Below are 144,179 nucleotides of genomic sequence, written 5' to 3'. Positions count from 1 at the left end.
GCCAAAATAATAATATTGTATTAATGTTTGTGACAAATTGATTAACAATTTCTGGCTACATTTCATTTGTATGCAGTATGTTTAAAACCACATTATTTTATTGTTCACATAGTGACAATACTCGAAATGTTAACTAAGTCATTATAAACCTCTATTACTTTCAAATCGTGTTGACGCAAATAATAATGAATCCTGAATTCCATGCACAGTTTCATTTTGAAGCTTTAAATTATGTTGCAGCATTTTGTTGGTGGTAGTGGCTCAACAGAGAGCCATCCGGGTAATTCCTCATAATAAATTTGATTAACTTCTATTCGTATCAATAATTTTCGTAAAAGAGAAACTTGGTTGAGAAATTTTGTACTTTATTACAGCCAGGATATCTTATAAGAGGAAGGCGGATAGGAATCTAGGGTTTCCACACACCCTGAAAATTCATGTTACTACATTAAGATGAATATTGAACTTTAACAGTTTTTACTTTTGAGAACACAAGTGAGGTACAGCATGGTTAACATACATGTAGAATTCTGCTAATCTGCTCAACTTATTAGACATAAATGAAATATCTGCCAGAATTCTTTAAACATGTGCGTCTTTACTTTTTTACGCAATGAATTCGCAGAAATTGCATCAAGTTATCATCAGTTTATCTTGAACCTGTGCATAGTACAAGTGTGTTTCTTTAAATTGGGAAAATAAATATAACTCTGGAATTTTCATAACATTCCTTAGCTAGTGTCACATTTCTTCTTGCTGAATATGGACATTTTCTTTACAATGCCGCTTTCACCATTGTCACAAACGATCGCATCTGGTGTGGCACCGATAAAAGAAAATTGTTTTGTTTACCACAGTTTCAGCCGGGTGGACAGATACAGTATACTCAATGTTTCATATATCGGTGTATACCGTCTATCGATGTAATCCGAAACATGCCGAATATCGATCACGTGAACGGGTACCTGCACTTCGTATTGTTTATATTCATTCGAGAGAACTGTCAGCTACAAACATTTAAAGATCATGTCGTTTCTACGCGTAAGTATTCCCCCAAAATCAAAAAAATATACGTAATTACATTTTTTCTATATTCTAATTCAACTTTCTAAATGTAAGCCATTGCTATTGCTAGAATCTCGCAAAACCCAGATCGGATTTTCCCGATTTCATCTATTTATATATGCTGATGACGTCACTGACAGGTGCTTCTTAACAATGTGCATATTCGCGGTCACGTTACCTCCATGTTTGGTATTGTTATCTACTGAAAATGTCATATACACCGGTTTATTGTACAAACGTCACAAAACAAAATGGCCGACCCCTATGTCAACAAATAGGTCAGAAATTGTTATAGAAATATGCCACATCTTTGTACAAAAACTGACACAGGTGTCTTCTTTAGGCATTTTTTTTAATATTTAAACTTTTCAAGTAATTTTCGTCTTTTGTATAGGTACCACTTGATATTTTTGGTCGACAGTAGAGAACGCCCAGCTAAAACAAATGGGGGCAACTAAGGGTGAACAGCTGACACACCTAAGTATAAATGTTTTATCTAAAGACGTTGAAGAAAGCAGATAAAGTCACATTCATGTAGAAAGCAAGCTTTTAAAGAAAACTTTGTTATGAATAAGGATATCACAGTAAAAACTTGTTAAAATATCACACTGGGAAAACATACCCTCCTCAACTTCCTAGTTTCTCCAAATTATAAGAGCCTTATGAAGTAGAAACTTGAAATCATTGAAACCGGAGAATGGCCTTTTTCTAACTATTTGTCAACTAAGGCATGAATTTTGAATTATTGAATGTCAGTAAGATTTTGATAAGGCCTACAGTCAACAGATGTTGTTTTTACATATGGATTGATATTATGTACATTCAATTGTTCAAACTTAAATTCCTTAAATAGAGACAATATTATAAAAGACATGCCATCAAAGTATAAAAACTAATTCCTCACATCATTGATAATTATTGAATGGACAGAAGTAAAAACCCAAGGTCCATGTGATCTAAATGTGGTTCAATGTTTGTTTCAAAAATTTTCACAGGTTCAATTTTATATAAAGCGTTAACAATCTGTTGTGTTTTTTACAAAATTCATGGTTGGGTTAAACATGGACATGCTGGAATCGCTGATGAAGGATTTACTTTTGTTCGATACCATTTCTGTTCTTGGTTTAAAACTGAACACTTCACCTTTTACATTAGCTAACATTCATATGCCTGCATCATATTGAACTTTTAATATGTAAAGTTACAACATACAAGCTGTTAAGTCATTGTATAAAAACTTCTCTATTGCAAAACAATAATATAATTTGTTCCGTTTGTTGTTACCTGACACTTTTCGGGATGTTTTTGTAAAGAACAAAGTAAATACAAATAGCAAATAAAGAATAAAACAATGTTTATTCAAGTATCTAAACAATATTGGATCAATATTTCTTAAGTTAAACAATAATACACATTTCTTTAGCATACTTTTTTTTACTTTATTCATTTTAGTGAATAGCTACTTAAAGATAGCAAAATGTTCCATAATGTTCCATAATGTTCAATATGATTGAGTAATGACTTGGTATGACAATATCGATCCGATTTGAACGTCACCCAGTGGAATCGATACTGTTGGTAAGTTGTGGATGACCATCTTTCAATGGGGTGCTTTTTAGTTCTGAGACATGTCCCAATTCATCTCCAGTTTTGTTTACGTTAAAATGGTATGCAGTGTACGAGCCTTTCGATTTCAGATCTCATGATATTGACTGTGGCAATCGCCTGTGTGAAAGTATTGTTTACTCCATCGACGAAGTTTATGGTGTGACGCAATGCTATCAACTGTAAATGGTCCCTATTTTGTGTATTAAAAATTATCATCCCTAATTGAAAGCTCAGCTTAAATGATCAGCTTCAGCTTCTGACCAAAGACTTTACTCAGTCGTTTTGTCATATACCAAGCACTTTCTTTCTGTGTATAATCATCTGACATTTTCCGGTCGGCGATACGGCCAGTTCTTATGCGGCCGCTTCTTGTCTGACTTTGCTTTCTTGCGCGAGCTTCGGCTTTTTTGCACTTCTCCTCCCCACTGTCGTCGGCAATGGGAGTTGCCTCGCACTCGGAAACGTCACGCCAACCCAAGTGTAACGTGTCTGCCAAAAGCACCAGTTTTGGGGCAGTGTTTCAGCAATTCAGCACATATCACAACTGCCATAATAAAGCGCTGCATGTAAATTACTTACTATTTGGATGTGTCTATGGATTAAGATACACACTGCTTCCCATCTCATAAATTACTACGAACGTGGTCACTATAATCCGGATTATGTAAACAGACAAATTGTTATCCGCGTGAGCGGCGGTTAAATATTGTACCTGGACGTGCGACCCAGCCGTTTCAATGTTCTCTAATACCCTTGTATTAATATTGTTCTGTTCCTTGTTACTTTTCCATTTAAATTTAGGATTGTCTATTAAAGACGAGGGTTTATCACTTATCTTAGAAATCATACCGCTAATACTTTTTAGTAACTCCTGGTTGTTCAACCTCATCACTTCCATTATTCTTTGTTCAATTGTCTGTTCCATGATGTTTGACATTCCGAACGTCACAACGTTTCAAGCGAAGAACACTAGATCGATTGGATCGCTGTCGAGCGTAGAACTAATCGCCACGAGCATTATCCCGCCTAAACCTCCAACCAGAAGCCATTGGTCACCTGACATTTACACCCGAATTAACCTCGCACTTATATTTATGCACCAAACTGTTAAGACAAATGTTATGCGCTATACTATGTAACGCGCAGAACTAGTTATTATACACAGGGGTAATCACCCTTGCCTTGCCTTGTCTAGGGTGTAAAAATGACTAGTACATGCAAAAGTGATACTTATCGATATCCAGGGGCAATTGTCACTATCACCTTGCCTTTTCACGCGTTAATTATTTACTTTTAAAGGCAGAAGTTATTTTATGGTTTACCCACGAGCATACATTTTAGTTATATGAGTCAATTACAGTCGACAAATTAAGGAATATACTGCAATTACACAGTAACTTATAGCTATTATTTAACAGTTGGTATATTGTGGTGAACATTGGTAAAAATGCGAGATAAACCGATTACATTATATTTATAATTTGCTAGTTTTTCCTAATGTTTTATTTTCTTTAGGTTTAATAGCATGTTACTTATGCACATTTTTGTATTAGAAATATTATATCTGAAATTTCAGTTGTTTGTTTTTTGGCATCAGCAATACGTTTTCGCTATCATTTTCACGAAGGACTTTCGTATTCAAACATTGAAAATACCTTATTGAATCTGTAAATTTAATGGTTAATGTCTAACGGCATCTGTCTCTTTACTGATTGGTCGTAATGGTCGTGTAAGGCCAACTCAGTAAAGCGTCGGGATCGACAATAGTGTCTTTATACATATATATTCTCCAACATCCATCAGTGTATTAGGTGTCGTAAGTAAGTATTAAAGTCACAACTAGCAAAAGCAATACATCAATTTACCTCATTTTACTCTGATTGGAAGTCGGAACGAGCAAATGTAAAATCACGGTTGCGACGAAGTTAGTGTCAGAGATGGTTCCGGAATTTCGTGTAAAGTATTAGTGTATAATACAGGTATTGTGTGATTTGCTGTACTAGACGCATGTGGTCCTGTGTACAAAAACATAATAAAACCAATAAAATCATGATCCCTGCTCATTTTTCGCTCCTTTGTGTTGGGGGTGGGGGAGGGGGGTAGACAGAACAGAAGCTTAAGCAGAAGGTAGAAACAAAATGCACAGGGTTTTTTTAAGGCTCATAACTCGCATTAGAATAGTAGTCGAGTTAAAATAAGTGTCTTAAATCAGACGATCTTTTGCGTACGTTTCACAGCTCTCGTGTTCTATAGTATTTTACTGGCTGTCAAAACGGAGAAAATAAACACCATTTAGATCGTCCCAGGCGAATTCATTACACTCGTTCTTTACAGTCGATATAGGAGCATAACTCAATGAGTATTTTATCAAGCTCTTCCGGGTACGATTTATCATTGTAAATTTGCGATTTTAAACTTCCGTTTTCTCATCTCAATCGGTGTTAAATTAAGAATAGAAACTTGATATATCAAGTTTGTCATGGTATACGGCTCAGTTAAATCAGCTATTAAACTGAAGCGAATCGTAGGCTTCGAAGGCAGACAAAGGACGTTAAATATTGAACATGTTTAAGTTTGTAAATAATATCAAAATGGATTTACCGGTATCCGTCATTATTTTCGTTTTGTGCTGTGGGATGCCCATATTTGGCCAAGGTATAAAACATTTTGATGCCAATTATATAATATTTTATACTTCTAGACATTTATGTCTGAATAATATGAAATCAAAACAACATTAGAACTAGTTCTGCCTTAGTTTGTCATTAAAACAATTTTGCTACTGCAAAACGTAATACGCACTCTTACTCCCAAATGAGATGTTCCACAATTAATACAAATGTTTTATTTTACCGAAAAATAAATAATTATCCAAACACTGATAACGGAAACTGTGGTTAATTTGAAAGAAATGTACAGAAAACACGGTATTTCTACCTTATGACAAGAAAGTTTAACACTGTGAATTTTTATCTATATGTGTGCGTTTTCAGCTAGTAAATACACTGTTAAATTCCTGTAAAGTGTTATTAATATTTTCCATAAATGCATTATTAAGTAAGTAATTAAAGTTTTACCACCCAAAATTGATTATCTTATCGATAATATGTATAAACATCAAACCTGCTTTCTAACTATTGTAGGGTTTTATCAAGCAGGATGATCTCAAATCAGTACATTGTGTATTCAATGCAATATTATACCAGACGTTTAACGTTGACTATATATGCTGTAAAGAGTATAACTCGTCTAGGTTTTTGGATAGTTTTTTTTTAATAATCTTACCCTTGTTCTCTTTATTTCCTTTCTTTCAGTGAACTAGGTTGACAGTATAAATGACGTTTATCTCATGCAATAATATTGGTTCTTATTGTTAAAATATAACTGGGCAAAATTAAATAACTTTTCGTGACGTCATAAATGAAGAAATCCTTAAGACGAAGTTTTAAATTAAGCACTGTAGATCATCTTTTTTAACAAAAGAAAATATCACATTCGTGTTCATTCATTACGACTTGTTAATGAATATTCAGTGTATCTAAGTACTTGTATAACACTTTGAATAATAAAGAAAATATACTAAACTAAAGCTCTAAACTCAATTTAAACTCACAGTGGACAGAGGTTACACGTTAAGTGGGTCTGCGTTTAAGGTAATCGATTGTCAAATATGTGAATAATTGAATCCTTGTGATCTAATCTTCTTTTTTATTCATTTGTAAAGGTTTCCATGTGTAAAAATACACAAACTTTTGATTGATTAGAAAGACTGCAAGATAAGTCATCTTAAGCCCGATTTCAGCTGAAATAAAGTGAACTTATAGAAACCGTAATAACTAATATTTCCTGTAATTTCAATCAATTCATGTTAACTTATTCGTTATGAACGAGTTATACCCTTTGCAATGGTACAAGCATTGTATAGCGTCACCATGGATGATAATTTAATATTATGTTTAGTGGTAGCTTCAGATAACCATTTCATTTCTGTGTCCTATACCTTAAGTAAGTATGATTTAAAATCTAAAGCTAGTTGATGTTGGACAAACGTATGAAACAAGTTTCTGTCGGTTTTATCACCTAGGTGCTGTTTTGAATTACAGTTTAAAACGGAAAGGTTTGCCCTTGTTAATCAGAAGCGTTTATTTTTTATTTTTTATTTTATATGTTTAAACAAAATGACATTGAAGGAAAGCCTTCGATGGATGAATATTCTAGTGTTGTTAACAAATGCTGATGTCAACTACATTTAAACCAATATTTCATAAGCATTATATAATAACTTACTTCTAAATAGCATGACATTTTGAGACAATGACACTAAAACCACCCAAATCCATTCAACCACAATTGAAAAATTACTGAAGACATTTCTTGATTGTTTTATTCAGAGACTTATCGAGATCGTTTAATTATCGATACGGGTAAACATAGGAGAACCAAACAGGCTTAATATGTTATCGATGGAAATTACTGCTAAACATCCACAGAAATAAGGCATATATTTTTGCTCGCTATCTGAGGTTGCAGGCGCAAAACCTTGTTTTAAATATGCTCAGCGATTTGTTTTATTTTATGCCCATAACGTATGTTAAGTATAGCAATAATCGAAATATGTTCGTCCTTAAACTCTTTTTAGACAATAGCCTGCAGATTGATTTCCAGAGAATACTTGGGGCTGGAGGAGGTCAGACAAATAACAAATACAGGTTGACGGTTCAAGTACTGACATATTCCAGGTTATGTGTAGGGTGAACAATGTGTTTCAGTTGTTTAAAATAACTTCTTTGAAGTTACAATATAAAACAAAGTGCAAATGCCCAAAACTATACAGGCTTAGCTATACTGCAGAATATTGATAGCACCAATGCAACACATACCGCACATCTGTGTTTGCATCTGGTGTAGGTTCGAATTGGGCTCCAGGGGAAAGTTTCGATTCAACAATCAGTAATAAATACAATATTAAATACAGTGTAGCGTAAAATAATATGATATTAATTATTCGTGGTTGAAAATAGCTATTGGCGTTTAGGAGAATTTTCCACATGAAAACTAGACTCCAACCACCTGTGAACTTTGAACGCGAGTGGCTTGAACTCACGCCCATTAACTCTTTTTGACACCATTAAACCATTCTACGTGGGAAAAAAAGTCAAGATGAAGTGCTCTGCCAACATCGGCTCCTTAAACGGTACCGTCCAGATCCGCTGGTTAAAGAGCAACATTTTTGCTGGCAGTCCCCTTGCTCCATACTATAGTCCTGATACGGAACTAGGTGATCCCCAGTCCGCGGGCAGGTGTGTTTATCATCTGACAGACTCTGTGACATACCATATGACGGCCCAGGATGCTGGAAGAACGGCCAAGAACAGACTTCATTTTCAATGATACGTGTACATTTTTAGCATGAACTGGGAAACACATGTAGACCAACCTTTTTTCACAACAGATAGGCAAAACAAGCATTATAACAATTCATGGTAACAGTTTCACCCTATTGTATTCCTTCAAAAGGCTTTAAATACCATTACAGCGTATATTTCACTGAACAGCGCCACCACTACTCCACAGCGCCATCACAAGAATAACAGGGCAACCACTTTTATAAATATATGCATATTTCCTTTTTAAAAAGAGTTTGTAAGTTGTTGTTGTGAACTGGGATAAGAACAATACATAACAGTTATATTTGCTTGCGCTAGATGGTTTCTTTTACTGTGTGTCTTATAATGCACCCAAATGTAGTTGAAATGTTGGCAAATCTCAAAATATATCAAGTCAGAACCAGGAGAATAGATCCTAGCACCACAGTTCCTACAATAATGTAACAAAATCTTAGCAAAGCCGTAGCAAACGTGTTCTGTTTAAAGCTCGAAGATGTGGAGCTGGTGTTTAGTAGAGATGATATAATAACAAGGTAAACCATAGCTAGATAAAATGTGTTTATGTTTGTGCGGGTTGCAGGCCTTTGTCCATCGGAAAACTTGGCGCTGACCAAGGGTTTTAGCAAGTTAGTTACAATAATGACAATAATGAGCTTTCAGGGATATTCTTTTATCATTTCAACATTTCTTATGTATTCTTGTCTTGAGTCTGCCATTGAGTCGTACAATTGTCATAAGACTCGTTGTAGGGTTTGGGTCAGGTTTTAAAAAGGACAGGGTTCTGCAAAAAAGGAAACTAAGTTCTTTAAAGGAGAAAAAGGACATGTGGAGTCAGTATTGTACTGCAAAGATTTTGGGCATTATAATTTGACAGAATATGGTTTGAAGTGTGTTTGTTAAAAACATTATGAACATGCTCTTCTGTCTCCTGCAAATGCAAAAATAATGAAAATAGTAGTTCCTTTTCCCTTTCAATAAATCTGAAACGGCTGTGATACCAATCTGTGTCAGTGTAATTATCTAATTGTAATGAATCATGAGTGGTACATGTAATATTGCATACTGATCTCTTAATGCGATGAAAAAAAACTTAATTAAATAAGCTGCACCACTTTTAATCACACAATTCATTAGGATGCAGAATAAACAAAAAAAAACAAGTTCAGGGTTTTTTCTATAGCTCCAACGGATACGACTACTGGACCCATTTACAAAGCCAAATATGAGATAATTTTCAAATATCCTTATTGGACGAAAATCCCAGTCAGAATCACTTTAGTAAAATTGTTCTACTGGTACCGGGGACCCAAAATTGAAAAGGTTTCAAAATAAGGCATTGAAGTGTTCTTGGGTTTCTTTGTTGATTTCAAGATTTGACGATTTAAGCACAGTCAATTATTTAGGGAATCCTCCAGTTTACCAATTAAAATGTAGTTTGCCACAGCAATTGTTTTTTTATTTTTTTGTCAAAAAAATAAAAGATAATAAATATTACAATACTACGCTATACCGATAAATTACCAATCTCTTCATGAACATATCAGACATGCACTGCCTTGAATGTACTTATATTCAGTGCCAGTCTCAATTGGACAATGGTGGTTGGACAACGGTATGTGATCCTGATGGCCTCGTTTCCACAGTGTCAACAAAAGCATAATCATTTGATGACATTCAAATTTCCATACAATATGAACATATATTGGTCTCAAACATTCTTTACTTTTAATTATGTCCATAGTGAAAATCATTTTTTTATGTAATTCGAAAATAATTAAAAAGCATGGTTTTCATAACACTTAGGTACACATAGATATATAGTTTGGTCTTTTGAAAACATTTCACAAACATTTAAAGCGAGGCAATAAAATTGTGTCGGAATGGTTAATTTCATGGCCAAATTTTCCCATTTAAATGTCCAGTGTCTTTTTTCCAAAATGGAGAGAAAAAGCCTTGAATTTCATATTTTTTTAATTAATTTTTTAAACTTTTGATATGGATCTTTTTTCTCCAGATCGAGAAAACATTATACATTTTGCTCCAAGAATAGATTTGATAGTCAGACTGATGGGCCGGATCAAAATCATATTACTTATATTATATCTCATTTTACATATTACTTACCAAAGTATTTTCTTGTTTATTTCAGACGACAATGGCCTGCAGATTGAATTCCAGAGCAAAATTGGAGACGGAGAAAGTGCAAACATTAAACAAATACAGGTTGACAGTTCAAGTACAGACAGATTCCAGGTGGTATGTATGGTTAACAAAGTGAATGAATTGTTTAAAATCGGTTCATTAAGGATACAATATCAGGCGAGTGCAAATGCCCAAGACTTTACGGACCTGGCTGTATTGCAAAATGTTGATGACAAGAATGCAGACACATATCAAAAACCTGTATTAGCATCTGGTGCAGGTTCTGGCTGGATTGTAGAGGGAAGTTTCGATTCAACAAGCAGTAATGGACGGGATAGTACCTTGGGCGTGTCTCGTTTAGTTTCTTCTATTACCTGTAGTAATGCAGTGGAGTACAGATGTCATCTTGTCTACATCAAACCTGCACCCGGATTTAATTCTGGCACTGGTATAATTTCAAAAGAACTTGATGTCCAAGGTAAATTCATTCTTATTACTTTTTATGTTCCCCGAACGGAGAAGCATATTGTTGACACTGCGTCTGTCTGTCTATTCCGCGTGTCCTTCCATCCGTCACACTGGTGTACACTAAAATAACTTCAAAACTACTGATGTGACTAAAATGAACCCTGATATATAGAATAGTGCCCAAGAGCCGTAATCCTATCACGCATTTTATTGTGTTATCTCCCCTTAACCATTTTTTCATACTGGGTGTTAGTCCGGGCTTTAACTTGGATAATCTTAAAAGGATTTGAATAAGCCAGGTATATACATAGATAGCAGCTTTGTGCCCATTTAGCTAAAATTTTGCTGGGACCCGAGTATTGTTTCTGAGATTTAATATATATATATATATATATATTAGACACCTGTCATCTGCATGATCATATATATAAATATATATGAATTTCTGCTGTGTAGGTTGAAATCACACCGTTGCTCTTTTTTGCTCTTATTTATAAAGAAATATTAATATTAAAATCATTAAAAAGAGTTTTGTCAGTCAATTTGTGTATTTTTAAATAAAAATGGTACTACCTATGTTCAATTTAAAAAAAAAAAGTGATTAACCTTTAATGAAAACAACTTTTCGAAAAACACTTTTAATTGACTTTAATTCGTCTTTGTAATTCACGATCATGTAGAACACACATTGTACATAATTATCAATGTCATCATCAGATCTTAAAGACCTAGTTTAAGGAATGTTTGGCATGACACTCCTCTGCTGTGCATCTTCTGCTAATTGCACTAATGTCACATTAGGGGCCAATTTTCTGTTTTTTCTGTTTATTTATTTATTGGCTCAGGGCTATTTAGGGTTAATTTCTATAATGAAACCTTAAAAACTGCATAGCAGGTTATTCAGATCGGAGATGCTATCAGACAATTAGGCAATTAAATTAAGATCAATGCACAGACATTTTGAACAGTTTTGTGTTTATTTTTGGGGGGTGGGGGGCACTTATAGAAGGATTAAACTAGACCTTTAACCTTAACTGCTTTAGTAACATTGTGCACTTTAGTCAGATTGGATCTTCAGTATAAACAATGCTTGAAAGTCTGAAGCAATTCATTTCAGAACTTTGAATGAACCATACTCATACCTTCTTTTCAGTGCCATAACTTTCCCCATGCCATATTGTATAATCACAGCATTCTTGTCCTTTAGTTTTACCTACCACCATCACAAGGAATGTCTACAACATGAGTAGCTTGAGTAGCTCACTCCCAATAGCTCTTTCTGACTTAATTGGACCCTTCTACGTGGGTCAAACAGTCATGATCGAGTGCTCGGCCAACATCGGCTCCTACAACGGTACTGCCCAGATCCGCTGGTTGAAGAGTAACATTGTTTCTGGCCGTCCCCTCGCTCCGTACTACAGTCTTGATGCAGTCCTTGGTATTCCTCAGTCCATGGGCAACTGTGTGTATAAACAGACGGATTCTGTGACATACAATATGACGGCCCAGGATGCTACTAGAATGGCTGACAACAGACTTTATTTTCAGTGCTACGTTTACATTCCTGGCATAAGCTGGGAAACACCTGTAGACCAACGATGGAATTTCAAATTCATTGTCTGTAAGTGTAAATCACTAATTGTACTTTACCGTTTAGTATTACTGATGTTTAAGGTACATAAATGTACAATTAAAAACATATTTTCCCTATGCAGAATTTGTTTCTGTGAACGAATTTAAAATATTTTCGAAAAAATGCGTTTGCTTAATGCAAGTATGAAGACGCGAAACGCAAGGATTTTATGCTCTCACATTTAAACTTGACAGATTCTGGAGGCAAAACGTCTCATGATGACACAGATGTTGTTGATAAAGGTACAAAGTAATGACTTAGTTGTTTCCATTTCCCCATCTTTTTTGCATTTGATCTACTGGTTTGTACAATTATGCAATCATTATTAAACTTTAAGATATCTGAAAGAAAATTAAATTCCAGTTTTGTATTATGACGCCGTGAGTATCTCGTTTAGTGTCCGTATGGTATGTTCTGAGACTGAGATTGTCACTGTAGTTTCCAGTGTTATATATTAAAAGGTTTACATAACCATGACGTTTGGCGTTTATATTTTTACATATATTCTAGAATGTAGCTCAACGGGAACAGTAACCAGCGGAGTATTTGGTGGAGTTGTTGGCGGAGTTGTTGCTCTAGCTGCCATTGTTGTGGCTGTTTTAATCATTTCCAGAAGATATCAGTTTCCTTGTGTGCAAACCTCAGGTACGATAATCATTTTACGAAGGCTTAAGGCCAGGACACACATTCACTAATGGCTTGAATCTCAGAAAAGCACATTCTGAGATTTTAACAAAGAGAATATTAAGTTGATTTAAACATCTCTTTTTCAACATATTTTTTTTATACAAACAAACTACATAGGATATGCACAGACACATGTTGTCTAATTGTATTGAAATGGATTGGAACAAAAGCATAGCTTATAGAGTTCTTCTCCGTATGAATAAAATTACTCATTTACCAGAGACATGCGAATTATTGACGATTAGACGACATATATGTTTTATGCGAGAAAGTATGTTACTAATGCTAAATAACAGAACTAAGGGTTGCATGTTTAGATGTAGGTTCGATAGTTCAGACACGATATATATAATAGATACAAATTAAGCACAAGTTATTGTATAAAGGATATATAAATAGGGTGTGGAAATATATTTAGAATAAAAGTTGGGTACATGCCATTTTGGGGGAACTTTGCCAGTCAGGAAATGATCAGAAACGTTTTGAATCTTGTGTACATTAATGAGCAGTATCAACTATGTTGGAGTTGTTCTCGTTGTTTAGGGTTGGAATGCCATAGAAAATGAAACCAATGTTAATTTCTGTGACATATTACGAAATAAAGTTTGTCGAGAGTCGGTTTACAAAGGACAACGCATAAAATAATGAGTACTACTTTCAATTTCATCACACTCGCAAGGAGGAGAGTTGATAGTATTTTTGCGATAAAGGTGACATTTAAAACCACTGCAAAAAATAGTATGCAGTCGAGTGTGAAGTACTTGCAATCGGCGGTTACCGTAATAATAGTAAAGAGGACATAGTGGCAATTGACTACGAAGGGCATACTTAAAGGCTGCAATGGAACGACAATCCCGTTCATTCTGTGGAAGTTCATTCCCAGCACGTATAGTTGAAGGTAAGAAAGAGGAAAAGTAAGAATCTGTGCGTGACATAACCGCTCTTATGTTAGATGCATTCGTTAGTGGATTATTCTGTGAACTGACATTTAAAGGTGCAAGGGATGAAAGAGCTGTGGCAATGCCATTTTTCATTTTGTAAAAGAGACATAATTTGTGATTAAGGCGTCTTTATGACAGAGTAGGCCAACATAGCTCCGCATGGAGAACATTAATCGAATTTAATTAAGTAGCCCCACAGACCATTCTACCAGTTTCTTTTGGATCTTTTGAAGTTCGTTTTTCGTAGTCCGTACAGTTATCCGAGACAATATCAGCATATTAAAGAATCAGACGGATGTACGAAAAGTTAATAGCTGCTAGACATTTTCTGAACAAACGAAACTTTAGCTTTCGCATGATGCATATTCGTTTAAGGGCTTTACTTCTGATGTACTCAAAGTGTTCATGCAATGTACAGTCAATAGAAAGAACCAAGCCAAAATGTTTATGCAAATTGATTTCTGAGATTTGTTGTCCATTCACCGACAAATCTGGATAAATACGCGTTAGTCGTAGGTTTTTACTGAAATTTTGCAGGATTAAAGGTGACTAGCCATTTATCAGCCCATGTACTGATGTTTTCATTGTCACTCTGGAGTATGTCTTTTAGTGGCCCTAAAGGGCTCTTCAACGAAATTATAACGACTAGAAGCGCCTGCAAATAGCCTAGCATTACTTTCAATGTTGACAACAATGTCATTTATCAATATCAAAAATAAAAGGGGACCGTGAATAAAATCTTGGGGTACACCAGCCTCAAGAAAGACCAAACTAGACATGGAGCCGGTGAGAACTACACGTTGTCTACGACTGCTTAGATAGTCACTAAACTACAAAAGCAAGTTGCCATTGACACCAGTTTCCTTAGCTTCACAATCAAGGCACTGTGCCAAACTTTATTAAAGAATACTGCTCTAACCACAAGGCCATCATCTAATGCCTTACAAAATGTGTTGTAAAGGTATGCAAGCTGATTAACAGTAAAATCGCCAGGCCTAAAGCCTGACTGGAACGGGATAAAAAAAAAGTGTATGGGGCGGTTAAAGAAGAGTTTATATATTGCCCTTTTGAACACCTTTTCCATTGTATTAAGTAGAAACATAGGACAATAGTTAACAGGAAATATGAAATACCCCTTTTTGAAAACTGCACACACATTAGCATATTTCCACGGTTTTGAAAATCTACCGATTGAGAGAGACATATTAACAAGGGGTCACAACGGGCGAGCTAACGAGTAAGAACTTTATTTTAGGATTCGGATTGACGTATATGTAGTTATTTCTGACAAAATATGTGATGATAATGACAAAGATGTTATTCGAGCCGTATCTAACCAGAATTACCAATATTGCTATTACAATGATAAAAGAACAAACATGCAGTTTTGATTCGTGAGTTTCAAACTCACCTTACCAACGAAATAACTTTTTTATACAACTGGCTGCTGTCATCTTGAATGTTACAGTACATTATACATTAACACACCAATGGAGGTACACCTTATATAGTCCAAGGTCATATATAACGATGAAGGACAACTACCCCCCCCCCTCAACAAAACACCTCCTGCTCATTTGTGTAAGGTGGAAAACTAACAAAGTGGCAAAATACCTCTAAGGTTTTAACAAGGTGGAAAAATCTACAAATAAACACCGTTGAATAAACACCCCTTAACCAAACACATTAATTGTCATTTATAAAAGTATCCCTTACGATCATGATGTAAAATAGAGTCATTTCCTTAAAGATGTTTAAATTATACAAAAAATAAAATAATTATTAATCAAAGACTTTAAATGCAAAAATTGTAATTAGCAATAACCATTCATATTATGTTATTTATTATTGTTCACTCAAATAAACAGCTTTTTCAATTGTATTGCAGCACAGCCCATATAAAACATGTTGTTCAATAATACCCCAAAACATATTATTTCAATTAGTTGCGTTCAATTATAATGTGAACCTTCATTATTCCCAAAAATTCTTCAATTGGATGGATTTTATTGATGAACATAAATGTTTTTTAAGAAATAATAGCATTTTCAAAATAAAATTATCATTTTTGAGACAAGAAATGTGTCTCCATAGTTACCGTGGAATCAATTTCAATTACTGACTGCTTAAGTAAATCTTGAATATTTCAACATCACTGTCTGCAAGATTGAATGCTGTAGAACAAGTATTATTATATCAATTGTATTTTAAAGCCAATGAGTGATATATTAAACATTCACTCAAAACAACTCAGCAGTGAGCACTGAACTACACTTACAACATTGCAGCATATTAAGGGTTAATTTAAAATGTGTTTCGAAACATTCCTTCTTTTTTCAGACAATGCAAAAAATACCAAAATGCAGTAAGTATAATTATGCAATTCAAGCAATGTATATTAACAAAAGTTTGTGTTTAATGCTTGAACAAGAGCGTTGCTAATCTGTTATTATGCTGTTAAAATGAGGCATAACTGGACAATTATTGGAGTCAGGAATACGAACTTACTACCCATGTGGATATTGTCCCTGGTAGCTTATGTGTAATGCCAAAGTAAACGATTTGGCATTTTATTTTGACGAAAAGTGGGCATAGTTCAAGCTTAACTGGCAAGTTCAATGGTTGTAGCACTCGCTTATTACCAAGGCCGGGTTCCCGGCATAGACGTATGTGAGTTTGATTGAGTTGATTAAAATACGCATTTGAGCCTAGATCTTTGCCCTTTGTAACTTCTTACGTTCCATGAAATATTATTCATGACGTACACAACCTATCATGATTTCTTTGTTTTTCGAATAAAATATAAATGTGAACGCATAAAATTTTACAAAATCTCAGCATATCAAGAAAGGGTATTAAATGTTGTAAATCAGTAAACAAAATAATAAACAGATCAGAATATATAGTTTTATTTTGAAATATACAAAAGGTTCAAATATGCATGATAACAATAGCCTTTTTTAACAAATAGATCAGATCCAGTGGTTAAGACTCAGACAGCGTCACCTTACGAACACCTGGCTACCAGAGCGCAAACGGAATACACAGCGATAGGTGATTGTTTTACAAACAGACTTGCTTATCACAATGTCATATACCAAACAAACACAAATAAGCCTGTTTATTGGTTATTCCATAGCACTATTAACCATATAGATTAATGATTTTTTGTTTGATACAGGATACTTATAAAGATTCCCCAACACCAAAATGGTTGATAGTCGATATTTACGAATGAAAAGCAATTAATTGGTTGAAATAGGCTATGTATCTTACAACATAGTAACGATAATGTCGACAAAAATCATTGCCTTGACTTCAAGTATGCCCAATTTACCTACAACATTAAAATAAACCATTTTGTACTTCTGCTGCAATGTTGAAAAATTCACATTCATTCATTGTATTTTAACGTTATATAAACCCACTTAAACGCATACGCTGAATACGATCAGCGGTAACTGCTAGGCTTACATTCCCAAAGCAAGCTGATCCGAATCCTTTTGCTGGCGTCAAGCCATTCAGTATCGCTCTCTAAAACAAATCACCTTATATAAACATACATTGTTCTTTTCAGGCATGACTGCTGTTGGACAATCTTGGTACATAATTAATATATATCTAATTATATATTATATTTCATTTAACATTCCAAAAGAAAGATGGAGAACATCTTAGTATTATTAATTTGCTTTTGCCTTTTTTAAACACATATCTTAAAAAAGTAAGAATTTAGTTCATGTTTAATTCTATATTATGCTGATACCGATACAAATAATTTAACAAAATGAACGGCGTAAAGATGACTTTTCTTTTTCCATTAAACATTATTAGTGCTGGCAGTCCCAACAATGAAACCTCCTCTTATGAGCGTATTCACGCCAGGGAAAATGCCGCTTATACAGAGCTGGGTAAATATTCTTACGCAGCTTCACATCGACATTGACCATTAAAATTGCATGTGTAGAATCAAGTAACAGTAATTTTAATAAAAACTATCAATAGAAACACTAATAACATAAAATAAATATCAGTTTTAGCAACACGTTGACCTCGTCGTATTCTGTCCTCATTAGCATTGGTTGTCCTTGCTTTCAGGAGCTTACTCTCCAGAGAGTCAGACTCAGTGAGTATACATCGTCACAATAATTCCTGAATATACATTAAACATCTTACAAATTTCATTTTAAAAAGGTTTAACTGATCGTTCCAACACGATTACAGGTTTTATTGTCAGATTAGACTTAATTATGCACTGGTATTGAACGTTTCTGTTTCGACATGTTTAGATATCATATAAATGATTGTGTCGATATCTGATATCCTCTTAACGACATCTTATTTTCGTATGGAAGACATACCCAGTAGCTGTACAACTAGCGATGACCCTGATCCTAAACTTTTTATGAAAATCATGACCAACTGATTTCTCGGAGTTGAAAATTTGGTCAAAGTACATGGCGCCTGACAAATATATTCCTAATTTTGGGATTGGCCGTAAGTAATTCATACGGTAATTATATTTAAAGTTGTATGCCTTTTGATTTTATTTCTATTAGTTATTTCAAAGGGAAATGATCACAAACAAGATTTTCAGAAATAGTTTAGGATTTTAGAGAAAGTTATATGACGTGGAAAGTGATCTTTATGGGGGGGGGGGGTATGGTCTTTATAGGACAAAAATTACCCCAGTATTAAAAGCATTATCTTTAAAAAAAACTACCTGAGTGTGACCTTTTGTTTACATTTTTTGCCGTGCACTTTAACAATAAAAAATCACGTTGGTTCTTAACTGTGTAAATGTCATGACAACTTTTCAGGGAAGGATTCATTTGATTTATCATGAAATGTTTGTGGGGAGTTATCTGAGCCTTAATGTGCGTTTCGTATTTATTTAGAGTTGAGAGTCAACAGACAGACTCGCATACAGCAAGCAGTAATTATGAAGTTCCAGCCAACCGTAAGTTTTCTGAAATCCTTCATTTAATCGCATGCGAATTAATCTGAACTATATTAGCAAATAAAAGAAATAGCACATATCTAACAGTTCGTCTTCCATAATCTTCAGACGTTTGATGATAACATGTTTCGCCTATTTTTTAAATATTGCTATGATTGTCTGATATAGCAGGATACCTCCTCTTACTTTGAGCCATATTTTAGAAGTACATATACTCAAAAACTGCCTTTTTACTTACTTTAGAACTGGTGTATTTTGCGAACACAATTATTTTTAAGCAAAAAAGAACGATTCTCCGTTCTGTAGTACACAATGCACAAAGGCACTTCCTAGTATCCTTCGAAGAACAGTATTAGTATTGTGCGTGTGTCAGTGTTATTTATAAATTGGTACACCCCAGTTATCAATTGTCCATTAAGAACATATCTAAAAGGCTAAAAATGAATTGATATAAAAGGTTACTATGGTACCTATGCAAAAAGAATATATACGAAAATAGAACTAACCCGTTATCTTCAAAACACATGTGAAAGAAAAAATGTTGTTTTGCTGATATATCAGGTATCCTGGCAGGATACTTACAATAAAAAACGTCTACTATGACTGAAAACATGAACTACTTTGATGTTGTTTTTTTCTTTGTGTTTTGTTCTTCCCCTTCAGGTGTCATGATGTAGAACCCACAGTTGTGTGCAGAAGATGCATTCGCTTGAGACTCATAAAAGTAGAACATGCATTTGCTTGAGACTCATAGAAGAAGATACATTTTCTTTTAACTCATATAGCATACATTTACACGTGACGAATAGCAGTAGAAGATACATTTGATTGTGAAGTTAAAGTTAGTGCATCCACAACCAGTAGATTTTGAATTACACGAGCCGTTGTAGGAATGTATAACTTCAATCATCAGGGAAGTGGGTTGTATTATGTTGTCAAGGAGGTTACCCAATAGCTCGAGTGCGTAGAAGTGAAATATAATTGCAATTTATGAAATGACAGGATGATACATTTGTGCTATGTTTGTTTTTGTTTTAAACGTTTTGAGTATATTATTTAGTGTACGGATATTGCATCGGGTTTTTAAAGTCGTCTTTGAATCTTTAATTTTTCAGCATGTCCTCGTATTTCCCATTGTATTATTAAAGATGTGGATAAATGTGGATGCCCGTAGTAAGGACAGAGTCTGACTCCATTCCTGCTGTTAAATATATCTCAACCTATCCATATACAATATAATATAATTTATTATTACTGATTATGTACTAATACCAAAAAGCAAACTTCTTTGCACATAAACAGTAACAGGTATGATTTTGTTTAAAATAAAGGGGGCATTCAATATGTAATGCATCAAATGCGTTAATGTTTTGCTGTAGAAATAATATGTTTTGTACATAAAATTAAAGTATCTTAGTGATAATTTCGTTCAACAATGTTAAGGACTGAGCAAGAAATAACAAAAACATTTCATAACCCTAGGGCAAGATCGCTGAAAAACCTGTATCTCTTAATAACAAACGACTGCTTGTTTCAAATGTAAAAACAATCATCTTCCTTCACGTTTATTTGGAAAACTTTACTATTTACTTTTATAATATTAACCTGATTTGATTCGGTAAGTTGTCATTATTCGTCCAGCATTAACCATCAAACAAAATGTTAATATAAAATGTTTACATCAATAAATATTTGCTGGTAACTAGCAATCGAATAATAAAACATGTACATTTAGCTCTCACAGCGAAACACTAAACTTTGACAAACATTTAAACATTTCAAAATATGATTATATTTATTTGCAGTAAAACAAGAAGCACTAAATTAGTGCATATATTAAGTTAAGTTCTACGTTAACTTGATAATTCGTTTACAGATTTATTTTGTTTTCTTACCTCATTTTGAAAGTGGCAAAACTTATTGACTCCATTCCCCAAAATCAACCATATTAATCCTGCATGACACCTGTCACTGTATTTTCAATTGTATCATTATGGAGAGTGTATAGCTTAGGCCAAATAAAATAATTGGTTCCACAGGCATTGCTGCATTTATTTAGTTTTATTCAAGAAAACGATCTTGCATTATTTTAATATTACATTGTTTGGGAGAAATGAGTTCAAGGAAATATGTTGATATTAGAAACATAAATTCGTTTTGAAATATGCATAAGAAAATGTATGATTTTGTTTATTCACTTGTTCGGTATGATTTTACCGATCTTAAGCTTATACATTATTTGATCAAAAATATATTTTTAAATCATAAAACAAATAACGCTTCCTTCGACTTTCTTGCAAAATGTGCCTGAAAAACTAAAACATGAAAACTTGTATCAGCTACGCCAATTAACATCTTGAAAGGACTTAACGTGTTATATGTGTTAAATTCGCGAGCTAGTGATCCTTTTTCATACAATTATGAGATGCTTTTTTTCTTGACCACATCACAACATTGTCTTTTTAGGAAATGTACATTTGGAGTTTTAAAGTCGCTCATTTTACGAATCGGCCAAATAATAGCAACGGGTGTTTCTTTCACAAAACAATATCTGAAATACACGTACTGTATAACATTATCCCATTTGTTCGATATTTATGTACTTTTACAATCTTTAAGAAATTTCAATTTTAGATATTGATGTTCATATTTTTTCATATATAACACTTTAACTGCTACGTTAAGTAAGAACATATTTAGTTTCAAAACTTTTAACAGTCTGTAACGTACACCTTGCTTTTACCTTTAATTTGTTTTGTTTTTTGTACTCTTGTAAACAAAGAATTAGAATTTGTTGATCTTAAGTTAAAATGAACTTGGTTGTTGAAATATATTTTCTTTACATAAAGGTATTCTCATGAAGAATGAATGTCATGTTTAAATCAATGTTGAAAAGTATGTAAATTATGCACTTTTCAAAAATTACAAATGTGGTCAGATTTTCACTCGTACATTTGTCAAATGCACTATATAATCAGCAAAACTATTTCATGCTTAAACTGTAACTTTGTTTGATTTGCAAAAATCTTGAATTTTAATACTTTATTGGGTTGTGTATGAGATGTAATATAAATGACATGAATCTGCAACATTAACAGTCATTGCCAGTTATTACCTTTAATATGAATCATAAACGAGCTTCAGTTGTAGTATATACTGAATAAACCTTGTTATGCAGGTTGTGTCTGTGCTTAATGATATGCATGCAGAATGAGCCATGTATAATACCTTACTTATACCTGCAGTTTACTATTTATAGCCCAACATACATAGTTATGTGCCTCTCGTTTATCGTATATAAGGCCTTCACAGAACAGAACAGAAGTTGATTTCGACTTATGCATCAAAGCATCTCGTCAAACAAATATATACAAGTAAAACCAATTTTTATACATGTGATCATCGTTACAAGGTAGTCGATATCAATAACAATTCAAGTATAACTTATAACTTAAGAAATGTGGATACTGTTCATGTATATTGTGAATAATAATAGATATAACGGTTTTACATAAATAAGGGTTATACTTATAGTTGTTCGGAGGTCTTCGAATCAACTTCATCTTATGAAAATGAAATTCATTCTTAATTTCCTGTATATGGCATAATAAACATAATATGTTATATATTGACAGTATATGTTGTCTGTACCTACAAGTTTCAATAGGTTACATGTGCTGATACACGCAATTGAGTCAGGTATTTTCTGTTGTTTTTGTTATATATATCTTTTTTAGATATTCAGCCACACAAAACGTACTATGCAAATGCAAGTATATACTATTAAGTTTGCACTGTTAATAATATCAGCACGCCACTTTTGTAGAAAACTATCAATTTAACGTTGTTTAAATACTAGAGCAAACATTTTGACATAACAGTTGCCCGGATTAATCTAGACGTCTTAAATACTTTCTCCGCAAGTAAACATTTTACGTTAGATGCCCAAGCTGTGAGGCCTTCCTCGCTTGAATACACAGATTTGCGGTGTCCAAAAAAAAGAAAAATATTATTACATATAAAATTACAAAAGTCTTATAATATTTAAAAAAAAAAAATATATATATATAAAGGATAGGGCCCGTAAAAAGCCGCTGTCCATGTACTTTGCTTATCTCATAGAAGCGATTTGCAAATTTAAGGTGGATCCTTTCTATGTATTTTAATTTTGAAAACCCTGAACTCGCATAATTGATTGTTAAACCTTTCTTCAAATGAGTAAAAAACATAAAGCGCAATTTTCAGAGGTACTTCATATTTGTTGATACTTTTTGTTAATACATTCATAGTTTTTCGATCCTTACCGACTGCAAATTTATTATTTAAAACGAAAGTGCCCGTATAGTCAAATACAATGCCTATATAGTAAATGTTGACTACCTCAAGTGGTACGGTAATAATCATGTACTTGTGTTTTTTTAGCTCGTCCGTTCTTGTTTTGTTCCTCTACAAAAAAAAACATCGTAGCACTATCAGTGCTTTGGTGCCGCCGTCGTGGTTTGAAGTGTTATTGAACACTCTCTTTAAGAATGGCCACATATTGTCCAACCTAATAACATTTGAAAGAAGTTTGGCAGACATGCTGCAAGAGAAAAACACACAGGTTCATTAAGGCTAATAACTCGCGCTTGCATAGTTATTTGTATAGTTTGTGTCTAAAGTTATACGAGCTTGGGCGTTCGCTCCACAACGCTCTTGTTCTATATTAAATTAATGGCTTCTGAAACGAAGAATAATTATCACCACACAGGTCGTCCCAGGCGAATGCATTACGCTCGTTCCTTAAGTCGCCATAGGGACATAACTAAATAAATATATTATAAAGCTCTTCCGGGTACGAACTACCAGGGTAATGTTTTATCTTTCCTTTTCTTATTGTAATCTCAATCGATGTTTAATAAAAATAGAAATTCTATAAATCAAGCTAGAATTTGTTGCGGTTTGGTAAACACTTTTAAAAACACTAATTATACTGAAACGATTCGTATGCTTTGCAGGCAATCTAACAGGAAGTTAAATATTAAATATTTCCAGTTATTACTTAATTTTAAAATGGATCTTCCGGCATCTGTCATTATTTTCGTTTTGTGCTGTGGAATTCTCATAGTTGGCCAAGGTATGAAACATGTTGATGGCCTTTCTTGCCAATTTTGTACTTCTAGACATTAATGTATAAATAATATGAACTCAACACAACATTAGAACAAGTTCTGCCTGCCATTAAAGTAATGTTGTAAGTGCAACTTTACTTTATTCGATCAACTGAAAGAAAATTTGTATTAACATCAAAGTTTTTGTAGGTGTTTTTTGCAGAGAATTCAAAAAGAAGTCAAGGCGTTTTGATGGCATGCGTATATCGTTGACTTTACATTTTATAAAGAGTATAGGTAGTTTACATGTAGTTGTTTAACAATCAAACCTCTGTTGGCTAAGGTGTTTTAAATTCTGCTTTCTTTTTTGTGAATTGATATCATCAAAGACGTTTTCATCATTAAGTAATGTCATTTCATATTATTGATATATAAATAGGCAAAATTAAATAACATGGCGAAATGCCATAAATGAGGTGGGTTCAAACTGTTCTCGCATTTAAGCAAAGTTTTAAATTTAGCACTTTAAAATCAGATTGGTTTTCATTCAATACGATTTATAAAGTAAATATACAATGTATATATGTAATGGTATAATACTGTGAATCATTAAGAACGCATACTAATCCACAGTACTTATTTCAGTTTAATCTCAAAGTGTACTGGAGTAAAGTGGGTCGGCGCTTAGGGTAACCGATTCTCAAATAATTACGTGATTTGTGGTTGCCTAGCGACATTACCTTATTTTGAAATCATTCGGATATTATGTTTTCATGTGTAAAAAATACATAAAAGTTCGATTTGAAAGATCACAATAAAAGTCATTTTAAGCACGCTTTGAAATAAGTGATATTATACAAACCGTCATAACTATATGTTTCCTTAATTCAAATCAATTCATGCTGACCTATTAGTTATTAGCAAGTTATGCCCTTTGAATTGATGCAAACATTGTGTGGGTCCACCATGCACCAGCATTTAGTATTTTGTTTAGTGGTAGCATCAGATTATCATTTAATTGTGTGCCGTGTACATAACGTAAATTCGTTTTTAAATCCGAAACAAAAGATGAAAATGCAGTGTTCCGTGAATATCATCAACCAATGTGTTGTTTTGAGTTAAGGTTTACATTTAATCATTTTAATGATGGTAATCATAATCGTTTTTGTATTCATGTTTTAAAGTATTCGAATAAACTGTAAATGAAGAAAGGCCTTCGACGAATATCATGATTTGTTTATAAATTCTGATGTAAGCTTAATTGGAACTGATGTTTCCCTAGCGTTATATGGTAACTTATTTTAAAATAACTTGTATTTTTGAAAACACGATACTTAACCCATCCAAATCCTTACATTAACACATAATTGTTACAAAGGGAATCACAGAGGTATTTCCTATTGTTTCGGATACGTATCGAGTTGGTATTAATACCGAGACACAGGTCAACACAGTATAACTAAACGGTTGTAAGAAGTTATTGGTGGAAATATCCTCTAAAATCACCTATCAGGACATTCGTTAAAATACGGCAGTTTTATCGTTATGTACGCCTTACTTGGTTGCATAATTCTCTGAAACAAACACAGTCTAATTGTGTTCTTTATACACATAAACAAGTTTAGGATATGATTAATTTAAAACAAACTCATTCTTTAACATTTTAGACAATGGCCTGCAGATTGAATTCCAGAGGATACTAAGCGCTAACAGAAGTATACCAATTGAAAAAAATCAGGATGACAGTTCAAATACTGACACATTCCAGGTTACGTGTAGTGCGAACAATATGAATGATTTGTTAAAAATCAATTCATTGAGTGTATAATTTTAGGCAAATGCAAATGCCTAAGAATATACAGACCTTGCCTGATTGCAGAATATTGATGACACCGATGCAAACACATACCAGAAGTCTGTGTTAGCCTCTGTTACAGGTTCTAATTGGATAGTAGATGGAATTCTTGATTCAAACAGTAACGAAAGGGATAGTAACTTTTAGATGTGTCTCTTCCGGTTTCTTCTTTTACAGGCTGTCAAAGCAAACAAAATAAACACCACTTTGATCGTCCCAGGCGAATGGATTACGTTCGTTCTTTACAGCCGATATAGGCGCATAAATAAGTGTTTTATCAAGCTCTTCCGAGTACGCTTTACCATGATAAATTAAAACTTCCTTGTTATTTCTGTTATCTCAATCGATATTAATATATAATAGTGGTTTAATATCAAGTTTGACACGGTATATGACTCGGTATACACTTAAAAGCAGTTAATATACTGAAACGAATCGAATGCTTTGCAGGCATCCAAAGGAAGTTAAATATTGAATATTTTTGTACTTAATATCAAAATGGACTTACCAGTATCTGTCATTATTTTCGTTTTGTGCTGTGTAATGCTCATATTTGGCCAAGGTATGAAACATTTTGATGCTAATTTTAACCTTTTTTGTACTTCTAGACATTTATGTCTGAATGGTATGAACTCAAAACAGCATAACAACTAGTTCTGCCTTAGTTTGTCATTTAAGCAATTTTGTTAGTGCAAAACTTAAGATGCACTCTTACCCCCAAATTAGATCTACCACAATTAATACAAATGTTTTAATTAACCGAAATTGATAACTAAATATCACAACACTGATTCTTAAGAAGGACATTGTGTTTAATTGGAAAAAAAAGTACATGATTTTAATACACGGTTACATTCCTGTTATGTGTAATTAATATTTTCCATAAATTATTATTTATTAAGTAAGTAATTAAAGTTTTATCACTCAAAATTTATGTCTGTTATACATGTAAATGATTTTAAATACGAGTGTCACTTAAACGATATAATCACCTAAAAGACAATACATATTAACATTCAGTTTGCTTTACAATTATTGTAGGGTTTTATCTAAAAGGAGTATCCAAAAACAGTCCATCTTATGTATTTAACGCATTATGATAGCATGCGTATATCGTTCACTATTCATTCTATAAAGAGTATAAATCGTATAGTTATTTGAATATTTGTTTAACAATATCACGCTTGTTGGTTAATCTCTTTGTACTTCTGCTATCTATCAGTGAACTAGGTTGACAACATAAATGACGTTGAAATCATTAAATGGTTTTTCCTATTTTTGATATTAAAACTAGGTAAAATTAAATAATTTGGCCTAATTTCACAAATGAAGAGCGTTGAAACGCCTTAAAGCGTGTTTTTAAATTTTGCCCTGTATATCATTTCTTCACCAAAAGATCATATCACATCCTCATCCATTACGATTTATTTATGAAGTAAATACCAAATGTATCTACGTAATGGTATATTACTTTGAATCATTAAGAACATATACTAGACTAAAGCGCTAACTCAGTTTAAACTCAAAGTGTACATCAGTAGAACGTAAAGTCGGTTGGCGTCCAAGGTAACTGATTTTCAAATCACTACCTGAATTGTGGTTGCCGAGCTACATTATCTTATTTTTCAAACTAAAACAAAAAGGTTTCCATGTGTAAAATAATACACAAAATGTCGATTTGAAAGATAGCAATATAAGTCATATTAAGCTCGATCTCAGATGAAATAAAGTGAAAATATACAAACCGTAATAACTGGATGTTTCCTGTTATTTAATTTAATTCATGTTGACTAATTGGTAATTAGCATTTATACCCTTGCAAACAATGCAAACATTGTATGGGTTCACCATGCTTCAGCACTGTATATTATGTTTAGTTGTAGCATCAAATAATAATAGTATTCGTGTAAATGAATTAAGTACGTTAGTTTTAATCCGAAACCAAAAAGATGACTGACAAAAGGATGAAAACACAGCTTTCCGTGGACCTAGTGTGTATTTTTGAATTAAAGTTTACATTTGATAACGTTGCATATGTAAACCCTAATCATTTTTTCGAATTTCTTGTGTCAAGGCATTTCAATAAACTTTCGCCTTCGCCGAATATAATGGTTTTTTTCTATAAATGCTGAACCTAATTCAAGCCAACATTTCACTAGCATTATATGATGAATTATTTTACAGTAGCATGTATTTTTGAACACACGACACTTTAATCACCCAAATCCTTACATTAACAATCGTAAACAAGGGAATATGTGTGTGTGTGTGTGTGTGTGTGTGTGTGTGCTTGTGCGTGTGCGTGTGTGAGCTTATTTATACTCGCACTCGGGCCTTGCCCATTCGGCGAGTGCTCCGATAAGATTGTTAGTCATTTAAGGTTTTTGGAGCATAGTGCATATACAGAATGTAACTGTGGCTAGAGCTACCATGGTTCTTTAACGTGCACCAGTGTAAAGCGCTGTCACACGGCACCCCCATTTAACGTCCCTACCGGATGACGACTAATCCTTTTAGTGGTGCGGCGGGAATCGAACATGCGATCTCTGGATTGACAGGCAAGTGTGTTACCACTAGATGGCGGATCCGCTACTAACCAAGGCAATCACTGGTAACCTCTCGGAGACTTATCGAGTTGGAAATAGCATGTAAAATCACAAATCAGGATATTCGTTCGAATAAGGCATTTTTATCTCTTGTCCGCCTTACTTGGTTACAGACCTCTCTTATACATACACAATCTCATTGTTGTCTTTATACACATAAACTGTTTAAGATAGGAATAATTAAAACAAATTTGTCTTTAAACTCATTTTAGGCAATGGTCTACAGTTTGAATTCCAAAGGATACTGGAGGTTGGAGGAAGTCAAACAATTGAAAAAATACAGGTTGACAGTTCAAGTACTGACAGGTTCCAAGTTATGTGTAGAGTGAACAATGTGGAGGAGTTTTTTAAAATCATTTCATTAAGACTACAATATACGTCGAATGGCCATGACTATACAGAACTTGCCAGATTGCAAAATACTGATGCCGCCAATGAAGACACATTCCAGAAGCCTGTGTTAGCATATGGTGCAGGTTCTAGTTGGACTGTAGAGGGAAGTTTTGGTACAAACATTAACGGAAGGGATGGAACTTTGGGCGTGTCTCGTCCTGTTTCTTCTATAACCTGTAGTGATACAGTGGGGTACAGATGCCAGCTTTCCTACTTAAAGCCTGGACCAGATTATTTTACGGATACTGGCATAATTTCAAAAGAGCTTATTGTCCAAGGTAATGTCATTATAATTCTATCAACAATTTTTAATTAGTCTGACACAATGGATTGCTTTGGACAGATAGTATTAACATTTTTGGAAACAGAAAGAAACGAAAAGGCTAGCACTTGAAAAAATAAAATTTTGTATGATTTTGCAAGTATTGAGGCCGGTTAGTATTAGAATTGTATACCAACAATTAGAACATGAGAAGCATGAGGTATAAAATCTATAGAAAACGTGTAATACTATTTTAAACATTTGAATTATTCAGATACAAGTAAAGATCAAACTTTTCTTGCCTGACATAATCCCTACTTACAATAGCTTTGTGTCTGCTATGAAGTCAAGTTTAGCTGACACTTCATTGGGATTCCAAAATTGTTTATTTGTCAATTATTTTTAAAATGTCAGTCAATTTGTTAATTACACGACTAACCACGCGTTTTCTTTGCATTGTGATGACAATTATATAATATTTTATATCTCTAGACATTTATGTCTGAAAGATATGAACTCAAAACAGCATTAGAACTAGTTTTGCCTTAGTTTGTCATTACAGCAATTTTGCTACTGCAAAACGTAATACGCACTCTTACTCCCAAATAAGTTGTACCACAATTAATACAAATGTTTTAATTTACCGAAAAATAAATAAATATCAAAACACCGGTTCTTATAAAGGAAACTGTGGTTAATTTGAAAGAAATGTACAGAAAACACGGTATTTCTACCTTATGACAAGATAGTTTAACACTGTGAATCTTTTCTATATGTGTGCGTTTTCAGCTAGTAAATACACTGTTAAATTCCTGTTATGTGTAATAAATATCTTCCATAAATGCATTATTAAGTAAGTAATTAAAGTTTTATCACTCAAAATTGATGTTTGTTATGCATGTGCATGTATTGACTTTAAATACGATTGTCACTTTAACAATACGATAATTTTAAAGATAATATGTATAAACATCAAACTTGCTTTTCAACTATTGTAGGGTTTTATCAAGCAGGATGACCACAAATCAGTACATTGTGTATTCAATGCAATATGATAGCAAGCGTTTAATGTTAACTATATATGCTGTAAAGAGTAAAACTCGTCTAGGTTTTTGGCTAGTTTTTTTTTCAAATAATCTTACTCTTGTTCTTTTTATTTCCTTTCTTTCAGTGAACTAGGTTGACAGTATAAATGACGTTTATCTCATAAAATAATATTGTTTCTTATTGTTAAAATATAACTAGGCAAAATTAAATAACTCTTCGTGACGTCATAAATGAAGAAACGCCTTAAGACAAAGTTTTAAATAAAGTGCTGTAGATAATCTGTTTACCCAAAAGAGAATATCACATTCGTGTTCATTCATTACAACTTGTTAATGAATATTCAGTGTATCTACGTACTTGAATAACACTGAATAATAAAGAAAATATACTAAACTAAAAGCTCTAAACTCAATTTAAACTCACAGTGGACAGAGGTTACACGTAAAGTGAGTCTGCGTTTAAGGTAATCGATTGTCAAATATGTGAATTATGGAATCCTGGTGACCTAATCTTATTTTATAATCATGTAAAGGTTTCCATGTGTAAAAATACACAAAATTTTGATTGATTAGAAAGACTGCAAGATGAGTAATTTTAAGCCCGATTTCAGTTGAAATCAAGTGAAATTATACACACCGTAATAACTATATGTTTCCTGTAATTTTAATCAATTCATGTTAACTTATTCGTTATTAACGAGTTATACCCTTTACAATGATACAAGCATTGTATAGCGTCTCCATGCATGATATTTTAATATTATGTCAACTACATTTAAACCAATATTTCATGATCATGATATGATAACTGACTTCTAAATAGGATGACATTTTGAGACAATGACACTAAAACCACCCAAATCCATTCAACCACAATTGAAACCATAAAAATTACTGTACTGGTTAGCGACCCCTTTTCGGCCGGAAATGGAGGTTTTTCCTACGTTACTTTTGACACAAGATAGCTATTACGATAAAACTTAACTCACTCAGATAGGTTGGCTCTTCCGACAAAAACTGTGTAATTTGATTTTTGATAATAGTTAGGGATTCCGAATATCACCACGCGCAAAGTACCCCTATAATTTCGCTAAAATTAGCACCCTACTGTTCCAATTACTCGCCCATCCCATTAATTCGCTATTCTTACGATGTCTTTCATATATTTCTCTCTAAACTATATCTTCAAACATTTTTATTTTATTTGAACAGTCTAGCCACCGTTTAAAAGGACAATTGATTAATAAATATAACATGTTTACTATTACATACTGTTAATGTATGTGTAAAATGATACAACAACTACTCGGCAATTCTTCTCTTCGTAGAAAATTTAAGAAGCTGCTAGGATTCCTTCTTGAAACATGACCTACATAATGTATGCATATTTATAGATTTCCGAAGAGGGACAACGCATGTCGGTACAAGAATTTAATGATTAATTCAAATTTGAGTTGCTTCCCTTAGACGAAAAATTCGGCGATTACTTCACCGTTTTGAGGTTTTACAATTTGCATTTTCGAAAATTGAACTGAAAACCAGCCATTTATAATATTTGAACAATTTATCAACGGCTTTATCCTTTAAAATGTCGTCTGATAGTGCAAGGTATAAGGAAAATTAAAAAAAAATCCTTACAGGGCCTCATGCAAGCGAGCGCGCGCGTGATGAGGTCATGCCGGCGCGAAATTTACAAGGTTAGAAGTGTAAACAATGTTTATTTGGGTCGAATTCAACCTACTACTTTCATTTGAACGCAGAAAACAGCTGATATCTGTCAAAACAGATGACGCAATACAACGCCATACTAATTTTTGTAAAATATTTCGTTTTGACTGGTTTAAACTTGGTAGGCGAAAAAGTGGTACGGGCGAATAATAGGTCGCTCACCAGTAGACTTTTCTGAATTTGTTTCTATTCAGAGAGTTATCAATTTCGTATAATTACCGAGACGGGTAAACATATGTGAACCAAACAGACTTAAATGGTTATCGATGGAAAAAAAACCATCTAAACTTCCAAGAAAATAAGGCATATAGTTGTGTTCGCTATCCGTGGTTGCAGACTCAAAACTTTATCTTAAACATGCTCTTTTTTCATGCGTATAACGTATGTTTTGGATAGGAATAATTGAAATATGTTCGTTTTTTTACTCTTTTTAGACAATGGCATGCAGATTTACTTCCAGAGGATAGTTGAGGGTGTAGGAACTCAACCAATTGATCAAATACAGGTTGACAGTTCAAGTCCTGACAGATTCCAGGTTATGTGTACGGTGAACAATGTAAACCAGTTGTTTAAAATCGGAACATTAAGGGTACAATATAAGGCAAGTAAAAATGCCCAAGAATTTACAGACCTAGCCTTTTTGCAAAATGTTGATGCCAACAATGAAGACACATACCAGAAGCCTGTTCTCGCATTTGGTACAGGTTCTGGTTGGACTGTAGAGGGAAGTTTCGATTCAACAAACAGTAACGGAAGGGATAGTACATTGGGCGTGTCTCGTCTTGTTTCTTCTATAACCTGTAGTAATGCAGTGGAGTACAGATGCTATATTTCATTCACAAGGCCTGCGCCTGATTATTTTACTGACACTGGCATAATTTCAAAAGAGCTTGACGTCCAATGTAAGTTCATTATAATTATTTCATCATGTTTTATTAGTCGGACACTATGGACTGCTTTGAACAGACAGAATTCACATTTTGTGAAACAGTAAAAGTCTAGTACAAAGATTACGTATAATTTTGCAAATTTTGAGGCCGGGTAGTATTAAAAATGTATACCAACATCTAGAACATAAAGATCATTTAGGAATAAATTCTAAAGTAAATATTATTTACTATTTTAAGCATTTAAATTATTCAGATGTAAGTAAGGAACAAATTTGTCTTGCCTGACAAAATCTCTCTCTCTCTCTCTCTCTCTCTCTCTCTCTCTCTCTCTCTCTCTCTCCCGCTCTCTCTCTCTCTAAAGGTCTTGTTTTGGAATGTTTCAGTCTCAAGGCCTACTTACAATAGCTTTGCATCTGCAATGAAGTCAAGTTTAGCTGACACTTCGTTGGGAAGCCAAAATTGTCCATAGAACAAATGAATTTCTACTAGGTTTGAATCACACGAACTCTTTTTGTCAATTATTTTTCAAATAAATCATCAAAATGTCAATTTGTGAATTACTCTACTAACCACGCATTTTTTGTAGATTTTGTGCAGCTCCGCATTTTTTTCTTACCGCGGACTATACATTTTTTTCTAACTTTCACTATACTCCGCGATGTAAGCGCCAACTTGTTTAATTATCTGCGTTCCACCGCGTCGAGTCAACGCTATACGCTGTGTTGCCAATTGCTCATTAAGGGTAATTAAGGTTATTAAGGTTGCTGACAACAAGGCTATTTCTTTGTTTCCGTCCTATATATAAAATCCTAGTAAGTTTTATGAAATATGTGATAACTCGATCCTTAGTCTACAAATTACATTGTCCGTACTCAAAACGTCGTTTGGTCCCTGAAATCTATGCTTTAAAACAGTGTTGTTGTTTTCAGACGCAATTGTCTCTTATTTGCAGTAATCAAATTTTATAATGACCTCGTTAAATTTGTGCAAATGAAAAAAAAAAATATGAAATACAGTGTAGCGTATAATAATATGATATTAATTATTTGTGGTTAAAAATAGCTATTGACGATCAGGGGAATTTTCCTCATGAAAACTAGGCGAGATGGCCTCCAACCATGCACTGTCGAACGCGTGTTTAAATACTGTGTAGCGTATAATAATATGGTATTAATTATTCGTGGCTAAAAAAAGCTATTTACGATCAGGGGAATTTTCCTCATGGAAACTAAACGAGATGGCCTCCAACCATGCACTGTCGAACGCGTGTTTAAACCCAGTCATTTTCAATCTCGATTTTCCCAAAATACTTTAATAGTAACATACATAACAAATCACAAAAAACAAGCACTTGACATCAAAGTGGTTCTCACCTCAGTCACCTCAGGTCACAACCGATGTTATCAAGCAAGTAAGTGATGTTAGTTTCTAAACACATTTTGACAGAAAATATATGAAAATATTTATTATCCTATAATAGACTATGCTATTTTTGTCGAGGGCCCATGTTAGAACCCGTTCAGTCATATGATACTAACCCTGAAAATGATAACTTGTGGAAACAAAATTAAAGTTTGTTTCTTTAGCTTTGACAATAATTCCTGCTCTTCCATTAAAGACGCGTGGAAAACGAACGGAGCTACGTGTACCCTTATGCAGGTATATTTTCGTAAATAATAAGTTATATCCAAGAATGCTTTAACAAACGCTCAATATTCCAGCGACTTTATTATCATGTTTCGGGTATGAGATTGTTAACCCTCGCTGTAGGGAACTAAGTTGTAAGTTTTTAGGCCATATGTCTGCTATGGCCAACATTGAATAAATTCGATTACCCTCTAAATTTCGATTCAAAAAAGATATAATCTACCACAATCTATTTTCTTTGCTTAACAGACAAGAGTGGCCGATATTATTTAAAAATCAAAGTGTTCACTAGAATATTTAAAAATGCACAATACAATTGAAATAATCATTAAAGGTCCGTTCTATTATAGGATGTTATAACATTGCAACCAAAAAAGCATCGCGGCGATATGCCGCGTATATGTTTATGGAATTCGTATGCGGTTATAACAGAAGAGTGCGGTGATTAAGCGCACCACCGCGTTGGCTACCGCGGAATTTATTCACGCGCTAAACCTCGAAAACACAGTATCTCATGCGGTGGCAGCGCGTTTTAGCCAAAAATGCTTGGTTTGAAGTGTAGTTAGAAAATGTATAACGTTGATGCCGCCTTTATTCAATTTAAAAAGGGGAACTACCACCCGATGAATACGCACTATTAGTTGTAATAAACATCTTAGCGGCTGAGTTATAATTTTATAGCAACTTTGGAATTCCAGAAAGTGTGGAATAATATATATTCAGATGTTTTCATCAGATCTAAACCTAAGTAAGATTCGGCACTTATGTCAGGTTGTGAATTCCGTATAAACAATGCTTGAGAGTCTGAGGCATTTTATTTCAGGATTTGGTACGAACCATACTCATATTTTCTTTTTCAACTTTTTCATAGATTGTATTCAATCACAGCATCCTTGTCCTTCAGTTTTACCCACTATCATCACAAGGCAAGTCTACAACATGAGTGGCTTGGGCTCATTCCCAATATCACTGTTTGACACCATTGAACCCTTTTACGTGGGACAAAAACTACTACTTTCTTTTCAATGCTATAAATTTTCCCCATAAACTGTTTTATAATCACAGCATCATTGTCCTTCAGTGTTACCTACTACCATCAAAAGTAATGTCTACTATATGATTGGCATGGGCTCATTCCCAATAACCTTTGTGGACACAATAGAGCCCTTCTACGTGGGACAAACTGTCAAGATGGAGTGCTCGGCAAACATCGGCTCCTACAACGGTACCGCCCAGATACGCTGGTTAAAGAGCAACCTTGTTTCTGGCAGCCCCCTGGCTCCTTACTTTAGTCCTGATACAGAACTTGGTGATCTCCAGTCCACAGGCAACTGTGTGTATCAACAGACGGACTCTGTGACATACAACATGACGGCACAGGATGCTGGAAGAATAGCCGAGAACAGACTTCATTTTCAGTGCTACGTGTATATTCCTAGCTTGTACTGGGAAACACCTGATGACCAACGAGGGAATTTCAAATTCATTGTCTGTAAGTGTAATTGACTAATTGTACTCTACCTTTTTAGTATGCAGTGATTATTAAAGTACTATTTACCGACGTTAAAGTTTGAATTCCACGAATGAAAAGTGTTTGTTTTCTACCCAAAACCAAGAAAATATTTTCCGTATGCGCAATTTGTTTCTGTAAACAAATTCAAAATAATAGTTTTCTCTCAACTATTATAGACTCATAATATGAGTTTGCTTATAACAAGCATGAACAAGCACATATTGCAAGGATTTTACACTTAAATATCTATACATGTATTTACAGATTCTAGAGGCAAAACTTCTCATGATGACACAAATGTAGGTACGTAGTAATAATTTAGTTGTTCCCATTTTCTCTCTCTTTATTGCATTTGATCTATTGGTTCATACAATAATGCAATAATTACTAGACTGGCGCGGTAACCCCATCATCTATTATCTAAAATATCAGAAAGAATATTAAATTCCAGTTGTTGTATTGTGGTGTCGTGAGTCTCTCGTTTAGTGTCTATAAGGACTTGTTAATATTTAAACGTAATCTGATTCTCGTTTATTTAATTGAGACTGTGATTGTCCCTGTAGTTTCCAGTGTTGTACAAAAGGTTTACTTTATCATTATCTTTGACATTTTTATTTTTCCTTACATTCTAGAATCTAGTTCAACTGGAACAGTAATTGGCGGAGTTGTTGCCCTTGCTGTCATTGTTGTGGCTGTCTTAATAATTTCCAGAAGATATCAGTTTCCTTTTATGCAAACCGCAGGTACGATCGTCGTTTTAGATTCTGGCCATGGCACATATTCACTAATGGCTTGAATCTCAGAAAAGCAAATAATGAGATTTTAACGAGGAGTTTAGATGTGAAAGGAATTGCAAAAAAATGCATTTCGTGCTGTATCTATCCACTGTTACCAATATTGCTATTTTAATGATAAAAGAAATAAAACGCAGATTTGAGTGTTGAGTGTCAAAGTCGTTCTCACAGTGGCTTGATGACAAAGGCTCATTAAAGTCATTATAAAAAATTTCAACTAGCCAAAATTATATTTTATACATACTTGAACATGTATATCATCAATATAATACATTGCCATAAACATAAAATGAGATTTGACAAAATTCAAAAATACTCTATACTGTAATATGAAACAAGTGAAGAATGTTCGCCCGGAGAAAATGTAAACAAAGACCAATTCTCGTTGAAAATTGTAACTTCTTCGTAAGCTACAAACAAAATACCTGGCTCTGAGATGCAGCGACCAGTTATGTGCAGGTTAATACCGGTATCCTTGTCGAGAGAACCAGTATACGACGAAAATGCTTCAAAATGCGAATTATCATATGCGATAGCCAGACATTGTGCTGTCAACGGGAATAGTCAACACTTTTACATAGACTATCGTCCCCCGCCTATACACAGTGTTACTTACAGTGCAATAATTCCTAAGACCCCAAGTTAACATCACTGTCAATGTCCCCTATGCCTACTGATAGCAACACTGCCACTTTTATCATTGGTCCACCGAGAGCAACACTGCCAAAAACCCATGGGCTCTTTGTACGCAAAACTGCCAACGATCCAATTGCTTACTATAAGCAACACTTCCAACGCCCCCACACCCAATGTTAGCAACACTACCAATGTCTCATTTGCTCACAGTAAGCAACACTATGCAAACCGTGAGCAACTCTCCCAGCGACCCAAAGCTCACTGTTAGCCTCCATGCCCAAAGTAAGCAACACTGTGGATTATTTACTGTGGGTACTAAACAGCGTTAGCGAAAAAACATGCATTTCGTAAGAAGGATCCTTACGTAAGGCAGAATACAAACACTAGGCCCCGATTTCTCGAAACTTCTTATGCGTAACAAGGGTAAACATTTTTTAATCCCACTAAATTATTTTCTCAAACTTATTTGTTTTCAGCAAAATGTTGGCTTCTTCGCTTTTTCCTATATTGGTCATTGTTTTATTGAAAAACAACAACACTTATTACTGCAATTAACTAGTCTAGATTAACAGTAAAAATAGTGCAAAATTATATTTCAAAATGTGCACGTCCATGCATGTTATTGCCCATCATTTTCAATACATTGTACATCTCAGTTTAAAATGCGTTACGAAATATGCTTATTTTACTTTCAGATGATGCAGAAAATATCAATGTCGAGTAAGTAACATTACGCAATTCAAACAATGTCTATTGGCAAAAGCTTCTGTGTCATGCGTGAGCAAAGATATAACAAGAGTGCCGCTCGTCGGTTTGTAAGTTGTTAAAACGAAGCATAACTGGACAGTGATTGAAGTCAGAGATACGAGCCTTACTACCCATGTGCATATTGTCCCTGGCAGCATATGTGTAATGGCCAAAGTAAAATAGTTTGCACTTTATTTTGACGAAAAGTAGGCAAAGTTCTAGCTTGTCTAGGAAGTGCAGTGGTTTTAGCACTCGCTCCTCACAGGGCGAACCGGTTTCTCGTGCCTGGGAGTATGTGAGTTTGGTTGATTGTCGCCAAGCTTGGCAAGTGTGTTTTCTACGTGATCTCCAGTTTCTCTCACAACACAATACCACACTCTCTTCTTCCGGTCGGTATATAGTATATTACGTTTAAACATATTATTAAAGTCTGAGATAAAAGTATTGTTATGCATGTGTGTATTATCACCAAGTTTCATTTAAATATATTGAACGTTTAGAAATGACCATGATTAAAATATACAACGATGCCGCCGACGCTGCAAAAGTCTAAGACGACGATATCAAGGCTTTCACAGCATCTCGACGATTTCCTTTGAAAAGCATTAGTAATTGGATGAAATGATATGGAATACAGCTTGGTTTCTTGAATTTTCCCTTTAGTTTCAATTTCATAATTAATCAATTTTGAGCCCATTAATTTGCCGTATGCAAATGCTTACGTTCCATAGTAGACGTATGATGGCGTACGCAAACTGACATGATTCCTTTGTTTTCCGAATAACAAATAAATGTGAATGCTGATATTACATAAAATTTCACAAAATTTTAGTATATCGGGAAAGGGTATTCAATTTTGTTAATCAGTCAATGAAATTATAAACTAAACAGAACATTTAGTTTTATTAAGAATGATATAACAGATACAACAAACCATGATAATAATAATAGCCTTATTTTAACAAATAGATCAAATCAAGTGACTGAGACACAGACAGCGTCACCTTATGAACACCTGACTACAAGAGAGCAAACGGAATACACTGAAATAGGTGATTTGTTTTACAGACATACATCACAATATCATAAACCAAAAAAATTAAAAATAAGCCTGTTTATTGGTTATTCCATAGCACTATTTACTTTTAAGAATGGTGATTTTTTTTTTATTTGAAATAGGTTTCTTGTAAATATATTCCAACTCTAAAAAGGTTTAAGCAGTATATTGTTAGTATTTACAAATGAAAGCAATTAATTAAAGGTTTCGACAATAATGATAGCCTAGACTACTGCGACGTTGAAAAAATCATAATTATTAATTTAATTTTAATATTTAACACGTTATATAAAACAAATCAAAGGCATACGCTTAATTAGATAGCGGTAACTGCTAGGCTTACATTCCCAAAGTAAGCTGGTCTGAATCCTTTAACTGGCGGCAAGCCATTCAGTATTGCTATCCAAAAACACATCACCTTATATAAATATACATTGATCTTTTCAGGCATGACTGCTGCTGGACAATCTGGGTACATAAATAAAATATATCTAATTATCTATTAAAGTATATTTAAAATTTCAAAACAAATATCAGGAACATCTTGATATAATGGGTTTGCTTTTGCCATTATTAAACACATATCTTAAAATTGTAGTTAGCCTTCTATGCCATGCATTATTCTATATTATGCTGATACCGATACGCATCATTTTACGAAATGCACGTAATAATGCTTAATTTTCTGTCGTTTTTCCATTAACTAGTATTAGTGTTGGCAGTCCCAACAGCGAAACTTCCTCTTATGAGCGTCTTCACGCTAGAGAAAATGCCGCTTATACACAGCTGGGTAAATATTATTTCACATCTTCACATCGACATTGATCATGACTTGCATGAATAAAAATGATCTATTAAATTTAATTAATGCATGAATTATCAATACGTTTACCTCATCGTAATCAGTCCTCATAAGCATTGATTGTTCTTGTTTTTAGGAGAGTATTCTCCAGAGAGTCATACACAGTGAGTAAACATCGTTAATCAACTTCCTAAATATACATTAAACATCTTAAAAAAATAAAAATGTTTCACTGATTATTCCAACACGGTAACATGTTTTATTGCCAGACTAGCCTAAATTATGCACGGTCGTATTGAAATTTTGTGTTTCGTCATGTTTAGATAATATACAAATGACTGCGTCGATGTATGATGTCCTATTAATGTCATCTTATTTTGGTATCATGTTCAAGAAAAGCCGGTTATCTTAACATGATCCTGTTTAGGGACATAAGATTATAGGCCTAACACACCTACAACGAGAAACACAGCGTCCGAATACTATAAACATACATAACATCTACAATTTAAAAATATTATTATTGATAATAAATGAGATAACTGCATTGAAACAGTCATGGAACTAAGGCTTTTGCCATTACACCTTGTCAGGAAAGGATCAATGTGGATTATTATGAAATGTTCGGCATTAATTATCTGAGCCTTAATGTGTGTTTCATATATATGTTTTTAGATTTGAGAGTCAACAGACAGATTCGCATACAGCAAGCAGTAATTACGAAGTTCCAGACCACCGTGAGTTTTCCTTCGTTCAGTCGAATGCAAGTTACACTGAACTATAATAGCAGATAAATATAATAGGACATGTTTAGAAATTCGTCTTCCAAAATCTTTAGACATTTAAAGATTTTATGGTGAGCCTTTTTTTAAATATTGTATATTTTGCGTACACGTTTACTTGTTCAGTTTGATTACATAAATACTCAGTTAGTTATTTGATGTATTGAATAAGTTACGGTTTCTAAATGAATTATCGATGGGTCTTTCGTAATTAGACCTTTATTTTGCAAGAATAATATGATTCTGGTTTTCTATTGAAATCAAAGCAATTACTGTTTTTGCTTCGTTTATTGAGGTTAATTTCAAAACAGATATTGACAAATATATAATAGAAAAATAACTAATATTGCCTTGAAATGAAAGATAACTATCTTAATAGCGTACCTATTTGTTTTCAGAAGAACCCTTAAAGGAACCAAAAGAGTAAGTTACATTTATTGTTCTTGGAAAAATGTAAAATGGATACGAAGAATAATTATCACCACACAGGTCGTCCCAGGCGAATGCATTACGCTCGTTCCTTAAGTCGCCATAGGGACATAACTAAATAAATATATTATAAAGCTCTTCCGGGTACGAACTACCAGGGTAATGTTTTATCTTTCCTTTTCTTATTGTAATCTCAATCGATGTTTAATAAAAATAGAAATTCTATAAATCAAGCTAGAATTTGTTGCGGTTTGGTAAACACTTTTAAAAACACTAATTATACTGAAACGATTCGTATGCTTTGCAGGCAATCTAACAGGAAGTTAAATATTAAATATTTCCAGTTATTACTTAATTTTAAAATGGATCTTCCGGCATCTGTCATTATTTTCGTTTTGTGCTGTGGAATTCTCATAGTTGGCCAAGGTATGAAACATGTTGATGGCCTTTCTTGCCAATTTTGTACTTCTAGACATTAATGTATAAATAATATGAACTCAACACAACATTAGAACAAGTTCTGCCTGCCATTAAAGTAATGTTGTAAGTGCAACTTTACTTTATTCGATCAACTGAAAGAAAATTTGTATTAACATCAAAGTTTTTGTAGGTGTTTTTTGCAGAGAATTCAAAAAGAAGTCAAGGCGTTTTGATGGCATGCGTATATCGTTGACTTTACATTTTATAAAGAGTATAGGTAGTTTACATGTAGTTGTTTAACAATCAAACCTCTGTTGGCTAAGGTGTTTTAAATTCTGCTTTCATTTTGTGAATTGATATCATCAAAGACGTTTTCATCATTAAGTAATGTCATTTCATATTATTGATATATAAATAGGCAAAATTAAATAACATGGCGAAATGCCATAAATGAGGTGGGTTCAAACTGTTCTCGCATTTAAGCAAAGTTTTAAATTTAGCACTTTAAAATCAGATTGGTTTTCATTCAATACGATTTATAAAGTAAATATACAATGTATATATGTAATGGTATAATACTGTGAATCATTAAGAACGCATACTAATCCACAGTACTTATTTCAGTTTAATCTCAAAGTGTACTGGAGTAAAGTGGGTCGGCGCTTAGGGTAACCGATTCTCAAATAATTACGTGATTTGTGGTTGCCTAGCGACATTACCTTATTTTGAAATCATTCGGATATTATGTTTTCATGTGTAAAAAATACATAAAAGTTCGATTTGAAAGATCACAATAAAAGTCATTTTAAGCACGCTTTGAAATAAGTGATATTATACAAACCGTCATAACTATATGTTTCCTTAATTCAAATCAATTCATGCTGACCTATAAGTTATTAGCAAGTTATGCCCTTTGAATTGATGCAAACATTGTGTGGGTCCACCATGCACCAGCATTTAGTATTTTGTTTAGTGGTAGCATCAGATTATCATTTAATTGTGTGCCGTGTACATAACGTAAATTCGTTTTTAAATCCGAAACAAAAGATGAAAATGCAGTGTTCCGTGAATATCATCAACCAATGTGTTGTTTTGAGTTAAGGTTTACATTTAATCATTTTAATGATGGTAATCATAATCGTTTTTGTATTCATGTTTTAAAGTATTCGAATAAACTGTAAATGAAGAAAGGCCTTCGACGAATATCATGATTTGTTTATAAATTCTGATGTAAGCTTAATTGGAACTGATGTTTCACTAGCGTTATATGGTAACTTATTTTAAAATAACTTGTATTTTTGAAAACACGATACTTAACCCATCCAAATCCTTACATTAACAATTGTTACAAAGGGAATCACAGAGGTATTTCCTATTGTTTCGGATACGTATCGAGTTGGTATTAATACCGAGACACAGGTCAACACAGTATAACTAAACGGTTGTAAGAAGTTATTGGTGGAAATATCCTCTAAAATCACCTATCAGGACATTCGTTAAAATACGGCAGTTTTATCGTTATGTACGCCTTACTTGGTTGCATAATTCTCTGAAACAAACACAGTCTAATTGTGTTCTTTATACACATAAACAAGTTTAGGATATGATTAATTTAAAACAAACTCATTCTTTAACATTTTAGACAATGGCCTGCAGATTGAATTCCAGAGGATACTAAGCGCTAACAGAAGTATACCAATTGAAAAAAATCAGGATGACAGTTCAAATACTGACACATTCCAGGTTACGTGTAGTGCGAACAATATGAATGATTTGTTAAAAATCAATTCATTGAGTGTATAATTTTAGGCAAATGCAAATGCCTAAGAATATACAGACCTTGCCTGATTGCAGAATATTGATGACACCGATGCAAACACATACCAGAAGTCTGTGTTAGCCTCTGTTACAGGTTCTAATTGGATAGTAGATGGAATTCTTGATTCAAACAGTAACGAAAGGGATAGTAACTTTTAGATGTGTCTCTTCCGGTTTCTTCTTTTACAGGCTGTCAAAGCAAACAAAATAAACACCACTTTGATCGTCCCAGGCGAATGGATTACGTTCGTTCTTTACAGCCGATATAGGCGCATAAATAAGTGTTTTATCAAGCTCTTCCGAGTACGCTTTACCATGATAAATTAAAACTTCCTTGTTATTTCTGTTATCTCAATCGATATTAATATATAATAGTGGTTTAATATCAAGTTTGACACGGTATATGACTCGGTATACACTTAAAAGCAGTTAATATACTGAAACGAATCGAATGCTTTGCAGGCATCCAAAGGAAGTTAAATATTGAATATTTTTGTACTTAATATCAAAATGGACTTACCAGTATCTGTCATTATTTTCGTTTTGTGCTGTGTAATGCTCATATTTGGCCAAGGTATGAAACATTTTGATGCTAATTTTAACCTTTTTTGTACTTCTAGACATTTATGTCTGAATGGTATGAACTCAAAACAGCATAACAACTAGTTCTGCCTTAGTTTGTCATTTAAGCAATTTTGTTAGTGCAAAACTTAAGATGCACTCTTACCCCCAAATTAGATCTACCACAATTAATACAAATGTTTTAATTAACCGAAATTGATAACTAAATATCACAACACTGATTCTTAAGAAGGACATTGTGTTTAATTGGAAAAAAAAGTACATGATTTTAATACACGGTTACATTCCTGTTATGTGTAATTAATATTTTCCATAAATTATTATTTATTAAGTAAGTAATTAAAGTTTTATCACTCAAAATTTATGTCTGTTATACATGTAAATGATTTTAAATACGAGTGTCACTTAAACGATATAATCACCTTAAAGACAATACATATTAACATTCAGTTTGCTTTACAATTATTGTAGGGTTTTATCTAAAAGGAGTATCCAAAAACAGCCCATCTTATGTATTTAACGCATTATGATAGCATGCGTATATCGTTCACTATTCATTCTATAAAGAGTATAAATCGTATAGTTATTTGAATATTTGTTTAACAATATCACGCTTGTTGGTTAATCTCTTTGTACTTCTGCTATCTATCAGTGAACTAGGTTGACAACATAAATGACGTTGAAATCATTAAATGGTTTTTCCTATTTTTGATATTAAAACTAGGTAAAATTAAATAATTTGGCCTAATTTCACAAATGAAGAGCGTTGAAACGCCTTAAAGCGTGTTTTTAAATTTTGCCCTGTATATCATTTCTTCACCAAAAGATCATATCACATCCTCATCCATTACGATTTATTTATGAAGTAAATACCAAATGTATCTACGTAATGGTATATTACTTTGAATCATTAAGAACATATACTAGACTAAAGCGCTAACTCAGTTTAAACTCAAAGTGTACATCAGTAGAACGTAAAGTCGGTTGGCGTCCAAGGTAACTGATTTTCAAATCACTACCTGAATTGTGGTTGCCGAGCTACATTATCTTATTTTTCAAACTAAAACAAAAAGGTTTCCATGTGTAAAATAATACACAAAATGTCGATTTGAAAGATAGCAATATAAGTCATATTAAGCTCGATCTCAGATGAAATAAAGTGAAAATATACAAACCGTAATAACTGGATGTTTCCTGTTATTTAATTTAATTCATGTTGACTAATTGGTAATTAGCATTTATACCCTTGCAAACAATGCAAACATTGTATGGGTTCACCATGCTTCAGCACTGTATATTATGTTTAGTTGTAGCATCAAATAATAATAGTATTCGTGTAAATGAATTAAGTACGTTAGTTTTAATCCGAAACCAAAAAGATGACTGACAAAAGGATGAAAACACAGCTTTCCGTGGACCTAGTGTGTATTTTTGAATTAAAGTTTACATTTGATAATGTTGCATATGTAAACCCTAATCATTTTTTCGAATTTCTTGTGTCAAGGCATTTCAATAAACTTTCGCCTTCGCCGAATATAATGGTTTTTTTCTATAAATGCTGAACCTAATTCAAGCCAACATTTCACTATCATTATATGATGAATTATTTTACAGTAGCATGTATTTTTGAACACACGACACTTTAATCACCCAAATCCTTACATTAACAATCGTAAACAAGGGAATATGTGTGTGTGTGTGTGTGTGTGTGTGCGTGTGCGTGTGCGTGTGTGAGCTTATTTATACTCGCACTCGGGCAAGTCCCATTCGGCGAGTGCTCCGATAAGATTGTTAGTCATTTAAGGTTTTTGGAGCATAGTGCATATACAGAATGTAACTGTGGCTAGAGCTACCATGGTTCTTTAACGTGCACCAGTGTAAAGCGCTGTCACACGGCACCCCCATTTAACGTCCCTACCGGATGACGACTAATCCTTTTAGTGGTGCGGCGGGAATCGAACATGCGATCTCTGGATTGACAGGCAAGTGTGTTACCACTAGATGGCGGATCCGCTACTAACCAAGGCAATCACTGGTAACCTCTCGGAGACTTATCGAGTTGGAAATAGCATGTAAAATCACAAATCAGGATATTCGTTCGAATAAGGCATTTTTATCTCTTGTCCGCCTTACTTGGTTACAGACCTCTCTTATACATACACAATCTCATTGTTGTCTTTATACACATAAACTGTTTAAGATAGGAATGATTAAAACAAATTTGTCTTTAAACTCATTTTAGGCAATGGTCTACAGTTTGAATTCCAAAGGATACTGGAGGTTGGAGGAAGTCAAACAATTGAAAAAATACAGGTTGACAGTTCAAGTACTGACAGGTTCCAAGTTATGTGTAGAGTGAACAATGTGGAGGAGTTTTTTAAAATCATTTCATTAAGACTACAATATACGTCGAATGGCCATGACTATACAGAACTTGCCAGATTGCAAAATACTGATGCCGCCAATGAAGACACATTCCAGAAGCCTGTGTTAGCATATGGTGCAGGTTCTAGTTGGACTGTAGAGGGAAGTTTTGGTACAAACATTAACGGAAGGGATGGAACTTTGGGCGTGTCTCGTCCTGTTTCTTCTATAACCTGTAGTGATACAGTGGGGTACAGATGCCAGCTTTCCTACTTAAAGCCTGGACCAGATTATTTTACGGATACTGGCATAATTTCAAAAGAGCTTATTGTCCAAGGTAATGTCATTATAATTCTATCAACAATTTTTAATTAGTCTGACACAATGGATTGCTTTGGACAGATAGTATTAACATTTTTGGAAACAGAAAGAAACGAAAAGGCTAGCACTTGAAAAAATAAAATTTTGTATGATTTTGCAAGTATTGAGGCCGGTTAGTATTAGAATTGTATACCAACAATTAGAACATGAGAAGCATGAGGTATAAAATCTATAGAAAACGTGTAATACTATTTTAAACATTTGAATTATTCAGATACAAGTAAAGATCAAACTTTTCTTGCCTGACATAATCCCTACTTACAATAGCTTTGTGTCTGCTATGAAGTCAAGTTTAGCTGACACTTCATTGGGATTCCAAAATTGTTTATTTGTCAATTATTTTTAAAATGTCAGTCAATTTGTTAATTACACGACTAACCACGCGTTTTCTTTGCATTGTGATGACAATTATATAATATTTTATATCTCTAGACATTTATGTCTGAAAGATATGAACTCAAAACAGCATTAGAACTAGTTTTGCCTTAGTTTGTCATTACAGCAATTTTGCTACTGCAAAACGTAATACGCACTCTTACTCCCAAATAAGTTGTACCACAATTAATACAAATGTTTTAATTTACCGAAAAATAAATAAATATCAAAACACCGGTTCTTATAAAGGAAACTGTGGTTAATTTGAAAGAAATGTACAGAAAACACGGTATTTCTACCTTATGACAAGATAGTTTAACACTGTGAATCTTTTCTATATGTGTGCGTTTTCAGCTAGTAAATACACTGTTAAATTCCTGTTATGTGTAATAAATATCTTCCATAAATGCATTATTAAGTAAGTAATTAAAGTTTTATCACTCAAAATTGATGTTTGTTATGCATGTGCATGTATTGACTTTAAATACGATTGTCACTTTAACAATACGATAATTTTAAAGATAATATGTATAAACATCAAACTTGCTTTTCAACTATTGTAGGGTTTTATCAAGCAGGATGACCACAAATCAGTACATTGTGTATTCAATGCAATATGATAGCAAGCGTTTAATGTTAACTATATATGCTGTAAAGAGTAAAACTCGTCTAGGTTTTTGGCTAGTTTTTTTTTCAAATAATCTTACTCTTGTTCTTTTTATTTCCTTTCTTTCAGTGAACTAGGTTGACAGTATAAATGACGTTTATCTCATAAAATAATATTGTTTCTTATTGTTAAAATATAACTAGGCAAAATTAAATAACTCTTCGTGACGTCATAAATGAAGAAACGCCTTAAGACAAAGTTTTAAATAAAGTGCTGTAGATAATCTGTTTACCCAAAAGAGAATATCACATTCGTGTTCATTCATTACAACTTGTTAATGAATATTCAGTGTATCTACGTACTTGAATAACACTGAATAATAAAGAAAATATACTAAACTAAAAGCTCTAAACTCAATTTAAACTCACAGTGGACAGAGGTTACACGTAAAGTGAGTCTGCGTTTAAGGTAATCGATTGTCAAATATGTGAATTATGGAATCCTGGTGACCTAATCTTATTTTATAATCATGTAAAGGTTTCCATGTGTAAAAATACACAAAATTTTGATTGATTAGAAAGACTGCAAGATGAGTAATTTTAAGCCCGATTTCAGTTGAAATCAAGTGAAATTATACACACCGTAATAACTATATGTTTCCTGTAATTTTAATCAATTCATGTTAACTTATTCGTTATTAACGAGTTATACCCTTTACAATGATACAAGCATTGTATAGCGTCTCCATGCATGATATTTTAATATTATGTCAACTACATTTAAACCAATATTTCATGATCATGATATGATAACTGACTTCTAAATAGGATGACATTTTGAGACAATGACACTAAAACCACCCAAATCCATTCAACCACAATTGAAACCATAAAAATTACTGTACTGGTTAGCGACCCCTTTTCGGCCGGAAATGGAGGTTTTTCCTACGTTACTTTTGACACAAGATAGCTATTACGATAAAACTTAACTCACTCAGATAGGTTGGCTCTTCCGACAAAAACTGTGTAATTTGATTTTTGATAATAGTTAGGGATTCCGAATATCACCACGCGCAAAGTACCCCTATAATTTCGCTAAAATTAGCACCCTACTGTTCCAATTACTCGCCCATCCCATTAATTCGCTATTCTTACGATGTCTTTCATATATTTCTCTCTAAACTATATCTTCAAACATTTTTATTTTATTTGAACAGTCTAGCCACCGTTTAAAAGGACAATTGATTAATAAATATAACATGTTTACTATTACATACTGTTAATGTATGTGTAAAATGATACAACAACTACTCGGCAATTCTTCTCTTCGTAGAAAATTTAAGAAGCTGCTAGGATTCCTTCTTGAAACATGACCTACATAATGTATGCATATTTATAGATTTCCGAAGAGGGACAACGCATGTCGGTACAAGAATTTAATGATTAATTCAAATTTGAGTTGCTTCCCTTAGACGAAAAATTCGGCGATTACTTCACCGTTTTGAGGTTTTACAATTTGCATTTTCGAAAATTGAACTGAAAACCAGCAATTTATAATATTTGAACAATTTATCAACGGCTTTATCCTTTAAAATGTCGTCTGATAGTGCAAGGTATAAGGAAAATTAAAAAAAATCCTTACAGGGCCTCATGCAAGCGAGCGCGCGCGTGATGAGGTCATGCCGGCGCGAAATTTACAAGGTTAGAAGTGTAAACAATGTTTATTTGGGTCGAATTCAACCTACTACTTTCATTTGAACGCAGAAAACAGCTGATATCTGTCAAAACAGATGACGCAATACAACGCCATACTAATTTTTGTAAAATATTTCGTTTTGACTGGTTTAAACTTGGTAGGCGAAAAAGTGGTACGGGCATATAATAGGTCGCTCACCAGTAGACTTTTCTGAATTTGTTTCTATTCAGAGAGTTATCAATTTCGTATAATTACCGAGACGGGTAAACATATGTGAACCAAACAGACTTAAATGGTTATCGATGGAAAAAAAACCATCTAAACTTCCAAGAAAATAAGGCATATAGTTGTGTTCGCTATCCGTGGTTGCAGACTCAAAACTTTATCTTAAACATGCTCTTTTTTCATGCGTATAACGTATGTTTTGGATAGGAATAATTGAAATATGTTCGTTTTTTTACTCTTTTTAGACAATGGCATGCAGATTTACTTCCAGAGGATAGTTGAGGGTGTAGGAACTCAACCAATTGATCAAATACAGGTTGACAGTTCAAGTCCTGACAGATTCCAGGTTATGTGTACGGTGAACAATGTAAACCAGTTGTTTAAAATCGGAACATTAAGGGTACAATATAAGGCAAGTAAAAATGCCCAAGAATTTACAGACCTAGCCTTTTTGCAAAATGTTGATGCCAACAATGAAGACACATACCAGAAGCCTGTTCTCGCATTTGGTACAGGTTCTGGTTGGACTGTAGAGGGAAGTTTCGATTCAACAAACAGTAACGGAAGGGATAGTACATTGGGCGTGTCTCGTCTTGTTTCTTCTATAACCTGTAGTAATGCAGTGGAGTACAGATGCTATATTTCATTCACAAGGCCTGCGCCTGATTATTTTACTGACACTGGCATAATTTCAAAAGAGCTTGACGTCCAATGTAAGTTCATTATAATTATTTCATCATGTTTTATTAGTCGGACACTATGGACTGCTTTGAACAGACAGAATTCACATTTTGTGAAACAGTAAAAGTCTAGTACAAAGATTACGTATAATTTTGCAAATTTTGAGGCCGGGTAGTATTAAAAATGTATACCAACATCTAGAACATAAAGATCATTTAGGAATAAATTCTAAAGTAAATATTATTTACTATTTTAAGCATTTAAATTATTCAGATGTAAGTAAGGAACAAATTTGTCTTGCCTGACAAAATCTCTCTCTCTCTCTCTCTCTCTCTCTCTCTCTCTCTCTCTCTCTCTCTCTCCCGCTCTCTCTCTCTCTAAAGGTCTTGTTTTGGAATGTTTCAGTCTCAAGGCCTACTTACAATAGCTTTGCATCTGCAATGAAGTCAAGTTTAGCTGACACTTCGTTGGGAAGCCAAAATTGTCCATAGAACAAATGAATTTCTACTAGGTTTGAATCACACGAACTCTTTTTGTCAATTATTTTTCAAATAAATCATCAAAATGTCAATTTGTGAATTACTCTACTAACCACGCATTTTTTGTAGATTTTGTGCAGCTCCGCATTTTTTTCTTACCGCGGACTATACATTTTTTTCTAACTTTCACTATACTCCGCGATGTAAGCGCCAACTTGTTTAATTATCTGCGTTCCACCGCGTCGAGTCAACGCTATACGCTGTGTTGCCAATTGCTCATTAAGGGTAATTAAGGTTATTAAGGTTGCTGACAACAAGGCTATTTCTTTGTTTCCGTCCTATATATAAAATCCTAGTAAGTTTTATGAAATATGTGATAACTCGATCCTTAGTCTACAAATTACATTGTCCGTACTCAAAACGTCGTTTGGTCCCTGAAATCTATGCTTTAAAACAGTGTTGTTGTTTTCAGACGCAATTGTCTCTTATTTGCAGTAATCAAATTTTATAATGACCTCGTTAAATTTGTGCAAATGAAGAAAAAATAAATATGAAATACAGTGTAGCGTATAATAATATGATATTAATTATTTGTGGTTAAAAATAGCTATTGACGATCAGGGGAATTTTCCTCATGAAAACTAGGCGAGATGGCCTCCAACCATGCACTGTCGAACGCGTGTTTAAATACTGTGTAGCGTATAATAATATGGTATTAATTATTCGTGGCTAAAAAAGCTATTTACGATCAGGGGAATTTTCCTCATGGAAACTAAACGAGATGGCCTCCAACCATGCACTGTCGAACGCGTGTTTAAACCCAGTCATTTTCAATCTCGATTTTCCCAAAATACTTTAATAGTAACATACATAACAAATCACAAAAAACAAGCACTTGACATCAAAGTGGTTCTCACCTCAGTCACCTCAGGTCACAACCGATGTTATCAAGCAAGTAAGTGATGTTAGTTTCTAAACACATTTTGACAGAAAATATATGAAAATATTTATTATCCTATAATAGACTATGCTATTTTTGTCGAGGGCCCATGTTAGAACCCGTTCAGTCATATGATACTAACCCTGAAAATGATAACTTGTGGAAACAAAATTAAAGTTTGTTTCTTTAGCTTTGACAATAATTCCTGCTCTTCCATTAAAGACGCGTGGAAAACGAACGGAGCTACGTGTACCCTTATGCAGGTATATTTTCGTAAATAATAAGTTATATCCAAGAATGCTTTAACAAACGCTCAATATTCCAGCGACTTTATTATCATGTTTCGGGTATGAGATTGTTAACCCTCGCTGTAGGGAACTAAGTTGTAAGTTTTTAGGCCATATGTCTGCTATGGCCAACATTGAATAAATTCGATTACCCTCTAAATTTCGATTCAAAAAAGATATAATCTACCACAATCTATTTTCTTTTCTTAACAGACAAGAGTGGCCGATATTATTTAAAAATCAAAGTGTTCACTAGAATATTTAAAAATGCACAATACAATTGAAATAATCATTAAAGGTCCGTTCTATTATAGGATGTTATAACATTGCAACCAAAAAAAGCATCGCGGCGATATGCCGCGTATATGTTTATGGAATTCGTATGCGGTTGTAACAGAAGAGTGCGGTGATTAAGCGCACCACCGCGTTGGCTACCGCGGAATTTATCCACGCGCTAAACCTCGAAAACACAGTATCTCATGCGGTGGCAGCGCGTTTTAGCCAAAAATGCTTGGTTTGAAGTGTAGTTAGAAAATGTATAACGTTGATGCCGCCTTTATTCAATTTAAAAAGGGGAACTACCACCCGATGAATACGCTCTATTAGTTGTAATAAACATCTTAGCGGCTGAGTTATAATTTTATAGCAACTTTGGAATTCCAGAAAGTGTGGAATAATATATATTCAGATGTTTTCATCAGATCTAAACCTAAGTAAGATTCGGCACTTATGTCAGGTTGTGAATTCCGTATAAACAATGCTTGAGAGTCTGAGGCATTTTATTTCAGGATTTGGTACGAACCATACTCATATTTTCTTTTTCAACTTTTTCATAGATTGTATTCAATCACAGCATCCTTGTCCTTCAGTTTTACCCACTATCATCACAAGGCAAGTCTACAACATGAGTGGCTTGGGCTCATTCCCAATATCACTGTTTGACACCATTGAACCCTTTTACGTGGGACAAAAACTACTACTTTCTTTTCAATGCTATAAATTTTCCCTATAAACTGTTTTATAATCACAGCATCATTGTCCTTCAGTGTTACCTACTACCATCAAAAGTAATGTCTACTATATGATTGGCATGGGCTCATTCCCAATAACCTTTGTGGACACAATAGAGCCCTTCTACGTGGGACAAACTGTCAAGATGGAGTGCTCGGCAAACATCGGCTCCTACAACGGTACCGCCCAGATACGCTGGTTAAAGAGCAACCTTGTTTCTGGCAGCCCCCTGGCTCCTTACTTTAGTCCTGATACAGAACTTGGTGATCTCCAGTCCACAGGCAACTGTGTGTATCAACAGACGGACTCTGTGACATACAACATGACGGCACAGGATGCTGGAAGAATAGCCGAGAACAGACTTCATTTTCAGTGCTACGTGTATATTCCTAGCTTGTACTGGGAAACACCTGATGACCAACGAGGGAATTTCAAATTCATTGTCTGTAAGTGTAATTGACTAATTGTACTCTACCTTTTTAGTATGCAGTGATTATTAAAGTACTATTTACCGACGTTAAAGTTTGAATTCCACGAATGAAAAGTGTTTGTTTTCTACCCAAAACCAAGAAAATATTTTCCGTATGCGCAATTTGTTTCTGTAAACAAATTCAAAATAATAGTTTTCTCTCAACTATTATAGACTCATAATATGAGTTTGCTTATAACAAGCATGAACAAGCACAAATTGCAAGGATTTTACACTTAAATATCTATACATGTATTTACAGATTCTAGAGGCAAAACTTCTCATGATGACACAAATGTAGGTACGTAGTAATAATTTAGTTGTTCCCATTTTCTCTCTCTTTATTGCATTTGATCTATTGGTTCATACAATAATGCAATAATTACTAGACTGGCGCGGTAACCCCATCATCTATTATCTAAAATATCAGAAAGAATATTAAATTCCAGTTGTTGTATTGTGGTGTCGTGAGTCTCTCGTTTAGTGTCTATAAGGACTTGTTAATATTTAAACGTAATCTGATTCTCGTTTATTTAATTGAGACTGTGATTGTCCCTGTAGTTTCCAGTGTTGTACAAAAGGTTTACTTTATCATTATCTTTGACATTTTTATTTTTCCTTACATTCTAGAATCTAGTTCAACTGGAACAGTAATTGGCGGAGTTGTTGCCCTTGCTGTCATTGTTGTGGCTGTCTTAATAATTTCCAGAAGATATCAGTTTCCTTTTATGCAAACCGCAGGTACGATCGTCGTTTTAGATTCTGGCCATGGCACATATTCACTAATGGCTTGAATCTCAGAAAAGCAAATAATGAGATTTTAACGAGGAGTTTAGATGTGAAAGGAATTGCAAAAAAATGCATTTCGTGCTGTATCTATCCACTGTTACCAATATTGCTATTTTAATGATAAAAGAAATAAAACGCAGATTTGAGTGTTGAGTGTCAAAGTCGTTCTCACAGTGGCTTGATGACAAAGGCTCATTAAAGTCATTATAAAAAATTTCAACTAGCCAAAATTATATTTTATACATACTTGAACATGTATATCATCAATATAATACATTGCCATAAACATAAAATGAGATTTGACAAAATTCAAAAATACTCTATACTGTAATATGAAACAAGTGAAGAATGTTCGCCCGGAGAAAATGTAAACAAAGACCAATTCTCGTTGAAAATTGTAACTTCTTCGTAAGCTACAAACAAAATACCTGGCTCTGAGATGCAGCGACCAGTTATGTGCAGGTTAATACCGGTATCCTTGTCGAGAGAACCAGTATACGACGAAAATGCTTCAAAATGCGAATTATCATATGCGATAGCCAGACATTGTGCTGTCAACGGGAATAGTCAACACTTTTACATAGACTATCGTCCCCCGCCTATACACAGTGTTACTTACAGTGCAATAATTCCTAAGACCCCAAGTTAACATCACTGTCAATGTCCCCTATGCCTACTGATAGCAACACTGCCACTTTTATCATTGGTCCACCGAGAGCAACACTGCCAACAACCCATGGGCTCTTTGTACGCAAAACTGCCAACGATCCAATTGCTTACTATAAGCAACACTTCCAACGCCCCCACACCCAATGTTAGCAACACTACCAATGTCTCATTTGCTCACAGTAAGCAACACTATGCAAACCGTGAGCAACTCTCCCAGCGACCCAAAGCTCACTGTTAGCCTCCATGCCCAAAGTAAGCAACACTGTGGATTATTTACTGTGGGTACTAAACAGCGTTAGCGAAAAAACATGCATTTCGTAAGAAGGATCCTTACGTAAGGCAGAATACAAACACTAGGCCCCGATTTCTCGAAACTTCTTATGCGTAACAAGGGTAAACATTTTTTAATCCCACTAAATTATTTTCTCAAACTTATTTGTTTTCAGCAAAATGTTGGCTTCTTCGCTTTTTCCTATATTGGTCATTGTTTTATTGAAAAACAACAACACTTATTACTGCAATTAACTAGTCTAGATTAACAGTAAAAATAGTGCAAAATTATATTTCAAAATGTGCACGTCCATGCATGTTATTGCCCATCATTTTCAATACATTGTACATCTCAGTTTAAAATGCGTTACGAAATATGCTTATTTTACTTTCAGATGATGCAGAAAATATCAATGTCGAGTAAGTAACATTACGCAATTCAAACAATGTCTATTGGCAAAAGCTTCTGTGTCATGCGTGAGCAAAGATATAACAAGAGTGCCGCTCGTCGGTTTGTAAGTTGTTAAAACGAAGCATAACTGGACAGTGATTGAAGTCAGAGATACGAGCCTTACTACCCATGTGCATATTGTCCCTGGCAGCATATGTGTAATGGCCAAAGTAAAATAGTTTGCACTTTATTTTGACGAAAAGTAGGCAAAGTTCTAGCTTGTCTAGGAAGTGCAGTGGTTTTAGCACTCGCTCCTCACAGGGCGAACCGGTTTCTCGTGCCTGGGAGTATGTGAGTTTGGTTGATTGTCGCCAAGCTTGGCAAGTGTGTTTTCTACGTGATCTCCAGTTTCTCTCACAACACAATACCACACTCTCTTCTTCCGGTCGGTATATAGTATATTACGTTTAAACATATTATTAAAGTCTGAGATAAAAGTATTGTTATGCATGTGTGTATTATCACCAAGTTTCATTTAAATATATTGAACGTTTAGAAATGACCATGATTAAAATATACAACGATGCCGCCGACGCTGCAAAAGTCTAAGACGACGATATCAAGGCTTTCACAGCATCTCGACGATTTCCTTTGAAAGGCATTAGTAATTGGATGAAATGATATGGAATACAGCTTGGTTTCTTGAATTTTCCCTTTAGTTTCAATTTCATAATTAATCAATTTTGAGCCCATTAATTTGCCGTATGCAAATGCTTACGTTCCATAGTAGACGTATGATGGCGTACGCAAACTGACATGATTCCTTTGTTTTCCGAATAACAAATAAATGTGAATGCTGATATTACATAAAATTTCACAAAATTTTAGTATATCGGGAAAGGGTATTCAATTTTGTTAATCAGTCAATGAAATTATAAACTAAACAGAACATTTAGTTTTATTAAGAATGATATAACAGATACAACAAACCATGATAATAATAATAGCCTTATTTTAACAAATAGATCAAATCAAATGATTGAGACACAGACAGCGTCACCTTATGAACACCTGACTACAAGAGAGCAAACGGAATACACTGAAATAGGTGATTTGTTTTACAGACATACATCACAATATCATAAACCAAAAAAATTAAAAATAAGCCTGTTTATTGGTTATTCCATAGCACTATTTACTTTTAAGAATGGTGATTTTTTTTTTTTGAAATAGGTTTCTTGTAAATATATTCCAACTCTAAAAAGGTTTAAGCAGTATATTGTTAGTATTTACAAATGAAAGCAATTAATTAAAGGTTTCGACAATAATGATAGCCTAGACTACTGCGACGTTGAAAAAATCATAATTATTAATTTAATTTTAATATTTAACACGTTATATAAAACAAATCAAAGGCATACGCTTAATTAGATAGCGGTAACTGCTAGGCTTACATTCCCAAAGTAAGCTGGTCTGAATCCTTTAACTGGCGGCAAGCCATTCAGTATTGCTATCCAAAAACACATCACCTTATATAAATATACATTGATCTTTTCAGGCATGACTGCTGCTGGACAATCTGGGTACATAAATAAAATATATCTAATTATCTATTAAAGTATATTTAAAATTTCAAAACAAATATCAGGAACATCTTGATATAATGGGTTTGCTTTTGCCATTATTAAACACATATCTTAAAATTGTAGTTAGCCTTCTATGCCATGCATTATTCTATATTATGCTGATACCGATACGCATCATTTTACGAAATGCACGTAATAATGCTTAATTTTCTGTCGTTTTTCCATTAACTAGTATTAGTGTTGGCAGTCCCAACAGCGAAACTTCCTCTTATGAGCGTCTTCACGCTAGAGAAAATGCCGCTTATACACAGCTGGGTAAATATTATTTCACATCTTCACATCGACATTGATCATGACTTGCATGAATAAAAATGATCTATTAAATTTAATTAATGCATGAATTATCAATACGTTTACCTCATCGTAATCAGTCCTCATAAGCATTGATTGTTCTTGTTTTTAGGAGAGTATTCTCCAGAGAGTCATACACAGTGAGTAAACATCGTTAATCAACTTCCTAAATATACATTAAACATCTTAAAAAAATAAAAATGTTTCACTGATTATTCCAACACGGTAACATGTTTTATTGCCAGACTAGCCTAAATTATGCACGGTCGTATTGAAATTTTGTGTTTCGTCATGTTTAGATAATATACAAATGACTGCGTCGATGTATGATGTCCTATTAATGTCATCTTATTTTGGTATCATGTTCAAGAAAAGCCGGTTATCTTAACATGATCCTGTTTAGGGACATAAGATTATAGGCCTAACACACCTACAACGAGAAACACAGCGTCCGAATACTATAAACATACATAACATCTACAATTTAAAAATATTATTATTGATAATAAATGAGATAACTGCATTGAAACAGTCATGGAACTAAGGCTTTTGCCATTACACCTTGTCAGGAAAGGATCAATGTGGATTATTATGAAATGTTCGGCATTAATTATCTGAGCCTTAATGTGTGTTTCATATATATGTTTTTAGATTTGAGAGTCAACAGACAGATTCGCATACAGCAAGCAGTAATTACGAAGTTCCAGACCACCGTGAGTTTTCCTTCGTTCAGTCGAATGCAAGTTACACTGAACTATAATAGCAGATAAATATAATAGGACATGTTTAGAAATTCGTCTTCCAAAATCTTTAGACATTTAAAGATTTTATGGTGAGCCTTTTTTTAAATATTGTATATTTTGCGTACACGTTTACTTGTTCAGTTTGATTACATAAATACTCAGTTAGTTATTTGATGTATTGAATAAGTTACGGTTTCTAAATGAATTATCGATGGGTCTTTCGTAATTAGACCTTTATTTTGCAAGAATAATATGATTCTGGTTTTCTATTGAAATCAAAGCAATTACTGTTTTTGCTTCGTTTATTGAGGTTAATTTCAAAACAGATATTGACAAATATATAATAGAAAAATAACTAATATTGCCTTGAAATGAAAGATAACTATCTTAATAGCGTACCTATTTGTTTTCAGAAGAACCCTTAAAGGAACCAAAAGAGTAAGTTACATTTATTGTTCTTGGAAAAATGTAAAATGGATACCAAAAACCATGTAAATACTTAATGCAATACCTATGTGAAAAACTACAGAAACAAGCTCAGTAGCAAAAAGTTTAAACCAATAATATTTTTTTTCAGTTCACATTCAAATGATAGCATTTATAATGATACGCATTATCTATAATTTATATGAAATGCACAAATGTCATTTGAAAGCTTGAAAGAATCGTATACCAATCAAACAGATAGACACATAGCTGGAAAACATAGCCACTCCATACGTGGCACAACCCATTCCTCTCTTATGTAACATCGGGCCGAAATACATAGACACATGGCAGGAACACATAGCCACACCATACGTTGCACAACCCATTCCTCTCTTATATTACATCGGGCCGAAATACATAGACACATGGCAAGAACACATAGCCACACCATACGTTGCACAACCCATTCCTCTCTTATATAACATCGGGCCGAAATACATAGACACATGGCAAGAACACATAGCCACACCATACTTTGCACAACCCATTCCTCTCTTATATAACATCGGGCCAGAATATATAGACATATATATATATATATATATATATATATATATATATATATATATATATATATATATATATATATATATATATATATATATAGCAGAAAAACATAGCCACACCATACGTTGCACAACCCAGGCCTCTATTATATAGCATCGGGCCTGAATACAAAGACACTTGGCAAGAACACATAGCCACACCAGACGTGGATCTACCCAGGCCGTTCTTATATAATATGTGGCCGGAATACATAGACACATAGCAAGAAAACATAGCCACACTAGACATAGATCAGCCCGGGCCTCTTTTATATTCCATGCTTGCCAGTTAATTTAACATTTTCCTCAAGGGCATACAGTGTTTTTTTTTTGCATTTAGGAACACACAGGAAGATATATTGATTACAAAATGTAATACGTTATTGTAATTATTTCATAGTTACGAAAATGAAACAAACCCGAAGCAAACTCAAGCCAGTACGTATGAGCATGTATATACAGCGCCTTTGGAACATCAGTATACTGCCTTTGGTATGTATATATTCATAGTGAATTGGATCAAAGTTAAGGCTTAACATAATCGATTAATCTCGTTCACAATAAAGTAAAATGGCTGGAGGTTTATTTTTAGTATTGCTGTTAAAAAGTGTCAATGAGAACCAACTCATCATTGACTTAATTGTGTTTATTTAGCATATTATTAGTTTATCGAAGTTTCACGCAGATGACTTCTAAAATATATTGGGCTAAAGTGGGTAAACAATAACTTCATATGTCTTAACTGGCATTAATTAAGATATCAGTTTTAATTATACAAGAAAGACATTGACACAAATCCTCGGAAGTTGCCGTGAAATAGTTTGCAATCCAGTATGATTTAAATGGATTACTCCGTAAGAAATACGAATGAATTACACAATTTTTTTGTAACAATATGATAATGTAGACTAACTTTAAGAGTGCGTATGCAGCCCGATATAGTACATGTGTCAATAACGTATCAAAGCAATGGCATTTAATAAACAGAAATAAATAAAAAGATTCTCAGTACTATGAAACGAAGTGCACAAACTTACGAACTGCGCGTAGTTTGTGAACAATAGTATGATTCAATATGACTCAAGTCACGATATTTGGCTGATCTTTGATAAGGTATTATATTGTGATTTCATTCGTCATTTACATGTTTACGAACAGTTGTGTGTTGATGTATCATTATCAGTCATTTGTGCAATTAAATAGAACTGAGATAAAAGACAAAAAAGTCAATAGTTTCTAATGTAAATTTAACTTGTGTGAACTACGTTAAGTCAAACAATGAAATGTTTTGCATGCATCATCCCTCTTTTAGTGGTAATGTGAACATGAATTTTTAGTGTGTTTTTTTTTCCTTTTAGGTGACAAGAGGTAGAAGATGTTTGTGACTTCTATAGAAGTAGGAGTATTTGCATTGCTCCGCGAACTTGATACTGATTCTTACTACAGATGTGAACAAGAAACCAGATAAAAATGCAGCCTTATGTTACAAGATAGATTGGCTTGTCAATTACAGTGATGGAATAAGCATTTGCCTTTGACTTATGGAAGTCGATAATACTTTGTGTGTGTGTGCGTGCGTGCGTGCGTGCGTGCGTGCGTGTGTGTGTGCGCGCGAATTGTATGAGTAAACGATACATGTACATTTGACTGTGAGTTGTAACCCCAATATGTATTAAATATAATGTAATGTGTGGTAGCATGTGTCATATGTCTGTTGCTGCTTTGTGTGTTTCGTTAAGTGTCTATAAGACTATAGAATTGCGCTTTCACGGTCGTCTTTGAAAGTTGAGCTATTCGGCTTGTCCCTGTAAAGTAAATTCGATTATACCGTTATATATTTGCGAACATGCCTGTAAGGAGGATGGTGTCAGACTCCTTTCCTGCTGTGAAATATATCTCTACCGATAGAAAAACATTGAATTTGTACAATTTACCCAATTTTCCAAAGAAATCTACTTTGAACATAATAAAGCAATGGGCGTACTAGTGTTTAATATATACGAGGGAAAATCAGTAATGCAGCTTGAGTGATGATTGCTTTGCAGTAGAACAATGTTGCGGAAAGGTGTTTTATTAGTGGATAAAGACTTGACTTTCAAAGTTCAAGAGATTACTGAAATTTAAATATTTGGAGTGTTATATAATTATAATATTTTAATGATTATATAACATGTTTAAATTGCAAGTGATTATCGCTTATCAATAATAAACGAGTATCATGGGCCGTATTTATAAAGCATCTTAAGTCGTTTTCTACTTTAAATTAATATCTTATTTTTTATAGTCAAATTAAAAGAAACGTTAATGAAAATATGTATTTTGGAAATCCTTTATTTTAGTTACAACTGACTAAAGAGATACTAAAAATAGGAAAGTGACTTAAGTTAGGAAATGACTTAATATGTTTTATGAATACCGCCCCACGTGTACTGTATACTGAAAGACTCTCGTAATGCAATTTTTGATTTGCTGTAAGCTTTTTGATATATACGAGCTAAATGAGCCATAGCTAAATGTGTTGTTTGGTTAACCTAACATATATTAAAAAGAAATGCTGTTGCATGTGTAGTTCCTCTTTGCAGAGTTCTGATGGTGTGTGACTCTCGCAAAATGTATGTGTGAGCTTAACCGTGCCTCTTAATATGATATTCGCAATTGCTTTCCAATTTGGAGTTCAATTCAAGTCAGGTACAACTATGTACTGGTATAAAATTTTAGTAAAGAGTTTGTTTTTTTAGTGTAATACCTAATTGTTGAGGGCCAGCTCTTTGGGCTTATGAGACACCAAGATTCCTGAACATCTTTACCCCGATTCCTATCTCATGTACCAGGCGACTGGTACGCTTCGATTTAACTAGCTGCTGGCAACCGGCCATGTCAGAACAAGCCCCATGTGAGACTCGAACCTTCGACCTCCCGCTCCGTAGGCGGGCGCCTTAACCACTAGGCCACGGAGACGGTATATCAAGATTAAATCAAACCCGAAGCAAACTCAAGCCAGTACGTATGAGCATGTATATACAGCGCCTTTGGAACATCAGTATACTGCCTTTGGTATGTATATATTCATAGTGAATTGGATCAAAGTTAAGGCTTAACATAATCGATTAATCTCGTTCACAATAAAGTAAAATGGCTGGAGGTTTATTTTTAGTATTGCTGTTAAAAAGTGTCAATGAGAACCAACTCATCATTGACTTACATAACGCATAGTAATATATTTTTATCATAATCGAGCGAACGCTTAAAGAGGCTCATATTAAAAAGTTTTTATTTGGTCTACAATATTTCTTTATTATTGAGTTAGAGTCACTGGTTGATGATGGATGCGTTAAATAAACTCGTGATACATAATTTTCTATGCTCATTTGGTAAAAAACATTGCATGTTGCAAACTTTGAAAATAGTTGCTCAATAAAAGCTCAAAGAAATGCACATATAATTTTCAACACATCGCCCTATCAAAATGGATGTTGTTGTTTCTATATAAAGGTTTATGGAATCTCAGCAGTTTAAAACAGACATTTTTTTACCTCGAAGACGGTTGAGCCAAGGTACATCTTAAAATATAATGCTTGTCTAGAAGGTAAGTAAGTGTTTATTATTGTATCGGTTCCAAGGTTGCCCAGTGGTTAGCGCATTTCCGTTTCTCGGCTTGGGTGCATGTGACTTTGGTTGGTGATCATCAAGCCGGACAAGTATATTTTGTCCGTGATCTCCGGTTTCCCCCACAACACAAGACCACACTCTTGCGCAACATCGTGCAAAAGTGAATGCCTTAGTAAAAGTTATTATAACTTTCCTCATACTCGTTGTAATATACATAAAGTTTTAACTTATAATGTGCTTGAGTAAAAGAAGATATGCTAATTATCGTGCACATACTCTCTCAATACAATTACAGTCTTAAATCTCTGATTATTAATGGTATTAGTCATCTTGATTTCCAAGACGACATATCAAAAAGCTTCGTAAAAGTATAAACCATTTTGAATACTTATTAAAAGCGAGAACAAAAATATAACTGTGCTATTATCCATGATACTTTTCTTCTGTTATTTGAAGAATAATTTCTTAAAGAAAAAAATCATGTTAATCTAAACTCCTTGCGAGACTTATTGACTAATATTTATAATACTTATAACATTATGTTTTAAGTTTCCCAAGTGGTGATCTTATTCTCTTAGTCTAAAGCAGAGATAAAGTTAGAATTTGCTTCCATTGACTTTTGCTTTAATTACTTTTTCAAAAGAGTTCAACACCGTTTTCGACTAAGGTGAGCGTTGGAGTTCGCGAATGGTATTCCTAATGGTGGAGAAATATCTCTCAGTCAGTCTTGTGCCTGGCAATTCGACTTAGTATTGTGCATCTATTTATTTATCCAATTCCTTCATATAGCTTTATTATTGTTTTTTTCCAAAGGGAGGATGTTGGCAGATCAGCCAGCCAAATTTTAGTTGGTGTATGCGGTATTCTTTTAGTATTTCACAATCACATCATGGAAATGTACTTTAACTGTAGGACAATGTGAGGTAGTTTGTTTTCCTTAAGATAGTTTACCATATCTGTTTCATTCCTAAATGACTTTGTTTCATGTCGTTTATAAATCTTTTCTGGCTGCGGCTTTGAGATTATAGCTGGCTTGCTGGCTGGCTGGCTGGCTGGCTGGCTGATTGGCAGGCTGGCTGGCTGGCTCGCTGGCTCGCTTGCTAAATCTTCCGTTATCGTGTACATTTTCTTGTTTTGTTTTATCTGATTTAAACGGTATTTATATATTATATATTTAAATTGTACTTGATTTACACTTCTGAGGATGAAGCTGTCATCACGTAGCAGGAATAAGTCGCGAACAGTCCAGCCATGTACAATGGCTTCTCAGTCAAACCAGACACAAGTGACCGTTAGAACGTTTATAGTCATGGGCAACAGGAGCAGAGACATGCTTACTCATGTGGTTCACAGGAGTGTTGCACAAATCGCCCATACCCAGTCTTTGTTTCCCGGATTGTAGCAAGTTTCACTTCAAACTGCCGGACCACAGTTCCAACACCAGACCTACACTCCAAAAGTGAATATTAAAAATCAGAGGAGGAACAGATAGACGGAGTGGTAGTGGCTCATCGTAGCAACCTTTTTTCCCAGAATAATCAGCAACCAATCAGTGCTCCGATCATTAACCGAATCAAACAGTCAATTTCCAACATAATATGGCAAAAAAAAGTTTGAAGACTCTGAACTACTGCTTCCATCAACTCAAACCTCAAACAAATTTGCATTCGTAATGGACAATACTGACCGACTTTGTCCTGACACAGCAAGCAATTTTTTTTTTAAATGATCAGTGGACCACAGCATTGTTCCGCTTTGCGGTAGTCTAGTTCGTCCAATACCTGTCTGAAGGTCTCAACCTCATGAAATATGCGAATATAGTTAGACATTTTGCAGCCAGACCTCCTCGCTCTATCCTCCAATACGATTTACAATTTGTATGTTCCGTGAACGTTGCCCCATTCTGTTAGAACAAATCTACATTAAAGTTTATATATTGGCATCTACCCTGTCTCAGCCCAATACACAGCCCTTTCGTCAATTCCAGATCTCACATCAGTAAAGGCCTAAATTCACCACGCTTACCAAAATTCCTCAAAAATACGTGTTGGACATTCAAAAGACGGTCAAATTGCCCTATTGATCAGTACAAGCCCACACATCTTCTGCTTTTGCCGGGGTCCAAACTCAGGAACTAAATGTATATGCACAAACACCGATCAAGCACAGATCAAGCAGGTCAGTCCGAAAGGCAAAACCAGTCTCCAACCTAAAACGCACTGAAATAATGGTCAAGTAGTCACTACACCCATCTGGGTCAACATATTGGGACTATTTCTATAAGGATACAAATTAAAGGATCACATGACTCAGGTTTTCACACATTGTTTTGAATAAGGTTACACAGGTATTCACTTTGTATCAAATGCCCATAACTTGTTTAATAACAAATATTATTATGACGTGTCAGTTCTGCCCTCCAAAGGATATGTAATAAGTACCATCATAAAAATGACCATATGGTTCATATTAAAGATGTTTCTGTGTCCTCCAAATTCGTCTATTTGCCCAAAGCTACCTTGAACGTTTCAATTCATGTATTCGTCTATTGGAGTACCAATCAATGTGTCCACAAAATACATTCGTACAATTTCAATATCATTGTCTTAAAAATCATAGCAGTGCCCGCGTAATATATGAATTAAGTAATCCTCAGATCAGATTTCTTAAGCTGATATGTTTCTAGGTATAGCCTTACAATCAACACCCTTGAATAACAGTGCGGTTCTGACTGGTTGGGCCAGAAGATCTCGGAAAATTATACGTACAACTCATGTTAATCGGTGTGATCGGATCTGGCTGGATGGACCAGAAGATCTCGGAGAATTCTATGTACGCCGTTCCTGAATCGGTGTGATCGGATCTGACATGTTGAGCCAACAGATCTTTGACAATTATACGTTAACCATTTTGAAACAGTGTGATCGATTATGATTGGTTGAGCCAGCAGACCTTGGACAATTATACGAAATACATTCTTGATTCGATGTGTTCAATTCGGACTGGTTGATAATGCATATTTGAAACATTCTAACATTAATATGCTGGTTACATTCTTGGCAATCGTTAAACATTTGACCGCGTGTGACACGATTGCTTATATTATAAACTTGTTAAATGAGAAATATTGCGGACACAAAAGGTATTGACAACAAAACGTTAGAGGCCATGAGTAACATATATATTGACACTATTACCAGATGCGCTATCAAGATTTTCGTTCGACAGAACTTTCGGTTCTACAGGGGACCCATCAAGTTAGAAAGAATTCTACTGTTATATACCTTCTCTACATTGAAGGCCTCGTTTAGATTTTAAAGGTAGTGGTTATGGCCTGTGCTTGGTGGTAATTAAAAACCGAGGTTACCGACTCTGGCAAACGATATGGTTTTTATATCGTTTTTCTAAAACATGCATTGATAATATGTTCAAGATATTATGTGACTGTTCAAGGAAAAAACGATTTCTGTTTAATCCGAAAAAAGATTCTTTAACATGGAAAGAAGAGTGGAGCATAAAAAGGTTTTTCTTGGTTGATGTAATATATATGTGGTGAAATATACACACCGGTATAGATGTAATGATACATCGTCATCTAAGGATATACTGAAAAATGCAAGTGTGAAGCTTCAAAGGACATATTTTAATATTCTCATTAGTGGGATACATCGGGACACGATGAGTGCCATAACTCTATAAACTGTAAACGGATTTGTGATCTTACCTTAATTAGTATATGTATACGAGATATGGAATGTACATTCCGAGGAAGACATGAACATGCCCACCGACATTGCGTAAAACATTGAGTGTTTTAACAGTTATATGTCAACATATTTTGCACAAAGGATAATTTATAAAACATTATTGATAATATGTGACTTAATGTAAACCATGTAATCTGATAGTCGGCTGTTTAAACACTTAATTTGTGTGTTGATTAAAGAGAAAACGAACAAAGAGCGCTGTGGAATTCTATACTTCAGTGTTGTGGGGAGGACACCTTTAAGACCTATACATCTGAAAATACCCAAAGGGTAAACGAAGAAGTTTTTAATCTTATTACGACAAATTGCCATTACTGCATGGTGTTTTATGTTATTGCCAAAGCTTTGATTCAAATACTTATAGTCAAGAAAGCTTGAAAATATTAAATTATTCATAACAAGGACGATAATTTAATTTAATTTATATGAATGTGAAATACAAATGTATTTCAAGGTTTAGTGTAGGTATTTGAAATTAAATTCCCATTCTTTGTATTGCTGTGTACACTGAAAGTGATGTCATGCATATTATTTTCCTTTTTCTGCGCTATGATTATATCTAAGATATATATGCATGTATAATATGTTGTAAATTTGTTATGCTTTCCATTTTTGGTCTATTAAAATAATACATATTTCATTTTACCAGAACATGTTCAGTTGAGAAACAAATTGCATCAATTTCAAAGACAAGAAACAGGTTTTAATTATTTTTGCTTTATTAAGTCATTAATTTGGAATGAACTTTTAAAGCGAATTAAACTTTAAGTATTGTTGAATTAGTGGCATATATGCGTTTATGCCAGCAAGCGCGTTTCTGCAAGTTGCTAAATAACTAATTAGTAATGAAAAGGCAAATGACTTAAGGATAGCCATCGACCATTCGAATGCAAAGATGTGTTAGTGCATTTCAGATATTAAAAACGAGATATTTTTATTTATTAACCAATATACTTTTTGTCCATGTATTAAAAGTTTGAATAGCACGATACTGACGCTACTATCATAATGGGATATATTAAAGGGAGGATATACAACACCCTTTAATGATGATTAAGTGGCAAAATAATTCATTTCATTTTTTTCATAAATAATAGTATGTCTATATAAACAAGTTCTAGATGCCACATTTAAACATTCAGACTAGACAATTTGTATCTTTAAAAATAATACTTACCAGAAGCTTTTTGGGGGTAAACGATGGATGGATAACCTAGATGGAAAATTGGCGCCACAATTGTTTTTATCTGAGGACATTCTAAATTATCAAATTAAAAGCCGAATACGTGTATACACATCGAGCTCGAAGTTTAAAATGTGTGAAAAAGGATTCGTTTCATGATTACTTTATTGAATTTTCAGTCCTGCGACAAATATCTAGAGAAAATACCCGTTCTTAATACAGAGTGCAATGCTTGTGCACAAATTACATTTTTACTCCGAAAAGGAATTATATTTTTATTTACATTGCCTTGGGACTTTGAGCCCATACGTCTGTTACATGAAACAGTTCTGAATTAATTTGTCGATGCTTATATTTTAGGGATCGAATACTGAGTAAAAGCAATGTTTTTATGACATCGTATGCATTTAATCTCAATAGATATGATTTCGTTGATATGTTCATCTGAATTACAAAACAAATTTAGGAAATATATAGTATTTAAGCGAATTCGAATTACCTGTTGGCAAGAAACATATTTATTATTAATTGTAAGGAAATAAGATTTGTATGGCCGAGATACGAACCTAAATATTTCAGGACATAATATATTCAGCCCTTTACGCGCACCAATTAAGTACATATACTACTGTGAAAAACTACATGAACAAGCTAAGTAGCCAAGAGTTTAAACAAAAACTTTAATCCCGTTTAATGGCACAGCGTAAACGCCAATGACATAGAACACACAAAAAAATCAGAAAAAAACAAAAAAACACGAAACAACAGCAGCACAAAACTCCACAAACAGCACAGTGCATATATACTCTATAAACACATAGACATGTTTATCAAGGATGGTAAGGTACCGCCTTGGAACAGTCAGTAAAATGTAAATTTACTGGGGGGGTTACCAGTTTAGGCGCACAAACCTCACTCTTATCCCAACCAACCTAAATATAGAAAACAAAACGTAAAAAGTAAATCTTATCAAAGTATGCTTTAACTTGAGGAAACTTAATGATTAGTAAAAACAATTAAAATTAAACCCCAAGTACTCTGAGATGATATGTTCACATACTAGTATACTTTCTTTTGAACTTATTATGAAATAATTAAACGGGGTCAATCACTGCAAAAAGTTTATTGAAAATAATCGAAAACGCACGACTCGCTTAAGAAAACTGACTCGCCGAAATCACTATTTAATTACCGTATTCATAAATTTCAGGATCTGACAATGCACTGATAGGTTACGATCGGGGAATTATTATATAGATACGTTCACTCGTCATCTATCCTTTACATAATTTAGTTGCTGTAAATGAGATTCGCCATTAATTATTGTTAAGAAGCGATTTCTGGCGTGGTTTTACCAACTATTTATTTAAACTTAAATAACAGTGTTAAGAGTTTGATTTATCTTGTGTTTCAACATTCAAGTTTGTTAAGTCGTTGAAAATACATCCTCATTTTAAAGTGTGGTATTCGGATGATTCATTTTACAATATGAATAAACACGGAAGTTTTGGGATATTTATGATTTTAGTTATAACAGGCAAGTGTTTAAAATGTTTTCTATAAAAATGAATTCAAAATAAACATTGCGTAGGCGAGACGTATTTTCAAACGTAACTTTTAAAACGATTGTTTACCAAATATTTACATTTTATCATAACTATCTAAACTAGCTACGGCATACGCTTGTATATAAACACTATTTACGAATCATATAAAACAAAAGCTATCATTAAATCGTGACAAAGACCCTTAATTGGCCCTTGTCGGAACGATATGTTAAAGATAATGTGTTCACAAACTTACCTTTATAAGTGTATTCAAAAGTTGCTCTACAAATCAGTGAAGATAAGATTACCATTTTCAGGTGAAACGATATGGCTGACATTAAAGTGTGGCCCTTAACTTAAATGAAAAAACATAGATTGTTTGTGGGACAAACCTCTCCGTGGTGCGCTATAAGACTATTAAGTGTGCTCATTATTTGCTGAAAAGTCATGGCCTAGATACGAATGATTGCTATGAATTCAATATTTTGATAGACCTAAAAATTTGACTTTGAATTCACCTTCACATTTTATGCGCGACATGTCTTTGGTGATCTACAATACTGTTAAATTTAATTGAATTCCATTCAACTATTAAATGGTTATGACAGATTGTATATGTCGTTTTGTGGACAATTCCGAAACTATGGAGTAGTCCTTAGCTTGGTAATGGTTCAATTTGTTGTATCCGAGTCTTCGTTCATAATATGGATAACTAACACAATATGTTTGGTAAAATATATGTATATATTATAAATGTATCATGAATATGCATGCAATACATACCGTAACATATAGTTATTATCTATTCTCCATCTAGTCGATACGGCCGTGTTTTATTTCACTGACATCATTTACATGTATCACTTCGCGAGGTTAAAATGACTTTAAAAATCAATATAGTGATTTATGTGCTTAATTATGTAATGACCGGTCTTTTTAGCTTGTTGAAGCTTTCATGTAGATAATAAAGGGGTTATTAGAACTGCGTGTTGATGGGGGGGGGTCATATTCGATTCTCGTTGATTTTCTTAATTAACATTTCACTTGCGCCACTGAATTATCAAATAACCACTCGAGTCGAATACACCCTCTCAGATTGAAACGCAGCTCTAATTATGTAACAATCTTATTGTATTCAATCCAATGTGCATTCAGACATCAACCAACGTATATGTAAGATCTCAGCGCTCTAAAAAGATAAAGATTAAGGAAAAAATGATATTTGATAATGTTATATTTTTTTATTATTTTAGCTCTCTTGAATATCGTAAACTGTCTATTATCTTATCGTATGATGTGACAGTTCACATATAAGGGCTAAACCTATACAACAAATCTTCATATCAACGTTGAGATTACCACCTATGGAACATATTAATCGTAAATCCCACTCGTTATCTCACGATGGCTGTCAGTTGCCCATGCCTTTTACCGTCAGTAATCGCACGTGCATGTGTAACGATATGAAAATATACTAAAATAATAGCAAGGATCTGTCCTTTCGATTTCATGCAGAATATGCACAAGTCATGACCTTACATGGCAAAACGAAATAGGTAGAGCTGAGAGAAATAATGATCATTTCGACACACTGAAAAACAAAGACAACATATACAAACATGGTATGAAAAAAATAAGTAAAACAATTGAAAAAACATGTCTGAAATCTTCAATGGAACATATCTAATGAAAGGTAAAGGGTTATCAATACCGCAAAAATTAAACTGCCTTATTAACATGGGTACATATAACATAGACATCAACAAGTGACCTTGACCTTAAAGATAAGGGCACACATTGTATGCTGACACACCTTCGCATTATGTTTTACATTTCTTTGAAGTTTTAATGAAATATAATCAATACCAACAAAGTTATTTCCTATACAAGGTTGTTAAGGACAGACACACGGACAAACATTTCACTATATAATATATATACAGATCAAAGGCAGTCAAACGAACGTGACAAATGCCCCCGATCTGGCATTGTCAGGGTGATATCCAGTTGAACTTTTAGAACGAACCTAATTTTCAAGGCAAAGGTATAAATGGTATCCACGACGCACCTTCCCATGCTGTTTACATTCCTGTAAAATTACATCGAAAATCGAATAATTGCTGAAATAAGGAAAGAAAATACAATTTTCAATGTTCATTTATGCAAAGAAACGACAACAAATAGTTTATGTTGTTAAGTGTTACGTATAAAGAATTTAAAAAGGTTTGATGAGTTGTTTTGGAAAGTAATATAACTAACAATCCTTAGTATATATATATATATATATATAGTATGTATGCATTGTACTGTTTGCGCTGTTTTGTGCTGTTCTTCAATGTTTCTTGTTTGTGATTTTTTTGTTTTTCGTGTGCTATGTTTTTGGCGTTTACCCAGTGCCATTAAACCAGGTTTGTGTTTAAACATTTTGCTACTGAGATTGTTTCTGTAGTTTTTCACATAAGTATGGACTCGAACTAGCTACCGGTAAAATCAATATTCACTTTGTACGGCAACAAAACCTCATTTATATACCAATCGGTGTGTTCGTCAAATGAAAAGCTACTCATTTTTGTGGGGTTTTAATACATGGAAAATTCCAATTTGAAACCAAGCTTCGTTGGGAAATAAAAGAAATACAAAAGATATGTTAATGTTTGATATTATATTCTATTTTAAATGGTCTATAATTATAAACGGATAAAGAACAGTTAACTATATATGGGCCATAAAAAGTCTTCACAATTTTCTAAAAAACAGTGCGATTTGTATTGTAAGGTATAAACAAAACAGGATAATTTAGTCGTTAATGATCAGATAACAGTCTTAGTAAAAACTATGAAATACCTAACTGGGGTTAAGACCGTTTTAAGAGCTCAAACTCACCGCTGCCTTAACGTTAATAAATACGAGCACATTAAACATAACATCGGAAAGAGCATCAACTTTAATGCAATGCCGTATACAGAAACATCAACTGTATGGTAACTTCAAGGCTTCAACGACCTGATACAAATTTCACATTCAAATTAACGCATCGTGTTGAAGGAACAGTGTTTACTTGCAATCAGCTAAAATCCAAAATGATTTAATTTTGATGCTTTTAATCATTTTTATTTGCAATTATTGTACGAAAGAAATCACAAAATGAAATTGAAACTGATGAAAAAAAATTGTTAAAATTAGAAGTTGGTAATAATACGAATTAAATATTGAATGAAAAATTTACGAAATATTCTGATCATGGCTTCATGTAAGTATAGGAAACAAATATCAAACAAAGAACGTTTTCCGACAGTTTTTACATCATTTAAACTTAACAAGGAAAATGGGACACACAAGTTTATAAATTTCGGCCGGACGGGCGGTAGACCATGTCTTTCCGAACTACATGTTGAGGGGTTTAATGTTACTAAAATTCAGTGGTAGGTTGCAAATGACCAGTAGATGGCGGCTGTTATTTGGGGGTCAGTAAGACAAAGCCGCGGTCAACAGTGTTGAAAAACAGTTTCCTCATTATACTTTATGAAGAAACAATAGACCCCGGACCAGTGAAGAGATCCATTATTTTTGTCATAGGACCGTTGTCATATAGTAAAATTATGAAAGCTTTGTACGCACAATTAGCAGTTTGACATAAAACCGTGATAATTAAGTGAAAGGCATCTTTGAAAGGTATATACATTGTTTGGTGAGTATGGTAAGGAACAATGTCACGGTAAACAGTCTAATGAAAATTTATTCCAAAACGATTTGAGCTAAGACCATAAAACTCTAATGGTAGATTGCCCTTTACGAATGAATATCGCTACTATATGTGTCAGTAGACATCTGAAGGCAGTCCAGCAAATGTTTGGCAAAGTTGCATTTAGAGTCATAATGTTTTACAAACATGTCTTTTTGTACTGGCTTTACGTTAACTTATGACACATTGGTAAGGGTTCTAACGGTACTACCAACATGACATAGTGTTGCAGAGTGTCATAGTGGAAACTCTTGAAATATATTAATTCAAAGGTGACCTTGTGAAATAAAACAATTTTTGTTATTTATGGAGAGCACTACTTACAATTTGCGAAACTTTTAAACATGGGTGATAAAGTCTGTAAATGTTAAACGTCGTCCAATTTGTACAAACGTTTTTTTTTTTCATTGCTATTGCCGAATCTAAATATAGAAATATCGGGGCGTATAATATATACGACAGAATTCAATCCTATTTGATGTCTAAATTTAGCATAGTGTTTTCTTTCATGAATGATTCTTTTAACTTTAACCTAATTTCTCGAAAACCGGTTAAAGCGAATATTATTTATGTAATATTAGTTTATGCCAAACTCCTTGCTTAAGCATGTTTTCAAAATGCAAATATATTTATCAAGATTATTAGTAAAATAATTTCCATTATAATTCTTAAAATCTTTTCAAAGTTGAGTATTACACAAGTTAAACCAAACCTAATTAAACCAGCAGAAAAACGTTCATTGTTAAAAGCAGGTAAACACACGAAAAGACTCTCTGTCATTTAGTAGTAGAGTCAATTTTAAACTATTTTCGCATTTGCTGCCAATGTTCAAGTTTTTGGTAAACAGAGCACCTAACAATATCACATGCAGACTAGCACTACATGATGAAGAATAACATGAAAGTTTGATTACTCTAACGCATATACCCTTTTTGATTTAGAGTCACGCTCAATGTCGATGCTCTATATATAATTTTTATTATTAGTTAAAACAGAGTTATTTTTTACAAAGATCGTAAAAACAAACTATTGTAACTTCAATGTTGCGCGAGGGTGTGGCCTTGTGTTGTGGGAGAAACCGGAGTACCCGTACAAAACCCACTTGTCCAACTTGTGACGACAAACCAAACTCACATGCGCCAAGGCCGGGAATTGAATCCGGGTTACTGTTTTGGATGGACGGACGTAGTGACGGACGGACACTTACAAATCAATATTATTACGACCACCAACCGCAACATAAAAAAGAAAATAAATCAACAACAAGATATATTGACTTACGCGTTTACAAAATTAATTTACAAAGTGTTGCGAAAATTTCCATAACTAGAATAAAAATAATGTCAACATGTTCAATATTAAACACAGTATATGAGCAGTATTCATGCACAAAACACTTTTAAATATCGCCACAAAAGGTTGAAATGTAATCCTTAATGAAACAATTAAGTAAATATATATAAGGAATAATCAAACACTGGTAAAACTTAATTTTTGCCCAAAGACCTAAGATCAGAGAAAAAAGCACTTATATACCAAAACGAATAACAAAAATCCTCTTGCTTATTCTAAACTTTCTCTAGATGGATTAACTAGAAAATTCTGGACTAATCCAACTTATCCTGGTCAAAAATATCATAGGGCAAAACAAATTGAGAATATTGATTCTAGGTCACCTTACAATGCAACTTGATTATCAACAGTGAAGTGCGGAATTTAAACCGATATACATGTTGCAATGTACACCCTTCCCCCTCCTTTTGCGGTGGGGTATTACGATCTTAGAGGAAAACTTGAATATATTTTAATGTTTTTCGAATGAAACTAGTTTTGGTATAATTCACTGTTTGTCTTACATACTTGATAATTACATGACACTTAATCTTATTTTCAGATTTTGTCAGCAATGAGTGGTCAACATTCAGCCAATCTGACAAAATTTATTTAATATAATTGATATACCTGATAAAGTTAATGCTCAAATGAAAAGGTTCCAGTTTCTGTTTTGTTTGTTGTTATCAATTGTGTTACAAGTAAAACTATCAAAAAATCTATTAAATTGAACATGCACGAACAATAACTTGTGACGTAATTATTAATCGATGATATAACATCTAAATCACACCTATCTCTTTTCAAAAGGTATCCCCTTTAATCATCCAGTTTAAGAACCTTGATATTCAATCAAGTTTATTGTATTTATGCGAAAAACTACAGAAACAAGCTCAGTAGCAAAAAGAGTTAACATAAACCCGGTTTAATGGCACTGGGTAAACAAACGCCAAAGACATAGAACATAAATAAAAAAATAAAAAAACAATGTATGTCTTTTAAAAGGTTTTACCAATATCATTGGTAAGAGTAGCTCCCGTTTTAATCTTATCTAAAAACGATCAAAATTTACAAAATGAAATCAATCTTACCTGTACAGAGTTATAAGTTAAGGGATGTGCTTGTTCCCATAATGTCTTGTAAGGAAATATAAAAACAAATAAAAAAATACGTTTAAGTTAAAATATTTGGTGATTTTGCATAAACATGAACATTTTTTTAATCAAAATGGTGCAACATTTCAAAATAAGTCAATAAAAATCGTTTGATATAATTACATTGTACTCATATTCATCCATGCAATTCACCCTGGATATAAAAAAAAATGTAGGGCAGGCCATTAACAATCAAATCATAACAAGAGGTTGCAGCAGGAGGAAAGTTTGTTACTCGTATCAATTTTATCGTTCCAGGAATAGTGCAAAGCTGTCCCAGTGTTTATCCAGTTTTCTTTCGACGTCCTGGAAGCCAGGTGGAAATAAAACTTACAACAACTATAGACACAAATAGCTTAAGAACCTATCAGATTTCAAATGGGGACACACTTTACGTCTCAATAACATTTTTTAGAGGAATTATTGCCGACGAAACGGAGGTAAATTGTCCTAAGGCTAATTGTGAGTTATCTGGGAATGTCGATAACGGAAACTTTCTCATTACCCTATTGGATTTACAGGCAGCAGCAGCAGGAACATTCCAGTTAAGGGAAATCAACAATAACGTTGTAATATCATGCTCATCGTTATTCATTCTCGGTAAATATATTTCCTGGATTGTAAAGGAGTAGTATTACGATACATATCCTATTAAATATATATATTAAATGGGCTATTTCTAATAGGTTTGAATTTTATATTTAGTGTAGTTCACCGAAAATTACCAACTAACTCTTTGTAACATATAATGAAAATAGTGGAGAGTAAACTGTGTACATTTGATGAATGTTGTAAAGAAACTCTTTTTCATTTCTGTTGGCACTGTAGTAAAATACCAACTGTACTACAACATATTATACACATATTTAACAATGTTGATTTAAATGTGGCATATATAGTATCTTTGTTTTATTAAGATCTATAAACAATAATTTCGTAAAATTAAGTACAAAAGTATTTTTTCCTGAAATTTAAAAATATTGTTTTCCTTTTTAAAAGGAAAAATCATGATCCATCAGTATTTTGATTCAAACAGTAAAAAGCTAGCATGGGAAATGAATAATAACTCAAAGCTTTTGGATAACTGAGTTTTGATTATACTTTTTCAGTATTTTGCTTTAGTATTTGCGTGTTATTTGTAAATTCATCGACAGCTTTAGCCAGTTTTATTTTATTTTTTATTGATCTTATTTATTTATATGGAACTATTTCTGTTAACTATTTAATAATAATAGGTACTGATCATACCATGTCACCTCAAACATATGTGCATGGTTGCGCATATGATGTATAAGTAGCTTAATAATTTTATTCAAGTAATTTTATTCAAGTGTTAATAATGTAAAATGTTTACTTCGTTTTTTGTAGGGCCACCAACTCCTCCTACCGTTTTATCAAACAAAGATCCTTCCGTCGGGGCGAGTGTCATTGTTACTTGCAGAAGTGCATCTACAACCACACCATCCAACCATGGGCTTCGATTGTCGTTCAACTGGACAATTTTCGGTCAGACAAACCCTGCCGACCCGCGTTACGCGTACTCTGCATCAAGACACCAACTCACTATTTCTAATGTGCGGAAGACGGACAGCTTCATTGTCATGAAATGTTCGGCCACGGAAGATGTAATCGATGGATATACCTCTGAAAGTGATCCGTTCGCGCTCAATGTAGTTTGTAAGGATGTTACGGGTTTAAAATTTTGTCAGTGGTAAAGTTAAAAAACTAAACATATTTATATACGCTGGATACTCAAGATCACTTACTGATTAAGAAATATATGTTCTTATAATTTCAAAATACAAATTATTGAAGGAAGTGGTAAATTGCCAAATGAGCAATGTTTAAAGATAATGTTTTTATCTTGTTTTCATCACTTACAGATAAATACCTTTATTTACCTAAATGACTTATGATATAAGAAACGTTTATTACATTTCAGAACTCGAAGTCAAATTTCTGTTTTAAGTTATCAACCTAGATCATTAATTTCATTTGTATTGGTCCAGAAATGGATTCATCACAGTTATGATTTCCTTTTATAGATGGACCGAATTCTTCAATGATAAATGTCACATCACCATTTACTGTAACTGAAGGTTTTATGACTACAGACATAGCTTGCACGTCTGACTGCTGGCCTAGATGTATCAACAAGTGGTACAATGACACTACCAATGTCATTATTACAAAAACAGGCACAATGTCTTTGGGTAAACCCCAAAGAAGTCAAACTGGAAATTATACTTGCGTAGCTGAGAATATCGATGCAGAATACAACAAACGCACCAGTACCACGTTAGGAATAATAGTACATTGTAATAGCTTTGTTTTTAACATATCATTTTAAAGGTACGCGCTATATCAAATATCTAGCAATTAGCTGATAGAGTGACACGTTTTTTGAAAACAATTTCAAAACTTAAGATATAAATTAATATTCAACACCAAGTTAAAATTATTTGTCTCCTGATTATTCAGATCCTCCTGAAGTTCATGTTGACTCGAAGAACGCATCATCAGATGACAAAGTCGCCATTCTCAAGTGCATTGCAAAAGGTGTACCTGACCATTACACCTATAACAACTGGGAACAGCGGTGGATAGGCTCAAACTTAGTGAGGAACTGGCCATCTAAAGGTTTACCTAGCTTGATTCTTGAAGATCTTACATATGAACATTCAGGAGTTTATACGTGCTCAGCAAGTAACGGCGTTCCTAGGTTTCCAAATAGAATTAACAATACGGAATCATCAGCTTACATCTTCATTAAAGGTTGGTTCTAACAGTTTCTGCCCGTTTGTGATATATAGAAAAACATGTCAGCCATTCTTTTTATTTTATCATCGCATGAACTGAAACGAGGAAGCGTAAAAAAACCCAGATTTGTGGAGTTATAGACGAAAAGCTATTTAATAAACTATCTCTTGTAATATACATCTCATTTATATGACTAATATGTTGTCTAATTATTCGTTATTTACTTCCAAAGAAGTTGTTGTGTTTCCGGATGTGATAATTAATTTATTAAACATTATATCGTATTTGGCGCTTCATTATACATATAAGTTTTATAAGCTTCCAACAGAATGAATGAAAATGATTAAAATACGAACATTTCTAAATTTTAGGCAAATATGTCATAACGTTCGAAACTGTGCCGGGAAAACAAACAAAAAAAGCCGGAATGACACTAAAGGGTCGATAGCATTTCTGGGAAAGGAATTATATTACGAATAATTAGTAATCGCAACAATGAGTCGTTTTACTTTTTATTTTTTCGGTATGGTACAATCTTTAATTGGCACAACTGAGGTTTTATTCGCAGCCCTTCGTTCGCCCACATTTTCGAGTGTTGTTGTTGGGATAATTTGATAGTTTGCCCTTCAAAACATTGTTTCGCCTTGCAAACGTTCTTTAAATGTTTTTATTCTTTATATATATTTTTTTATAAAGAACCAGATGAGAATATCTGTTTTATAATTATTTCGCTAGATAAAAATAGTGTGGATGTTTACATCGCCTATTTTAAATTCGTAGTTGAATGTTTCGAAAATGTACAACATCAAGAAAACAATTATCACCACTTAAAGGCCGAGATCAAGAAGAAACACTTCTCAGGTTTAATTGGTTGCCTTTTAAATACAAGTAAGGCTCAATAACATTTAATGTTAAATTGCGGCCTACCTGTTACTAATATACATGTTTTGAGTGATTCAGTTAATATACAGAACAGAACAGAATTTATTACACGTAAACTATACAGTTTTTTGTGTTTCATATACATAATAAATATATTACAATTACAATTATACAGTGTAGTGTGAAATATTAAATAAATATTATAATCAACTTTTTTGAAGGATGAACTGAAATTGTAAATCACAAATCTACCAAACTAAAAAGTATACAGAACAGAACATATTCTATAACACGTAAATTTAACAGTATGTGTGTTATGGTTACATATAAACATATCAGCATTACAACTAAACTAAGCTGATAGCGACTGGTATTATTGACATACAAATGATGAACTGAAAAAAGTGTTATTGCAATCATCAAAGTTAGTACAAGGTTTTTATTTGACATTGGTATATGAATACATGTTGGAACAATCATTTTCAATATATAATTGAATACAGACGATAATAGAATTAAATATCATAACTTAAAGGTAAAACGTGATTTAAATATTCTAAATGATAATGTAAAAAATCAAAAAAACTACTTATTACGATGAACAATTAATGATATGGCTTATATATTCATTATTAATGTATATCTTAAGTGCTTTCGATATATATTTACCTAACATAAATGCTTCAGATTTATTTTGTGTATTTAACAGCTGAACAAGTTTAAACATACTAGGTCTAACTCTGTAATAACGTTTAATATAATTTTGTCTTAACATAACATATAATGAACACTTAAACATAAAGTGATACTCATCTTCTAATTCATTAGAATCACATAATTGACAATGACGCAAGTTTCTTTCCAGTCTATCATATCTACCAGTATGTATTCTTAGATTATGGGAACAGATACGTAATTTTGTAATAGCAATTCTCAGGCTTCTTGACGCGATATTTTCTAAATAATATTCAAATTCAAATGTGGTTTTTAGTTCTCTATACAAAGTTAAAATACCATTTTCGTTGACATTTCGTTGCCATTGCTGTAAATATTCGTCTATAAGACGTTGTTTAAAAATACAAATATAATGGTTTTCGTTTATCTGTGAATCATCACACCATACATAATTAAATCCATATCGTGTAAGAAGGTTCTTCACATTACTAAACCAGTTTGACTTATCATTATCAATATCTAACATAGCATCTTCAATGACCGATTGAATAACTATATTATCGATTTTCTTAAGTTTAAACCAGTATTTTAAAATCCGTATATATCTATTAATATGTAACGGGTATCTACCCAATTCACCATATATAGCAGCGTTGGATGTTGTTTGTCTAACCCCAAGTATAGTTTTGCAAAACTTCAAATGTATCCTCTCCAACTGTGCAGATTTTGTAAATCCCCATATTTCACAACCATATGTAATAATAGATGAAACGAAGGCATCAAATAACTGCGGTGCTAGCCTTGGTTTACATTCATACCTTTTTAAATTAGACAACAACGTGTTCATTGCTTTTAAACCTTTACCGCACAGTGTTTGGGTATTAAGATTAAAATTACCAGTATAATTCAACGTAACGCCTAAATAGTTAAAATCTTTAACAATCTCCACGTTTTCATTTCCATATATCCAAGACTCATTTCGTTTTGTACCACCCCTTTTGCGAAATACCACAATTTTTGTCTTAGCAATGTTTACCTCTAAACCCCAAGTAGTACAGTAATTATGTAATATATCTAGTGACATTTGTAAATCTTCTGGGGTTTCACCAAGTACGACCATATCATCGGCAAATAGTAATAAATTAAACATATATCCTGCAAAGCTAACCCACAATCATTTCTATTTTGTAAATATAATTCCAAGTCTTCAACGAATAGAGAAAACATTATTGGGGACATTATCTCCCCTTGCCTTAAGCCTACTGCGATATCAAAGTAATCTGAATAACTATTACAGTGTTTTACACAGGACTTAACTGACTGGTACATACTGCGTATAATACGTAACATTTTACCATCTAAATTGGATTTATACAACTTCAACCATAACGCATTCAAATATATGGAATCAAAACAACGTTTCATATCAATAAAACAACAATATGATCGTTTGTTCAAGTTTACATATTTTTGAACAATTTAGTGAAGAATAAAAACTGCATCAACTGTAGACCGACCTCTTCTAAAACCAAACTGGGCGTCAGAAATAACATTATTTTCGTCACACCATTTTGATATTCGCTGGTTAAGTACACATGTAAACAGTTTCGAAAAAATGCTTAACAGAGTTATTCCTCTATAATTTTTAACGTCAGTCTTATCGCTTTTTTGTGTAATGGTATGATAATTCCCTTAGTCCAAGCTATCGGAAAATTTCCACAGTTTAAAATGCTATTGAAAATCTCTGTAATATATCCACCTAAGATATCACATGCTTCAATAAAATACTCATTTAGCAATTTATCTTCACCCGGAGATTTATTCTTCTTAAGCAAGGCAACAGCTTTACGAACTTCATCGTATGTTATCGGGTTATCTAGATCTCCCAAAATATTATCAAGTTCATTAAAATCATAGTTCCTGTTAAAGTTTTCAGCTTCCTCATTATTATCATGATTAATATCAGCGAACATTTGCTCGAAATGATTTTTAAAATCCTCCAGAGGTACATTAACACTTTTATTTGCGATCTGTGAACGAAAATACCTCCAGAATTCTTAAGGCCTATTACGTTTCAAATTTTCAAACTCTTTCAAACGTTTAAATTTAAAAGCTCTTCGTTTCTTTGACACAGTAGTTTTATACAAACTTTTCAATCTACACAATTCAACTCTGTCTCGATCACTATGCGAATTATTATAAACATTCAAGGCGTTTTATATAAGTTCTTAGCATTTCTGCATTCTTGATCTAACCATTTAGCAGAATCAGTGATAAAGCATTTTTCAAAACTTGGGTATTCTATTACATGCCTAACAAATAATGGGTCGGCAACCTCACGAAAAATATCTGTAAAAGTATTCACCATAAAGTCAACATTAATAACATTTTGTACATCACAATGTTGAACTAAATTGTTAAAATCGACAGTTCTACCAATTAATCCATTTCTAAATGCGTCCTTTTCTTCATCACTCCATTTTAGATATTCACTCCTGCGTGGTATTTCTTTAATTACATGTGTATTGCACGCAATATCAAAAGACAATGGGGCATGATCACTGAAATCATTGAAATGACCAACCTCAAACTTATCAACAAGATTAAAATTATGTTCATTAAGTATTAAGTAATCGATAACACTTGAGCCATTTGTATTGAAACATGTATAATTGCCGACGCCAAAGTCCGCTCCCAAACGGCCGTTAACAATTCTTAGTGCAGTGGCCTTACATAAGTCTAATAACTTATTTCCATGAGAGTTACTGCCCCTGTCCATTGAGTATCTACGTAAGGGATTGTCACATACATAATTATCACCATCAATATCTGGGACATACATGTCACAAATAATGCTATCTGTTTTACATGACGTTCTGGCATTAAAATCACCATCAATCATAACTGTGCCTAATGTTTGATATTGGTTTATATCATCCTCTAAACTCGCAAAAAGATCAGTGTCTATCAATCTAGCAATAGGTGATGAATCCCCCCACATGTATACTGCTGCAAGATATATATCAGTATCAATGGTCAAATAGTGTTTGTCAATTTTTAACCAAATAATTGTATCATGCCTATTTTCAACTATCGAAATACCTTCCTTAATAGTGTTGCGAACAAAAATAACAATACCACCGCTATTTCATTTTGCCTGCCTATGCCTATACTTCCTATAATAATTATAACAATAGTACCCTGGAATATCAACATTGCTTGATTTACCGGTCCAAGACTCAGTTAAAACCATTAAATCATGCTTAACAATAAAAGAAACAAAGTTAGTGTCTTCACGCTTTGCTGCACTCAGCCCATTACAGTTCCAAATTAAGCACTTCAGCCCATCCGGCCCGTCCTATGCTTCTTTCACGGGTCTACCGTCTATGTACAGCGTGTCGTACGACACCCATGCCCTCCTTCCGGCCTGTTTTTCTTCTTTAACCCGTTTGAAGAAACGCCTCCTCTTCGCTGCTACTTCCGGTGGGAATTGCTCTGAGACGTAAAAGTCAGTGCCTCTCGAATTCCTCTGTTACTGCGCACTTGTTCGCGTTCACCGAAAAAACAAAATTTGCCGACGATGCTGCGGTGTTTCCTATCGTTTCCGTTTCCCGTGGCTCCCCTTCCGTCCGGCTGGCTCTCCTTCTGGCCCATCCTGTGCACCCTCTCAAAACGCATACTATCTACTACCTCTTTAGCTAATTTAAACTTATCGATGATAAACTCCCTCACAATCTGTTCAGACCTCGCTGGGGTCTCGCCTGTTTCTTCCGGAATATTTCCAAAGATTAAGTTGTTCCTCATGCTCTGAGATTGTACATAGTTCATATCCTCCTTCAACTTATCTTTGTCACGTTCCAGATCCGCGATCCTTCTCCTGGCCCCCTCCAACTCAACATCCACGGAGTCCACCTTGTTTTCAACTTGATCAAGTTTAGCACTGTTTTCCTTCGTAAAATTGTTTATGTGTAGCCATAACTTTTTTTAATCTCTGTCGAAATTATCTACCTTTTTGTCAAGCCCGTCAAGTGTCTTAAGCCTTATATCCATATCACTCAATTTTAAATCCATTCTCCCCAATATTGCTATAATATCAGAGTTCGTTGGTCCTAAGCTATTGTTGCCCGAATGGTCTTCCATATTTTCCTGGGCTTTGTCACACAAATGATTAAGAGGTTCGAATAAGTTGCTGATTGGTACGCTAATCTCCTCGTATAAAACAGAATTTGCTTCATTCAACACCTGGCTAATTGATTCCGATCCCTCCGGCGTTTTTTGTGTATTGATACGTTTGTTTTCACTATAGTCATCGTCACTTTCACTCCTTTTTTTCTTTTTTCTTCTGCTTTTACCAGTCAATTTAATTCCATTTTTGTATCAATTTCAAACTCTTTAAAAGCACTTTCCGATGGTATAACTTTCATAAAATCCTGATTATTTTTTCACCGTTAAACCCAAATTTACTAATTTTAGCCCACCACCCTAAAACACTCTGTCCACTACAAAGTATAATCCCCTATCTGTAATATAATTCACCGGAGATTCCTCGAGTTAACTTGCTATATTTTGAAATAGAGACAAGAAGTTGCACCGTTTGTCTGTTATTTATGTACATGGCACTTAAGGTAAAAACAGGATTTTGGATGTGTTACCAGGGCTCGACAAGGTTACCTGATTCTCCTGACCTCTATTAGCAAAATATTGAAGCCGATTAAGTTTCTAGATATATTTCCGATCTTTTCTTATCAGCAACACGTGGTTAAATAAACACTTGGTCTGACATGTGTATATAGTTTACTCACTTACAGCTTACCGATTGTTGCAATAGATCTGTTGGAATCTTGGTGTTATCTTATAAGGTATAATATTTATTAATTCTATCTGTGAGTTCAATTCCCGAAACAGTTTTATTTTATGTTTCTAGTAATGTATTTTCTAATGGATTGAATGCTTGAGTTATAGTAATTGTTTGTTAAAATCACATTGATTTACTTTTAGTATCATGATCTGGCTGTTATATCCCTAAATAATCCATGTATTTCGAAACCGAGTAATAAAAGCAATATAGTTAATTAGCGAAAGTACTGTTTGTGTTTGATCTACAGTCAATACCAAATAAAACAAGAAAAACTATGATACAAAGTATCACAGCGGGCCCACAAACAGATCTACCATGTAATTATTTTGAAGTTAGTGAAGGCTGATGTCGAGTCAAGGCTATGAAGGAATTAAAAGAGACCTATTTTGGTAAAACATTAGTCTATGCACAACTTATATTAAACACTTCTTCCAGGTTTCAGTACAACTATAAGTTTTACAGGGGACAAAGTTTTGACAGACAGACAGCACTAAATCAATATGTCTCTTGCTTACTCGGGAAAAGACATAAATAAGGCAAACCAATGTAACAGTTCTTGCACAAGCACAGCTGTAACAATACTTTTTTATTTTTGGTACCCATTTTTATATTCAGTAACAATTCTTGGGACATTTAGATACTTATATTGAAAATAAGTTTCAATAACATATTAGTTAAATCACTATGTAAATTGACACTAACTTTACAATGCATCAGAGTCAAGTTTTTATATATGTTACATTGATCAGCTGAGGAATTGGTCAGTAACTTGTCAATACGGCAGTATCGAGTTTCCCTAAAGCATACATTGGTCAGCTAAGAAATTGGTCATTAAAATCTGAATGAGGCAGTAATTGGTCATCTATATGCACTGGACCATGAACCTTTGAGGCTGAATGGACTATACAAGTTAATGAACAAATAATAAAAAAAATTAAATAATTACACTCATTTCGCCATTTATGATTCATGCTTTATTTGTTTACATCATATGAACATTTCATTAGCAACGGTTTGCCTTGTTTTCCACAAAACAACTTTGGAAATACAACAGATTGAAGAGAAATCTATTTCATTTAAAATTATCAATAATGGATTGGCAAACAATATTCTTTTGATCGTTCTTTGATGTAGTGCAGATAGTTTTCCACATGTTGTGATGCTAACATTTAAGCTACATTTACAATTAAAATAATTGGTTCAAACAATTGTAAATGAAACACCTAAAAAAGCAATTTAATCCGTGAAATCTTCTCATCTTTTCACCAAATCAGCAAAAAAACTAAAATTACTCAATTCATTTCAATGAACTGCCATTTTCAATAACAAAATACACAATCATCCGTCTTTACGTACACTTTAAGGAGTATTTAAAATAAATTAAACAAAATAAGTCTTAAAAAATCATTAATTTCAAAAAAAATATTCCTTCTTTGTCTATATGGTCAGCAATTGGTCAGCAAATCTACTCTATTTCTATATCGTCAGCTAACTCGTCAGCAATGTAGTACGTGCCAAGAAACGTTCCGAAAACAAACGTTCGAAAGACAACTCTGTATAAAAATAGAATGTGTCTACATTATTAATTTAAAAAGTAACACCGTTTATTTAATGACGAGACAATCATTATTGTAAGAACGACAACTCATATATTCAAGGGAAAAATTGACTGTGTCTACATTTTCAGCTCAAAAGTACTTGATTTTTTTAGGAAAAAGAGACGCATATTTTCAACCAAGTTCTTAAGTCTCCATAAACCTTTTACTCACCACGTATTAAATATAGCGGTAGTGTGCCTGGGCTTCTAATCCAGATGTATCTGACATGATATTAGTACGACTTGCCGTATATAGTTGTTTATACAAAAATTCATGTTTTTGAACTGATAGGAAAACGTCGAATAAAAGCAACCATCATCAGTCGCGTCACGGTAAACATGTTCTTTCGAAACAAGCAAACTCATATACCAATTTAGCATATAAATATATCATATAATTGAACTGCCCGGGATGGTTTCCCACGAAAGCAACAGAGAATACGATAACCCATTTACTAGCAGTATTAACAATATATAATATTTCATGCATACAAGTTAAGATAAGCCCTGCGTTCCGTTGAGGCTAACACTCATCAACTATATTTAACGTTTGCAATTTGGTTCCCCGCACATTTTCATTATCTAGATGATGTACACGAAAAGTCGATATGCTTTTGTTATTCGTGAACTTATTCGTGTTAAGCTTTGTTTTAAACGAAGAACATGATTATATTAAAAGAACATTTTTTTCAGATGTGCCTGTGGTTTTGTCACCTACTTTATCAAAAGAAGAAATACTTGTCGTTCTTAGTAAACTTGGCGATACAATATATGTAAACATAACGGTATTTTCCAACGTTGGTGGCTTTGAGGCTTCTGTAGAAAGAACTTATGGCAGTTTCCATCCAAATACAATTAGCTCAGTGATATCAGAGAAAAAAGTGATGCTTCCAGTGTTTGGTACATTGATTGAAGAAGATGGCTATTCTGTTGATATTGTCATAATCACGGAAAATGAACAAGATTTTTCCTATTACACAGTACGAATCAAAAATGATTTCAAGCAAACAACGCTTCTCATTGATGTTAGAGCTGAAGGTTTGTATTACTTGTTAAATCAAGTCCAATAGTTAACACTAAACGATGATAGGTTGTAGTGTCTTGCACAACGCAGTTTGGCACTAGGACTACGTGCCATTAAAAATGATATGTTACCTTTAAGGACATATTGAAGTTCGTAGAGCGAACTCCTCAAACAACTTAAGAGATATCACACTTATAATTGGAACACATTATCGTCATAATATGTATAAGTACATTCTACTTAAATCCGCCATTGTCTACAGTTATACATGATAATCTCGCTAAATTTAGAAAATATAATGGCATACGTCCGACCCCATGCTATGACATATGCTAGATGTAATTATATTGTTTTTTTAGAAACTTCATTGCTTTATCGTTTATAAAAACAAATGTCATACCAGTGCACTATACGTTTGTCATTCATTTGAATAATTTTATAGTCAACTTTTTCTTCTTTACCCACAAGATAATGCTAGTTACATGTGTATTTATGATTTATCTGATGTATAAATAATGTGTGGCCAAATGAATACTACGTGATTCTAAGAAAATCAGGTGTAGCGTTTTTTCTGTTTTTTTTATTTTGTATTTTTTTTGATATTTCTTTGTTTTTCTAAACAATTTGCAAATCCTTCTAGGTCCTCCGACAATTCCTACTCAATTCACAGTCAGCAAAATCACTCAGAATGCGATCGAAACGTCATGGTTTGCGGAGTTTAACGGAGGATTTCGACAAACCTTTGTTATACAGATAAGCATTGATGAACATCACTGGAGCAACGCATCGATTCGAATTGAAGACATCGATACGCTAAGCAAAATATACAGGCATACAATAAACAATCTTGACCACTCAACAAAGTATTTTCTTCGATTATATGCCTTTAATGAGCTAGGTACGAGTGGTTTTACTAGTGCTTTACAAGCCACGACCATTGACACTCAAGGTAAGTGGTTTTTAAGCATTTTATCATCAAGGTTTGGTGCAGTTTCAATCGGATTTGGCTTTTGAACAATTTTGTGCCATTTACGACTTCTACAACCTTTCTCGAACAGAGTACTACACTACAATATTATACTGATAACTGATTTGTACCTTACAATATTTAGGTTCAAACTTAGAATTATGAGCTTTACACAAAAATTTCACAATTTTAAATGCATTTGTGACAAAACTGAATAACATAATAAATTACATATACAATCTAGATGTTTTGTAAAATATCCCAAATTCACAGGTTATTGTGTTCATAGGGTATAAAAACAACTTATGTTGAATAACTTCCAATAAAGGAAATAAACTCCTTAGAGATGAAATGTTCTTGATTTCTAGGAATGTTAAATATCAATCAATCAATCACTCAATCAATCGATTAATCAATATGTATTCGACTAAACCGTGTTTATGAAAACCATAAATGGCTGTCTGTATGGTACATAAAAACTACCTCCTATCCAAGTTACATAAAACACACACAACTAGAGCTGGAACATGATTTTCTACTAGTACATTTATACAATTATGGAATACTACGTTTTCCACTTTTTATAAAATCAACTTGTCGCTTCGACCTTTCTTAAAAAAACATTACATAGAGTCATCCATAGAGCCAAAAATACTCAGTCGAACAGTCTGGTTACATCGTACTGATTTGATCAGAGATGTGACGTCCTGACATTTGATATTTTTTTAAGATAAAGTAACTACCTTTATGTACAAAACTATTTTTACATACTACGTCACAGATATATCAGTGAAAACCTGATATACATGAAAAACTTGATAAATACAGTTGCTTAAAATACAAAATTATGCATCATATACCTGAAGAGTAATCCGCATAAACATGACAATCTAAATGTGACACATGAATATGATATATTAATGTTCATGAAATGACAAAGACTAATATGTTGTATAAATATCAAACTCCAAACTGGTTAACAAATTGGCATCTGCTGAACAACAATCTAAAATGTCATTCAAAGTACAAAATATAAAACATTACCCGAATAAATAGTAATCAATATCTGAAAACAAATAGATAAAACATTGTATAAGTAATGCCTTCTTTGAGAATGAGTGTTATGCTTGTGCATACGAGTGTATACAACATGATAGTGCACAAAACAAAAAATATGTAACAAAAACCTCCGAAGCATATATATAACCTAACTGATGATTTTATACTCATACGTTTGCATCAATGCAATGTTTAAACCACTCAATCAGCATATCGTTGCTATGCAATAAATGTATTATAAGATATTGACAGTCAAGCACTTCGCATATTGAGTTTAGGACACAAAACATGTTTCAGCATGTATTCATTTGTACAGTGTGAAATCATATTCCATATTTGTTGGACTACTGCATCTTGTTGATCTCCTTAGCTCCTGTGGCTCGTCGGGCTTGATTCTTAGTATCTGTTAAAAAGAAGAATCAACCGGCTGATGTTCATGTTGATGTCAATTTTCTTACTCCATATGTTCTACCTCATCATCTTGATCTTTATTTTGTTCGTCAAAAGTCCATTATCTACTTCAAAACTTTCCTCAGATTCATTATCTTCTTCTTCATCTTCTAACTGATTTTTATCATTGTTATATTCATAGGTAAGTTGATCTGCATTATTATATTGAATGTATTAAACATTGGTTTCATTAGTTTTCGGCGTTCTTAGAATGACATGAATGCCTTATCATCTTTTGAATCATTCGTTTAACATTCAAATATTAGTAACGCCTACTCCTCTTAGTAGTATTTATTATTTATTTTGCTTCTTTTTAATTCATTATTATATACTTCGACAACACTGTCTTTGTTGTTTTCTTCCAAATATATCTGAAACTAGCAATAGGTGGTTCTTACTTAGTATGGGCTTGAGGTCGAATCCTTCTGCGGTTCACATGAAAGGGACTACTTCCTTTCTTTGCCGGTATGATAGCTTTTATAAATTTTCTTTAAGCTAATTGGAGCCAATAATTATTGTCATTCATTATTCAAATAATGCACTTGGAGACCGATAATTGGGGACAAAATTTGTTATTTCATGAGTGGGGTCTGACATGCGTAGACCAATATAATTTAATACCACAATACCCTGTACATATACATTGGTAGATCGTCACTTTCCAAAAATGTATTTTGTCATGCTTAAGCATTGTAAATAGTCCAATATTGGATCGGAAGGAAATAAACATTACTATACAATAGAGTTTATCTAGAACATGAAGCAAACTTTTTTGTCTTTTAATATGTATTGCTACTGACGAGTTCGTATAATATTATTAAACCAAAATTAATGAAATTAAATGTATTATTCCGCATGTCACGTCACCATTTCCCTGCGTTAATTTCGTCTGCATTGTCTCGTGTTGGGGTATTTCATGGCTTGTCGTCGGTATAGATATCGGTGGGATCGATTTATAGATGGGGCGATTGTTTTGCCATTTCCCGAAGCTTTTAATAAATTTCAGAAATGCAAGCGTTGGATCAAGGCCTGAGTTCACCTGGGAGAAGCATCCCAGTCCGCATAACAAATGAATGTACGGAACATGTTCTACCACAGTTATACCATGGTATGGTGCTGTAATTTATATCAGATTCTCAGCAGTTGCTTGATATTTAATTTGAGAATTGAGGTCGCAACCAGCTTCGTCTTTTTCATGTAGTTAACTCTCAGTTAACATAGTCAATTTTTCGACCAAGATGAATTTGAAATTAACCTCTGTGTAGACACTTGTCATATTTTAACAGTAATAGATGGTAGTCTTTATCTATGTTAAACATTGCCTTTGTGTTATTTGCTAATTTAGGGGCCTTTTACCTTTTACCAAACCTTTTTAAATAAGGTCCCTTGGTCAAAGCCCCGCCTCAGGAATCTCTGGATTTCTATAAAATTTTATTATGAAACTTTGAAAATCGTCTTCTCTGAAACCGCATTTTATAGATCTTTAATATTTGGCACCTAGCCTCATGTAGTGGCCATATACCAAAATCATTAAAAAACGCCATCGAAGCCAAAGCTGGCCCAACTCGGGAGCTCCAGGTTTTTATATACATATTTAGTAAAGTATCTGCAAGTCTTGCTTGGCACTTTGTAACCTCGTGAAGTGGTTAGTAATAATATTCATTCATTGCAAGGTATGCTTTCGATAGCAATACAATACTTTATTTGCAGCAATCAACCATATAGTTCCTTAGGAATCAATAACCTCATTACAAACTAAATTTATCAGTAGCAAACAATGATTATCTTTTGAAATTATCACTTCCTTTTATTTATTTTTCGTTATTTATAATAAAGTACTTAGAGAAAATTTTCTTTATGAGATCGCGTTTTTTTGCAGATTATATGTCAGAGTTGTTTGGCCTAAAATAGTTAATTAGGCCGGTAAAAACTATTATCCCTTCTTTATGGTAAGGCATAATTTTTTAATATTAAAAATGTAGGTAATGTTTGGCCATGATTGTTCCCTTCATATTTGAATGTTTTTTGTCCATTCAATTCTAGTAAAAGAAATACATTTGCTCCGTATGCAACATTCCTCTGTATAATAATTATTATATCGTGATAAAAAAAATTATGTTTGTTAAATAGTGTTCTAACGCATTTATGTACTTTATCAAGTGCATAGTAATTAAGTAGGAAAATTGTAATAGTTTTTAATATATATATTCACTTATTTAGTGCAACTTTATATGCTATACCAATGACATCATGATTCTACTTGTGTTTAACAATTAAACAATAAAGTTACTCTTTCTGAGCAGAATTTGAATTCATAAATATATACCGAACACAAACACACACAAACACACTAACGTACACACGCACACAAGCACACGCGCACACGCCCACACGCTCGCACGCTTGCACGCACGCACATACGTGTGTGTTTATATTAAGTAAATTGTCAACTGTTGCAGAACTGCTTGTTATTTAGAATGGGGTGAAAGACTTCAAAACTGCATTATTATATATTTTCACTCCTAGTATGTTTCACAAAAACACTTTAAGCTCGAAGAGGCGGCACCTTAGTTCGTATTAAATTTCCATATATAACTATGCAAATTTATATAACTTGGCGTGACATCGTACATAACGCGCGTTGAAACGCATTAAAGCAAAGTTTTAAATTTAGCACTGTAGGTATATCAAGTTTCTGTGTTTAATTGTGACGTCGTGTCCCTCGTAAAGTGTCTGTAAGGACATGATATGTTCAGTGTGACTTTATCGTTAATTTTAAAGAAAATGAGCTTGTCACTGTGGTTTCCAGTGTTATATTAGAAGTTTACTTTATCTTGTCGTTTGTCGTTTGTATTTTAACTAATATTTCAGAATCTAGTTCAACGGGAACAGTGACTAGTGGGGTATTTGGTGGAGTTGTTGGTGGAGTTGTTGCTCTAGCTGTCGTTGTTGTAGCTGTTTTAATAATTTCCAGAAAATATCGGATTTCTTGTTTGAAACCCTCAGGTACGATGGTCATCTTACAATAGCTTAAAGCCAGGCACATATTCCTTAATGGCTTGAATCTCAGAAAAGCCAATTTTGTGATGTTGACACATAGTTAACATGTAGTACTTTCAGACAAAGGATGTGTAAATAATTGAAAAAAGGTTTTTCGAACCGTATCTATCCAGTATTACCAATATTGCTTTTCCAATAATAAAAAAGCAGTACGTTAGTGAATATGGACTCAGGTGTGCATCGTATACAAATGTTTACATTTCGTTTTAAACGTATACTAATTCATATTTGTTTTACTTCCCGATTTAGAAAAAAATACGTATGTATCAATAGTTTGAGACAAAAACACCAGGAACTTAACAAGTATCCCTACTTTTTGATAATAAAGAAAAATGAATAACTCCCATGAATTAACATAGCAGGCTCAGTTTGTTTGGGATGTTAAACAGTAACGATAAGATCAACATTGTCAACCACTCCTAGGCCAACTGTTAGCAACACTGCCAACGCCCCACTGTAGGCAACACTGACAAAGACCTCATATGCCTACAGTAGGAACACTGTCAACATTTCCCTTTTCAACAGTTAGCAACACTGACACTGCCAACTATTACACTGCTTTTACCCCTATGTAATTTGCAACACTGATACTGTTTCCCACGCCAAATATAAGCAAAACTGCCAACGCCAGATGTTAGCAACACTGACACCCGCCATAATCCCACTGAGAAAAAACAGTGGCAACACCCAAAAAGTCCGCTGTTTGAAACACATTCAACTGCAACTTGGCCCACGGTTCCATGGCCAATTGTTATTAAGACTGCCAAAACAAACCAGACACATAGTTAACAACACTACCAGCGCCACGATACCAACTGTAAGCAACACTGCAACACTCCCTTCGTTAATTGTTAACAACATTCCCAACGACGCATGGCCATCTCTTAGCAACACTGCCAACACCTCCAGGCCAACGTTAGCAACACTGTGGATTGATTTCTTTGGGTAATAATCTATGGTTACTATAGAACAGCTGTAGCGATTATAAACGCATTTCGGAAGAAGGATCCTCCAGTAAGACAGAATACGTCCAGTATTCAGAAATTCAAAAGAACCCAAACACTTTTCCCCAATTTATCGAAGCTTTTTAAGCGTAACAAGCTTAAGCATATTGTTGGCTACTAGGATTGATCCTGTATCGTCCATTGAATATTGAAAACACATTTTACTGACATTAACGTGTCTTAGTACATTGTGTATAAACAGTAAAACTAGTGCAAACTTATTTTTCAAATGGTCCATGTAAATGTTGGCCATTGTCCATTAATTTCAATACACTGTACAATCTATATTTAAAATCTGGTACGAATTATGCTTATTTTACTTTTCAGACAGTGAAAGAAATACCAAAATCCAGTAAGTAGTTTTATGAAATCCAAGCAAGGTTTATGGTTTATTAACAAAGTTTATGTTTTATGCGAGAACACAGCTTCGTCCATTGCTATGTTGTTAAAAAGAGGCATTTCTGGACACTTATTGAAGTCAGAGAAATAAGCCTTACTGCACATGTGTATATATTCCCTGGCAGTATACCTACAATGGCCAAAGCTGTTTTATTTTAACGAAAAGGGGACATAGTTCAAGCTTGTCTGGGAAGAGCAGCGTACTGGGTTCCCGGCCTGAGCGTTGAGTTTTCTGCGTGGTCTCCGGTTTCTCTAACAGCAAAATACCACATTTTTGAAATCCGACACTTGTAACATATATTACGTTTTAACTCATTATTAGAGAGTATTGTCAAACATGAGTGTATTATCACACAATCTCATTTGAATAAGATATGACCACGGTTTAGATATATAACGACGCCGCAGACGATGAAGACGATTTCACGGATATCACAATAACTCGATTGTCTTCTTTGAAGACAATAATAATTAGATCAATGATATGGCATACAGATTGGTTTCTAGACTTTTTCCTATAGTATCAATTATATATTTAATCAACTTTGAGTCTAGAGTGGCCGTATGCAAAATTACTTTTGTTTCATAGTAGACAAATAATGACGTACGCAACCTGACATATTTCCCTCAAAAAACACAGCTTGTCGATAAAGGGCACTTAAAGGGTATATATCAGGAAACGAAATAATTGACGGAAAGAAAGTATAGTTGTTATAGGATTTACACAACAGATGCAATTAAGCATAACAATAATATCCTTTATTCGTCAAATATACAAAAGGTTCGAAATGTCATGATAACAATAGCCTTTTTTAACAAATAGATCAAATCCAGTGTTTGAGACTCAGACAGCCTCACCTTACGAACATCTGAATACCAGAGAGAAAACGGAATACACAGAAATAGGTAAAGTGTGTAACAATGAAAAATGATTATCACAATGTCTTAAACCAAAACAAAAAACACAAATAAGCCTGTTTTTCGATTATTCCATGGCACTTTTAACTATTGAGAATAATGCTTTGTTTGTTTGTTTGTTTTGATACAGATTACTTGTGAATATTTGCCCACACATCAATAAATTAACCGGTACAGAGTTGATACTAAGGAATGGAAAGTAATTGGTTCGTTTTAATAGGCTTTGAATCTTACTTTTTGATAGCAAACAGTGTCGACAAGAATAATTGATTCGACTAAATGTATGCCTAATGTACCTACACAAATAAAGTTTAACTTGTTTAAACTTCTGATGCAATGTTGAAAAATTACCAATTATCAATTTTAGTTACCACGTTATATAAGACAACTCGAAGGCATACGCTGAATTAGATCAGCGGTAACTGCTAGGCTTACATACCCTGGTCCGAGTCCACTTGCTGACGGCAAGTCATTCAGTATCGCTATCCTCATTCACATCACCTTTTATAAATATACATTCTTCCTTTCAGGCATGACTGCTGTTGGACAATCTGGGTACATAACTTTTATATATTTAATATTATATTGTACAATATGTTATGTTCCAAAAGTGTATGCGGAACATCTATTAATATTGGTGTTGATTTTACCTTTTTTCTTTAACACATATCTGCAAATAGTAGAAGGCCTTCTATGCCATACATAATTCTATATTTTGTTGTTATCGAAAAAAAGCATTTATTAAAACTAAACGGAGTAAAGTTGATGTTTATGTCATCCTTCCTTTTAACATTATTAGTGTTGGCAGTCCCAACAACGAAACCTCCTCTTATGAGCGTCTTCACACCAGAGAAAATGCCGCCTTTACAGAGCTGGGTAAATATGCTTTCACACATTCACATATACATTGACCATAAAAGTTACAAGTGTAGAATTTAGTAACTTTCAATAGAAACACTATTAAAACAAAATTAATATCAGTTTTATCAAAACGTTGACCTCGTCGTATACTGCACTCATAAGCATTGGTTGTCCTTGCTTTCAGGAGTTTCTCCTCCAGAAAGTCAGACTCAGTAAGTATACATCGTCACAATAATTTCTGAATATACATTAAACATCATACAAATATCATTTTCAAAATGTTTCACTGATCGTTCCAACACGGTTGCAGGTGTCATTGTCAGACTAGACTTAATGATGCAATTATGCACTGGTATTGAACGTTTGTGTTTCGTCATGTTTAGATATTATACAAATGATTGTGTCGATGTATGATGTCGTCTAAATATCATCTTATTTTGGTATCATTTCCAAACAAATCTTTATTGATAATAAATGAGATAACTGCATTGAAACGGTCAAGGAACTAAGGCTAATGCCATTACACCTTGTCAGGAAAGGATCAATGTGGATTATTATGAAATGTTTGGCATTAATTATCTGAGCCTTAATGTGTGTTTCATATATATATATATATATATATATATATATAGATTTGAGAGTCAACAGACAGATTCGCATACAGCAAGCAGTAATTATGAAGTTCCAGACAACCGTAAGTTTTCCAATATCCTTCATTTAATTGAATGCGAGTTACTCCAAACTGTACTAGCAGAAACAAGAAATAGGACATGTTTAGAAATCCGTCTTTCAAAATCTTCAGACGTTCAGAGATTACATGGTGCGCCTATTTCTTAAATATTGTATATTTTGCGTACACGATTACTAGTTCAGTTTGATTACATAAGTACTCAGTTGATGTTTTGAGATATTGAATAAATTAAGGTATCTAAATGAATTATCGATTGGTCTTTCGTATTTAGACCTTTATTTTGCAAGAGTAATATGATTCTGGTTTTCTATTGAAATCAAGGCAATTACTGTATTTGCTCCGTTAATTGAGGTTAGTTGCAAAACGGATATTGACAAATATACAATTGAAAAATAACTAATATTGCCTTGAAATAAAAGATAACAAAATTACTATCCTAATAGCATACCAATTTGTTTTCAGAAGAACCTTCAAAGGAACCAAAAGAGTAAGTTACATTTATTGTTCTTAGAATAATGTAAAATGGATACCCAAAACCATGTAAATACTCAAAACTTCAAAAACAAGCTCAGTAACAAAAAGTTTAAACCAATAATCATTTTCAAGCTCACACTCAAATGAAAGCGTTTGTAGTGATACGCATTATCTGTAATTTATTTGAAATGCACAAACGTCATTTGAAGGCTTGAAATAATCGTATACCAATCAGTCCGATACACACATACCTGCGAAACATAGCCACACCATACGTTGAACAACCCATGCTTCTCTTATATAACATCGGACCGGAATACATAGACACATAGCAGGAAAACATAGCCACACCAGACATGGATAAGCCCAGGCCTCTTTTATATTCCATATTTTATTTTGCCTAACAGTTTATTTAACATTTTCCTCAAGGGCATACAGGTTTTATTGCGTTTAGGAACACACATGGAGATATCTTGATTACAAAATGTAATACGCTATTGTAATTGTTTTATAGTTACGGAAATGGAACAAACCCGAAGAAAACGCAAGCCAGTACGTATACAGCGCCGTTGGAACATCAGTATACAGCCCTTGGTGTGTAATTGTTCATAATGAATGGGATCAAAGTTCAGGCTTAACATAATCGAGTAACTTCGTTCACAACAAAGTAAAATGGAGGTTTATTGTTGGTGTTACTGTCAATGAGAGCCAAATATACACCATTGACGTCATTGTATTTATTTAATAGATTTAGTGCATGGAAGTTTCACGCTGATGACTTGTAAAACATATTGCACTTATGTGGGTAATCAATAAATTTCGCCTCAACTCGCATTAATAAAGAGATCGGTTTTACTTAAACAAGAATGTCATTAACACAAATCCTCGAAAGGTGCCCCAAAATAGTTTGCAATCCAGTATGATTCAACTGGAATACTCCGTAAGAAATACAAATTAATGAAACAAATGTCTTGTAGCAATATGTTTTTTATAATATGTAATGTTAAATAAGTATGAGTGTGCGTATACAGCCCATTATAGTAAATATGTCGATTCGATGAACGATGTTCATAGCAATTGCATTTAACACACAAAAATAAATAAAATTATTCTCAGTACTATGAAATGAAGTGAACAAACTTACGAACTGCACGTAGTTTGTGAACAATAGTATGATTCATTATGACTCAAGTCACGATATTTGGCTGATCTTTGATAAAGTATTGCATTTTTTTCCATTTACATGTTTACGAACAGTTGTGTGTTGATGAACCATAAGCAGTCATTTGTGCAAATTAAAAGAACTGAGATAAAAGACAAGAAAGTCAATAGTTTCCAATGAAAAGGTTACGTATGTGAACTTGGATAAGCCAAACTATGAATTATTGCTCATGCATCATCCTTATTTCATTCGTAATGTAAACATAAATGTTCAATGTTTTCAGGTGCGAAGAGGTAGAAGATACAGTTATTTGTGACTTCTATAGAAGCATTTGCATTGCTCCACGAACATGTTGCTGATCTGATTCTTTTTACTAATGTATACAAGAAAAACAGAAAATAACAATATTCAACATAATGTTACAAGAAAGGTTGGCTTGTGAATTATATTTTTGGAATAAACATTTGCATGTGCACTTATGGGAGTAGATAATTCATAATACAGTGCTTGTGAACGTTATGAGTAAACGTTACATGTACATTTGACTGTGAATTGTAACCCCAATATGTATTAAAATATACTGTGATGTATCGTTGCATGTGTGATATGACTGTTGCTGTTTTGTACGCTTTGTGTATTTTGTTAGGTGTCTGTAAAGCTATCGAATTGCGCTTTCACAATTGTCTTTGAAAGTTACGCTATTTGGCTTGACCCTGTAATTTCGATTATACTGTTATATATTTGCGAACATGCCTGTAAGCAGGGCAGAGTCAGACGCCATTCCTGCTGTAAATATATCTTACCTTAGAAATACATTGAATTTGTACAATTTACCAAATTTTTCAAAGGAAATCGACTTTGAACATACTAAAGAAATGGTCGTACTTGTGTTTAATATATGAAAGAGACAATTATTAGTAATGTAACTCGGGCGATGATTGTTTTGCAGTCGAACAATGTTGAAAAGTGCCGTTCATACTGAAAGTGCTATAAAACATAACTATAAATTCACAAGACTAAATACGTTAAGTGCCTCTCACCATCACCATCATCCATCCATCAAAATGTAATTCACGAAAAGGTTTACTTTTGTAGTTTACTATCGAGCGCATACATTTGCTAATCTAGTAAGTAAATCAAAATAAACTTTTACAAGCATAGAAACATTTTTAAAGCATGATTACTAAATTAACACTCAAACTCAGAACCGACTCATTTTAGATCTAAACCATTTAAGTCACAAAAATCAAATAAATCATGTTCATCCTATGTGTACTCTTTTTAAGGGCATTTTTTCTAATGGCAATATTAGATTATTTTGTATAAATAAGAAATGGATTTGTATTTCCTTTTCTAAAAACTAATTTTAGTTGAGTGACAAACAGTTCTTTCAAATAATAAGTATTGTTTTGTTTTGTTTTTTAGTCTATTTTTACCTATTTTAAGCAATACATTATTTGAAATCGATATAACTTTTTAAAAATAATATAACGGTATCTACCCTGGAAAAAAATGTTTATACATATACTTTAATTCGTGAGCCAATTGTGCGTGTTAATAAAACCGTAATATGCTAAAGTGTTGTACTTGTTTCACAGCAAATATTTGTCTCAGTCTATAGTATTTGCAAACTTTGAGAACCACATTAATTTTTAAGTTGTTAATTTCAAAAACATTTATTTCTTTCATAACACAATATTATCCCAAATAGCATGTATGAAAACATCCCTTTGTTCGGTGTTGATATCTTTTTATGGACATTTAATACTCATTATTACTGCTCATTATTTTTATAAATTACACATTTGCCTTCCATCACCCCAGTAGCGTGCTAGTCTACTAAAGTTATATTACTTTCAATGTAATTTTTCTTTATCTATTTATTTATCCAACCTTTTGTAACGGACAATTTGTTTTGGCATTCATTTTGGTCTATGAAAATTGGTGCTTAATTTCCAATTCTGGTTAACAAAGAATTATAAGAGGTTGTTGAAATATATCTTCTTTACATTTACTGTATTCTCATGCTTAAACACTGCTGAAAAGTATATGCATCATACACATTTTTTAAAAGTTACGACGATCAGATTACAACTAGTACACTAGATAAATGCCATAAGTGAGGCTGAAATGCCAAAAACTGTCAATTATGTTAGAAAGCACACTGTGACATAATCGACATATTTAGATGTTGTATTTACTTAAAACGTGTATACACATCGAGGATGACATAACCCCATTGTCAGTTCAATGGACACTGAACGAAGGAAAGAAGGTGAAAACAATGATATACTTTTACAAAAGTATTTTTAACAGATTTCATAGAAATACACTTTTATAAAGGGATCCTCATGATTTATAGAATTAGACTGAACACATCATATATCTGTAAATCTGACAGTTGCTGATTGTTGTTCATACAAATAAATGAAATCATAACTCCATGTTTAAACTTAAAAAAAGAAACATCAACATACAGAAGAAAATGTATGTCTTTTACCGTTATTACAAACCTTTGGGCACATAATGGGTATTTAATAACTTGTCCCCAAATTCGTTGGCTACGCGCTTTATAGAACCTTGGGACCCAATTCATCAACGCTTAGAAAACAGGTTAGGTGGATGTTTTGCTTATTTAAAATAATCTGATTTTTAATAAATGGGTACACTTGAAAAGTTAATAACAATTCATTACATATAACAATATCAATGATATGATGTAGAACTGTACCTAACCCAACAAATACATAGCCTCAAACCATAACCCGTCAGCCAATTAAATCTTAGGATTTTTAGTTAAGCTTCTTCCGGTTCGAGTTTACCCACAAACATAACTTTTGGTGAAAGCGCTGACTACTGGCATAATCCATGAAATTAATTGGATATCGAACAATGGTGTTAAGGTGTGCTTGGGGAACGTGTCATAAACAGTATCCGGAAAGACTGAAAGAACGAAAATTTGGTCGTTTTCCAACGCCTAAACGGCACATTGAGTGTAAACGTTTGAACAAAATTTGAGGAAGACTCCACGAACAGCTGAATATTGGTCGGATAAATGAACATGAAGTTGTGGGTACGAAGTTAACCCATGTTTCTGGTTTTGGGTGTTACACTTATTTTATCATGATATCAATCTATGATATCGATATTGCAGGCATAAATTCGAAAACGGACGCCTTGATCACCAGGCCACCAGGACTAAAAAACTAGTATATATTTTGAACTTTTTTGACATTGATAACATCACGTGATAATGTCAATCAACCAACAATAAAGCTGTAATTAAGTGTATATTTGCATTGTGTATGGTATTTAAAGACGATATTTGAGCAAATATCAACTTTTGCTGAAGGGTTCCAGCTTTTGGTAATTTAGTTTTAACACTTAAACTGGCATAAATCTTTATATTTATCGTATTGTACACATGATAGGTCTATCATATACACGGACAAGAAACCCAAATAGAATAAAGAATACCTTGTGCCATTTAAAAACAATTATATTGTATGACTGTATGTGACAAATTGTGACAAATTGGGGGCGTGTAAACTAAAATCCAGCAACTTAAAATGTTATTGAAATATACCCCTCTATTAACTTCCAAATCATTTTGACGCTTATAGTAGTGAATATATATATATATATATATATATATATATATATATATATATATATATATATATATATATATATAGCTTAATTTTGAAGTTTCACTTATGTTGCAGCATTTTTTGGTCCTATCCGTTCGAGCAGATGGATCCGTAAACTAAAATAATAGATATCTAAAACGGGATTATTCTAAGGATTTGCCATATACAAATCGTTAAAGTATACGGCCACGTTCAATTATTTGGACTAATGGATCCCAAGATGATCACAAACTACAACTTCACGTTAACTGTTGGTGAAGCGATCAATAATATGTGGTGTTCAGCCTAAAATGTTTAATTTTTCGACAAAAAAATCCAACAGGTTATTTTTTGTAATTATTAATTTATTTGTTATTTGTTTTAGTACTATCATTAAGATTGATTAAATAATTTGTATATATATAGATGCATTTCGAAATAATTTGATAGTTCACCTAATAAAATCGATTATCTTTCTTACTGTCTCTTATAGTTATAAATACACAAGTATGTATGTAAAAAACTTTTTAAAATCAATAATGCAATTTCACACGCATCATTAATATCATCAAATATAATCATTAGATAATTTAGAGAGCAGTTTATAATGTGAAAGTAAACTTTACCTCAACTTAAATGGACATTTTCATGAGTATATTATATTCGTATTATACTTCATAAAGGAGATAATTGCTTGAGACATTTTATACTTTATTACAGTCAGGATTTCTTATCAGAGGAAGGCGGAGAGGAATCTGGGGTTTCCACACAGACTGAAAATTCATGTAAGTACATTAAGATGTGAAATTTATCAGTTTTTACTTTTGAGAACACAAGTGCGGCAAAGCATGGTTAACATAGGATTCCGCTTGTAAACATGCTCAATATATGAGACATAAATGAAATGTCTGGCAGAATTCTTTAAACATGTGTTTCTTTACTTTTGTACACAATAAATTCGCAGACATTTCATCCAGTTAGCATTAGTTTATCTTAAATCTGTGCATAATATAAGTGTGTTTCTTTTAAATGAGACTATGTTAAATCTTACTCGGGAATTTCATTACATGCCTCAGCTATTCTTGCTGAATATTGACATTATACTTCAACAATGCCGCTTTCACCATGGTCTCAAACGATCGCATCTGGTGTGGCGCCGAAAAAGAAAAATGTGTTGTTATGAACTAAACCACATTTTTCAAATCTTAGAAATCATCCCGCTGATACTTCCTGGTTGGTCGTCCTTATCACTTCCATAATTTTTTGTTCATTTTTTTGGACGATGACTTCTCGTCATTTCGGACGTCGCCATGATTCAAGCAAATTTGAACGTTCGGATCGTTGTCGAGCGTAGAACTAATCGCCACGAGCATTATCCCGCCTAAATCTCCAACCTATAGTCATTAGTCACCTGACCTTAACACCCGATTTAACCTTCACTCTCGCCTTGCCTTGTCAGGCGTGTAAAATAACTATTATATGTAAAAGTGATACGTATAGCTATAAATTATCATTTGGTATATTGTGGTGAACATAGGTAACAGTACAAGCTTAACGGAAAACATTTTGTTAATAATTTGTCAGTTTTTCCAAATGTTTATTTTTTTAGGCTTAATAGCATTTAGCACTTGAAGGTAAAACTTATGCGCATGTTTAAAATGTGTCGATGTTTTTAGTACATATATAATATCTGAAAATTCGCTTTTCACGTCCCTATATTGATTGGTCGTAAGGGTCGTGTAAGGCAAACTAGATAAAGACCACTTATGTGCTTTTATAATCCTTCGGGATATATATATTTGCTAGCAATTTGACCTGTAATACAGACATTTAAAAGTATTGTATTTGTAAGGTGGGGATTCGAGAAATGTGAAAAAATCCGATGCAAATTAAAATTGCTCATTTATTTTTACTAACCTCGGATTGTTATTGTAAAAATGTTATGATATGCCTAGTAAAGAGTGTATATTGCAATTTTGTTTTAAAATGATTCCGATTTGTGATTGAAATTGTGTACAGTAATCTCACTTTATGACTAGTAAGAGGAAATGGTTCTTTCCCGGCGAATGCGAATGCTTACGGAAATGACGTGAAAAACACACCATGTGATAAAGTTGCATATGATTTATTGATTTAGATTGTTATAATACTTGAAATTCATAGTTTGTCGATATTTATATTTTTGATTATTATTAAACTGATATTATGGGGGTTTGTATATTTTCCTCATCGTAAAACGGCATTGTCTTCACGTAAAAGACCTTTAAAATGCCAATTAACATACAATTGCCCTTCAATTGCATTAATGTTATCACATACAGTTCTGTTAAGCAACTATGACCCTTTTTTGATAACATCAAACGGTAATCGAGGATATTAATGTAAACGCTTAAATAATGGTTGGCTTAGCACTTGACGGGTTGACGTAGTTTCGCAAGTAAGCCTTCTAGTGTCAGTTGAGATTCCATCGGGGATGAGTCGGTGGTTAAATGTGCGTTTGTTTTTTGCAAGAGAGAGACAGAGAGAGAGAGGGAGAAATACGGGTTTTAGTAAAAGAATCACTACATTTACTTAAATATGGGCAGTTTCATTTGAAAATAACCGTGGTTCTTTAGTACCTATTAATTTACAGTTGATCGTTTTCGATATCATCTTATACCTTGTTCAAGGAAATAATAACTCTGAAATGTCCTACCACAATTGACAGCTACATCTTCCAAATCAATTTCGAGAGTGATTGAGTCGGGGTCGAAAACAGTCTCTTTAAACAAATCACCCACCAACACCAAACCGGGTATAAGGTGTCACCAGTAAGTATTCAAGGCACAACTACCATATGCATTTCATCAAATTACTTAATTTTAATCTGAATGACGTCGGAACGAGCACGTGCAAAATCACGGTTTCAACGAAATAAACGTTTCTTTAATCTGCACATAAGGTGTGGATACTTTTCAATAAAGATAGCATCTATTTATTACTAGTATTTAAAATGTTTATTTCTAGGAAGTGTATAGTACAGGTAGTGTGTGATTTACTGTACAAATAGCATGTGGTAAGGTGAACAACAAAGTAATAACCCCAGTAAAATCATGATCCCTGGGTCTGTATTCTATAAGCAACTTATATTGAACTTAAATTTAAGATCACAAACTAAGTGTTTTGATTGGCCTGTATATTTAGCTGAGCAATAGGCTGAATGGAATCACTGAGGCAAGTCTATGGATAATTATAAGATCAATGTCGAATACAGGCACTGATCGTTTTTCACACGTCTGTTGTTTTTTCTAGAAAGAAGATCGAAGCTTTGGCATAGCTTTGATGTCACCGTTGTTGTTTAAGGCATGGCGCGATGATCTTACTGAACACAAACTAGGCCACATATTGTCAAAACCAATATAATATATTCGAGTGAAGTTTTGCAGACAAGTTGTAAGAGACAAAACGCACAGGTTTATTAAGGTTCATAACTCCCATTTGAATTAACAACTTAACAACTTTTGTGTCTAAAATCAGACGAGCAGTATAGTGCGTCTCACAGCTATCTTATGCTATATTAATTTACAGGCTGTCGAACCGAAGAAAAATAACAGCACTCAGATCGTATGCATACCGCTCGTCCGTGACGGTCGATATAGGCGCATAATTGCATAAGTATGTTATCTATCTCTTCCGGGTACGATTTATCATAGTAAATTTAAAACTTCCTTTTTCTTATTGTTATCTGAATCGGTGTTAAATAAAGAATACAAGTTTTATATATCAAGTTTGTCATGGTATATGGCTCGTTAAACACTTTAAAACAGCTATTATATTGAAGCGAATCGCATTTTGCAGGCGAAAAAGGAAGTTAAATATTGAGTATGTTTAAGTTTGTGACTAACATCAAAATGGATTTAGCGGTATCTGTCATTATTTCCGTTTTGTGCTATGGAATGCTCATATTTGGCCAAGGTATGAAGCATTTAGATGTTAAATTTTAACCTTTTTGTACTTCTAGACATTTATGTCTGAATGATTTAAACTCAAAACAGCATTAGAACTAGTTCTGCCTTAGTGTGTCATTAAAACAATGTTGTAAGTGCAACTTTACCTAATATGTTCAACTGAAAGAAAATATGTATTCACATTAAGGTTTTTGTAGGGTTTTTTGCAAAGATTTCCAAAAACAGTACACGCATTGTGATAGCATTCGTATATCGTTGACTATACATTACATAAAGAGTATAATAGTTTACATGTAGTTGTTAAACTATCTAATCCCTGTTGGTTAAGGCGTTTTATATTCTGCTTTCTTTTTGTGAACTGGGTTGATATCATCAATGACGTTTTAATCATTAAGTAATGTCATTTCATATTATTGATATATAAATAGGCCAAATTAAATAACATGGTGTAATGCCATAAATGAAGAGCGTTGAAATTGTTCTCGCATTTGAGCGAAGTTTTAAAATTAGCACTGTAAAATCAGTTTTTTAGCAAAAGAGAATATCACATTGGTCTTCATTCAATACGACTTTTGAAGCAAATATACAATGTATATATATATATTGGTATAATACTGTGAATCCTTAAGAACGTATACTAATCTACAGCACTTATTTCAGTTCAATCTCACAGTGAACTCGAGTAAAGTAGGTTGGCGCTTAGGGTAACCGATTCCCAAATCATTACATGATTTGTGCTTGCCTTATTACCTTATTTTGAAATCATTCGGAAAGGTTTTTATGTGTAAAATAATATACAAAAGTTTGATTCATTAGAATCTGTGCTATCATATTTATAATAAATAGAAACATGAATATTGGGGGGGGGGATAAAGTTTGATATCGCAGACTGAAGCTTGTCGAAACGGTATGATATTCTGGTCTGTGACATTATTGTAATAACATTGACTAGAACCTTCCGGTTTCGAACACTATGGTGTGATCATTCTTTTTTCTCTTTCTATGCAATGCATCAAGTATAACAAAAATATACTGATTAATGTAATTACTACTGATAAGACATGATATCACAGATTTGTTACATTTGTTTTATTTCTGAAATGCATGTATATTGATATAAGCTATAGAATACACAAGGTATTTGATAAAGCATAGGAAAACACTTATTAAGAACATGTATCAAATTCAAGAGCGAAAAAAAAAGAAAAAAATCGAAAAGAGATTCGAACCTGTACATAACGATAGAAGTGTTAACTAAAATGTACCATTATTTAGGACTGTGCGATAAACTGATATATTGCGACACGGAACAGAAATGATGCACATGGATAAACACTGTCACCTTGCCTTGTCAGGCGTGTAATACTAACTATTTTATGCAGAAGTGATACGTATCGATACCCAGGGACAATTATCACTGTCTCCTTGCCTTGTCAGGCATGTAATACTAACTATTTTATGCAGAAGTGATACGTATCGATACCCAGGGACAATTATCACTGCCTCCTTGCCTTGTCAGGCATGTAATACTAACTATTTTATGCAGAAGTGATACGTATCGATACCCAGGGACAATTATCACTGTCTCCTTGCCTTGTCAGGCATATAATACTAACTATTTTATGCCGAAGTGATACGTATCGATACCCAGGGACAATTATCACTGTCTCCTTGCCTTGTCAGGCATGTAATACTAACTATTTTATGCAGAAGTGATACGTATCGATACCAAGGGACATTTATCACTGTCTCCTTGCCTTGTCAGGCATGTAATACTAACTATTTTATGCAGAAGAGATACGTATCGATACACAGGGACAATTATCACTGTCTCCTTGCCTTGTCAGGCATGTAATTCTAACTATTTTATGCAGAAGTGATACGTATCGATATCCAGGGTCATTTATCACTGTCTCCTTGCCTTGTCAGGCATGTAATACTAACTATTTTATGCAGAAGTGATACGTATCGATATCCAGGGTCAATTATCACTGTCTCTTTGCCTCGTCAGGCATGTAATACTAACTATTTTATGCAGAAGTGATACGTATCGATACCCAGGGACAATTATCACTGCCTCCTTGCCTTGTCAGGCATGTAATACTAACTATTTTATGCAGAAGTGATACGTATCGATATCCAGGGTCAATTATCACTGTCTCCTTGCCTTGTCAGGCATGTAATACTAACTATTTTATGCAGAAGTGATACGTATCGATACCCAGGGACAATTATCACTGTCTCCTTGTCTTGCCAGGCATGAAATACTAACTATTTTATGCAGAAGTGATACATATCGATACGCAGGGACAATTATCACTGTCTCCTTGCCATTTCACACGTGTAATACTAACTATTTTATGCAGAAGTGATACGTATCGGTACCCAGGGACAATTATCACTGTCTCCTTGCCATGTCAGGCATGTAATACTTACTTTTTTATGCAGAAGTGATACGTATCGATACACAGGAACAAATACCACTGTCTCCTTGCCATGCCACGCGTTAATATTAACTTTTAAAGGCAGAAGTGTTATCAATGAGCACACATTTCAGTTATTCAAGTATGAGACAATTGCAGTCGACAAATTAAGTAATACAGCATAGATATACAGCAATGTATAGCTTTTTATTATCATTTGGAACATTGTGCTGAACATTGATAAAAATACTAGCTTAACCGAATACATTAAATAGATATTTTGCTAGTTTTGCCTATTGAATACTTTTCTTTAGGTTTAATAGCATTTAACACTTACAGGTAACACTTCTTTTCAAAAATGTGCCAATATTTGTAGTAAAAATAATATATCGGATATTTTAGTTGTTCATTTGTTTGGCATCGATATAATTATTTCGTTATCATTTTTGGGAAGGTAATTCTTATCTAAATATTAAAATCCTTATTGAATCTAGCAAATCAATTTCGAGACAAGTTGCGTCGGGATCGACAACAGTGTCTTTAAAAAAAAATACACTCAAACACCCAACAGTGTATTAAGTGTCGCAAGTAAGTATTCAAGTCACAACTAGCATATGCAGTACATCAAATTACCTCATTTTACTCTGATTGGAAGTCGAAACGAACAATCAGAGTAAAATCACGGTTGCGACGAATTAAGTGTCAGAGATGGTTCCGGAATTTCGTGTAAAGTATTAGTGTATAATACAGGTATTGTGTGATTAGTTGTACAAGTAGCATGTGGTCCGGTGTACAAAAACATAATCAACCCAATAAAATCATGATCCTTGATCATTTTTCGCTCGACTGTTTTTTTTGTTGTTGTTTTATTTTGGGGTGGGGGGTGTAGAAAGAACATCGAAGCTTAAGCATAACTTTGATAGCGCCGTCGTTGTTTGAGGCGTTGGTGACATGGTTTTTGAATGCTCATAACTCGCATTAAAATAGTAGTCGAATTAAAGAAAATGTGTCTAAAATTAGACGATCTTTCGCGTGCGTTTCACAGCTCTCGTGTTCTATATCAATTTACTGGCTGGCAGAACGAAGAAAATAAACACCACTTAGATCGTCCCAGGCGAATGCATTACACTTGTTTTTTACAGTCGATATAGGCGAATAAATACATAAGTATTTTATAAAGCTTCCGGGTACGATTTACCATGGTTAATTTAAAACTTCCGTTTTCTTATTCTGTAGAAGTTTTATATATCAAGTTTGTCACGGTATATGGCTCGGTATACACTTTAAAAACAGCTATTATACTGAAGCGAATCGCATGCTTTAAAGGCAGCCAACTAAAGAAATTAAATATTGAATATGTTTAAGCTTGTTCATAATATCAAAATGGATTTACCGGTATCTGTCATTATTTTCGTGTTGTGCCGTGGAATGCTCATATTTGGTCAAGGTATGAAACATTTTGATGCTAATTTTAATCTTTTTATACTTCTAGACATTTATGGCTGAAAGCTATGAACTCAAAAACAACAAAATACCTAGTTTTGCATTAGTTTGTCTTTAAAGCAATTTTGTCAGTGCAAAACTTAAGATGTACTCTTACTCCCAAATAAGATGTACCACAATTATTACAAATGATTTCATTTACCGATAATTATAAATACATATCAAAACACTGATTCTTATGAAGGATATTGTGAAAGAAATGTACAGAAAACACTGTATTTCTACCTTATGACATGATTTTTTACCACTGTAAATTGTTTTATATGTGTACGTTTTAAGCTAGTAAAAACACGGTAACATTCCTGTTATTAGTAATTAATATTTTCCATAAAGGCATTATGAAATCAGTAATTAAAGTCTTAATTTTATGTTTGTATGATGTGTGTATTAATTTTAAATACTAGTGTCACTTTAACGATACGATCACCTCAAAGACAATTACATGTATTGTAGGGTTTTACCCAAAACAGTCCATTGTATATTCAAATCATTATGATAGCATGTGTCGTTGACTATACATTCTATAAAGAGTATAACTCGTATTTGAATAGTTGTTTTATTAACGATATTACCCTTGCTGGCTAATCTCTTTTTACTTCTGCCTTTTTTCAGTGAACTAGGTTGACAACATAATTGACGTTTACATCATTAAATAATGTGATTTCATAACATTTTTTATATATAAATAGGCACAATTAAATAACATGGCGTGATGTCATGAATATACAGCGTTGAAACTGTTCTCTCGCATTAAAGCGAAGTTTTAAATTTAGCACTGTAAATCATATTTTTAACCAGAAGAGAATTTCACATTCGTGTTACATTAATCACGACTTATTAATTAAGTAAATATATAATGTATCTATGTAATGGTATAATACTGTGAACCCTTAAGAACGTATACTTATCCACAGCTCTTGTTCAGTTTAAATTCACAGTGTACTGGAGTAAAGTGGGTCGGTGTTTAAGGTAACCGATACTGAAATCATTACGTGAATTGTTGTTGCCTAGCGACATTATCTTATTTATCATTCGAAAACGTTTTCATGTGTAAAATAAAACTCAAACTTTCGATTTGAAAGACTGCAAATTAAGTCTTTTTAAGCCCGATTAAAGTCGAACTAAAGCGAAATTATACAAACCGTAATAACTATATGTTTTTTTGTTATTTTAATCAAATCATGTTTACCGATCCAAACGATACAAACATTTTAAAGAGCATCAACACTTTTGTTTAGTGGTAGCATCAGACAAACTATTTATTTTTGAGTCGTTTACCTTAGTCGGATATTTCATTTTAAGCCCAAGTTCAGTTAAAATAAAGTGATAAAGTTAATCCATTCATGTGTACTTATGAATTGTTAGCAAGTTATACCCTTTAAAACGCTACAAACATTGTATAGAGTCCCCATGCATTACCATTTTACATTATGTTTACTGGCAGATATTTATCTTATTTCTGGGTCGTTTACCTTAAGTAAGTTTGTTTTAAAATCCAAAGCCACAGATGTTTTTACAAAAGTATGGAATACAGTGTTTTTGTGGGTAGTTTTATCACTAAGAATCTATGTTATTTTGAATTAAAGTTTAAAATTGAACAGTTTGCTCTTGTTAATCTCTAGCGTATTTGGATTATATATTTCTAGGTATTTGAACACAATGTAACTGAAAACAAAACCTTTTACAAATATAAAGTGTTGTTAACAAAGGCTGGTGTCAATAACGTTGAAAACAATATTTCATGAACATGATATAATGACTTATTATAAATAGCATGATTTTTTTCAGAAAACGACTCTTAATCCACCAACATCCCTTCAACCACAATTGTAACCATAATGTTACTGTGGTCATTTCTAAAAAAAACAAACGTATTCGTAGACTTGGTATAAATTACCGAGACCGGTTAACATAGTAGAACCAAGAGGGCTCAAAACATTATTGTTGGAAATAACCTCTAAACAGTAACGAAAATAAGGCATATAGTTGTGTCAGCTATCCGTGCTTGCAGACTAAAATCCCTGTCTGAAACATGCTCAGAGATATTTATTGTTTTGCATTTCATGCACATAATGTATGTTAAAGATAGGAACAATTGAAATAATTTTCTCTTTTTAGACAATGGCCTGCATATTGACTTCCAAAGGATAGTTGAGGATGGAGGAAGTGCAAACATTGAACAAATACAGGTTGACAGTTCAAGTACTGACACATTCCAGATTATGTGCAGGGTGAACAATGTGAATGAGTTATTCAAAATCAATACATTAAGACTACAATTTACATCCAATGGCCAAGATTATACAGAACTTGCCAGATTGCAAAATACTGATGCCGCCAATGTAGACACACAGAAGCCTGTGCTAGCATCCGGAGCAGGTTCTAGTTGGACTGTAGAGGGAAGTTTTGGTACAAACATTAACGGAAGGGAGGGTACCTTGGGCGTGTCTCGTCCTGTTTCCTCTATAACCTGTAGTAATGCAGTAGAGTACAGATGCCAGCTTACCTACACAAAGCCTGGACCAGGTTATATTTCTGACACGGGCATAATTTCAAAAGTGCTTGATGTCCAAGGTAAGTTCACTTTAGTTTTTATAAACAAGTTCTCATTTATCTGACACTATGGACTGCTTTGGATAGACAGAATTCACCATTTGGGAAACAGAAAGAAAAAAGTCTAGTACTTGAAAAACAAAGATTACGTATACTTTTTGCAAATATTGAGGCGGGGTATAATAAGACATATATACCAACATTTAGAACCTGAAGAGCATTTAGGTATAACATCTATAGTAAATGTAAATTTCACACTTCGTTGGGATTCCAAAATTGTTTATAAAACAAATAAAGCACACAAACTCTTTTTGGCAATTATTTTTCAAATAATCATTAAAATGTGAGTCAAATTGTGAATTACACTACTAAGCACGCGTTTTTTGCAGATTTTGCACAGCGCTGCATTTTTTTCTTACCACGGACATTACCTTTTTATCTAATTTGCAATATATCCGCGATGTAAGCGCGCACTTCTATAATTATCTGCGTTCAACCGCGTCGAGTCAACGCTTTACGCGGCGTTGCCAAATGCTCATTAAGAGTAATTAAGGTTATTAAGGTAGCTGACAATTTGATGAAGGCTTTTTCTTTGTTGCCGTCCTTTACATATACTTTTAGTCAGTTTTATTAAACTTGTACAAACCCATAGTCTACAAATCACATGGTTCGTACTCAAAACGTAGTTTGATCCCTGAAATCTATGCTTTAACAGTGATTTTCTTCAGACGCTATTATCACTTATTCGCAGTTTTCTAATTTTAGAATGAGCACGTTAAACTTGTATGAATGTGAATGAATAAAATATGAAAAACAGTGTAGCGTATAATAATATGATATTAATTATTCGTGGTTAAAAATAGCTATAAACGTTACAGGGAATTTTCCACATGAAAACTAGACGAGATGGCATCTAACCATGAACTGTGAACTTTGAACGCGTGTTTAAACCCAGTCATTTTCAAACGTGACATACATAACCAATCACTAAATAAAAAACACTTTGTGAGGAAGCACTTGACTCTAAAGTGGTTCTCACATGGGTCACCTAGGGTCACAACCGATGTTTACATGCAAGTAAGTGATAAATGTTTGCTTTTATTATATTCAGCCAAAATTAAATTAATTATGTGTAAACCTTATAAAACATAAAGCAACGACTGTATAGAAGAAGTCTATATCGGGCAAGAATATTTATAAACACACAATACCAATAATAAACATCACTCTCTCAATGGTTTCATGACCACTTCGTGTGGCAATATGTGTCCATGCATTTCAACATAGCATTAGGAAAATAAAAAAAAATCACTTTGCACAAAGCGACTGCTGTAAAAGTTCATGAAACCGACTCATTCACTCTTTTCAACATTGTCATCCTCTCCCAACTTTCAAAACGACGCAAAATTGTTTATCTGAAAAATATAAAACTTTATGAATATGTTCAAAATTCAACAATATCTAGACATTAGATGATTCATCTACACCCATACGAAATCTTAAAGGGTGGGTTGGTGGGAAGAACACCAGTTTTCTCTTGTCTACTGCCCGGTATGACCTCGAATGACGAATGCATGTGTATAAACGGCTTATATACTAGCCGTTTACTTATGTAAGCTCAATGACCATTACCATATGTGGCAATAGTCGGAATAACCTTGACAATGACCAACAATATGGTAATAATCGTAAATACGTTTTATTCCAAACCAAAATAAATATATTTATGTTTTCTTTCATTATATTCAGCCAAACATAAATTAGTTTTGTGTTAACCTTATAAAACATAAAACAACGACTGTATATGAGTAGTTTAAACCGGGCAAGTATATTTATCGAGTGAAAAAGATCGGGCAATTCCCTGTGGATTTATTTAAATTACACATATTAAAAGATACTGACTTCTTGCATTTATCACTTTCGCGGATATAAATGTCTTTTGAAACATCAGAGCTCCACCGACCATTTGTTTTATTAATCTATCTGGTACACCCATTTCTGATGCTGTGTTCGCACCACCCGACCTGAACGAATGGATACCATATTTAGAATTATCTAATCCTTAACTTTTAAGATTTTTAACAAAAAAAATTCTTGCTCTGGTGTAAGACATGTGCTTTCCTTTTCTTAATATGTGTGCTCCCTTTTCTTAAAATAATATACATTTCTTATCAAAAAATCGTCTAAATTTTCAGAAAGTTCATCCAAATCCATATACATTCGTAAACATTTTACTGGACAAGCATCATTATTTGTTTTTGCAATCACAACAACACCTCCTTCTTTATATTGATCGGTTTTCGATTGTCTTAACAAACTTCTATGCAATCCTCTTTAAACACTATATCAGAACATCTTAAAGAAACTACCTCGCTAAATCTAAGAAACTCTGAAAAACTTAAAACGGACATGGTTACAAAACGTTTGTTTAACAAACATAAGCCGTTTCCAAAAACTTTAACAATAATAACAATGTCGTTTTTTCTGATTAGTTCTTTTGATATGTGTTTTTTACCAACTGATATCAAAATCCCTTCTTTTACATTCTTTGCTAAAGTAGAAAAACATAGGTCTGCAAAACAGCTCATTCTATGAGCATAAGAAATGCCACACACAATAGCATTTAATTTTGATTCCGAACAAATACTGTTTTCCATATAATTTTATGACAAATACAAAGCAACGGTGCAATCTGTGCTTGGAGCAGCTTTAAAGTCATATGTTTTACACCATTTACAAAACAAGTTAAAATAAGTTTCATAACTCTTGATAGTATTTGCAGATTTTGATTTTTGACCCAACGTATTAATTTTTTCGTGTGAAGCTTTTAAATCTAGATGAAATGTGGACAACTCAATGATCTTTCAAATGCCAATTTTGAAAATGTCTAAAAATGTATAAAATAAGGAAGCATAAAAACATACTTTCTTAAAATAAATCGTTTCACGAAATACATCATTCGTTTTAATTCCACCAAAACAGACAATGTTTTAAATAATTTTCGTAATATTTATCCAAAATTTTCCTACATCTCAATGCATATAAATATAAAATAAGATACACAAGAATAAATAAAACATTTAAGTTACCACTCTTCCAAAATAAAACCTTTCAAAAACGATCAATACCGTCTCGATCCGAGACGCCAACACTCGTTCCAAGCAACACAGTCTCAATCCGAAACAGCGCTCGTTCAGAGCAAAACAGTCTTAAACAGAGACACCGCTAATTCAGAGCGATAACTGTCTCAATCCGAAACACTGCTTATTCAGAGCGATAACTGTCTCAATCTGAGACACTGCTCATACAGAGCGATAACTGTCTCAATCCGTGACACTGCTCATTCAGAGCGATAACTGTCTCAATCCGAGACACCGCTCATTCAGGGCGAAAACTGTCTCAATCCGAGACACCGCTCATTCAGAGCGATTACCGTCTCAATCTGAGACACCACTAATTCAGAGCGATAACCGTCTCAATCCGAGACACTGCTCATTCAGAGCGATAACTGTCTCAATCCGAGACACTGCTCATTCGGAGCGATAACCGTCTCAATCCGAGACACTGCTCATTCAGAGCAAACACTGTCTCAATCCGAGACACTGCTCATTCAGAGCGATAACTGTCTCAATCCGAGACACTGCTCATTCAGAGCAAAAACTGTCTCAATCCGAGACACTGCTCATTTAGAGCGATAACCGTCTCAATCTGAGACACCGCCCATTCAGAGCGATAACTGACTCAATCTGAGACACCGCTCATTCTAAGCGAAAACTGTCTCAATCCGAGACACTGTTCATCCAGAGCAAAAACTGTCTCAATCCGAGACACTGCTCATTTAGAGCAAAACCGTCTCAATCCGAGACACCTCTCATTCAGAGCTACAACTGTCTCAATCTGAGACACTGCTCAGTCAGAGCGATAACTGTCTCAATCTGAGACACTGCTCATTCAGAGCGATAACTGTCTCAATCCGAGACACTGCTCATTCAGAGCGAAAACTGTCTCAATCCGAGACACTGCTCATTCAGAGCGATAACTGTTTCAATCCGAAACACCGCTCATTCAGAGCGATAACTGTCTCAATCTGAGACACTGCTCATTCAGAGCGAAAACTGTCCCAATCCGAGACACCGCTCATTCTAAGCAAAACCGTCTCAATCCAAGACACCGCTCATTCTGAGCAAAACCGTCTCAATCTGAGACACCGCTCATTCTGAGCAAAACCATCTCAATCTAAGACACCGCTCATTCTGAGCAAAACCGTCTCTATCCGAAACACCGCTCATTCTGAGCAAAACCGTCTCTGTCCGAGACACCGCTCATTCTTAGCAAAACCGTCTCAATCTGAGACACCGCTCAAACACTCTATCAGAACATCTTAAAGAAACTACATTGCTAAATCTAACTAACCCGAAATGACACAAAATTTAAACACTAATTACACATCATCTCACTTCGAAATGGAAAACCATATTACAAAAAAATAAAATAAAAAAAGTTCAGATATCAATAATTATCTACAAATCTCACCGCCATAACTTTACTAGAAAACCGTCTAGAATTGAAAATACAATTCTTGTTACCATTATTGGTAAAAATGTTCTGCCCTTTTCCAAATGCCAAAATGTCTTAATTAGCATTGAACAACATTGGCCAAAACGCCGAGCTGGGCCACCGAGGAACAATAAGTGTTGCAGATGCATTGCAATGCAGAACGTGCAAAATTGTCTTAGAAACCAGACATATTGGCGGGACAAGCCAATTTTTACTATATTCCCAATTCTGGGAAACTGCTTCCGACTCGTAGTCTATAAACAATGAATTATATCGCTTTCCTATTCTTATACGTTGCAAAGCGATCTACATCATGCTGACCCCAAATACTATCTACGTTATAAAAAAATCGCACTCGCCAGTATTTGAAAACTTGCTTATGTCGTCTGCAACTTCCTTTAATTCCCTAGGAATCCACTGAATACGCAAATCAATATTAGACCTCAGGCAAACGTCAAATACCATCAACGAATCTTGCTGTAACTCTACATTAGTACTACCACTCTGAACAATATGTTCACATGACTGAGAATCAGAAAACCATTTTACAGTTTAACCATTTAACAAATCTCCATAAACTTGTAAAGCAAGTTTCAACGCCCTTAATTCTCTATAAGTAGAACTTTTAAATGCTTCCTCTTCGGGCCATAGAACGAAAAACGCTGTTTTTGTAATTAACTACATAGGCCCCCGCTCCCATATTGGATGCCTCTGAATAGACTAAAACTTCGACTGGAGAATAAGGCGATTACAATCGAACATTAGATTTTTGTTAATTCACGAGCCAAATTTCCAATTCTTTAATAGGCGGATGTCCTTCGAAAATCTTACAGCAAACGTCCCAAGAACTGCGACCCTCTATCAAAATGTACAAAAATCTAGTCATTAACCTTACGATGTTTCCCAAAACAGGTTTCATAGAAATGATTTTACCCACATATTTTGCTAAACACCTCGCTGTTACTGTTCCATATATTTTCAAGACATTCTCAATGTTTGCTAAGCAATCTAACACTTTTCTATCCGGAATTCTAATACAAAAAAATGTACTATTCCAAACAAATGTTTGTGCCCCACCCGTCGTCTAGGAACAAAACAATCTTAATTCTATTTTTTCTCAAGTTTTTAACCATTTCTCTGAGAACTTTACTAAATATGAAGGGGCCTGTACTGCAGCCGAAAGCTAACACCGTAAAACAAGTAGTACTTCCCCTTTACAAAGAATCCTAAAAAAAATTGATGCACAGCAAAAACTTCAAAATGGTAATAACCTTGACTAAGATCAAATTTAAAACAGTATGAATCTTTCGCAAAATATTCAAACCCGGTTTTCCAATCTTCAAAAGTAAAAAGTTCTTTTCACAGACACTTGTTTATCTTTCTTAGATCCAAAATCAATCGTTTTTTGCCTTGCTTATTAATAGCGACGCTCAATGGATTTACTGGATGGGGGAAAAAAGGGATCTCAACAATACAATGTTTTGGTAACAACTCATTTACGGCCGTATCAGCAAAATCAACAAAATCTTTATTTTCCAAAGCGGACTAATTATTTTTCAAAAATGAAGGTTCTGGAACATCAACACATGGTAGTTTGTAACTGTTATAAAGAATATCAACAATATCGTCATTTGCGCCTATTTTCGTCCGAAAGTCTATGTAAGATCTTAGTCTACCCTAAAGATTTTTAGTGTCTCTAGAACAATCTGGTGTAAAACTGTGTTCCTCGTACTCAAAGAAGTCTTTATCTAATAAACAGTCAAATGAATACTTATCATTTATATTCTGGCTTGACTCATGTCGTTGCTGCTGAGGTTCCTGACTTGTCGCCATAGGAGTAATCGGTCCTCCGTTGACACACTCGTTGGCACGGCAATCGCTCCGGTAATGCCCTCGCTGGCCACATGAGAATCAGAAGGCGATGCCGCTGCTGGTGCGCTGTGTACGAAAGGACTGCTGAGCAGGACCGCCGTGCCGCCGGACCACGTGGCTGCCCCTCACTTCCGGTGTTTGCGCTCGCAAATGAAGAACGCTTATACGGATGATAACTGTATGGGGAAGGCTTGAAAGTTTTATTCTTTTTAATAGCCCTTGATTCGGCTTGTCTGAGCCTCTTTTCGTCCTCGCTATCTGAACCAAGTTTAGGCTGTTCATATTCCTTAACTGTTGCCCAGCCCCCGGGGAAATTATCTGCCACTTGAATAAGTTTATTTCTGCGTTTGACTTTTGAAACTAGTTCCGAAACAATGACCTGAGCTCCGTCAGGTAAGTTCTTTTGCATAACACTTGCCAAGCCTTCCTGAATGTCCGAATTAAATTCGAATAAATTCTGTTGGATTCACTTTTAGGTTTAACTGGTTTTTTGTCTTTGCTGTTTTTAGAAATACACAAATCCTGTTGTAAGTCCTTCAACTGACAGTCCAAATAAGATTTTAATTAACAGAACGCTTCAATTGCTGGGTCACCCGATGACTTAACCCTGAGCACGTTCACCTCCGCTCTCTTCGCCGCTTGACATAGTCGAACAACCAGTTATCTCTTGTCTACTGCCCGGTATAATCTCGAATGATGAATGTGTATAAACGGCTTATATACTAGCCGTTTACTTATGTTAGCTCACTGACCATTACCATATATGGCAAAAGTCGGAACAACTTTGACTATGAGCACGATTTATGGTAATAATCGTAAATACGTTTTATTCCAAACCAAAATAAATATATTTAGTTTCTAAACACATTTTTGATAGAAAAGATATAAAAATAATTATTAGCCTATAATAGATTATGCTATGTTTGTGTTGGCCCATGTGAGAACCCGTTGAAGTCACATGATCCCTAATCCTGGAAATGATAACTGGTGAAAACAAAATTAAAATATTTTTCTTTTTTTTAGTTTTGACAATAATCCTTGCTCTTACATTAAAGACGCGCGGGAAACATACGGATCTTCGTATGTAAATTCTTCTTGAAGGCTTGAACGCCCTTACGCAGGTATATGTTAGTATAAATCAAGTCTATTGAATACATTCCAATACCCTCAAAATTGCAATTAATAAAAAGATACAATCTACAAATATATTCTATTTGCTAAACAGATAAAAGAGGCTGATAAAATTTTATTTAGAAATCATATTATATACTAGAACATTTAATAATGCACAAAATAATTAATGTAATCATTTTAGATCCGTGTTATAATAGGATGTTAGCACATTTTAACCATTTGCTCGAGAAAATGTGTGTGTGTTTCTTTTCTCCGTTCATTGAATTATTTTACATGCTACGAACATTGAATAATTCTTTATACAATAAACATATCGTAAACATATCGTATCGTACCAATACAATCGGATGAATGCCATTCTGCGAGCACGGTACAATTTACAATTTTCAATTTGTACCAACGGTGATATGCCACGTGCATGTTTTCGGAAGTCGTACGGGATATCAGCAGATGAAAGCGGTGATACCGCGCACCATCGCGTTGGCTACCGCGGAATATATCCCCGCCATTTACCGCAATAATGCAATCTCTCCTGCGATGGCAATGCGTTTTTAGCTACAAAATGCTCGTTTGGTAGTGTAGTTAGAAAAAGTGTGACGTGTACTTCTTTGCTCTTTGCTTTTTTAAAGGGAACTACCAACAAATCAACACGGACTGTCAGTTGTAAATAACATCTTATCGGCTGAGCTATAATTTTATAGCAACTTTGGAATTCCAGATCATGTAGAACAATATACATCGCGATGTTTTTACCAGTAAGATTCATAACTTACGTCACATTGACATTGTGTATTGAGTATAAACAGTCTTGAAAGTCTGAAGCATTTCATATCAGAACTTTGTATGAACCATACTCATGCTTTCTATTTCAACTTTTTCATAGATTATATTTAATCACAGCATCCATGTCCTTCAGTTTTACCCACTACTATCACAAGAAATGTCTACAATATGAGTAGCTTGAGTTCACTCCCAGTGACTGTTTCTGACACGATTGAACCCTTCTACGTGGGACAAACAGTCAAAATGGAGTGCTCGGCAAACATCGGCTCCTTCAACGGTACCGCCCAGATCCGCTGGATAAAGAGCAACATTCTTGCTGGCAGTCCCCTCACTCCATACTTTAGTCCTGATACAGAACTAGGTGATCCCCAGTCCGCGGACAATTGTGTTTATCAACAGACGGACTCTGTGACATACAATATGACAGCCCAGGATGCTTCTAGAATGGCCGACAACAGACTTCATTTTCAATGTTACGTGGACATTCTTAGCATGAACTGGGAAACAGCTGTAGACCGACGAGGGAATTTCAAATTCATTGTCTGTAAGTGTGATTGACTAAATGTACTCTACCTTTTAGTATGCAGTGATTTTTAAGGTACAATTCACTGGCGTTAAAAAATTAAATTCCACAAATGAAAAGTGTTTGCTTTCTACTCAAAACCAAGAAAAGATATTCTCTATGAGCAATATGTTTCTGTGAACAAATTCAAAATAAATGTTGTCTCTAATCTATTACAGACTCAGAAACATGAGTCTGCTTATTAAAAGTATGAAGAAGCATATAACGCAAGGAGTTTATGCTTTAATATTTAAACATGTATTCACAGATTCTAGAAGCAAAACTTCTCATGATGACACAAGTGTTTCTGATAAAAGTACGTATTAATGACTTAGTTGTTCCTATTTCTCATCTCTTTATTGCATTTGATCTACTGGTTCACACAAAAATGCAATCATTACTAGACTGTTTGGCGCGGTAACTCGATCATCTATTATCTTAGATATCAGAAAAATTATTAAATTCCTGTGTTTTAATATGACGGTTTGAGCCTCTCGTTTAGTGTCTGTAAGGATTTGTTCTTTTCGTCTCTAACGTAATTACCATGACCCTTGGCGTTTTAATTTTTACATATATTCCAGAATGTAGCTCAAAGGGAACAGTAACCGGCGGAGTATTTGGTGGAGTTGTTGGCGGAGTTGTTGCTCTAGCGACCATTGTTGTGGCTGTTTTAATCATTTCCAGAAGATATCAGTTTCCTTGTATGCAAACCTCAGGTACAATAGTCATTTTATGAAGGCTTCAGGCAAGGACACACATTCACTAATGGCTTGATTCTCAGAAAAGCACATTCCGAGATTTTAACCAAGAGTATATTAAGTTGATTTAAACACCTTTTATTCATCATATACATACAAACTACACAGAATATGCACACACACACACAAGTTGTCTCATTTAACAGAAACATGCGTATGATTGACGATTAGGCGATATATATGTTTTATGCGAGAAAGAATGTTGCTAATGCTAAATAACAGAACTAAGCGTTGTGTGTTTGGATGTAGGTTCGATAGTTCATACACGATATATTATAGGTACAAAATAAGCACAAGTTGTTGTATAAAGGATATATAAATAGGGAAATATATTTAGAATAAAAGTTGGGTCTGTGCCATTTTGAGTAAACTTTGCCAGTCAGGTAATGATCAGAAACGTTTCGAATCTTGTATAAATTTATGAACTGTATCAAATATGTTGGAGTTGTTCTCGTTGCTTAAGGTTGGATTGCCATAGAGAATGAAACCAATGTTAATTTCTGTGATATATGACATATTACGAAAGAAAGTTTGTCGAGAGTCGGTATATAAAGGACAATGCATAAAATAGTGAGTACTACTTTCAACTTCATCATACTCGCAAAGAGTAGAGTTGATATTATTTTTACAATAACGGTGAGAGTTCAAACTACTGCAAATAGTACGCAGTCGACTGTGAAGTACTTGCAATCGGCGGTTACGGAAATAATAGTAAAGAGGACATAGTGGCAATTGACAACGAAGAGCATACTTAAATGATGCAATGGAACGACAGTCCCGTTCATTCTGTGGAAGTTCATTCCAAGCACGTATAGTTGAAGGTAAGAAAGAGGAAAAGTAAGAATCTGTGCGTGACATAACCGGTCTTATGTTAGATGCATTCGTAAGTGGATTATTCTGTGAACTGACATTAAAAATGCAAGGGATGAAAGATACTCTGTGGCAAGGCCATTTTTCATTTTGTTAAAGAGACAAAAAATGTGATTAGGGCGTCTTTATGCAAGTAGGCCAACACAGCTCCGCATGGAGAACATTAATCGAATTGTACTAAGTAGTCCCACAGACTATTCTACCGGCTTCATTTTGGATCTTTTGAAGTTCACTTTTTCGTAGTCCGTACAATTATCCGAGACAATATCAGCATATTCAAGAATCAGACGGATGTATGAAAACTTGAAAAGTAAATAGTTGCTAGACATTTTCTGTACAGACGAAACTTGATTTCGCATGATGCATATTCTTTTAAGGGTTTTACTTCTGATGTACTCAAAATGTTCATGCAATGTACAGTCACAGGAAAGAACCAAGCCAAAATGTTTATGCGAATTGATTTCTGAGGTTTGTTAACCATTCACAGACAAATCTGGATACATATGCGGTAGTCGTAGATTTTGACTGAGGTTTTGCAGGATTAAGGTGACTAGCCATTTATCAGCCCATGTACTGATGCTTTCAATGTCTCTCTGGAGTATTTCTTTCAGTGGCCCTTAAGGGCTCTTAAACGAGACTATAACGACTAGAAGCGTCTGCAAATAGCCTAGCATTACTTCCAATGTTGACAACAATGTAATTTATCAATATCAAAAATAAAGGGGACCGAGAATAGAACCTTGGAGTACACCAGCCTCAAGAAAGAACAAACTAGACATGGAGCCGGTGAGAACTACACGTTGTCTACGACTGCTTAGATAGTCACTAAACTACAAAAGCAAGTTGCCATTGACACCAGTTTCCTGTAGCTTCACAATCAAGGCCCTGTGCCAAACTTTATCAAAGAATACTGCTCTAACCACAAGGCCATCATCTAATGCCTTACAAAATGTGTTGTAAAGGTATGCAAGCTGAATAACAGTAAAATCGCCAGGCCGAAAGCCTGACTGGAACGGGATAAAAAAAGTGTATGGGGCGGTTAAAGAAGAGTTTATATATTGCCCTTTTGAACACCTTTTCCATTGTATTAAGTAGGGACATAGGACAATAGTTAACAGGAAATATGGAATACCCCTTTTTGAAAACTGCACACACATTAGCATATTTCCACGGTTTTGGAAATCTACCGATTGAGAGAGACATATTAACAAGGGGTCACAACGGGCGAGCTAACGAGTAAGAACTTTATTTTAGGATTCGGATTGACGTATATGTAGTTATTTCTGACAAAATATGTGATAATAATGACAAAGATGTTATTCGAGCCGTATCTAACCAGAATTACCAATATTGCTATTACAATGATAAAAGAACAAACATGCAGTTTTGATTCGTGAGTTTCAAACTCACCTTACCAACGAAATAACTTTTTTTATACAATTGGCTGCTGTCCTCTTGAATGTTACAGTACATTATACATTAACACACCAATGGAGGTACACCTTATATAGTCCAAGGTCATATATAACGATGTAGGACAACTACCCCCCCCCCCTCAACAAAACACCTCCTGCTCATTTGTGTAAGGTGGAAAACTAACAAAGTGGCAAAATACCTCTAAGGTTTTAACAAGGTGGAAAAATCTACAAATAAACACCGTTGAATAAACACCCCTTAACCAAACACATTAATTGTCATTTATAAAAGTATCCCTTACGATCATGATGTAAAATAGAGTCATTTCCTTAAAGATGTTTAAATTATACAAAAAATAAAATATTTATCAATGAAAGACTTTAAATGCAAAAATTGTTATTAGCAATAACCATTCATATTATGTTATTTATTATTGTTCACTCAAATAAACAGCTTTTTCAATTGTATTGCAGCACAGCCCATATAATACATGTTGTCCAATAATACCCCAAAACATATTATTTCAATTAGTTGCGTTCAATTATAATGTGAACCGTCATTATTCCCAAAAATTCTTCAATCGGATGGATTTTATTGATGAACATAAATGTTATTTTAAGAAAGAATAGCATTTTCAAAATAAAATTATCATTTTTGAGACAAGAAATGTGTCTCCATAGTTACCGTGGAATCAATTTCAATTACTGACTGCTTAAGTAAATCTTGAATATTTCAACATCACTGTCTGCAAGATTGAATGCTGTAGAACAAGTATTATTATATCAATTGTATTTTTAAAGCCAATGAGTGATATATTAAACATTCACTCAAAACAACTCAGCAGTGAGCACTGAACTACACTTACAACATTGCAGCATATTAAGGGTTAATTTAAAATTTGTTTCGAAACATTCCTTCTTTTTTCAGACAATGCAAAAAATACCAAAATGCAGTAAGTATAATTATGCAATTCAAGCAATGTATAGTAACAAAAGTTTGTGTTTAATGCTTGAACAAGAGCGTTGCTTATCTGTTATTATGCTGTTAAAATGAGGCATAACTGGACAATTATTGGAGTCAGGAATACGAACTTACTACCCATGTGGATATTGTCCCTGGTAGCTTATGTGTAATGCCAAAGTAAACGGTTTGGCATTTTATTTTGACGAAAAGTGGGCATAGTTCAAGCTTAACTGGCAAGTTCAGTGGTTGTAGCACTCGCTTATTACCAAGGCCGGGTTCCCGGCATAGACGTATGTGAGTTTGATTGAGTTGATTAAAATACGCATTTGAGCCTAGATCTTTGCCCTTTGTAACTTCTTACGTTCCATGGAATATTATTCATGACGTACACAACCTATCATGATTTCTTTGTTTTTCGAATAAAATATAAATGTGAACGCATAAAATTTTACAAAATCTCAGCATATCAAGAAAGGGTATTAAATGTTGTAAATCAGTAAACAAAATAATAAACAGATCAGAATATATAGTTTTATTTTGAAATATACAAAAGGTTCAAATATGCATGATAATAATAGCCTTTTTTAACAAATAGATCAGATCCAGTGGTTGAGACTCAGACAGCGTCACCTTACGAACACCTGGCTACCAGAGCGCAAACGGAATACACAGCGATAGGTGATTGTTTTACAAACAGACTTGCTTATCACAATGTCATATACCAAACAAACACAAATAAGCCTGTTTATTGGCACTATTAACCATATAGATTAATGATTTTTTTGTTTGATACAGGATACTTATAAAGATTCCCCAACACCAAAATGGTTGATAGTCGATATTTACGAATGAAAAGCAATTAATTGGTTGAAATAGGCTATGTATCTTACAACATAGTAACGATAATGTCGACAAAAATCATTGCCTTGACTTCAAGTATGCCCAATTTACCTACAACATTAAAATAAACCATTTTGTACTTCTGCTGCAATGTTGGAAAATTAACATTCATTCATTGTATTTTAACGTTATATAAACCCACTTAAACGCATACGCTGAATACGATCAGCGGTAACTGCTAGGCTTACATTCCCAAAGCAAGCTGGTCCGAATCCTTTTGCAAGCCATTCAGTATCGCTCTCTAAAACAAATCACCTTATATAAACATACATTGTTCTTTTCAGGCATGACTGCTGTTGGACAATCTGGGTACATAATTAATATATATCTAATTATATATTATATTTCATTTAACATTCCAAAAGAAAGATGGAGAACATCTTAGTATTATTAATTTGCTTTTGCCTTTTTTAAACACATATCTTAAAATAGTAAGAATTTAGTTCATGTTTAATTCTATATTATGCTGATACCGATACAAATAATTTAACAAAATGAACGGCGTAAAGATGACTTTTCTTTTTCTTTCCATTAAACATTATTAGTGCTGGCAGTCCCAACAATGAAACCTCCTCTTATGAGCGTCTTCACGCCAGGGAAAATGCCGCTTATACAGAGCTGGGTAAGTATTCTTACGCAGCTTCACATCGACATTGACCATTAAAATTGCATGTGTAGAATCAAGTAACAGTAATTTTAATAGAAACCATCAATAGAAACACTATTAACATCAAATAAATATCAGTTTTAGCAACACGTTGACCTCGTCGTATTCTGTCCTCATTAGCATTGGTTGTCCTTGCTTTCAGGAGCTTACTCTCCAGAGAGTCAGACTCAGTGAGTATACATCGTCACAATAATTCCTGAATATACATTAAACATCTTACAAATTTTATAAAGGTTTCACTGATCGTTCCAACACGATTACAGGTTTTATTGTCAGATTAGACATAATTATGCACTGGTATTGAACGTTTCTGTTTCGACATGTTTAGATATCATATAAATGATTGTGTCGATATCTGATATCCTCTTAACGACATCTTATTTTCGTATGGAAGACATACCCAGTAGCTGTACAACTAGCGATGACCCTGATCCTAAACTTTTTATGAAAATCATGACCAACTGATTTCTCGGAGTTGAAAATTTGGTCAAAGTACATGGCGCCTGACAAATATATTCCTAATTTTGGGATTGGCCGTAAGTAATTCATACGGTAATTATATTTAAAGTTTTATGCCTTTTTAAGGTTTCAGAGGCTATGATTTTATTGCTATTTAGCTATTTCAAAGGGAAAATGATCACAAACAAGATTTTCAGAAATAGTTTAGGATTTTATAGAAAGTTATATGACGTGGAAAGTGATCTTTATGGGGGGGGGGGGGGGGGTATGGTCTTTATAGGACAAAAATTATCCCAATATTAAAAGCATTATCTTTAAAAAAAAAACTACCTGAGTGTGACCTTTTGTTTACATTTTTTGCCGTGCACTTTATCAATAAGTCACGTTGGTTCTTAACTGTGTAAATGTCATGACAACTTTTCAGGGAAGGATTCATTTGATTTATCATGAAATGTTTGTGGGGAGTTATCTGAGCCTTAATGTGTGTTTCATATATATTTAGAGTTGAGAGTCAACAGACAGACTCGCATACAGCAAGCAGTAATTATGAAGTTCCAGCCAATCGTAAGTTTTCTGAAATCCTTCATTTAATCGCATGCGAATTAATCTGAACTATATTAGCAGATAAAAGAAATAGCACATATCTAACAGTTCGTCTTCCATAATCTTCAGACGTTTGATTACATGTTTCGCCTATTTTTTAAATATTGCTATGATTGTCTGATATAGCAGGATACCTCCTCTTACTTTGAGCCATATTTTAGAAGTACATATACTCAAAAACTGCCTTTTTACTTACTTTAGAACTGGTGTATTTTGCGAACACAATTATTTTTAAGCAAAAAAGAACGATTCTCCGTTCTGTAGTACACAATACACAAAGGCACTTCCTAGTATCCTTCGAAGAACAGTATGAGTATTGTGCGTGTGTCAGTGTTATTTATAAATTGGTACACCCCAGTAATTAATTGTTCATTAAGAACATATCTAAAAGGCTAAAAATGAATTGATATAAAAGGTAACTATGGTACCTATGCAAAAAGAATACATACGAAAATAGAACTAACCCGTTATCTTCAAAACACATGTGAAAGAAAAAATGTTGTTTTGCTGATATATCAGGTATCCTGGCAGGATACTTACAATAAAAACGTCTGCTATGACTGAAAACATGAACTACTTTGATGTTTAAGTGTTTTGTTCTTCCCCTTCAGGTGTCATGATGTAGAACCCACAGTTGTGTGCAGAAGATGCATTCGCTTGAGACTCATAAAAGTAGAAGATGCATTCGCTTGAGACTCATAGAAGAAGATACATTTTCTTTTAACTCATATAGCATACATTTACACGTGACGAATAGCAGTAGAAGATACATTTGATTGTGAACTTAAAGTTAGTGCATCCACAACCAGTAGATTTTGAATTACACGAGCCGTTGTATGAATGTATAACTTCAATCATCAGGGAAGTGGGTTGTATTATGTTGTCAAGGAGGTTACCCAATAGCTCGCGTGCGTAGAAGTGAAATAACATTGCAATTTATGAAATGATAGGATGATACATTTGTGCTATGTTTGTTTTTGTTTTAAACGTTTTGAGTATATTATTTAGTGTACGGATATTGCATCGGGTTTTTAAAGTCGTCTTTGAATCTTTAATTTTTCAGCATGTCCTCGTATTTCCCATTGTATTATTAAAGATGTGGATAAATGTGGATGCCCGTAGTAAGGACAGAGTCTGACTCCATTCCTGCTGTTAAATATATCTCAACCTATCCATATACAATATAATATAATTTATTATTACTAATTATGTACTAATACCAAAAAGCAAACTTCTTTGCACATAAACAATAACAGGTATAATTTTGTTTAAAATAAAGGGGGCATTCAATATGTAATGCATCAAATGCGTTGATGTTTTGCTGTAGAAATAATATGTTTTGTACATGAAATTAAATTATCTTAGTGATAATTTCGTTCAACAATGTTAAGGACTGAGCAAGAAATAACAAAAACATTTCATAACCCTAGGGCAAGATCGCTGAAGAACCTGTATCTCTTAATAACAAACGACTGCTTGTTTCAAATGTAAAAACAATCAACTTCCTTCACGTTTATTTGGAAAACTTTACTATTTATTTTTTTAATATTAACCTGATTTGATTCGGTAAGTTGTCATTATTCGTCCAGCATCAACCATCAAACAAAATGTTAATATAAAATGTTTACATCAATAAATATTTGCTGGTAACTAGCAATCGAATAATAAAACATGTACATTTAACTCTCACAGCGAAACACTAAACTTTGACAAACATTTAAACATTTCAAAATATGATTATATTTATTTGCAGTAAAACAAGAAGCACTCAATTAGTGCATATAATAAGTTAAGTTCTACGTTAACTTGATAATTCGTTTACAGATATATTTTGTTTTCTTACCTCATTTTGAAAGTGGCAAAACTTATTGACTCCATTCCCCAAAATCAACCATATTAATCCTGCATGACACCTGTCACTGTATTTTCCATTGTATCATTATGGAGAGTGTATAGCTTAGGCCAAATAAAATAATTGGTTTCACAGGCATTGCTGCATTTATTTAGTTTTATTCAAGAAAACGATTTTGCATTTCTTCAATATTGCATTGTTTGGGAGAAATGAGTTTAAGGAAATATTTTGATATTAGACACATAAATTCGTGTTGAAATATGCAAAATATTTATGATTTTGTTTATTCACTTGTTCAGTATGATTTTATCGATCTTAAGCTTATACATTATTTGTCCTGAAAACATATTTTTAAATCATAAAACAAATTACGCTTCCTTCGACTTTCTTGCAAAATGTGCCTGAAAAACTAAAACATGAAAACATGTATTAGCTACGCCAATAAACATCTTGAAACGACTTCACTTGTTATATTTGTTATATTCGCCAGCTAGGGTTCTTTTTCATACAATTATGAGATGTTTTTTTCTTGACCACAGCAAAACATTGCCTTATTAGAAATTGTTCATTTGGAGTTCTTAAGTCGCTTATTTCACGAATCGTCCAAATAATATCAACGGGTGTTTCTTTCACAACACAGTATCTAAAATACATGTACTGTATAACATCACCTTTTTTGTTCGATATTTATGTATTTTTACAGTCTTTAAGAAATTTCAGTTTTAAATATTGATGTTCATCTTTTTTCATTAATAACACATTAACTGCTACGTTAAGTAAGAACATATTTAGTTTTAAAACGTTTAACTGTTTGTAATGAATACCTTTTTTTACCTTGTATGTGGTCTATTGTACTCTTGTAAACAAAGAATCAGAATTTGTTGAGCTTAAGTTTAATTGTGCTTTGTTGTTGACATATATTTTCTTTACATGAAGGTATTCTCATGGAGAATGAATGTCTTGTTTAAAACACTGTTGAGAAATATGTAAATTATGCACTTTCCAAAAATTACAAAGGTGGTCAGATTTTCACTCGTACATCTGTCAAATGCTCTATATAAACCATATCATGCTTAAACTGTAACTTTGTTTGATTTTTTGAGCATTTGAATGAATGCGTTTACTATGTGTGAGAACTTCAAGTAACTAAAGTGTTGTAGTGGCATTGCAGATAGATGGAACCTGCACAAATCTGGAATTTTAATACATTATTGAGTTGTATATGAGATATATTATAAATGACATGAATCTGCAACAATAACAGTCCTTGCCAGTTATTACCTTAAATATGAATCATAAACGAGCTTCAGTTGTAGTTTATACTGAATAAACCTTGTTATGCAGGTTGTGTCTGTGCTTACTGATATGCATGCTGAATGAGCCATGTTTGATACCTGGCTTATACCTGCAGTTTAGTATTGATAGTCCAACATACATAGCTATGTGTCTCTCGTATATTGTAGATAAGGCCTTCACAGAACAAAACAGAAGTTGATTTCGACTTATGCACCAAAGCATCTCGTCAAACAAATATATACAAGTAAAAACAATATTTATACATGAGATCATCGTTACAAGGTAGTCGATATCAATAATAATTCAAGTATAACTTGTAACTTAAGAAATGTGGATAATGTTCATGTATATTGTGAATAGTGATAGATATAACGGTTTTACATAAATAAATGTTATAATTATAGTTGATCTGAGGTCATCGAAACAACTTCATATCATAAAAATGAAATTCATTGTCAATTTCATGTATATTGCATAATAAACATAATCTTTTAAATCTTGGCGGTATATTTTGTCCGTACCTACAGGTTTCAATACGTTACATGTGCGCTGATACACGCAATCGAGTCAGGTATTTTCTGCTGTTTTTGTTATATATCTTTTTTAGATATTCAGCCACACAAAACGTACTATGCAAATGCAAGTATGTTCTATTAAGTTTCGCACTGTTGATTATATCAGCACGCCACTTTTGTATAGAACTATCAATTAAACGTTGTTCAATTAATAGTGCAAACATTTTGACATAACAGTTGCCTGGATTAATCCAGACGTCTAAAATCCTTTCTCCGCAAGTAAACATTTTACGTTAGATGCACAAGTTGTGAGGCCTTCCCGCTTAAATACACGGAGTTGCGGTGTCAAAAAAAAGAAAAAGAGTATTACATATAAAATAATAACAGTCTTATAATATTTAAGAAATATATATATATATATAAAGGATAGGGCCCTAATTGCCCGTAAGAAGACGCTGTACATGTACTTTGCTTAACTCTTAGAAGCGATTTGCAAAATTTAAGGTGGATCCTTTCTGTGTATTTTGATTTTGAAAACCCTGAACTCGCATAATTGATTATCAAACCTTCCTTCAAATGAGTAAAAATATGAAGAGCAATTTTCAGAGGTACTTCTTATTTGTTGATACTTTTTGTTATTACATTCATAGATTTTCGAGCCTTACTGACTGCAAATTGATTATTTAAAACGAAAGTACCCGTATGGTTAAGTACAATGCTTTAATAGTTAATGTAGACTACCTCAAGTGGTAAGGCAATAATCATATACCTGTTTTTAGCTCTTCCGTTCTAGTTATGGTTTTCGACAAAAAACATCGTAGCATTGCTTTGGTGTCGCCGTCGTGGTTTGTGGTGTTGGCGTCTTCGTTTTGTTGAACACTACCTTTAATTATGGCCACATATTGTCCAACCCATTATAGAACATCTGAAAGAAATTTGACAGACATGCTGCAAGGGAAAAAAGCGAAGACTACAAAACACCACACAGGTCCTCTCAGGCGATTGCATTACGCTCGTTCCTTAAGTCGCCATAGGGGCATTACTAAATAAATATAGTATCAAACTCTTCCGGGTACGAATACAGGGTAAAGTTTTAACTTCCCTTTTCTGAGTGTAATCTCAATGGATGTTTGATAAGAAATGGAAGTGGAAATCAAGCTTGTATATGTTTCGGATTGGTAAACATATTTAAAAACAGTATTTATACTGAAACGAATCGTATGCTTTGCAGGCAACCTAACAGGAAGTTGAATATTAAATGTTCTCAATTTATTTCTTAATTTCAAAATGGATCTTGCGGCATCTGTCATTATTTTCGTTTTGTGCTGTGGAATTTTCATATATGGCCAAGGTATGAATCTTTGATGCCTATTCATACCAATTTTTTACTTGTAGACATTTATGTATAAATAATATAAACTCAAAACAACATTAAATCAAGTTCTGCCTTCGTGTATCATTAAAGCAATGCTGTAAGTGAAACTTTACTAAAACGATCAACTGAAACAAAATATGTATTAACATCAAGGTTTTTGTAGTTTTTTTTAGGCAGAAAATTCCAAAATATTGTAATAACAATGACTAGAACCTTTCGGTTTCGAACACTATGGTGTGAACATTCATTTTTCTCTTTATTTGCAATGCATCAACCAAAAGTATAAAATATACTGATTAATGTAATTACTACTGATAAGACATGATATCACATATTTGTTACATTTGTTTTATTTCTGAAATGCACTTATTTTAATATAAGCTATAGAATACACAAGCTATTTGATAAAACGCATAGGATTACACTTATAACCATTATTTAGGACTGTGCGATAAACTGATATATTGCGACACGGAACAGAAATGATGCACAGGGATAAACACTGTCACCCTGCCTTGTCAAGCGTGTAAAAGTAACTGTTATAGGCAGAAGTGATACGTATCGATACCCAGGGACAAATATCACTGTCTCCTTGCCATGTCACGCGTGTAATTCTAAGTATGTTATGCACAAGTGATACGTATCGGTACCCAGGGACAAATACCACTGTGTCCTTGTCTTGTCACGCGTTAAATATTAACTTTTAAAGGCAGAAGTTATATAATGTGTTATCAATGAGCACACATGTCAGTTATTCAAGTATGAGACAATTGCAGTCGACAAATTAAGTAATACAGCTTTGGTACACAGCAATGTATAGCTTTTAATTATCATTTGGAATATTGTGCTGAACATTGATAAAAAAAATACAAGCTAAACCGAATACATTAAATAGATAATTTGATAGTTTTGCCTATTGAATACTTTTCTTTAGGTTTAATAGCATTTAACACTTGAAGGTAACACTAATGATCATTTTTCAAAAATGTTCCAATATTTGTAGTAAAAATAATATTTCTGAAATTTTAGTTGTTTATTTGTTTGGCATCGATATTTTTTTTCGTAATCATTTTTGGGAAGGTGTTTCTTATCGAAATATTAAAATCCTTATTGAATCTAACATATATGTTTTGTGTCTTACGGCATTTGTCACTGAATCGGTCGCAATGGTGGTGTAAGGCCAATTCAATAAAGCCCACTAACGTGCATTTATAATCGCTCGAAAAAGATATTTCTGCTAGCAATTTAATTTGTTATTTACAGGAATTTATTTTTTGAAAGGGCATTCTTGAAATGCGGAAAATTCCAATTGCTCATTTATTTTTACTAAACTTCAGATGATTATTGTAAAAATAGTATATTAAGTGTAATCATAGTGTATGTTAGCCAAATGATTGCTTATCCAAGACAAAGAGTTGATTTAGTTTCACAAAGAGAGAGAGAGAGAGAGAGAGAGAGAGAGAGGTAGAAAACTTGCCAATTATTTATATTTTATTTATAGTATTTATGCACTGTGCTGTTTGTAGAGTTGTGTGCTGTTCTATGTTTCTTGTTTGTGAATTTGTGATCTATGTCTTTGGCGTTTGCCCATTGCCACTAAACCGGGTTTATGTTTAAACGTTTTGCTACTGAGCATGTTTCTGTAGCTTTTTGCATATATATTGCAATCTTACATGCATGTGTGTATAGCCGGGTCATAGATAAGATACATTCTAATACATTTCCTTAAATATAGGCAGAATCTTTTGAAAGTTACCGAGGTTCTATAGTACCTACTTGTTTACGATTTATCGTTTCTGAAACCATCCGATAACGTTTTCAACGACAGTATTACGCCGAAATGCTCTACCACAATTAAATTACAGCTTGCAAATCTATTTCGAGACAAATTGCGTCAGAATCGACAACAGTGTCTTTAAACAAAATACACTCAAACACCCAACAGTCTAATAAGTGTCGCAAGTAAGTATTCAAGTCACAACTAGCATATGCAATACATCAAATTACCTCATTTTACTCTGATTGGAAGTCGAAACGAGCACATGCAAAATCACTGTTGCGACGAATTAAGTGTCATAGATGGTTCCGGAATTTCGGGTAAAGTATTAATGTATAATACAGGTATTGTGTGATTTGTTGTACAAGAAGCATGTGGTCCGGTGTACAAAAACATAATCAACCCAATAAAATCATGATCCTTGATCATTTTTCGACTGTTTTTTGTTGTGTTTTTGTTGTTGTTTTTTGTTTGGGGGGGGGGGGTATAGAAAGAACATCGAAGCATAAGCATAACTTTGATATCGCCGTCGTTGTTTGAGGCGTTGGCGACATGGTCTTAGTGAACACAAACTTGGCCACATCTTGTCAAAACCCATGTTATATATTCGAGTGAAGTTTAACAGACATGTTGCTAGAAACAAAACGCACTGTTTTTTTAATGTTCATAACTCGCATTAGAATAGTAGTCGAGTTAAAGAAAATGTGTCTAAAATCAGACGATCTTTCGAGTGCGTTTCACAGCTCTCGTGTTCTATATTAATTTACTGGCAGGCAAAACGAAGAAAATAAACACCACTTAGATCGTCCCAGGCGAATGCATTACACTTGTTCTTTACAGTCGATATAGGCGAATAAATACATAAGTATTTTATAAAGCTCTTCCGGGTACAATTTACCATGGTTAATTTAACACTTCCGTTTTCTTATTCTTATCTCAATCGGTGTTGAATAAAGAATAGAGGTTTTATATATCAAGTGTGACACGGTATATGGCTCGGTATACACTTTAAAAACAGCTAGTATACTGAAGCGAATCGCATGCTTAAAAGGCAGCCAACCAAAAGAAATTAAATATTGAATGTTTAAGCTTGTTCATAATATCAACATTGATTTACCAGTATCTGTCATTATTTTCGTGTTGTGCCGCGGAATGCTCATACTTGGTCAAGGTATGAACAATTTTAATGCTAATTTTAACCTTTTTGTACTTCTAGACATTTATGGCTGAATGATATGAACTCAAAACGACAAAAGAACTAGATTTGCATTAGTTTGTCTTTAAAGCAATCTTGTCAGTGCAAAACTTAAGATGCACTCTTACTCCCAAATAAGATGTACCACAATTATTACAAATGTTTTGATTTACCGATAATTATAAATACATATCAAAACACTGATTCTAATGAAGGATATTGTCAAAGAAATGTACAGAAAACACTGTATTTCTATCTTATGACATGATAGTTAAACACTGTAAATCGTTTTATATGTGTACGTTTTAAGCTACTAAAAACACGGTTACATTACTGTTATTAGTAATTACTTTAACGATACGATCACCTCAAAGACAATTACATGTATTGTAGGGTTTTATCCAAAAGGAGTATCCCAAAACAGTTCATTGTATATTCAAGTCATTATGATAGCATGTGTCGTTGACTATACATTCTATAAAGAGTATAAATCGTATAGGTTTTAATAGTTGTTTAATCAACGATATTACCCTTGCTGGCTAATCTCTTTTTACTTCTGCTTATTTTCAGTGAACAAGGTTGACAACATAATTGACGTTTACATCATAAAATAATGTGATTTCATAATATTTTATATATAAATAGGCACAATTAGATAACATGGCGTGATGTCATAAATATACAGCGTTGAAACTGTTCTCCTGCATTAAAGCGAAGTTTTAAATTTAGCACTGTAAATAATATTTTTCACCAGAAGAGAATTTAACATTCGTGTTACATTAATCACGACTTATTAATGAAGTAAATATATAATGTATCTATGTAATGGTATAATACTGTGAATCCTTAAGAACGTATACTAATCCACAACACTTATTTCAGTTTAATTTCACAGTGTACTGGAGTAAAGTGGGTCGGTGTTTAAGGTAACCGATACTGAAATCATTACGTGAATAGTGGTTGCCTAGCGACATTATCTTATTTTTAAATAATTCTAAAACGTTTTCATGTGTAAAATAAAACTCAAACTTTCGATTTGAAAGACTGCAAATTAAGTCTTTTTAAGCCCGAATAGAGTCGAACTAAAGCGAAATTATACAAACCGTAATAACTTTATTTGTTCTGTTATTTTAATCAATTCATGTTTACCGATTAGTAATTAGCAAAGTATCCCCTTACAAACGATACAAACATTTTATAGAGCATCAGCACTTTTGTTTAGTGGTAGCATCAGACAAACATTTTACTTTTGAGTCGCTTACCTTAGTCGGATATTTTATTTTAAGCCCAATTTCAGTTAAAATAAAGTGAAAAAGTTAATCCATTCATGTGTACTTATTAATTGTTAGCAAGTTATACCCTTTCAAACGCTACAAACATTGTATAGAGTCCCCATGCATCACCATTTTACATTATGCTTACTGGCAGCTTCAGATATTTATCTTATTTCTGGGTCGTTTACCTTAAGTAAGTTTGTTTTAAAATCCAAAGCCACAGATGTTTTTACAAAAGTATGGAATACAGTGTTTTTGTGGGTAGTTTTATCACTAAGAATCTATGTTATTTTGAATTAAAGTTTAAAATTGAACAGTTTGCTCTTGTTAATCTCTAGCGTATTTGGATTAAATATTTCTAGGTATTTGAACACAATGTAACTGAAAACAAAACCTTCTACAAATATAAAGTGTTGTTAACAAAGGCTGGTGTCAATAACGTTGAAAACAATATTTCATGAACATGATATAATGACTTATTATAAATAGCATGATTCTTTTCAGAAAACGACTCTTAATCCACCCACATCCCTTCAACCACAATTGTAACCATAATGTTACTGTGGTCATTTTTAAAAAAAACAAACGTATTCGTAGACTTGGTATAAATTACGGAGACCGGTTAACATAGTAGAACGAAGAGGGCTCAATACATTATTGTTGGAAATAACCTCTAAACAGTAACGAAAATAAGGCATATAGTTGTGTCAGCTATCCGTGCTTGCAGACTAAAATCCCTGTCTGAAACATGCTCAGAGATATTTATTGTTTTGCATTTCATGCACATAATGTATGTTAAAGATAGGAACAATTGAAATACTTTTCTATTTTTAGACAATGGCCTGCATATTGACTTCCAAAGGATAGTTGAGGATGGAGGAAGTGCAAACATTGAACAAATACAGGTTGACAGTTCAAGTACTGACACATTCCAGATTATGTGCAGGGTGAACAATGTGAAGGAGTTATTCAAAATCAATACATTAAGACTACAATTTACATCCAATGGCCAAGATTATACAGAACTTGCCAGATTGCAAAATACTGATGCCGCCAATGTAGACACATACCAGAAGCCTGTGCTAGCATCCGGAGCAGGTTCTAGTTGGACTGTAGAGGGAAGTTTTGGTACAAACATTAACGGAAGGGAGGGTACCTTGGGCGTGTCTCGTCCTGTTTCCTCTATAACCTGTAGTAATGCAGTAGAGTACAGATGCCAGCTTACCTACACAAAGCCTGGACCAGGTTATCTTTCTGACACGGGCATAATTTCAAAAATGCTTGATGTCCAAGGTAAGTTCACTTTAGTTTTTATAAACAAGTTCTCATTTATCTGACACTATGGACTGCTTTGGATAGACAGAATTCACCATTTGGGAAACAGAAAGAAAAAAGTCTAGTACTTGAAAAACAAAGATTACGTATACTTTTTGCAAATATTGAGGCGGGGTATAATAAGACATAAATACCAACATTTAGAACCTGAAGAGCATTTAGGTATAACATCTATAGTAAATGTAAATTTCACACTTCGTTGGGATTCCAAAATTGTTTATAAAACAAATAAAGCACACAAACTCTTTTTGGCAATTATTTTTCAAATAATCATTAAAATGTGAGTCAAATTGTGAATTACACTACTAAGCACGCGTTTTTTTGCAGATTTTGCACAGCGCTGCATTTTTTTTCTTACCACGGACATTACCTTTTTATCTAATTTGCAATATATCCGCGATGTAAGCGCGCACTTCTATAATTATCTGCGTTCAACCGCGTCGAGTCAACGCTTTACGCGGCGTTGCCAAATGCTCATTAAGAGTAATTAAGGTTATTAAGGTAGCTGACAATTTGATGAAGGCTTTTTCTTTGTTGCCGTCCTTTACATATACTTTTAGTCAGTTTTATTAAACTTGTACAAACCCATAGTCTACAAATCACATGGTTCGTACTCAAAACGTAGTTTGATCCCTGAAATCTATGCTTTAAAACAGTGATTTTTTTCAGACGCTATTATCACTTATTCGCAGTTTTCTAATTTTAGAATGAGCACGTTAAACTTGTATGAATGTGAATGAATAAAATATGAAATACAGTGTAGCGTATAATAATATGATATTAATTATTCGTGGTTAAAAATAGCTATAGACGTTACAGGGAATTTTCCACATGAAAACTAGACGAGATGGCATCTAACCATGAACTGTGAACTTTGAACGCGTGTTTAAACCCAGTCATTTTCAAACGTGACATACATAACCAATCACTAAATAAAAAACACTTTGTGAGGAAGCACTTGACTCTAACGTGGTTCTCACATGGGTCACCTCGGGTCACAACCAATGTTTACGTGCAAGTAAGTGATGTTTGTTTCTAAACACATAAAATATATGAACATATTTATTATCCTACAATAGACTATGTTATTTTTGTGGTGGCCCATGTGAGAACCCGTTGAAGTCACATGATTCCTAACCCTGAAAATGATAACTGGTGAAAACAAAATTAGAATTAGTTTCATTAGTTTTGACAATAATCCCTGCTCTTACATCAAAGACGCGTGGGAAACGAACGAAGCTATGTGTGCAAATTTTTCTTTAAGGCTTGAACGCCCTTACGCAGGTATATTTAATAATAAATTAACTTATTTCCAAGAATGCTTTAACAAACACTCAATACTACAGCGAACTTATTATCATGTTTTGGTTTTGACATTGATTACCTTCGCAGTAGGGAACTAAGTTATAAGTTTTTTTTAAGCCATATGTCTGCTATAGCCAACATTGAAGAAAATCAAATACCCTCTAAATTGCGATTCAAAAAAGATATAATTTACCAAAATCTATTTTCTTTGCTAAAAAGATAAGAAAGGCTGATATGAATTGATTTAGAAATCATATTATTTACTAGAATATTTAATTATGCACAAGACAATTGTTAAAATCATATAAGGTCCGTACCATAATAGGATGTTATAACAATGCAACCATTAGCTCAAAAAAGCATCGCGGCGATATGCCGCGTTCATATTTATGGAATTCGTACGCGGTAGTAATAGAATAATGCGGTGATTCAGCGCACCACTGCGTTGGCTACCGCGGAATTTGTCCACGCGCTTTACCTCGAAAACACAATATCACACATGATGGCAACACGTTTTAGCTATCAATGTTCGGTTGGTAGTGTAGTTAGAAAATGTGTAACGTTGGTGCCGCCTCTGTTCAATTTAAAAAAGGGAACTACCACCAAATGAACACGGACTGTCAGTTGTAAATAACATTTTATCGGCTGAGTTATAAATTTATAGCAACTTTAGAATTCCAGATCATGTAGAACAATATACATCAAGACGTTTTCATCAGATCTTAACCTAAGTAAGATTCGGCACTAACGTCAGGTTGTAAATTCAGTATAAACAATGCTTGAAATCTGAAGCATTTCATTTCAGGACTTGGCATGAACCATACTCATACTTTCTTTTTCACTTTTTTCATATATTGTTTTTAATCATAGCATTCTAGTTATTCAGTTCTAACCATTACTATCAAAAGGCAAGTTTACGACATAAGTGGCTTGAGCCTAATAACTCTGTTTGACACCATTGAACCCTTTTACGTGGGACATGAACAATACTCCTACTTTCTGTCAATGCCATAATTTTCCCCTTACACTGTTTTATAATCACAGCATCCTTGTCCTTCAGTTTTACCTACTACTATCACAAGGAATGTCTACAACACGAGTAGCTTGAGTGGCTCGCTCCAAGTTTCTCTTTTTGACACCATTGAACCCTTTTACGTGGGACAAACTGTCAAGATTGAGTGCTCGGCAAACATTGGCTCCTACAACGGTACCGCGCAGATCCGCTGGTTTAAGATTAACCTTGTTTCTGACAGCCCCCTGGCTCCTTACTTTAGTCCTGATACAGAAATAGGAGATCCCCAGTCCACGGGCAAATGTGTGTATCAACAGACAGACTCTGTGACCTATAATATGACGGCACAGGATGCTGGAAGAACAGCCGATAACAGACTTCATTTTCAGTGCTACGTCTATATTCCTAGCTTGAACTGGGAAACACCTGAAGACCAACGACAAAATTTCAAATTTATTGTTTGTAAGTGTAATTGACTAATTATACTCTACCTTTTAGTATGCAGTGGTTTCTAAGGTATAACTTACTGACGTTAAAAGTTTGAATTCCACGAATGAAAAGTGTTTGTTTTCTACCCAAAACCAAGGAAATATTTTTCCTATGTGCAATTTGTTTCTGTGAACAAATGAAATATAAGTGTTTTCTCTAATCTATAACAGACTAAAATCAAAGCGCTTAAAGCGTTGAATGGCTTTCGGCCTGCAATATTTTGTGAGTAAAGTCATGTAATTGTAAAACATATGTATCAACATAAACATCTAAAGATAGTATATGCTCGCTCATAATTTCCTTCGCAAAAACATTTATGTTTAATGTTGATTCTCAATAAGATCATGAAGTATAAGTTACTTGAAATGTGGAATACGCCAAATAGTTACGTATAAGTTATGGAGTTATACTCAAAATCATATAAAACCTTATCTGGAGCTTTTGTTTCATAAACAATGCACTGCCACGGATAGAGCATTAAGGATTTTTTAGTCAAATCTACTCTACACTTCAAACTTGACTTGAGGCGTATTTAATTTACTAACAGGGTATGCAGGCTTTACCAAATGCATCCCAACAAAATGCATTGAACATATGAATTAGGTTTATGTTTAAGGCTTCTTTCTACAACGCCTTATACCTCTGGATCGAATCACCCACATACTATTTCTTCCCTGTATGCTTTATGTACATGTATCTTAATAATGCCCTCAACATATGTCACTCGTGGACAAAAATATATATATATGCATTATGCTACATGCTCAAGATATTGGACTGAAATTACTGGGAAAAACTTAGCAGGTAGATAGCCTGTCAACGCTTTACAGGCGCGGTTTGATTTGAATTGTTAAAGTGTATAATATTCATTTAGTAAATGTTTAAAAGGTTGTTAGTATGTACTTACACAAGAGAACGGTTTTATGCGACACACATTTTAAAAACACAATTAAAAACTAACAATCTCAATAAAAATGTCAAGTAATAGCCGATTTAGGCTATTTAAAACGAAGAAATTATACTTGAAAAAAACTAATTGTAGGATAAAATGAATTATCATAATTTCATTTAAAACATTATGGTTTGATATCTTACGCCTAATTACCATTTGTAGCATCATAATACGATCCATATTTTTCCGTCTTTTAACGACTTCTTAGAGGTTATTTCCGGGAAATAAAACTGTCTGAATGCGATGACCCACATTCTATTCTTAACTACATTGTACATGTAGATATTATCGGTCCCCGGCAGAAGCAAAACCTAAACACAGATATACAAAATTGTATTTATTGGATTTAGTAAGCGTAATTTTGCAACTATTTGCGAATTCTGCTTTTCTATATTGCGTTCTGTAACTCGCCGATATCAAAATATATATCAAGTGCGTTATATGACGAAAAACGCAGCGTTTCCAAACTATATTAACCGCATAACATAGACTGAAGACTCATTACCGCGATACTTTTAGCAAGCTGATCAATATGCAGAACGCAGTCCGTAGCAATTAGAGCAGATGGCATACTAGGCATTTTCGATGTAAATGTTAATGTAAATTAGGTCGTTGACCCACGCAGTTCTAACCGCGCTGAGGTTGATACGCCCGTGCGCGCAATAATTCTCTAAAAGTTAAAAATGTTATGTCGATCTGCCGATGCGATTTCCGAGATACGGTTATAAAAGTCTGCAGGCCTATCGGCCTAAAGCCTAAAAATGAGTTTGCTTATTACAAGTTTGATGTAGCACATAATGCAAGGGTTTTATGCTTTAATATTTAAACATGTCTTACCAGATTCTAGAGGCAAAACTTCTCATGATGACACAAATGTTTTTGAAAAAGGTACGTAGTAATGACTTAATTATTTCCATTACCCTCTCTTAATTGCATTTGATCTACTGGTTTATATAATAATGCACTAATTACTAGACTGTTTGGCGCGGTAACTCGATCATCTATTATTTAAGATATCAGAAAGAATATTGAATTCCAGTGTTGTATTATGACGCTGTGAGTATCTCGTTCAGTGTATGTAAGGATTTGTTAATTTTGTCTCTAACGTTATGGGATTATCGTTTATTTTATTGAGACTGAGATTGTCACTGTCATTTCCAGTGTTATATGAGAGGTTATACTTTACCATGTCTTTTGACGTTTGTATTTTTACATTTATTCTAGAATCTAGCTCAACGGGAACAGTAACCGGCGGAGTAGTTGGTGGAGTTGTTGGTGCAGTTGTTGTTGTAGCTGTCGTTGTTGTAGCTGTTTTAATCATAACCAGAAGCTATCAGTTTCCTTGTATGCAAACTTCAGGTACGATAGTCACCTTACGAAGGCTTAAGACTATGACACAAATTTACTAATGGCTTGAATCTCAGAAAACAAATTGTGAGAAGTAAACAAAGAGTACATGTAGTTATTTCTGACAAAAGTTTTGCAATTGTTTGCAAAAATGTTATTCGAGCCCTATATATCTAATGTTACTAATTTTGCTGTTTCAAAAATAAAAGAACAAACACGCATTTTTGAGTCGTGAGTCTGAGTCTCAGACTAAATACGGAAGTGAATATAGACTCAGGTGTGCATGATATACACATGTTTTAAGTTCGTACCTAAACGGATGTTAATGTATTTTGAATTTCTTCCG

General features: G+C 33.7%; 3 protein-coding genes across 9 annotated transcripts; all 3 read left to right on the top strand.

Annotated features, from left to right (window-relative positions):
• Positions 1-5,265: 5,265 nt before the first annotated feature.
• On the top strand, positions 5,266-20,911 carry LOC128235290 (uncharacterized). Its single transcript, XM_052950103.1, has 12 exons — positions 5,266-5,328; positions 10,210-10,680; positions 11,878-12,291; positions 12,498-12,545; positions 12,814-12,948; positions 16,272-16,296; positions 16,903-16,985; positions 17,509-17,533; positions 17,766-17,842; positions 18,030-18,057; positions 18,830-18,891; positions 19,555-20,911. The coding sequence occupies exons 1-12, from the start codon at positions 5,310-5,312 to the stop codon at positions 19,566-19,568; spliced, it is 1,401 nt and encodes a 466-aa protein (XP_052806063.1). The 5' UTR covers positions 5,266-5,309; the 3' UTR covers positions 19,569-20,911.
• A 48,239-nt stretch (positions 20,912-69,150) lies between these two features.
• On the top strand, positions 69,151-100,439 carry LOC128233436 (uncharacterized). 4 transcript variants are annotated; one of them, XM_052947113.1, is made up of 19 exons: positions 69,151-69,431; positions 75,928-75,986; positions 76,191-76,269; positions 77,038-77,346; positions 77,715-77,987; positions 78,151-78,444; positions 87,135-87,479; positions 88,106-88,414; positions 90,948-91,049; positions 92,813-92,947; positions 94,333-94,357; positions 95,228-95,310; positions 95,853-95,877; positions 96,122-96,198; positions 96,368-96,395; positions 96,816-96,877; positions 97,337-97,361; positions 97,863-97,942; positions 98,794-100,438. In XM_052947113.1, the coding sequence occupies exons 1-19, from the start codon at positions 69,383-69,385 to the stop codon at positions 98,805-98,807; spliced, it is 2,373 nt and encodes a 790-aa protein (XP_052803073.1). In that variant the 5' UTR covers positions 69,151-69,382; the 3' UTR covers positions 98,808-100,438. The 4 variants fall into 4 exon arrangements, with proteins under 4 accessions (XP_052803073.1, XP_052803072.1, XP_052803071.1 ...); XM_052947112.1 differs by having other exon boundaries at positions 75,928-76,109; XM_052947111.1 differs by having other exon boundaries at positions 75,928-76,269; positions 77,784-77,987; positions 98,794-100,439.
• Positions 100,440-105,928: 5,489 nt separating this feature from the next.
• LOC128236224 (uncharacterized) lies at positions 105,929-130,420 on the top strand. 4 transcript variants are annotated; one of them, XR_008261293.1, is made up of 13 exons: positions 105,929-106,093; positions 112,131-112,586; positions 121,045-121,455; positions 121,742-121,789; positions 122,055-122,189; positions 125,445-125,469; positions 126,076-126,158; positions 126,665-126,689; positions 126,926-127,002; positions 127,190-127,217; positions 127,442-127,583; positions 128,009-128,070; positions 128,721-130,420. XR_008261293.1 is itself a non-coding variant. In XM_052951104.1 (12 exons), the coding sequence occupies exons 1-12, from the start codon at positions 106,003-106,005 to the stop codon at positions 128,732-128,734; spliced, it is 1,455 nt and encodes a 484-aa protein (XP_052807064.1). In that variant the 5' UTR covers positions 105,929-106,002; the 3' UTR covers positions 128,735-130,420. The 4 variants fall into 4 exon arrangements, 2 of the variants coding, with proteins under 2 accessions (XP_052807064.1, XP_052807065.1); XM_052951104.1 differs by lacking the exon at positions 127,442-127,583; XM_052951105.1 differs by lacking the exons at positions 105,929-106,093; positions 127,442-127,583 and adding an exon at positions 109,804-109,956.
• Positions 130,421-144,179: the final 13,759 nt, after the last annotated feature.

The sequence above is a fragment of the Mya arenaria genome, chromosome 5 (genome assembly GCF_026914265.1).
Source record: "Mya arenaria isolate MELC-2E11 chromosome 5, ASM2691426v1".
Lineage (NCBI taxonomy): Eukaryota > Metazoa > Mollusca > Bivalvia > Myida > Myidae > Mya > Mya arenaria.
The sequence above is the reverse complement of the archived record's forward strand: the minus strand, read 5'-3'. Positions and strand labels throughout refer to the sequence as shown.

Bases quoted from the DNA above. Each gene is read 5' to 3' on its own strand.
- LOC128233436 (XM_052947110.1), top strand. From the start codon at position 69,383: ATGAATAAACACGGAAGTTTTGGGATATTTATGATTTTAGTTATAACA. The intron at 95,878-96,121 runs GTACATAACTTT...TAACATTATTAG, and splicing joins ACTGCTGTTGGACAATCTGG to TGTTGGCAGTCCCAACAACG. The intron at 96,396-96,815 runs GTAAGTATACAT...ATATATATATAG, and splicing joins CCTCCAGAAAGTCAGACTCA to ATTTGAGAGTCAACAGACAG.
- LOC128235290 (XM_052950103.1), top strand. The intron at 10,681-11,877 runs GTAAATTCATTC...CTTGTCCTTTAG, and splicing joins AAAAGAACTTGATGTCCAAG to TTTTACCTACCACCATCACA. The intron at 16,986-17,508 runs GTGATTGTTTTA...TGTTCTTTTCAG, and splicing joins AACGGAATACACAGCGATAG to GCATGACTGCTGTTGGACAA.
- LOC128236224 (XM_052951104.1), top strand. From the start codon at position 106,003: ATGTTTAAGTTTGTGACTAACATCAAAATGGATTTAGCGGTATCTGTC. The intron at 125,470-126,075 runs GTAAGTATAATT...TTTAACAAATAG, and splicing joins GCAAAAAATACCAAAATGCA to ATCAGATCCAGTGGTTGAGA. The intron at 127,003-127,189 runs GTAAGTATTCTT...CCTTGCTTTCAG, and splicing joins TGCCGCTTATACAGAGCTGG to GAGCTTACTCTCCAGAGAGT.